The sequence below is a fragment of the Moschus berezovskii genome, chromosome 4 (genome assembly GCF_049115385.1).
Source record: "Moschus berezovskii isolate FMDL1 chromosome 4, NW_MosBer_1.0, whole genome shotgun sequence".
NCBI classification, from domain to species: Eukaryota; Metazoa; Chordata; class Mammalia; order Artiodactyla; family Moschidae; genus Moschus; species Moschus berezovskii.
The window spans coordinates 122,358,229-122,502,407 of NC_142463.1; the positions used below are offsets into that span (position 1 = coordinate 122,358,229).

At 45.8% G+C, this 144,179-nt stretch overlaps 1 protein-coding gene across 1 annotated transcript; it reads right to left on the reverse strand.

The window, feature by feature from the left end:
• Positions 1–5,040: 5,040 nt before the first annotated feature.
• On the reverse strand, positions 5,041–106,923 carry FAM78B (family with sequence similarity 78 member B). Its single transcript, XM_055401910.2, has 2 exons — positions 106,449–106,923; positions 5,041–6,038 (listed from the first exon to the last, which is right to left on the reverse strand). The coding sequence occupies exons 1-2, from the start codon at positions 106,709–106,711 to the stop codon at positions 5,516–5,518; spliced, it is 786 nt and encodes a 261-aa protein (XP_055257885.1). The 5' UTR covers positions 106,712–106,923; the 3' UTR covers positions 5,041–5,515.
• Positions 106,924–144,179: the final 37,256 nt, after the last annotated feature.

Sequence of the window (144,179 nt, forward strand, 5' to 3'; positions counted from 1 at the left end):
CAGACATCACATCACTGTGTCTCCCTGACTACGATGTTGGCTGGGCTGTGTTAGTGGCTCAGTTAGCAAAGGAGGAAACAGGCTGAGATGAATGACATGATTTGTTGAAGGTCTAGCTCATCAGCTGGGTTTAGAAGATTCAGGTCATTCGGAGGTCCTGGGCTCTGACCTCTGACCTCAGAGCACCCAAGTAGGCCTCCTTTCCAATATGGAAGAAGAGAAAACTCACCTGAAAGCACAGAGCCTAAGACCACTGAACCCAGATTCCCCAGGAGAGCTTACTCTCCCTGGTCAAAGTGCACCCAGAGATCAGTTAGGGTGGCTGTGCACAGACTTCCTCTGCTAGGGAGTCAGCCCTGCCTAAGGAACAGCAGTGGAGAAAATGCTCCATGAGAGTGGAGGAAAGGTGAGGAGCCAGAAGACAAATTCAAATCTTAAGAGCACCATTGGTAGTAGTGTGACCTTGGACAGGTCACTTGACCTTCAAGCCTTTCATCTGTAAAATGGGGATATAAATTAGACTTTACAAGATTGTTGAGAATCAAATCAAAAAATATTTGTGTCTGTGCTATGCAAACTGCAACAAACTAATCAAATGGGAATTATTGTTGTTAATAACAATAAGAATATAAGGATTAGACCAATACTAAGAATTTCTATCTTGAATAGAGATGTTTTATACTCTATGTAAAGGGAAGAAAATAGCCTTTGTAAGCTGTAAAGTGCTGTAGACCTCAAAGGAATTGTTAGGAGGACTGAGGATAATTAGTAATGGGATCCGTCGTGGGAGGGAGCATGGCTAACCAAGGTAAGCAGCAGGACTCCATCTCTCCAGAGGCATTCTTATGAGTGTTTAAAAATGGCCAAACAATCTTGGCTGTCCTCTAGTCACTGAGCTGGCAACTCTTCTGAAGGCCTTCCATAGGCAGATGTCCTAAGAAACTGGAACCAGACGTACTCAAGATCTCAAAAGAAATTAATCACAGTAAGACTCTGGGGTAAAAATATCTCTGGGCACTGAGCTAGCTCACTCCACTCCCTTTCTATCTAAGGATCATTTAGGCTTAATTATAGAGTTCAGGCATTCACTGGGGTTTTGATTAATTTTCTTTTCAGCTTGAAAGCATGTGTGAGTTTAGCAGGTCTGTGTGTGTGTGTGTGTGTGTGTGTGTGTGTGTGTGTGTGTGTTTACATCTTTTTTTGCAACTCAGTTGGGAGCTGGCTCTGGCAATGTTTAATTGTGCCCTCAGTTCTAACAAGAATAGTCAATGTGCCAACTGGAGCTTGGAAAGCCATTGTTTCCAATGCCTCTGCCCCATGGGCTGCTCCTGCTGCATTGAGGGGTGGCGGGTGGCAAGGCCTTGCTCAGCTGGGACCTCAGCTGTGGGATGCTTGCTTTCCTCCCCCTTTTGTGCTTGGTGTTTCAGGGATTCTGAGAACAGAAGAGTAGATTTCTTATTCCACTGATTACCAGTACTGTGCTAAAAGCTGGTGAGTGACAGCTAGCTCACCCACACTGCAGCCCCTGGCAGGATTTTTTTTTCTGGGCAAATCTTGTGGATTACACAGTTTTCTGCATAAGAAAACAGTGTTATTAGTTGACGGGTAGGGACTACATGACTGTGTAGGTGAAAGTGACTTGCTTTCTCCATTCCTTCCTTCTCTTTCTTTGCTCTCTAGGTGGGGAACAACTCAGGAGGCACCACAGTATAGTATAATAGCAAGAGATTTGGAGCCAAATGGCTCAGTTTGACTCCTAACTCCTCATATTTTCTATTTGTTTGCCTATCCACTTAACCTCTGTGGATCTCAATTTATTGTTACACTCATAAGACTGTCTGGGGATGAAAAAAATGCATGTGGAAACCTTTTGTAAACTACTCCATAAATCATAGTTCTTTTATTTTATTGCTCAGAATGATTGCTGAGAACATGATTTTGACCTGTGAGATATTCCTAGCTCCAGAAAAGAGGGAATTGCAAAAGGACCCATGGAAAGGAAGAGAGGGAAAGAACTAGCTTTCAACATTCTTGGGTGCTGTGGACCAAAGCAACAAGCTGGGAATGTAAGATGCTGCAAAGACCCGGATTAAGAGTTCAAAACAGTTGGTAAAGATAAAGAGAATCAGGAACATTCATTTCTTGGATATAACTGTTCTTTAAAGGATGGATTTGATTGTCTCTAGTGTTAAGAGTGGAGAAGGCAATGGCAAGCCACTGGAGTATTCTTGCCTAGAAAATCCCATGGATGGAGGTCTGGTAGACTGCAGTCCCTGGGGTCGCTAAGGGTCGGACACGACTGAGCGACTTCACTTTCACTTTTTGCTTTCACACATTGGAGAAGGAAATGGCAACCCACTCCAGTGCTCCTGCCTGGAGAATCCCAGGGACGGGGCAGCCTGGTGGGCTGCTGTCTATGGGGTCACACAGAGTCGGACACGACTGAAGTGACTTAGCAGCAGCAGCAGCAGTGCTAAGAGGGTGAATGGCTCAATGATTGTGACAATGTTTTGCCCAGAGCCAAGAGGAGAACTATGGGTCTCAGGTAAGTGTGACCATGCTGTGATACGAGACATGGGAATCCAGGCCTCTTGGCTCTGCTGCTGATTGTGACCCTGAGAATGATGTGACCCTGAATCAAGGAGACCTCAATTTCCTTGGGATTATGGAATAGAACAATCTCAAAGGAATCTGTGGGGAATCTATGACTTCATAAAAGGCTCTTTTCCACACAGGAATTAAAACCTCTTGTGCCACTAACAGACTGTTGTGGTATGTATGTGTGTTTAGAATCCAAATATAGTACTAAGACTATCCAACTAAAACCTAATCGAGGCACCACACGAACTTCTTTAAACTGATGGCATCTTGTGTCAGACACAGGGACTGTAAGGGAAAGAAAGGCCTGATGGGAGGATGGAGGTGACCCAAACTGTGATTTCAAGGTGAATTCACTCTTGTTGGAGAGCCTTTCATTTGGCAATATCTGACTAAGCTGAAATGGATAACAGAAAAGACACTATTTCCTTGTAAATCAACTCTAACTTTAAAATAATAGGCTGCAGAGCAATAGACCATTCTGCCAGGCTGACTTCAGAATTGGGACACCCAACTAAGAGCTCACAGCACTGTCGTTGAGAATAATCATAATGTATATTTGCACAGTACCTTTAACCTTTATAAGTACCTTCCTATTTCTCTCATTTTTGTTATTACCTAATTTTCCAGACAGCTTGGGTTAATTTCTTTTAAAACTCTAGAAAATGTGAGTTTTCAGTGGGAAAAATATCTAAGTATGTAGCATTTATCAATACAGATATGCCCCTGAAAAAGTTATGCTGTATGTAAACATAATTGTGTAAGTCATATCATATTTTCATGGGCAGAAATCTTGTGTAGCATTTTGTAATGTAAAAAAACCCTTCCCTCTTTAACCTTCTGTTTGTTACAATTTTAGATTTTTAAATATCAGGTTTTCTTAAAATAGGGCCATAAGGATTAGATTTCAGGGTCAGTATCCAGAATTCCATCAGGGTAACATCTAATTCAATCACAGGGAGAGATTCCTATTTCTGATGTCAACGTGGAAAATTAAACAGCTTTGTATTTAAACCATGGAGCTCTCTGAGACTACCTCTCCCATAAAATAAGGATTGATAGGAAAGGACATGGAAATCCAAATGTAACAGTTGAACTGTTTCTAAATGGAATGTCTCCAGGTCTTCTGTGAGTCACTGATGTGTCATTAATGTGGTGTTATAAATAGCTTAGCTTGCAATCAATAACTAATCTATAAGAGAGTAGTTGGTGATTAGGGTGTGAGGTTAAAATTTGGAGTGAATCTGTTAAACCTCTCATGTAAATAAGCACCTACTCCTGTGACCTGAAATAACCTGAAGTAAATGAGACTAAACTTCATTTTTAATAAAAGTAATAAACAAATCTTCCTGCTTTTTCTTCTCCATCTTCAAACTCAGATAAAAGATAGATCAGTGGAGCCAACCATGGGATTATAATAATTGCATGAACATTAACTCTCTCATCTCTGAAATTAGGCTGGCAATATCCACTCATAAAATCCACAGTGGTACTGTGGGAGTTTTAGAATTATTTTGCATGGAAGGTTTTGAACAAGGATCCATCTATGTATCAATCAAAATTAGCACTATCAAGAATGAAAGGAAAAGCTCTTTTGTAACGATTTAAAAGTTCTTTTTGTGGTGATCCTCATGGCAAAGATTGGATACCTTTAAAAACTTGTATTGTCCTGACTAGAGGAAACATGGCCTCTCATCCTTATTGGTTTGTTCTCACCAATACAGACTTGTTTGCTGTGAGTAGTTCAGATTTTCATTAAGAGTCTGAAGTTAAGCATTACGAAGCACTTTCTCAAAAGTGCTCAAGCAGTTAAAGTTGAGCTTCTGTGAAACTGAGCTAAAATAAACATATACAGATACACAGCATATGTACTGTGTATGCATAAAGGCTGTAAGCACACATGCAGATACAGCTAGCAAGTCTGTGAGCAATCACGCTGGCATGTGTGTTTGCATGTGTGAATGTGTAACAGTAAAATACTATTCTTACTTGTTGAAATGTTCTCGAAATTCTACATGGGTTCATGCCTTATAAATAATTATCTTTTTGTAAATTTAGGGCTGGTAATGGGAAGAAAAGAAGCAGCTGTAAACAAAATCACAATTTGGGTTTCAGTAAAAACATGGTGAAGGCCTCAAATATCACGGCTATTGCAGAATTCAGAAACTATCTCTCCAAATACTGTGATTGAGGATACTTTGAATAAACAGTTTTTGGAAAGACGTGAGTAGATGGAAACGCTGAGTCATCATCAACTAGAACCACCGTCAGCACCCTGGACAGTTCCTAGGAGTCTCTCCCTCGGAACGGAATCAACATATCTTGTTTTCTTAGCCTTTCTTTCATTTCAGTGAGTGTGTTGATGATCTGATGATTAACTAATACATGCACAGGTATTACTTTGCAGTAACAAAGTTATCCCCTCTTCTTTCCATTGCCCATTCACTTTCATTCCGCCCCATTCCCCAGCACCCTCCAGTTAGACAATGGGACATATGTCTTACAAACACCTGGTGTGGATGTTTTCACTCTCACTTCTAATTGGTTGGGAAGCAGCATTTCCCACAGGCACTGTTTAATTTTGTTTCCATCCCCTGCCTCTCACAGGAAAGAAATGGTCAATAGTTCAGATAAAAGAATCATCCTCGTCAGCTCCAAAATATGGCTACTTGCATGGTAATCACAGCAAGTCTTTCAGAGCAGTGATTTTCTTTATTCCTAAAAGGAAGGGATTTTTCCTAAGGATTATGGTTTTACCACCCAAGGAGCAGCTCTACTCTTCACAAGTGGCTGCAAAGGCTGGCAAACCACGAGGTCTGCTTTGGCTCAGAAACTCAGTTTGGCTCCTGCCACCCCTGGCAATCTCACTGCGTGTCTCAATGGCATATGCTCCACACACAGTCAGGCCAGTCTGCTTCTACTTAGGAGGGATCACAACTAGAGGTGGCCCCCGCTTGGGCCTCCACATGAGGACCTGGGCATCGTTGGCATTGGGCTTCACTAGTGCGTTGGGGGGTATGGGTTCCATCCGGCTCAGGATCCGGGGCTGCTCCTGCTGAGTCCTGCCCACCAGCCGGGCCCGTTGCCCCAAGAGTTGAAGAGGGTCCACCTCAATGTCCACCCTCATCCTCCACTTGATGGTCTGCAGAACGATCTTCTCTTTTGTGGTAGTGTTCATGGCCACCAGCCAGGTAGTGAAACTTTGGTCCCGCTTGATCCGTGTGAGCAGCGGCACATTGCTGTCACTCACCGGCACTGCCCATGTCACACTGGGGTAGAAATTGTCATTCATGCTGACGGAGAACCTGGAGATCTTGTTGGTGGGGCCAACCAGGGTCACAGTTTCTGTGGTGTTCCCGTACCAAGGGTAGCTCACCCCATCTGAGTCACTGATGGCTTTTACTCTCCCTTCCCTCAAGTCAGGTAGTTCCCAGCTTGACCTGGCAAGGCAGAAGAGATGCACAAGAAAAGAAGAGGCTGAATGAATTTTTTTAAAAGCTGGAGAGGTGCCCACCATTCACTAACAGTCAACTTGGGCAAAATGGGAAGTTTAGAGGGGGAATTCAGGTAAAAAATTTCTTTGCTGTGCTGCTTCAGGATTAAGTGAGAACAAATCAAAACAGAACAAAAATAAAATACAACACCAATACAAATTAAATTAAGCCATAAGTAGTTCAACAGAGAGCAAAAACCTCAAAGAAGCATTTGTGAGATCCAAAAAGGCATCAACTAGCTGCAATAGTATGATTGTAATGAACTATCTAGAGGTATTCAACTGAATAAAAATACTTTCTCAGGATGTTTGAGCTTACGTAAGGTTTGTTTATTAAGAAAAGATGGTGGTTGAAATTTGACATACTTGTAAGGAAGTTTCAGGTGGAAAGGAGGGCAAAGAGAGTTAAGGTTAAAAGTTATACTGATTTCATATGAAACCACAGTAGTAGAATTTCTACTCAACAAAGAAAAATGTTTAAATTCTAGTCACTGGCCAATCCAGTATTTAGAAAACCTGCACACAGAAGAAACCTGTAACAGGCGATAAGGGTCACCTTCGGGAAACCACCTCAGTGTGCAAGGTGTGCCACAGACTGGCACACATAGTCTACTCTGCTGTTCTCCCACCACCTTTAAGTCCAGCCTGTAAGTTTAATTGCTTAGTTTAGCAAACACGCCATCCTGGGCGCTTTGTTACTGCTCCTGGCTGCTTCTAACTTTGAACAGAAGGAAGGAGGAAGATATGTCCATATTCTTAGCCCATGGTTCTTCCCCAAAGCTATGGAATATTCATCATCATCATCATCATCATCATAGCTGACACTTATTGAGTGCTTACTCTATTCCAACCACTATGCTGAGTTTTTTATGTTATCTCAGTTAATGCTCAAAATATCCCACGAGATAAATATATTTTTATTTCCATTTATACTTGAGAGGATGGACACTTAAAAATATTAAGGCATATGTCAAGAGTTCTACAGGTTGTAAGGTGTGGAGCTGGGAGTTGTCTGACTCCGAAGTCTATGCTTTTGACCACTAAGCAACAATGCCTTCTGAAGTGTCCTTACACGATGCTGGAAGAAGCCAGAGTGGAGGGGATTCAGGCAGTCCAATGATCTAGCAGCTCCCAGAGCAGCCATGGGAAGCTGGACTGGACCTTACTAGGGGCAGATATTTAGTCAGCAGAGTCTGGCTTTGCAACCTCCTCCTTTCCTGGGACCAAGAAAAACTCTCAGTAATATTGTGTAAGAATTTAACAATTAAGGAAAGAAAGGAGACTGCGCCACTCATCAGCGAAGAGGTAGTCTTGTTCGATATAAAGTTCTTGCTCTTATGAAGTGACAGAAGACCCTGCAGGACTTTATGCCAATGGCCTGAAAGGGAGCTGTGTTGCCAGGTTAATACTGAACTGTCTCTGAATCCTTCATACAAGGACACTGACTGCTGCCTCCTGCTGCCGCCGCCCCCACCCTGACCCCCGCCCCAGCACTCCCTATGCTAGTCAGACCCAGCCTGAAGGGAAGGGAAGGCTGGGTTGCCTGGAGAGGAGGTGAGCCCACAGCTTCAGGAACTTTTTATCTTGCCTCCATGCCCTTAATAACTGCTGGTGATAACTGCAGTGTATAATGGTTAGCAGAAACTAAGTAAGAGGAATTGGCTTGATGTAGAAAGTTGGAGATTTTGTTACCATTTTGTTACCTGTGCTAGTTGTTGCTGGACCAAGGAGTAGCTGCCAGATAATTCTATAGCTGCTCCTTACTGTACAAAAGGGAATAAGTTTTGTTTGAGTGGAATATAATCATACAAGGGTCAGGTCCAGTGAGAACCAAACTGCTTGCTGGGCTGATGAGACCACCATGCTGGCGGGAGCTTTGTGTCCCAAGTCAAAGGATCGCTACGGTTATTCAGTCACAAGGCACTCATTTCTGTACTGCTCCATCCCGCTCTTCACTTTGGTTACAGTGACCAGGCTCTGCTGGCCTCTGGTTTCCTCTGTGGGACCGGAGGACAAGTATTCTCAATAGTGTAAAACTGTCCTAAACACTGGGCCGGCTGTGGCATGTTGTTTAGGGAATTTGGCTTGTTATAATGCTGCCCTTTTCTGGGCTGAATATCTTGCCATTCAATTATATATATTTTTCTATAGAGTATTTACAGTTCATACTTTGCCTCTATTTTTCTACACAGAATTATGTGAGCAGACACTTGGGTCCAAAGCTTAGTTTGGGCCAGATTTTCTGAAAACAGAGATAATAAAATAAAGTTGCACTCTTGTGCCTGTCTTGAAAGAGAAGGAAGATACTCTTGTCTTGGAAGATTCTCTGGAACAGAGAAATGAAACAGGCTTCTTAATCAGAGTGGACACGAACTTGAGCAAATTCCGGGAGACAGTGAAAGACAAGGAAGTCCGGAGTGCTGCAGTCCATGGGGTCACAAAGAGTCAGACATGACTTAGCAACTGAACAACCATCACATCAAAACAAGGGCATCTGGAAAATGTAGCCAGTGAATGTGGTGACCTTGGGAGGCTACACACTTGTTCGTTCCACCCATTGCTGTGACTTTGCCCACTGCTCTGTTGGAACTCCCTCAGGTCTGAGGCATGGTCTCTTTCACAGCCCCAGGTTCCACAGGACTATGGTTAAGGACAATGGTTCCACAGGACAATGGTTAAGGAACAGTTTGATTTTGGAAGCAGCCAAAACTCATTATGACTTAAGCCTAGTGATTGGGAGTAGGTTTCTTTTTGAAAAGTATCATATCATTTTTATTTCTTTTATGAAAAATAGATATTTATGTGCATTCCGAGGTAGTGGATTTTTACAAAAAGAGTTATGCCTATAAAATGCATAACTGGTTAATGCAGCTTTTGTAATAGTTTTCAAAGAGATCCCTGATAAGTTCCAAGAATAGCACCACTGGAATCATTCTCTATTACAACTACTTTGAATGAGATGCCAGAATCACTTCTAATTCCACATTACCCAAACTAAATCCACCACATCCATCATAAACTTGGGCTTCCCTGATAGCTCAGTTGGTAAAATATCTGCCTGCAATGCAGGAGACCCCTGTTCAATTCTTGGGTTGGGAAGATCTGCTGGAGAAGGGCTAGGCTACCCACTCCAGTATTCCAACCTGGAGAATTCCAAGGACAGTACAGTCGATGGGGGTCACAAAGAGTTGGACATGACTGAGTGACCTTCACCATAAACTTGGTCCTTTCAGCCTGTCTCCACTGCAGGCATTGGTCCACTGCTCATCCCATCTTTCAGGTCACAAGTGCGATCATTGTTGGCTCTTCCTCTGCCCTGTCCTAGACTGCCACATCTACTGTGTTACTGCATATTGTGAATTTTTCCACATAAGTGATGCTTGACTTTATCTCCCTTTCTCCATCAAACTTTCACTGTCCTCGTTTAATCCAAGCCCTCAGCATCTCTTATCTGGTCTACTACCTGGAAGATGAATTTAAGAGGGATCAGACCAGGTCTCTCTGCATTTAACTCTGATCCCTCTTAAATTCATCTTCCAGGCTACACTGATGTTCAAATATGCAGATATGATTATGTCTTTTCTCTGCCTAAAACCCTTCATAGTCTCCTTTACATGGACATCACTGGCATCACCTACAGGAAAAACTCAAGTTCCTTAATAGAACGTTTGTGGCCCTCTGTGGTCTGGCCTTCCTGTCCCCATAAACCATGCCGTTTCTCACCTTTGCCCCTTTGCTCATGCTGTGCCCTCTGCCAGCACTGCTCTTTCCTCTCCTAAAGTCTTACTGTGTGTAACTACCTAATATTTGAGAATCATTGCATGTACCACCTCCTCCAGGAAGCTTTCTTCTGCACTTCCATGGATATCTCCAGGTCTTTATAGGTCCCAGATTTTAATTATCTGGAAGGCTTGCCTCTTTGCCCCCATCATTCCTGGCAATCTTTCCTGATTTCCTGAATCTCAGTGCAATCTTTTCTGATTGCCATATTTGAAATCAAAACTTCCTGCCCCAGCCCTCCCATCCCCCATCTTTGCTTCATTTTTCTCTACAGCACTGTCTAATATAGTATATTAGACATAGGCAGAGTACATATATTTAACTTATACACAGGGTGCATCACACAAAATGCCAGTCTAGATGATCAGAAGCTGGAATTAAATAACCAGGAGAAGTATCAATAACCTCACATATGTAGATGACACTGCCCTAATGGCAGAAAGTGAAGAGGAACTAAAGAGACTCTTGATGAAGGTAAAAGAAGAGAGTGAAAAGGCTGGTTTAAAACTCAACATTAAAAAAAAAAACTAAGATCGTGGTATCCAGTTCCATTGCTTCATGGCAAGTAGATGAGGAAAAGATGGTGACAGACTTTATTTTTTGGGGGCTCAAAAATCACTATGGATGGCGACTACAACCATGAAATCAAAAGATGCTTGCACCTTGGAAGAAAAGTTATGACAAACCTAGACAGTGTATTAGAAAGCAGAGACATCACTTTTGTGACAAAGTTCCATGTAGTCAAAGCTATGTTTTTTCCAGTAGTCATGTATGGATGTGAGAGTTAGAACATAAAGAAGGCTGAGTGCTGAGGAACTGATGCTCTCAAAGGGTAGTGCTGGAGAAGACTCTTAAGAGTCCCTTGGACTGCAAGGATATCAAACCAGTTAGCACTAAAGGAAATCAACCCTGTGTATTCACTGGAAGGATTGATGCTGAAGGTGAAGCTCCAATACTTGGGCTACCTGAAGTGAAGAACTGACTCATTGGAAAAGACCCTGATGCTGGGAAGGATTGAAAGCAGGAGAGGAAGGGGGAAAGAGGATAAGATGGTTGGATGGTGCCATTGAATCAATGGACATGAGTTTGAGCAAGCTCCGGGAGGTAGGGAAGGACAGGGAAGCCTGGCATGGTGCAGTCCATGGGATTTCAAAGAGCCGGACATGACTTAGCGACTGAACAACAACAACGTATTATATAACTTACTTATCCCTGGAGAAGGGCACAGCAACCCACTCCAGTATTCTTTCCTGGAGAATCCCATGGACAGAGGAGCCTGGTGGGCTACAGTCCATGGGATTGCAAAGAGTCAGACATGACTGAAGTGGCTAAGCACAGCACAAGGAAGAGAGATGGGACAGGGTTAGAGAGGAAAGGAAACAAACAACAACAGAACCCTTGCATGTGCAAGCACTTGGCAGTGACTTTAAGAGGCAGGGGCTATTATGCGGTGTTCATACATGAGGAAAGGAGGAGGAAATGGCAACCCACTTCAGTAGTCTTGCCTGGAAAATCCCACGGACAGAGGAGCCCAGTGGGTTACAGTCCACGCAGTCACAAAAGTGCTGGGCATGACTCAGCGACTGAGCATGAATAAGGAAAAGAGAACTATGCAAAGTCATATAGATGGGAAGGGGTGGTGCCAGGATTTAAAGCCAAATCTTCTTGACCTCAAATTCTGCCTTTTCTACTGCATCACACTTGTGGGAACGGCTCCTTTGAGTTTTATATCTCACCTTTCCTTCCTTGAAGTCTTTGGTGTGGTGGATGGAGGAAGCACCGAGACTGCCCTCAGGACTCTTGGATGTCAGTCCCAAGGCGGCAGCTGGCCGACCTTAGCAGGTCAGCCTCAGGCTGCTCATGTGTAAAATGGGAAGAAAAACAAGCCCACCTCCTTAATCTCAGGGCTATTCCAAGGATCAGATGAAGTGACATGATATGTGAACACCTGCTTTTTAAACTGTAACACACTAGGTCAATATTAATTCTTATCATCTCATTCCCCTCCTTCTCCAACAACCCTTCTCTCACTGTGATAAACAGTGTTTTTGCTTTAGATAATCAGCCATTGACCCGAAGCTCACAGCTAATGGACTCGCCAATGGAGCTAATAATGAAAACATCGATTACTGCAACCTTCATGCTTTCTGAATCCTGTTTCTAGAATAAAGAGGCAAATCTCAAACAAGCTGATGGGAAGCATTTCATTCAAATAAGCAGTCCCTGGGTTTAAGTACAGGCCTCCACCCAGACCCAGCCAGTTTTCCCAGTGTCCATGAGGGCCAGAGCAACCTCTCTGAAGGAGCCTCGCTTTGCTCTCATGGAAGCCCTGTGGTCACCAAGTGGATGCGGGCAGGGGCAGCAGCACTCTCGAAGGCACGGAGTGGGCAGGTGTGCATGGCACTGTTGATACTAACAGCCTCTGATGGAGACTGGAATGGTAATCAGAGAACCGCACACGAGAGGATGGATGGTTTCAAGCCTGTATAGCTGCCAGGGAAGGCTCTGAGCGTCTGATGTTTTTACCCACCAAGCCTAGGTAAGAAGAGCCCCTGCCTGACCCTACATTTTAAAGAGACCCACTCTAGTACCTCCTTGCCGTGCCCTTACACGGTGGGCAGGGAGTCTGTGGGGCCAAGAGGGCATGCCCACATATAACCGGGGCCCCTCCTTCAGAACCCCCCTCTGGGTATCTGAGATTCAGCTCAGATGCCCCCAAACTTGCCTTCAGGGTCTATATAGGCTTTTTCCCTGGTCTATTTTCCTAAGGGTAGTCCACTCCACTTGTGTGTGTACCCCTGGATCTAAGGTGTTTGTACTCATGGAGTTTGGACATATATATGTTAAATGTCCATATGCCTCTGTATGATGATCCATATCTTGATGTGATGCAGAGCAAGGGAAAGGAAGAGCCATGGAACTAGGTCCTGAGGGTTGGGTACACCTATGTGGCTATATCTGGTACAGAACTTTGCAAACCTAAGAATTCTAAACCTGAACCTGGCTCTCCAGGTTGCTATAAAGATACATCTTTTAAGGTCAGAGGATAGAACTTAGCATTTTGTTAGTATGACTTTTACATTTAGCATTGTTAGTTTGACTTAAAATTAATATTAAAAAATATGGTATGTGGGTCTTCATGCTTCTCATGGACCATGAAAATATTAAGGGTGGGTAAGAGGTGGGACTCACTGGAAAAGATTGTGATGCTGGGAAAGATTGAAGGTAGGAGGAGAAGGGGTTGACAGAGAACGAGATGGTTGGATGGCATCATCGAATCAATGGACATGAGTTTGAGCAAACTCCAGGAGATGGACTGGTGTGCTGCAGTCCATGGGGTCGCAAAGAGTCGGACAAGACCGAGTGACTGAATAACAATGACGAGAGGTGGGGGAATCTCTAGCCACAACTCTGGAACCATCGGTCAGTCAGTCAGTCAGTTCAGCCGCTCAGTCGTGTTCAACTCTCTGCGACCCCATGAATCACAGCAGGCTAGACCTCCCTGTCCATCACCAACTCCCGGAGTTCACTCAAACTCATGTCCATCGAGTCGGTGATGCCATCCAGCCACATCATTCTCTGTTGTCCCCTTCTCCTCCTGCCCCCAATCCCTCCCAGCATCAGAGTCTTTTCCAGTGAGTCAACTCGTCGCATGAGTATTGGAGTTTCAGCTTTAGCATCAGTCCTTCCAATGAAAACCCAGGCCTGATCTCCTTTAGAATGGACTGGTTGGATCTCCTTGCAGTCCAAAGGACTATCAAGAGTCTTCTCCAGCACTACAGTTCAAAAGCATCAATTCTTCAGTGATCAGCCTTCTTCACAGTCCAACTGTCACATCCATACATGACCACGGGAAAAACCATAGCCTTGACTAGACAGACCTTTGTTGGCAAAGTAATGTCTCTGCTTTTTAATATGCTATCTAGGTTGGTCATAACTTTCCTTCCAAGTTGTAAGCGTCTTTTAATTTCATGGCTGCAATCAGCATCCACAGTGATTTTGGAGCCCCCCAAAATTAAGTCTGACACTGTTCCCACTGTTTCCCCATCTATTTCCCATGAAGTGATGGAACCAGATGCCATGATCTTAGTTTTCTGACTGTTGAGCTTCAAGCCAACCTTTTCACTCTCCTCTTTCATGTTCATCAAGAGGCTTTTGAGTTCCTCTTCACTTTCTGCCATAAGGGTGGTGTCATCTGCATATCTGAGGTTATTGATATTTGTCCCGGGAATCTTGATTCCAGCTTGTGCTTCTTCCAGCCCAGCGTTCCTCATGATGTACTCTGCATATAAGTTAAATAAGCAGGGTGACAATATACAACCTTGACGTACTCCTTTTCCTATTTGAAACCAGTCTGTTGTTCCATGTCCAGTTCTGACTGTTGCTTCCTGACCTGCATACAGGTTTCTCAAGAGGCAGGTCAGGTGATCTGGTATTCCCATCTCTTTCAGAATGTTCCACAGTTTATTGTGATCCACACAGTCAAAGGCTTTGGCATAGTCAATGAAGCAGAAATAGATGTTTTTCTGGAACTCTCTTGCTTTCTCCATAATCCAGTGGATGTTGGCAATTTGATCTCTGGTTCCTCTGGAACCATGGACAGCTCCAATTCTGAATTTTCTCTGGGTATGTGAGTTTTATTCACATCCACTTAGTCTTAACTCTTGGAAATAGCATTGCACCTACCTCTTACATCGATTGCATGAGGTGGACATCATTCCACTTTCCGTTATAATAATAAGAAACCTGCTCAAGGTCATACAGCTAGTGCTGGGCAGAATTGATTTGTGAACACAAGATCTTATTCTAAATTCCATACACTGACTCTCTATTATTAAATGAGTACTACAAAGGCTCTGAAATATAATAACAGTCATGGATGATAATGGCTGGCACACACTGCTATCAGCATACCCCTTGTTAAAATATATTAAACAATTTTGGAACAATTACTAAACTGACACCCTTCTCCCTAAGAGCACCCTCCCAGGCTACCCAGGTTCTTCCTTGCGCTCTGGTTCTGTCCAACAACTAAAGGGTTAACCTAGGCATGGCAGAGGACAAGTTCTGCCACTGAGTCTCAGTCCTGGTCATGTCACAGGCCCTGTTCTGAGAGTCTGTGGTCTAACCACCATGACAAGCCTGCTCTTAAAGAAGTCTGACAGCTGTGTAAACTTTACTGCATTTAGATGGTAGAAAAGAGGCCCCTACCTTGTTTCTTTATGTCATGGTTTGAACCTATGGAGTTACAGTCAGGAATGTGGAAAGTTTAAAGAGCACACCAGGTTTTCTGAAAATGCAGCTTTTCTTCTCCTGATTGTGTTAAAAGCCCTGTGTCCATGCCCCAGGAAACCTCCTGCTTTGCATCACTTCTGGCAGATGCAGCACCCAGCATCTTTCCTCCCCACAACCCCCTGCAGAAGAGGCTCTGGAAGCAGCAGTCCAAGGCAGGTGGGGAGGTTGAGAGGGAGAGGATGGAGATACGGCCCTTTGGAAAGAGTTGGTGGGGACAGTGTTCATGGCTGGGAGAGGGCTAGGGTGGGGGTGGGGTGAAGCCAACACCCTGTGTTACCCAGGGAAGTTATGAAGTTCATGGCCCCTCGGCTCACTCAGGCACCAGTCCCAGCCTGGGTGCTGGCACATGTACTGATTCTCAGATGGTCTGCACCATGATTACAGAGTAAGTTTTAAAATTAGGTTTTTCCTTATTCTGCTCTGTTTATGTCAGACTCTTGAGAAGCCTGTAAATACCACCCTCCCACCTCCCCCTCTGCCCCCTTCCTTCCTGACCACATCCTTTTCTTGCTGGCACACAGAGATGGAATTTTTTCCCCCACAGAAGAAAGGATAATTTCCAGTGTTTTTAGAGTCATCAGTGTTGGGCAAGACTCCATGTTTAAGTGAAAGGCTTCTTTGGTCAGACACCTTAATGTTCTGTTTAGACTGGGTTTCTCTACCACTGGAGACACCTTCTTAGTATGCACTTACCCTTCACCACTTGGAGGTCAGTTACCATCTTGAAGCCCCTGTCTCAGAGGCCTCTGCTGGGCTGTCTTATTTGATAGCCCTGAGGTCTTGGATCAGTGGCCAGTTTTCTGGGTCATGTCTGAGGATGGTTTGTCTCTGACTCCAGTTCTGAGTTTCTTGGAGCAAAGTCCTTCCCCTGCAGAGCGAGAGTGAGCTGCAGGCCGGGGTAGGTTTACCCCATGGAGCATCCCCACGCACGCCTGTGGGGTGGGAATGAGGAACTTGTCCCTTACAGAGCTGACCAGGCCCTGGCACATGAGGGCCTGTATCCACCCTCAAAGAGCTCACAGCCAGCCTGAAGTGACAGACCACACCTCCTGATGAGCTGGAGACCAGAATTCACCTTTTCTCTTTATGTGCGTGGCTCCCATCCTGTGCCTCATCATTTCTCCTCTCACTGGGATGCTGCAATGACTTCCTTGCTGGGCCCCAGATCTAAGCTTGCTTTACCCCCACAAGCCACAAACGTGGTTTTTAAGAAATGTAAGTCCGGTCATGCCTCACTTCTCTGGAAACTCCTACGTTGGGTTCTCTTGCACTTAACATCCACGATGCGTTATTTGCCCCTGTCAGTTCTCCAGCCTCATCTCCACTGCCTCCCCCGGCTCCTTACACTCCACAACACTGGCCTTCTTCACCCTGGAACAAGACACCTTCCCACCTCTGGGCCTTGGGACTTGCTGTTCTCTTTGCCCAGAGGTCTCTTTTCCCAGTTCTTTCAATGCTTGACTCGTTTTCATCCTCAATTTGCAGTTACAATTCACCTCCTGAGAGGGGCTCCCAACAGCGTGTGAACTTCCGTGTGCTGCATCTGACTGTCCCCATGACTGTCTCCCCACCAAACCTGAGCGTCTTAAAGACGGGGATGCTGCATCTCCAGGGATGAGCCCAGAGCAGGAACTTCCTTCACGCTGCTGCAATGAGAGGGCCGAGTGTTTCCTGTAGAGCAGCAAAGCAGGCTAATAAGGTGAGTTCTAGAGGGCAGTAGAGGGGATGAGATGAGGAAGGTTCTTCAAGAGACCAGGGAGACAGGCCTGATACGATAGCCAAAGGAGTGCAAGTGTCCTGGGGCTTCTGGCTTGGTGCTGAGTGCCCTCCTTCTGACAGTGAGCACTGCCCATGGGCCCGGCCCCCCCAGGTGGTGGGAGAGGCCATAGGAGATGGGTGGTGGGGGGTGCACAATCCAGGCATGGCATCCCTTGAAGCAGACAGATAGTGGACAGAAGAAGAGGGAAAGTGGACATGTGGTTTTTTTCTTCTTATTTTGGAATTCTGCTACTACAGGTAGAATCTTAGTTAAAATTTAAAAAATACATTGTTGGGTGGAGACAATCAAAATGTTAAAAGTATGATAAGATTATGGGTATTCCCTTTTATTTTTAATTTCTATGTCTTCTCATATAAAAGGGAGCTTCCCTGGTAGCTCAGTTGGTAAAGAATCTGCCTGCAGTGCAGGAGACCTAGGTTTGATCCCTGGGTCAGCAAGATCCCCTAAAGAAGGAAATGGCAACCACTCTAGTATCCTTACCTGGAAAACCCCATGGACAGAGGAGTCTGGCAGGCTGCAGTCCACGGGTTGCAAAGAGTTGGGCATGACTGAGTGACTAACTCTGGGTCACTGGGCTTATATAAAAAATAATGTATACCTGACTCACTGGGAAAGACTCTGATGCTGGGAAAGGTTGGGGGCGGGAGGAGAAGGGGACGACAGAGAATGAGATGGCTGGATGGCATCACCGACTCTGTGGACATGAGTTTGAGTGAACTCCGGGAGTTGGGGATGGACAGGGAGGCCTGGCGTGCTGTGATTCATGGGGTCGCGGAGAGTTGGACACGACTGAGCGACTGAACTGAACTGAACCGAACTGATTCTGTAATCAAAAGTGATGAGATGCTTCGTAGGATTGCATATCACAAGCATGAAGCATTTGGGGAGAAAAACGAGGAAGAGGCGTGGCAACGTAATGTAAGACGGATTGTGCTCGGCAGGCGGGTGGCGACTGGAGGTGACATGGGGAGGCAGCGGGTGTAGCTGGCATTGACCTATGTGTAGCTCTGGACAGTGCCTCCCAAAGCGCCACACAGCTCTGTGCACACAGCTCGGCTTCTCGGGTTTTCAGTTTCCAACAAGGATGGCAATAATAATATTCCCTATCTTATAGGATGCTTTCAGAAATAAATGAGAAGGCTTTACAAAGCAATCTCTTTAGTGCCTGGCACAGGGTAGGTGCTTCAAGAATGGGAATTGTTACTATAGACACAGCTCATTTCAGGAGAATGTTGACCCAAGCTGGGACCCAAGCATCCTCAAAGGGTAAGAGCTATTTCCTCCTTTTATGCAGGTGATGTGGGTACCTGAGCATATCCCCTCCATCCCAGCTATGGTTTTTCCAGTAGTCATGTATGGATGTGAGAGTTGGACCATAAAGAAAGCTGTGAAAGTCGCTCAGTCGTGTCCAACTCTTTGCAACCCCTCTTGGAATTCTCCAGGCCAGAATACTGGAGTGGGTAGCCTTTCCCTTCTCCAGGGGCTCTTCCCAACCCAGGGATCGAACGCAGGTCTCCTGCACTGCAGGTGGATGCTTTGCCAACTGAGCCACAAGGGAAGCCCAAGAATACTGGAGTGGGTAGCCTATCTCTTCTCCAGTGGATCTTCCCAACACAGGAATCAAACTAGTGTCTCCTGCATTGCAGGTGGATTCTTTCCCAACTGAGCTACCAGGGAAAGCTGAGTGCTGAAGAATTGACGCTTTTGAACTGTGGTGTTTAAAAAGACTTTTGAGAGTCCCTTTGACAGCAAGGAGATCAAACCAGTCATCCCTAAAGGAAATCAACCCTGAATATTCATTGGAAGGACTGATGCTGATGCTGAAGTTCCAATACTTTGGCCACCTGATGAGAAGAACTGACTCAATGGAAAAGACCCTGATTCTGGGAAAGATTGAAGGCAGGAGGAGAAGGGGACAACAGAGCATGAGAAGGGGACAACAGAGGATGAGATGGTTGGATGGCATCAATAACTCAATGCACATGAGTTTGAGAGAGCTCCAGGAGCTGGTGATGGACAGGGAAGCCTGATGTGCTGCAGTCCATGGGGTTGCAAGTGTTGGACATGACTGAGCAACTGAACTGAATTGAACTTTCTTCTCAACATTAAGTCAGACTTTGTGGTTAACACAGAGGACCAAGGACACCAACTTTCTCAAATTTTGACAATTTCATGGGAGAAGAGTTTTCCGTTTTAAAATACCTCTTTTGGAAGCTACTAGCCTGGTGAGATGGGAATACCAGACCACCTGACCTGCCTCTTGAGAAACCTATATGCAGGTCAGGAAGCAACAGTTTGAACTGGACATGGAACAACAGACTGGTTCCTAATAGGAAAAGGTGTACGTCAAGGTTGTATATTGTCACCCTGCTTATTTAACTTATATGCAGAGTACATCATGAGGAACGCTGGGCTGGAAGAAGCACAGACTGGAATCAAGATTGCCGGGAGAAATATCAATAACCTCAGATATGCAGATGACACCACCCTTATGGCAGAAAGTGAAGAGGAACTCAAAAGCCTCTTGATGAAAGTGAAAGAGGAGAGTGAAAAGGTTGGCTTGAAGCTCAACATTCAGAAAACAAAGATCATGGCATCTGGTTCCATCACTTCATGGGAAGTAGATGGGGAAACAGTGGAAACAGTGTCAGACTTTATTTTTTTGGGCTCCAAAATCACTGCAAATGCTGATTGCAGCCATGAAATTAAAAGACGATTGCTCCTTGGAAGGAAAGTTATGACCAACCTTGATAGTATATTAAAAAGCAGAGACATTACTTTGCCAACCAAGGTCCGTCTAGTCAAGGCAATGGTTTTTCCCGTGGTCATGTATGGCTGTGAGAGTTGGACTGTGAAGAAAGCTGATCGCCGAAGAATCGATGCTTTTGAACTGTGGTGTTGGAGAAGACTCTTGAGAGTCCCTTATACTGCAAGGAGATCCAACCAGTCCATTCTAGAGGAGATCAATCCTGGATGTTCATTGGAGGGACTGAAGCTAAAGCTGAAGCTGCAATACTTTGGCCACCTCACGCGACAAGTTGACTCACTGGAAAAGACTCTGATGCTGGGAAAGGTTGGGGGCGGGAGGAGAAGGGGACGACGGAGAATGAGATGGCTGGATGGCATCACCGACTCTGTGGACATGAGTTTGAGTGTACTCCGGGAGTTGGTGATGGACAGGGAGGCCTGGCGTGCTGTGATTCGTGGGGTCGCGGAGAGTTGGACACGACTGAGCGACTGAACTGAACTGAACTGAGGTCCAAGAACACTGGGGACTTATGGTGGCTTCCCTTCATTCACACTCCACCCCAGGGTCTGACGTCATCCTGATTGAGGTTCCTGCACTGCCTGCAGCTGGGGAGCCACTGCAGTTCTTGAGCCCTGATGGGTGTCTCTGACTTGCCGGTTGTCAGGCTTCTAACCTGTGCCTTGGTGGTGGAAGGAGACACCATACCTCCCTTCACATGGCCTGGATCCCAGCCCCAAGCCAGGCCTCCCCTACAGTTCCCAGTGGAGCCTTGAATCTGGGAGCTTTGTGATGATGAAAGGCCTTTGACGGTGTGAATACCCAATCTCTTCCTTTCTTTGAATTTTTCCTCTTGTTTCTTGTTCCTGACTCGAGGAGGTGTGGTTCGCTTCTTTCTTTTTTTGTTATTCAAGTAGGATTCCTAGTATGGAATCTTCTGTTGATCCTGGGGGTGGACATGTTGAGGTCCTCCCATTTACTCCATCTCAGTGAGCTGACACCATCTGGCCCTGCGTGCTCTGCAGTCTCATTGACTTTTTTACCCCAGAATATATGCAGCTTTAACTGTTATTTATACAGATACGGCTAGTTTTCTGGGGGCTGAATCTGATGGTGGCACATATGTATGATGAAGGCAATAAGAGGAAGGTTGGCTGGGAGCCCTGGGCAGCCCGGAGGAGGAGACAGACACTCTGCCACCCCAGTCTGTCATCTGCACCTAACATGGATGGGGGCTGAGGCCAGAACTCAGAAGTCTTCCTATCTGTTGGCCTGGACAGCAGTTACTGTGATTTCTAGATTTCGATCCAATTTGAGGACTAGTCAGTGGCTGCACTTTCTTGGAGCAGCTGTGAAGAGATATCCCACCCCCAAGGTAAGAGAACCCCAAATAAGATGGTAGGCATTGCGAGGGGGCATCAGAGGGCAGACACACTGAAATAATAATCACAGGAAACTAGTCGATCTGATCACATGGACCACAGCCGAATGTGGTCCACGGAGAAGGGAATGGCAAAACACTTCAGTATACTTGCCTTGAGAACCCCATGAACAGTATCAAAGGGCAAACTGATAGGATACTGAATGAGGAATTCCCAAGGTCGGTAGGTGCCCAGTATGCTACTGGAGATCAGTGGAGAAGTAACTCTAGAAGGAATGAAGGGATGGAGCAAAAGCAAAACCAATAGCCAGTTGTGGATGTGACTGGTGATAGAAGCAAGGTCCGGTGCTGTAAAGAGCAATATTGCATAGGAATACAATACCTGGAATGTTAGGTCCATGAATCAAGGCAAATTGGAAGTGGTCAAACAGGAGATGGCAAGAGTGAACATAGACATTCTAGGAATCAGTGAACTAAAATGGGCTGGAATGGGTGAATTTAACTCAGATGACCATTATATCTACTACTGTGGGCAGGAATCCCTTAGAAGAAATGGAGTAGCCATTATGGTCAACAAAAGAGTCCGAAATGCAGTACTTGGATGCAATCTTAAAAATGACAGGATGATTTCTGTTCGTTTCCAAGGCAAACCATTCAATATTACAGTAATCCAGGCCTATCCCCCAACCAGTAATGCTGAAGAAGCCAAAGGTGAACGGTTCTGTGAATACCTACAAGACCTTTAAAACTAACACCCAAAAAAGATGTCCTTTTCATTCTAGGGGACTGTAATGCAAAAGTAGGAAGTCAAGAAACACCTGGAGTAACAGGCAAATTTGACCTTGGAGCACGGAATGAAGCAGGGCAAAGGTTAATAGAGTTTTGTCAGGAGAACGCACTGGTCATAGCAAACACCCTCTTCCAACAACATGAGAGAAGACTCTACACATGGATATCACCAGATGGTCAACACCAAAATCAGATTGATTATATTCTTTGCAGCCAAAGATGGAGAAACTGTATACAGTTAGCAAAAACAAGACCAGGAGCTGACTGTGGCTCAGATCATGAACTCCTTATTGCCAAATTCAGACTGAAATTGAAGAAAGTAGGGAAAACCACTAGACCATTCAGATATGACCTCAATCAAATCCCTGATGATTATACAGTGGAAGTGACAAATAGATTTAAGGGACTAGATCTGATAGATAGAGTGCCTGATGAACTCTGGACGGAGGTTCGTGACATTGTACAGGAGACAGGGACCAAGACCATCCCCATGGAAAAGAAATGCGAAAAAGCGAAATGGCTGTCTGAGGAGGCCATAGAAATAGCTGTGAAAAGAAGAGAAGCGAAAAGCAAAGGAGAAAAGGAAAGATATAAGAATCTGAATGCAGAGTTCCAAAGAATAGCAAGGAGAGATAAGAAAGCCTTCCTCAGTGATCAATGCAAAGAAATAGAGGAAAACAACAGAATAGGAAAAACAAGAGATCTCTTCAAGAAAATTAGAGATTCCAAGGGAACATTTCATGCAAAGATGGGCTCGATAAAGGACAGAAATTGTATGGACCTAACAGAAGCAGAAGATATTAAGAAGAGGTGGCAAGAATACACAGAAGAACTGTACAAAAAAGATCTTCACGACCAAGATAGTCATGATAACGTGATCCCTGACCTAGAGCCAGACATCTTGGAATGTGAAGTCAAGTGGGCCTTAGAAAGCATCACTATGAACAAAGCTAGTGGAGGTGATGGAATTCCAGTTGAGCTATTTCAAATCTTGAAAGATGATGCTGTGAAAGTTCTGCACTCAATATGCCAGCAAATTTGGAAAACTCAGCAATGGCCACAGGACTGGAAAAGGTCAGTCTTCATCCCAATCCCAAAGAAAGGCAATGCCAAAGAATGCTCAAACTACCGCACAATTGCACTCACCTCACACGCTAGTAAAGTCATGCTCAAAATTCTCCAAGCCAGGCTTCAGCAATATGTGAACCGTGAACTCCCAGATGTTCAAGCAGGTTTTAGAAAAGGCAGAGGCACCAGAGATCAAATTGCCAACATCCGCTGGATCATGGAGAAAGCAAGAGAGTTTCAGAAAAACATCTATTTCTGCTTCATTGACTATGCCAAAGCCTTTGACTGTGTGGATCACAATAAACTGTGGAACATTCTGAAAGAGATGGGAATCCCAGACCACCTGACCTGCCTCTTGAGAAACCTGTGTTCAGGTCAGGAAGCAGCAGTCAGAACTGTACATGGAACAACAGACTGGTTCCTAATAGGAAAAGGAGTACGTCAAGGCTGTATATTGTCACCTTGCTTATTTAACTTCTATGCAGAGTACATCATGAGGAACGCTGGGCTGGAAGAAGCACAAGCTGGAATCAAGATTGCTGGGAGAAATATCAATAACCTCAGATATGCAGATGACACTACCCTTATGGCAGAAAGTGAAGAGGAACTCAAAAGCCTCTTGATGAAAGTGGAAGAGGAGAGTGAAAAGGTTGGCTTGAAGCTCAACATTCAGAAAACGAAGATCATGGCCTCTGGTCCCATCACTTCATGGGAAATAGATGGGGAAACAGTGGAAACAGTGTCAGACTTTATTTTTTTGGGCTCCAAAATCACTGCGGATACTGATTGCAGCCATGAAATTAAAAGATGCTTGCTCCTTGGAAGGAAAGTTATGACCAACCTTGATAGTATATTAAAAAGCAGAGCCATTACTTTGCCAACCAAGGTCCGCCTAGTCAAGGCTATGGTTTTTCCCGTGGTCATCATGTATGGATGTGAGAGTTGGACTGTGAAGAAAGCTGATCACCGAAGAATTGATGCACTTGAACTGTGGTGTTGGAGAAGACTGTTGAGAGTCCCTTGGACTGGAAGGAGATCCAACCAGTCCATTTGAAGCAGATCGATCCTGTGTGTTCATTGGAAGGACTGATGCTAAAGCTGAAACTGCAATACTTTGGCCACCTCATGCGACGAGTTGACTCACTGGGAAAGACTCTGATGCTGGGAAAGGTTGGGGGCGGGAGGAGAAGGGGATGACAGAGAATGAGATGGCTGGATGGCATCACCGACTCTGTGGACATGAGTTTGAGTGAAATCCGTGAGTTGGTGATGGACAGGGAGGCCTGGTCTGCTGTGATTCATGGGGTTGCAGAGAGTCGGACACGACTGAGCGACTGAACTGAACTGAACTGAAGGGGAAAAATTCTTCAAGATCAAGGAGACATGGGTAATGACACAATTGCCAAATCTTCCCCGAAATGAACAGAATTCCCTAGATATTTACCATCTGAGTGAATGAATGAACCAGAGCAGGACTCCTGGGCACAAGTCTCTGTGCAGGCTTGCAGGGGTGCCACCCACACTCTGGTGTCAGGGAGCATCCTTACTTTTCTCCTGCTTCTGGTTACAGAGGTCTCAGGGACCAAGTGAGAAGTGACCATGAGCTGGACATGTCTGCTTGTCATCTTGTTTAAGCCCAGCTCCTTGGGGCAGAGCTGCTCAAGGATCATTGATCCCAGCCTGGGGAAGAGGAAATGTTGCCCTCTTCCACTCTTGCCCACCCCATCAGCTTGCCCTGAGGAGTGCCCCACAGAGCTCTGGATGCTTTGGGGGACTGGAGTTAGGGAGGCAGGTGGAGAGGCTAACAGACTCTGGTCTGTGCCGCTGAGCCTAGGCTGGGGCTCAGGAGTGGCCCAAGGATTTGGGTACTCAGGGTGGGGGGGCCAATGCAGGGTTTTGGGGGCTGGGCTCCTTGGCCTCAGTGGTCTAGAGGAGGTTAAAGTTTGGAAGCTGGGAAACAAAGGCAAAGTTAAAAAATACATTAATTGGAGTATGAACAAGACCAGGAGAATCAGATTGAGCAAAACAGCCATGCTGACAAGGTTGAGAAGATCAAGGCAGACAGAGGGGAGACTCTCAGAAGTCAAGTATTATTAATACCGCTACTACTCGTAAGAGCTGGAGGCTTACTGTGTGCCAAGCAGATCTACTAAATGCCTGATACATCAGCTTCAAAGGAGGCACTGTTACTCCCTCCACCATTTTTCTCCCCACTTAAGGGAACTGAGGTTAAATCACTTGGCAAAGTCACAAAGAAAGTAGGTGGCCGAGCTGGTGTGAACCTAACTCTCTGGCATCTGTGCTTTTGCCTGGAACCAAAGGTATTGACCACCATTCCCTAACTTGATTGCTTGAATAGCCCCCAAACACAGGTTCTCTGTATAGGTGACTCTATGGTGACACTGCAGGTCCTCAGGGGAGGCATGATGGCAGAAGGACAAGACTGCTGGCTGCTGCCGCTGGCTGCTGGGACCAGTCCTCTCTCCCCATTACTGGGCCAGGGGCAGCAGCAAGCCACATTGGCAGAATATGGATATTCCTGTTCCCCTTCTCCCAGCTGCCAAATCCTTCCACTGCTTCTTCAGGGAACTCCTGTATTCTGCCAAATAATGGCCAAGGTATTATTAGTAGCTGAGTTGGTAAAGAATCTGCCTGCAATACAGGAGACCTAGGTTCGATCCCTGGTCAGGGAGATCTCCTGGAGAAGGAAATGGCAACCCACTCCAGTACTATTGCCTGGAGAATTCCATGGACAGAGGAGGCTGGCAGGCTGCAATCCATGGGACTGCAAAGAGTTGGACATGACTGTGTGACTTCCTTACACTTTCAGTGGCAAAGGAGGCAGAGGAAAGGGTCAGGTTCGCCAGGCTCAGCCGAGGAGAGAGGCAGACACAGAGATGCAGAATGGACCAGGCTGAGGATGGAGGTGGAGGCGTGTAGCCACACAGGCTTTGAAAATCACAGTTGACTGACTTCATTAGCTTTCCACTGTATGTTCATCCCAGGCCACATTTCACCACAGGCTGAGCAGGGCAGCAGATGTGGGGGGTTACTGGCAGCACCTAAGCTGGGGGCAGACCATGAGCATGCTGGCAGCTCAGTGTGTGTTCTGGTGAAAGAGCCATGAAGAGGATTTATTAGACAGGTGCCTGCTTAGCACACGGAAGGAGCGCCTGTTTGCAGGGAGTTGAGATCTGCACATGTGCAGGCACAGAGGGCTTCGCGTGGGGCATCTCGGTGTTTCCCCAGTGTGGCGTGTCCAGCCGGGATGTCCCTCTGGGCTCCACTGGAGGTGAGTGCTTCACACACTTGTCCTCATTGCATCTGTGTCACTACCAGGTGCTTTCTATTGGGCTGGCCAAGAAGTTCGTTCGGGCTTTTCTGTTAAATGTGACAGAAAAACCCAAACAAACTTTCTGGCCAACCGAATATTATTGCCACCCTATCCTGCAAAGGGGGAACAGATGCAGAAGGATTAAGAGGTGCCCAGGATCACGTGACTGGCAACCACGGGGCCAGGATTCACACCCAACCAGTTCTCTCCATGACTCATGTTCAGGCACTTGGTTCTTCAGACACAAATAGCTTTTCTTGAGCACCTCCTATACTTCAGGCAGCATGCTAGGTCCTTGGTCAACTCATTCAGGCTTCATAAGTGTCCTTGTGAAGGAGGCAAAGTCCTGACTTAGAGATGCAGCAATTTAGATTGACAGAAGTTGGTAACCTATCTATGTTCTTCTGGCTAGTAACTGCAGAGCTGAGATTTAGCCCAAGAGCGATGCCTCGATGCTGTGCTCTTTTCCCTAACGTGGGAAAGAGCATGGAGTGCCTCCTACATGACCATATAGTGTTTCCAATTTTAAGAAGTTACACTACAACAGGCCCTCGGCATCCAAAGGTTCTGCATCCACAGATTCAACCAACAGTGGATTGAAAATATTGGGAAAAGAATTTCAGAAAGTTCTAAGAAGGAAACTTAAATTTGCCATTGTTGTTGTTCAACAGTCATGTCCGACGCTTTGCAACCCCATGGACTACAGCATGCCAGGCTTCCCTGTCCTTATGGAGTTTGTTCAAACTCATACCCATTGAGTCGGTGATGCCATCCAACCATCTCATCCTCAGTCGTCCCCATCTCCTCCTGCCAACTATTTACATAGCACTTGCATTGTATTTACAACTATTTACACATTTATATTGTGTTAGGTATTATACCTAGGTATAAGTAACCTAAAGATGATTTAAAGTATATGGAAGACTTCCCTGGTAGTGCAGTGGTTAAGACTCCATGCTTCCAATGTAGGGGGCACAGGTTCAATCCCTAGTTGGGGAACTAAGATTCCACATGCCATGGAGTGTGGCCAAAAAAAAAAAAAGTATATGGAAGAATGTGTGTAGGGTATATGCAAATACTATGCCATTTCATATAATGGACTTGGGCATTCCCAGATTCTGGTATACTCTGGGGGGTCCTGGAACCAATATCCTGTGAATACTGAGGGACAACCGTATTTATTGACAGTGCTTTGCTTGTTTAATTCCTTTAACATGTAATTTTTGAAGTCCCTCTGTGTCCAAGGCAATATGGGGGAGGGAACCAAAGCTGGCTGTAGTCTGGCTCCCAGTGGGTATGGTGACTGGGATGCAAGGAGGAAAGAGGAAGGTGAAGAGTGCTGCTCAATCAGAGAACATTTTCGGGGTGTCGGGGATGGCAGAGGGCACTTGTCCTTGGCACTTTATTCTTGATGCTACTGTAAATGGGGTTGTTTCCTACTTTCCTGTTCAGATAGTTCATTATTAGTGTATGGAGATGCAGCCGGTTCAGGGAGCATCTGCATCTGCCCCTGTCTCCTTCTGCACCCTGTGGAAGGTGGCTCAGGAGTCAGCCCTCCCCAGTGTGAAGTCCAGGCTTACACACTTTGAGCCAGTCCCCTTCAAGCCATTGATCACCTCCATCAAACACTCAGGGGACTGGCTTTTTCCCTTGGATGGATCATCTCTGCTCTGATGATTCTGGTGTCAGCCTGAGAGCCAGGAGGGGAGCTAGCTTTCAACAGAGGCCTCTGAAACCTCATGTTTTTTAGAGGGTCAGTTGAAAGCAGGAGCTTTATGACTTTTCCTTTATTTGAGAGCCCATCAAAGCCATGTGGGCGCTACCATGGATTCAGAAAGAACACCAGCATCACACCTGCATGGCCTGTAGCCCCACACTTCACTCTCTCTCCAAGGGAATTTTCTTTCTTCTGCAGACCCTGCTGGGTGGGGCAGAAAAATCACTGGGGGGCAGAAAAATCACTGGGAGGCAGAAGCTCCAGGTCCACATTCCCAACTGCCACTCAGTGCTTGACTCTCATGAGCCACATTCTCTTAGGTCTGAGCTGCAGAATGGAGATGATAACGCCCTCTTGTGGATCCACCATGTGAGTTACATGAGAGGTAAGTGAAATGCTAGGTTTTATGTCCATTACAACTTCTAGGCTTCAACGAGTAACTTTCAGCTACAGTCAAGTCATTCCCACCCTCTGAATCTCTGCGAAGGGCTTCTTGATTAGTCTTGCCCATCTGACTTCCAGAGGGCTGTGTGACTTCTTCCCAGATGTATGGGCACAGGAAGCAGATGATGGATTAATCTGGGGTTTGGGTTTTGCTGGGCTGGTGGCCTCCCCAGTTTACGACACTTCAAAGGCTTCCTATCACAGGCAGAATAAAACACAGAGCCCTAACTTGCTCCACATGGCCTTACCTGCTCTGGTCTCTGACTCTCTCCTCTGTGTCATCCCACACTATACTCCCTGTGATCTCAGCTCTCCATCCTCACCAGCTTCCATTATAATTCTGAAACACGCCTTCTCTTTCCTGACTCAGGGCCTTGGCACATGCTATTGAGAAAGCACTTTTCCCACTGTCAATGTGGATAACTGAGTAATCTTAGCTGTCAGTGCAAGTATTACTTCCTCTGGGGCCTTCTCTGGTCTGCGTGTGATCACTGAACTAAACTAGGTCTCTTATGGAGCCCAGATTCATAGAACATATCACTGTTTGCAATTACATATGTGTGAATGCATTTATGGCTTAATCTCTGTCTCTTCATGTTTGACTGGACTCATAGACTCTGATGACTGGTATAGACTCAGCACCTGCCAGAGTCTGGCTCATGGTGCTGCTTCATGAATTTGTGGAGGGGTGAATGTCTGCAGAAGAGGCGAGAGGATGGAGAGTGCTGCAGAATGAGTGATGATGATGACGCTCCTGAGAGGTGAGGAGGCAGGGAGAAAGCAGAGAGCTCTGTGAGATGGAAGATGAGTCCAGTAGAAGACCTGAGAGCATTTGAATTTAAGATTTCATAGGCGCAGTCTTGAAGGATGGTCTGTTTTGAAGCTCCCAGAAGGGGTATGTGTTGCCTCCTGATTGAGTCTTGTGCATTTGGGGCATCCAGAGGCCCCGGGAGCTGGGGAACAGACCAGAAAGTAGGAGAGAGCTCCTGTGTCATCATGACCCTGTGGGATGGGGCAGCCCTGCCTCCAGGTATCTGTGGGAGTTGGGATTTCACGTGTATCCCTTGGACTCAGCAGGTGGGAGCTCTCTCTGGGAGGCAAGGGTTCTGTGAACATAACTGCAGTGGGGGTTAAGTACCAGCTTTCCCTCATGGTCTGCAGCTGTGTGGCCAAAAACGCTGCATGGATTCTGTGTGTCTCAGCTTACACTGCCCCTGAGCCACACTGGGGCTGTTCGTCCTCTTGCTGGCAATGATACAGCTGAACAACAGAGGAGGGAGGGAAGGCAGATAGGAAGCTGGTAATAGCCTCTTGCAGAAGCAGCTCTTCTGTAATACAAAGGTTCATACCAAGGTCAGTTATACAACACTTGCCCTGTCCTGCCCAGGCCAACAATTCTTCTCAGTGTCCACTTTCTGACCCGATGCTCTCATGTGGATTGAAAAATGTCAACATGAAAACTGGGAAACAGGAAGCCCTGTCCCATGTGTATCACTTTTCAAGGCTCTTGAGCATACAGCTGTGGGGTAAATCTTCATTTTCCAAGCCAGGACCATGATAAACATCTGCTTGTTCACAACCCTGTCCCTAGACAGACAGACCACATTCCAGAGCCACTGAAGCTGACCCTCATGCAACAGGAAGACAGGCTGTAAAAGTAAAGGTCATCAGGAGAAGCAGATGTCAGAAGCTGACCACTTTGATGATGACAATGGAGTCAGAGCCATACAAGATCACAGGTTAAGTCCATCCTTCTATGGCTATGACTAGCGCCACTGAAAGGAATGTTGTTCCAGTCAAAATCGATAGTAAAGAAAAACCACCCCGTGGTGACAGATGGTAACTGGACATTGTGGTGGTCATTTTGTAATGTATAGAGGTATTGAATCACTACATTGTACACCTGGAATTAACATAGTGTGGTAAGTCAAATTATACTTCAGTTAAAAAAACAATCATGATCAAATGGATATGGAGGCAGGGAAGTTTGCCAAATTCCTTTTAGCAGCATCCTGCTTGCATACCTAATTAGATAAATCATGGAAAGAAGTTGCTGAAGTCCCACCCAACTATAGAGTCTTCATTCCAGATCTGAAGCTCAGATGCCATTAGACAGGACAGAAGTTATCTGGAGTGTACACTGAAATGTCATGTTATCTCTGAGAGTGGTGCTGAGGGTGATTTTATTTTCTGCCTTATATGCTTATGTATGAATTACTTGTATAATAAAAATGGTATTAAAGAAAAAAGAAAAACCACCACAGGGATATTTGAAATCAGTCCCATGATTTCTTGAACCTGTACCATGTGCCTGGCTCTGTGTGGGTACAGAGAACATCAAGACTCATAAGACAGGGTCCCTGTCCTCAGAGAATGTCAACATTATTTGGGAGGACTTAGAGGCAGACCGGAGAGATAATGGCACCCCACTCCAGTATTCTTGCCTGGAAAATCCCATGGACAGAAAAGCCTGGTGGGTTGCAGTCCATGGGGTCGCTAAGAGTCGGACATGACTGAAGCGACTTAGCAGCAGCAGCAGCCTTGTCCCCATTTTATTTATTTTTTAATACTTACATTTATTTATTTGTTTGCTTGCTCTGTATATTACTTTTCTCATGCAGAATCTGTAGTTATAGCATGTGGGATCTAGTTCCTGACCAGGAATCAAACCTGGGACCCCTGCATTGGTAGTGTGAAGTCTTAGCCACTGGACCATCAGGGAAGTTCCAGTCTTGTCTCCATTTTAAATGGGAAAAACTGAGGTTTGGGGAGGTAAAGAGACTAGTCTTAGGGTAATGCAGGCTTTGAATGCAGGCCAGCTGCCTCCTGAGCAGAATCAGGAGAAAGAATGGGTGACAGAAGAGGAAGCAGTGTGAGCAAGGGCCTTGATGCGTGGGGTGGGCAGAAAAGGCAGAAGAAGTAATTTCTGTATCACCTGAAGAGACGTTGGGCTAAAAACAAGGGAGGATGAGGCTGGAGGGGTGGTGGTGGCCTTGACAACTGCCCCAGGTCTGTCTGCTCAGGTTGGTACAGGGGGATGGGGTCTCAAGAACGATTCCGTTTGGTCCTGTCACTTTCTGCTGCCATGGAAATGCTCCACAAGGTTTGGTGACTCAACAGGAAAACAACCACAGCCAAATATTGGCTTGAGCTGTACTAAGTCGCTTCATTTGTGTCTGACTCTGTGTGACCTCATGGACAGTAGCCTGCCAGGCTCCTCTGTCCATCGGATTCTCCATGCAGGAATATTGGAATGGGTTGCTATGCCCTCCTACAGATGATCTTCCACACCCAGGGATTAAAACCCACAGCTCTAATGTCCCCTGCATTGGCAGGTGGGTTCTTTACTGCTAGTGCCTCCTGGGAAGCCCAACAAATATTGGTTCAGCATTCTACTTTCACAACATGCTCACCTTTTTCTTGGCCATGTCACGTAGTTTGTGGGATCTCAGTTCCGTGACCCCAGTTCGGTTCCCGGGTAGGGGAGATACATTGGAGAAGGCATAGGCTACCCACTCCAGTATTCTTGGGCTTCCCTAGTGGCTCAGATGGTAATGAATCCACCTGCAATGCAGGAGACCTGGGTTTGATCCCTGGGTTGGGAAGATCCCTTGGAGGAGGGCATGGCTACCCACTCCAGTATTCTTGCCTGGTGGGCTACAGTCCATGGTGTTTCAAAGAGTTGGACACGACTGAGTGACAAAGCATAGCACAGTTCCCTGACAGGGGATTGAACCTGCATTCCTGACATTGGAAGTACAGAGTCTTAACCAGTGGATCACCCAAAACATACTCCCCTTATAAAGGATCTTGTTTAATCCTCATGATAATCTTTCCAAATAGACAGTATGTCCTCCATTCCATAGACAGGGAAACTGAAGTTCAGAAAGGCTAACTAGATTTTCTCAAGGTTCAACAGTTAGTTAGCGATGGAGACAGGTCTTGGGCCCACATAGACATTCTGTATGTTTCCCGCCACACTCCCCACGGTAGTCGCTGAGACAAGATGGAGGAGAACGTAGAAACTCTGTTGTTGACACAGTTGAGCTATCATTTTTCTGAAAGACAGAGGGATGGGAGCCTTATGTATCAAGTGTCTATTTTTTCTGAAGAATTTTCCAGTACTTGACTCTTGGAAGACGTGTCCAAATTGTCCGTAATGCACTTGGTAAACATGAACCAGAAATAATTAGCTAATGAACTACCATCAGTGCTAATTAACTGTGCCAAAAGAGAAAGGCGCTGAGGAAGGAAGTACAAAGTCACAGGAAACCGTCTCTTAGATGGTGGGGCCATGGCCCTGCTCCGCAGCTGGGGGCCCTGGTCTGGCCTGTCCCCCACACCTGCCTAATGGTCCTGACCCTGCTCTCTCTGGGGGCTTTGTTTAAAGGGACCCCTCCAGGCGGGCAGTGGTCCCAATCCCAGCTCCTGCCTCCAGTTAGTCCTGCTCGTCTTCTTCTCTTCTGCAGACCCTTCACCTTGGATTCCATTCTGGTTCTCCACCTATTCTCTGCCTTCACACTTCAGGCTTCCTGTGCCTGTTCTTGTCAATCAGGATGCAGATCTGGCTTCTCCTTTACTCCATGACCCTTAGTTACAAGCCAGCCTTGCCCACCCAGAACTCCAGTCCTGACGCTTGGGAGCCATGGGCATGGGCTCCCCAAAGTGAATTTTGTGTGCACAGCAGAGTTTTTATCTTAGGTCCAACCATTCCAAACACAGTCTCTTAAATTTCCTCACATTTGCCAGATTCTTTTTGTGTGAAACAGTAAAGGAGTCTCTCAGACATGCCATTCAAAACCACATTTTTGATGAGTGAAGTGATAAGGAAATTGTTTAATCCTCTCAACAATGTCCACTCTACAGATGAGCACATACTAGTGGAGGTGATGGAATTCCAGTTGAGCTATTTCAAATCCTGAAAGATGATGCTGTGAAAGTGCTGCACTCAATATGCCAGCAGATTTGGAAAACTCAGCAGTGGCCACAGGACTGGAAGAGGTCAGTCTTCATTCCAATCCCAAAGAAAGGCAATGCCAAAGAATGCTCAAACTACTGCACAATTGCACTCATCTCACACGCTAGTAAATTCATGCTCAAAATTCTCCAAGCCAGGCTTCAGCAGTATGTAAACCGTGAACTCCCAGATATTCAAGCAGGTTTTAGAAAAGGCAGAGGCACCAGAGATCAAATTGCCAACATCCTCTGGATCATGGAGAAAGCAAGAGAGTTCCAGAAAAACATCTATTTCTGCTTCATTGACTATGCCAAAGCCTTTGACTGTGTGGATCACAATAAACTGTGGAACATTCTGAAAGAGATGGGAATACCAGACCACCTGATCTTCCTCTTGAGAAACCGGTGTGCAGGTCAGGAAGCAACAGTTAGAACTGTACATGGAACAACAGACTGGTTCCAAATAGGAAAAGGAGTACGTCAAGGCTGTATATTGTCACCTTGCTTATTTAACTTCTATGCAGAGTACATCATGAGGAACGCTGGGCTGGAAGAAGCACAAGCTGGAATCAAGATTGCTGGGAGAAATATCAATAACCTCAGATATGCAGATGACACTACCCTTATGGCAGAAAGTGAAGAGGAACTCAAAAGCCTCTTGATGAAAGTGAAAGAGGAGAGTGAAAGGTTGGCTTGAAGCTCAACATTCAGAAAACAAATATCATGGCATCTGGTCCCATCACTTCATGGGAAATAGATGGAAAAACAGTGGAAACAGTGTCAGACTTTATATTTTTGGGCTCCAAAATCACTGCAGATGCTGATTGCAGCCATGAAATTAAAAGACGCTTGCTCCTTGGAAGGAAAGTTATGACCAACCTTGATAGTATATTAAAAAGCAGAGACATTACTAGCAGGTGCGTCTAGTCAAGGCAATGGTTTTTCCCGTGGTCATGTATGGATGTGAGAGTTGGACTGTGAAGAAAGCCGATCGCCGAAGAATCGATGCTTTTGAACTGTGGTGTTGGAGAAGACTTTTGAGAGTCCCTTATACTGCAAGGAGATCCAACCAGTCCATTCTAAAGGAGATCAATCCTGGGTGTTCATTGGAGGGACTGATGCTAAAGCTGAAACTGCAATACTTTGGCCACCTCATGCGACGAGTTGACTCACTGGAAAAGACTCTGATGCTGGGAAAGGTTGGGGGCAGGAGGAGAAGGGGACGACAGAGAATGAGATGGCTGGATGGCATCACCGACTCTGTGGACATGAGTTTGAGTGAACTCCGGGAGTTGGTGATGGACAGGGAGGCCTGGCGTGCTGTGATTCATGGGGTCGTGGAGAGTCGGACACGACTGAGCAACTGAACTTAACTGAACTGAACTTGCCACTAAGTGGCCAGGCTAGAATTAAACCTCTGCCAGTCTGAGCCCCAAGCCTATGTTCTTAGATCTACCTGGAACTTCAGCAGGAGTTAAGGACATGTAAAAAGACAAATAAACTGGGCAGCTGCTCCTTAAACGAGCCTCTCAGGGAAGCACTGCGGGACAGAGAAACCTTTGTGGAATATAAATAAGCACCCGGTAGTTCTCTGGTTTTATAAGTTTCTCTAAATCTATATGTCCAGTTCCTTAAAGTGGGCATGCCAGTTTGTGAGAAATGACCCAGAAAAAGTATTGGGCAGAAAGGGGTGGTGGGAAGACATGGCCAAGTCATGTCTCCAGTCTAGTCATGAATGGTGGTTGTGAACAGCAGGGAGAATACACAGCTGACCATGAATTCCAATTTTCAAGCAGCTGTTCTAAGTCCCTGCCCTTCCTACTACTCTTACTAAGAAATACAGGGATTCTACAGAGACTTGTGGTTGTCAAGGGGGAGAGAGTTGGGGAAGATATGGATTGGAAGTTTGGGCTTAGCAGATGAAAACTGGTATTTATAGAATGGATAAACAAGGTCCTATTGTATAGCACAGGGAACTATATTCAATATCCTATAATATAACTGTAATGAAAAATAATATGAAAAAGAATTTATGTGTGTTATTCACTAAATCATATCCGACTCTTTGCGACCCCACAGATTGTAGCCCACCAGGCTCCTCTGTTCATGGAATTCTCCAGGCAAGGATATTGGAGTGGGTTGCCATTCCCTTCCCCAGGGGATCTTCCTGACTCAGGGATTGAACCAGGTCTCCCGTACTGCAGGCAGATTCTTTACCATCTGAGCCACCAGGGAAGCAATGTATGTATATGTATGACCGGATCACTTTGCTATACAGTAGAAATTAACACAACATTGTAAAACAACTATGGGCTTCTCTGGTGGCTCAACTGGTAAAGAACCCACCTGCAATGAGGGAGACCAGGGTTCTATCCCTGCGGTGGGAAGATCCACTATACTTTAATACAATGATTTTTTTTAAGAAAAAGAATTCTCCATGCGGGTGTGTGGTGGTGGGAGGGGCATCTGTTGCTTTGTATTTCCTTTTCCCCTGGGCCAAAAGCAGAAGCAAAGAGGTTGATATGTCACTCCCTGCCAGGTCCTAAGGGACCGAGAGCTCAGAGAACGCTTTTAAAAGCAGGGGGCTTGCCCTCTTTGTTATCAAATATCTTCCTGGCCCTTCCCACATGAACAGCCTCTAAAAACCTGTGCCATATGAACAGAGGACAAACTCATGAGAGAGAAGTGTGTCAGAGCAATTCTTTGCAGAATAAAAGATTCCTGATCAGCAGAAGCTTTTCAGGGTCCTGGCAAATGGCAGGCAAGTGGGTCATGTGAAAAGAGCGCTTTATTATTTATTTATTTTTTTAAAGCAAGGGAGAGGATGAGCAGATGTAGATTAAGCACCGGAAGTAAGGTAGGCATTGGTTTTTAGGAACGCTTTGATGCCCTCTGATTGGCTCCACTGATAAAAGAATAGGGCTGCGAGGAAGAGACTGCGTGTCTCGGGGTCAGTGTCTGCACAGGGGAGAGGCAGGTGAGGAGTGTGAGTCTGTGTGTGTGTTCTGGACTCCACGCTCTACAGAGCCAGAGGGCCGGCAGAGGGAGGGGACTCAGGGCTGATCTCAAACAGCAAACGCTGAATGCAGCCCCACAGCAGAAGCCATGTGAGGGGGACTGTGCCTAGGGAAGTGCCCACACCCAAGAGAAACATGGTGGCCAATGAACAGCAATCAGGGGTGGTGGGAATGAAAGTCGAGGTGGTCCTGATGGAGTGTGAGGCTGCAGCCAAGAGGAGGGGATGGAAGTGGAAGGCCACCACCCCACTATCGAGGCAGAAAATGTCCTGTGCTCCCTGTGGGATCAGCCTGCCAGCCTTTCTCCTGGAGGTGCGCACCATGCTGACATTTGTTCTCCATGAGAAGGCTGTGGCAGGCATTTTCCAGTCAAGGTGGACCCAGCGTTCGTTGCCCTTGGCCAGGCTGCACTGGGGCTGCAATGAGTCTGCGGATTCCTGCTGTTGTGTTCTGTCACAGAAGACTTCCCTCTGCTTCAAATGCTCTGTACTTTAGCTAGAAGGCTGATGGGGCAGGAGTGTCCTGTAGATACGGGGATAGAACATGCCTTAACTCTTCTGCAGTGAACATTCTGGCCCCGTATGGATGCTGCTATGAATTGAAATGGTCACATATTCTGGGAGGAGCCCTGGGAGGAGAGGAGGATGGCTGGGGCCACCTGAAGCTGAGGAGTGCAGGGGAGGGACAAGGCAAGGCTTCTGTCGCAGGGACAGCAATGCGGGTGGTGCTCATTACTGTGGTTTATGCACCTGTGACATGCCAGAGGGTGAAGAGCATTTTATAGACGCTTCTTCCCTTAGTACTGAGAGCCATGCTTCTGCACAGTGGGCATTGTTAGAGCCATTCAATATATAAGAACATATCTAAGAATATATAAGCTCAAGAAGCTGGTGAGTCAGAGGGGGCCGAGCTGGTAGGTAAGATGCTTGCCCTCCTCATTAGGCAGGGGACCTCTGTCCATCTGAACCTGCCCTTGGGACCCTGCAGGAGCAAGGCTACCACACACCTGGGGGCTCTGGTGGCCAGGCCTCAAGTGGCTGTGTTTTCCCATTCTCCAAGGGCTTGCCAGGCCCTGTGGTGGCAGTTTCCTTTCCTTTGAGCATGGCAAGCTCAGTGCACAGGCTTCTCCCTCTGTCTCAGCCCCTCTGTGGTGGCAGGCCAGGCCTGGAGGGACTTGGGTGGAGGAGTGCAGAGGTGAGACCAGGTTAATGGGGAGGCATCTGGACAGTTTAAATAAAAGCCAGAGTGGCAGGTAGAAGCGGCAGTCCAAGTGGGCAGTGGGCCGGAAGCCAGGCCAGGCAGGCAGGAGAGCTCGTGGAGAAGAGTCAGAACACACACAGAGGCTGGCCCCATTCTGGCCTGAGGTTCAGGCACATCGGGGGCATGGGCACACTTTACAGCTTCCTGATGGGGCAGCAGGGGCTGTCAGGAGCTCTCAGGAGATGGGAGGAAGGGACTTCATGGGAAGGAAGGCCACCATGAGCATATTCAGTAGGAGAGGTACAGCTGGAGCCTCCCGCACAGACTGCTGGGTAAGGCCCTGGCAGAGAATCCTCACTCCCTGCCTCTGCCCCACAACTGTTGAGCCCCCGGGGACCCTGGAACCCCCCACCCCTGCAGTCATCCCTCTCGTCACCCCAGCCAAGACAGAGGCGGGGGAAACAGGCAGCACATTGCCCAAGTGATAGATACAGTTAGTGAGGCACAGACCCTCCCAGAGAAGGCCTCTGGGGCTGGAGCAGGGGAGGGAATCGGGAACCCTTGTGGGTGGAGACACTCCACTGGCAGAGAGGGGCAAGGTGCTGACTCCCGAGGACTGGTGATGGTTAGAAGCACAGAGATGATCAGATCCTAATGCACAAGCTGCAGACAGGTAATTCCCCAGCTGGCAATGACAACACCTAAAAATACTGAGCTGTGGTTCTCACAGGAACGCTTAACGGCCCACATTCAATCTAGAGCGGCTTCTGGATTACGGGTTAGAGTAAATAAAGAAGATCCGCTATGCAACTATAACCATAGGCTTTTAGCTTAAAATGACGTCTGGTACCAACAGAGTGTCTGTCTCTAAGAAACTCAAATTGCCAGTCATCCCAGGAGACTCTGCTGCTCTCAGCAAGTTTTCATCCTGACTTGTTCTGACTGGTGGGGAAAACACAAATTTGGACCTCCAGCTTTCCTTTGGGTCCCTGTTGCTTGTTCCCCAGGAGAGACTGCTGGGGATGGCTGGCCACTGGCCAGCAGGTGGACTGGCAGGCGTGGCAGGGGCAGTGAGGGGGGCCTACTCCCACCTGTGGGCCAGAAGCTCACCCCACTGGCCAGCCCTAAGAGCCGCCCGTGCACCTCACTGTATACCTGTCTCTTCTCCAAGAGAAGCAACTTTAAGCACTCAGCTTCCTAATGGCTGCTCAGTGGCAGCATTTTCTTTGGAAACAAGGAAAAGTCACTCCATGACAGATCTAATTCCTGGTTCTACAGTGTCCTTCCCATATGACCTAGGGCAGGTTACTTAGCTGCTTCGCTGGTTCAGTTTCATCATCCAAGATGAGGACTAAGGAGAAGAATATCTCTGGCTGCCCTGAAGTCAGACTGACTGCTTCCGTGTTCTCATCCTCCTTTCACCCAGCTGGCCTTCCTGTCCTGAACACCCATCACGGCAGGTCTTTCTGCATCTTACTGCACCCTGACCTCTGCCTCTGGAAGCCAGTCTAGTCACCAGGGAAACCAGGCTGGAGTCCTAGGATCAAGAGACAATGAAGAGCTGTCTTCAAAAGGAAAAGAGCAGGATTTATCTCTGGCCCTGACCCTGGGTATCATGAAATCCTGACTTCATATCCTTCCTCTGCACAGCTGGGCATTTTTGAAGTCAGGCAGTAAGAGACTGTAACTGCTGTCTTACTTCTGCTGTTTTGGATGTTATTCATTATCTTTTCTTCCTGTGGCTGAGGCCAAGGTAAGCAGTGGGCAATGGCTGGCTTTTCCTCCCATGAGCGGCTACCCAAATCCCAGTGAACAGTGACCTTCCCTGCTCCTTTCTTGCCTGCTGCTCACTGATGCTCTGAGCCCCCCCACCCCCCTACCCTGCACACTCTGGCTGCTGGCTAGGTGGGCGTTAGGCACTTCAGATTCCACAAAGTTGGGGACTTCTCTGCTTTGGGAAAGTAGAGTCTGTGGCCCTTAACTATGAAAGATTCAGCTTCTGCTATCTTGTTGGGCAGAACTCCAGGAAACCGAGCATACCTGGACTTGTAAGGAGCAAGGCAGAAGGTATGGGATGGCATGGCCCGGGGCAGGTACCAGCTCTGAACCTCCAGCTTCTTTTACAATACTGAGAATTAAAAAGTTACAGTTGTGAGCTTGGGCTGGCACTATACCATCAAGCTTTGAGAGGTTCTGTGCCCTACAAGTGTCAACAGGAATGACCAGGAAACCTGAAAGGTCCCTGCTAAGCAAGTATGAAGAAGGACACCACAGCTGTGCAAAACCCAGTGACCAGGATGAGCTGTCTTTGATGACCACAGCTGGAGAGCGGAAAGAATTAAGCCTCTTTGTGAAGACAACTGATGGGACCACTGTAGATAAGGGTCTCCTGACCACCTTGAAAACGCTGGCCCGGACCTGACCCTTCTCTTTCACATTTCCCCTGGATCAAGCAACCATGGGGTTTAAGCGGCTGAGATCAGTCCAAAGAATGCTCCTTTCAGTGCATCTGCTCCTTCTGTATTAGGAGACCCTGAAAGTATGGTTTGTTAAAAGTAGGTACTCTCTCCAGCACTTATGGGCAGAAATAGGAAGGATAAGATTATACTGGGTGTTATGTTTGTACTCTGCACCCCAGTAAGTGGGCCTCTGCATTCAGAGCTTGATTGTCAAGTCAATATGCCTGATATGATGATCTCATCAATGCAGACAGAAAACTCGAAGTCTCAGACAAGTCCAGGACAACTAGTAACAGAGGCCAGAATAGCTGTCATCCAACAAGGACACACTGACTGTGGTTTATGCACAGGCTCTGATGAACCTACAGTTTGTTCTGGAAATGTAATCAGTCTCTTCCTTTAGTTACAAATAACTGGGAATTGCCATTTCTTTTTGGCCACCCAAAGTGGGAGAAAAGTCAAACCACAAGGTCCCAAAATATGTCTTTATAGCAGAAAATTGTCAAGTGCTTACTAAACCAGGATGCCTCCTGCACAGGGCTTTTAGAGGGGATCCAGTGAATGCAGGTTATTTGAAGTACAGTTCTTAATATATCATAAGTACTTGGGAAATGTTCAATTATCTAATTTCCTATAATATTTAAAATACAACCAGCCAGAAAGTAGGGCTCCTGGTTTCCCAGAGGCTAATTCATTACCTATGGCTTTTTAATGCTCTCTGGCTAAATTTCTATCCAGGTCATAGCGATTTTGCCGAAGAGAACATTAACTGAATTCAGTAAGTTGCATGATCCAGGTTCTCAGAGACTTGATTAACATCAGGAATCACTACTCAGCACCATGAACTTCCCTGGTTATATTCTGTAATCTTGTTTCCAAAAGCAGCCAGGTCTCTCTGGCGTTGCTGCTTCTGTCTAAATTCTTGGAGTGTGTCTCCCCACTGGCTCTGTCTACAATCCTCTTTCAGCTTAGTCATTCCTTCTCCAGAATGCTATGGTTTTTCCCGTGGTCATGTATGGATGTGAGAGTTGGACGGTGAAGAAAGCTGATCGCTGAAGAATTGATGCTTTTGAACTGTGGTGCTGGAGAAGACTCTTGAGAGTCCCTTGGACTGCAAGGAGATCCAACCAGTCCATTCTAAAGGAGATCAATCCTGGGTGTTCCTTGGAAGGACTGATGCTACAGCTGAAACTCCAATACTTTGGCCACCTCATGCGACGAGTTGACTCACTGGAAAAGACTGATGCTGGGAGGGATTGGGGGCAGGAGGAGACGGGGACGACAGAGAATGAGATGGCTGGATGGCATCACCGACTCGATGGAGGTGAGTTTGAGTGAACTCTGGGAGTTGGTGATGGACAGGGAGGCCTGGCGTGCTGTGATTCATGGGGTCGCAAAGAGTCGGACACGCCTGAGTGACTGAACTCAACTGAACTGACTGGACTTTCTTATTTATCACATTTCTATTATAATCATACTCACAACCCCAGTCCCTGAACAGACACAAAACAGAGAGAAAGGTCCAGGGAAAATACAGGCGCAAGCCCAAAGCAGGGCTCTGTGGAGTCCAGCCTACTTCTCTTTTGTTCTTCACTTCATTGGTGTGTGCTCAGTCGCTATGTCCGACTCTTCGTGGCTATGGCCTGGGACCCTCCAGGCTCCTCTGTCCATGGGACTCTCCTGTCAAGAACACTAGAGTGGGCTGTCGTTTCCTCCTCCAGGGGATCTTCTTGACCTAGGGATCGAACCTGTGTCTCCTGCATCAGCAGGTGGATTCTTTTACCACTGAGCCACCTCACCACTGAAGCCCAATCTTCACCTCACTTCACCCAGTTTATTTTTTTCTTTTCCATTATGGTTTATTACAAGATACTGAATATAGTTCTCTATGCTGTACAGTAGGACCTTGTTGTTTATCCATACAATAGTTTGCATCTGCTAATCCAAGCTCCCAATCCATTTCCTCTCCCGCATCCCTCCAACTTGGCAACCACAAATCTGTTCTCTATGTCTGTTAAGCACTAACCAGAGTTCTTGCTTAGGTCAACAATCTGAATTACCTTGGACAGAAACCTCTGGAACCCAAAAGGTACTTTTCCTCATAATCCTCCTTTAAATGTTGTCAGACCAAGCTCCCGGCCCTCAGACCTCATGTCTCCACCTCAATAACGTACTTGAAGAAAGGTCCTGAGGGAGATGTTAATTCGTGGATTTCCCTGAAGAGCAGAGCACGCACTAACATCCCACTCCTCTGCAGACGGCTCACCATTCAAGGAGCAGCTAAAATACAGTAGCTGTTCCGTCACTCCAAGAGGCAGGTATTGTTTGAGAGCCTGTCCTCAAATCAAGAAGGATGGGGATTTGACAGCAAGGCCCTGGACCATCTACAATTCTGGGAGTACTTCCTATATGCCAGACCCCATGCTAAGAATTCTGTACAGTCACCTCATTTCATCTTTGCAACAATACTAAAAAGCACAGACTAGGTTACCCCTATTTTATTGATGTGTAAACTGAGGCCCAGAGAAGTTATGTAATTTAACCAAAGTCACTAATATGCACCAGAGCTGAGACATGAAACCACTAGACTGTATTTTTGAGAAGTCCACTCAAAGTACATCGTTAAATGTACATGGCTAATTTAGAGAGATTAAAAACAAATATGCTTCCTGATTAAAAAATAAAACTACAGAAACTTAATCAGGCTTGGCTGTGCCCTGCCTGATGGCTATTGAACCTGAAGATAGTCACTGGCGCGCAGACCCTTCATGCCCTGTTCTGATCCAGGTGCGGGGGTGGGTGTACGAGCAAGCAGACTCTCATGCTGGACCACCTTGCTGTCCTCAGACAGGATTCCCCTTCTGTGGGCTCTGAACTCACAGCCCTTCCCCATCATGGTCCTGCCCCCCAACAGGTTTCCTTGGAGACAAGAGACAAGTGGGGGTTGGGGAGGGGGAAGCTGGATTTGAAATTCCATCTCTTTTATTTGTACCTATATGTTCAGACGACTTTACCGCTCCAGTTTTGGTTTCCTCAGCTGTGAAGCAGAGCTAATCAGTCCATCACAGTTGTGAAGATTACATTAAATGTGTGGTGAGACAACACAAGGAGAGCTTTGTAAATGTTAGCAGTTAAATATATAACAAGATTCATTTTCATCAGGGTGTGAATGACCATTAGAAGTTTTGCATTTTAAAGCGTACTTGCATTTTAAAAAAGGAATCTGACAAAAGAAATGAGGTTGTTGATGTGATACCAGGAATCCAAGAATCCCATTTATTTCCTCCAGCAGGCAGGCCTGCTGTCCTTGCTTCAGAAAGGCTCTGGCCCTGCTGTGTTGTTCTAGCTGGCCTCTGTGCATTCATACTCAAGTGTGTTTCCGTGAACAGCCTGGTGCACCCACACTCAAGTGTGTTTCTGTGAACAGCCCAGCACAGAAATGAGCTGGTGTTTCCTGGTACAGAGGGGCTGCTGGGGGTGGGCAGTAGGGAGCGGGGCCTGCATGCGGATGAGAGCAGCTGTGAAACCTCAACTCTGCCATGTGAGATGGGGAAGCTGGGGGAAGATGCCACCTCTGGCAGGAGCAGTGTCAGGATCCAAATATATAATCCAAAGAAGGTCAAACACAGGCCAAAAGGAGGCAGCCCATCGTAACCTGTAACACCCCCTACTCTCCTGAGATTCACCACCCTGAGGATGCTTGTTGGCATGCAGATTCTTTATGTAACAAGATGCAGGGCAGTAAGTAAATCAAAGTAACATCATTTATGCTCTTAATATTCAGGCAAAGGCCCATTCTGTTCTCACTCTATGTTGGGTACCATTGGGGAATATGATATATGATATAAAAAGGCATTTCTAATGCACATTAGAATTTTTGAGGTGCTCACACATTTGTTATCTAACTGAGTCCTTGAAACAAACTGCAGAACATAGTCTAATGTCCATTTAGAGGTTGGGACACTGAGGTTCAGAGAGGGTACCCTGAATCAAAGTAAATAACAGAGCTCAGGCTAAAGGCCATTTGTTCATTAATTTATTCATCAGTCACAAAGTGGCTGGGAGTTTTCTTAATTGATTTTGGTGTAGATCTGTCATCTTTTAGAAAGGACTGACTGTTGAGGCCAGAGAATCCAGTGGCCTATGAAAGACAGAGATGTCTGTTTGGTTGATGTGGTCTTGCTAGGGCAGTGGCTGCTCTCTTGAACACAAAGGGAGGAGTAACAGGCAGAAAACTGAACTTTTACCCACTTCACACTGTGCCTCTCTTTTGCTCAGCTCCTATGGGTCCAGAGACAATGACAGAGGAAGCCTAGCATCACAAGTCACACTGGCTGGCGGTCAGCTGCCATGTTACACACTCTTCATCTCCACGACATCTGTGGGAGGAGGTGCGAAAACCCCACTTTACAAAAGGGAAAAGCAGGACAGGGACAGGAGGCAGAGAGCTGCTGCATCCTCCCACTGCTCTGCAGCTTGCCAGGAGCACTGACCACTACATTGCTGCCTACCATCTTGCAAGTCCCCTCCTTCCTTCCATCCTGCTGTCATGACTCTAGTTCACCCAGACCCTGATTTTGTCTCTCCTGTACTATGGCAATCATTCCATCTGACATTTGTTAAAAAAAATATATGTACAGTTAGTGAGTACCAGCAGTGGCCCAGGCTCTGTGCTGGACACTGGGATAGAACAAGACACATAAGTTAGTGCCTGCTGTCCTAGTGAGGGACACGGCAGGAGAACAGGCAACCCTGCGTGAGGATGAGCGCTGTCACAGGGAGAAGTCCAAGTGCAGCATGAGCGCCTGGTAGATGCACCTGGTCCAGCTGGTGGAGGCAGGGGGAGGTGGTGCTCATGGTCAAGCGAGGCTGGGGACCTCCAAGATGAGTCCAAGTCAGCCATCTTCCTTTGAGAGTCCTTTTGAAAATGAAAAATTAAGCAAACCACTCCTCTTTTCAAAACACTTCAGTGGCTCCCTGGCAGCTACAGAATGAACAGGCTCCTTAATGAGGCTCCTGAAGTTCATGTCCTAACCTCATCTCCCACTGTGTCCCAATGCACCTGCTCGTCTGTCTCCTTCAGAGTGGAAACATCCTGGAAGCAGGATATATGTCTACTTATTCTTTGCACCCACAACAGGGCTGCCGTTTATTTAGGTGAGTGATGGACTTATTCAAATAATGAAGATATTCCTGAGGTCTGAGTTATTGTCCACAGTAAGAATCTTTACCATCTGAGCCACCAGGGAAGCCCATTGTTCCCAAAGAAAAGGCCAATTCTGCTTTCCCCTGGGTCTCCAGATAGGAATGGCCCGAGACCCCTGCAATCTTGGTCCCTGAGGGAAGAAAAGAAGTTTAAAAAGGAATGGGGCATGTGGCTCCTCTGGGATGTAGATCCGCATCCAATTTCCTGACCTCAGCCTTTCAGAGAGTTCTGCCTAGTCTTGACACAGAGGAATCCTGGGTCAGTTTACATGTCCCTGAGTCAGACCAGAGTCCATGGAAATGCCTTTGAGTGACCTGTCCCTTCCCCACATCCTTGGCATCCCATCCCTGGGAGCCCCAGGCCCCTGCACAGTGCTCTGCACACACCAAGTGTTTAGGAAGTTCTGTGTGAATACTGAACACTCTTGTCACCAGGACGAGGTTTATAATGGAGACAAATTCTCCTGTGCTAATATTCAAGGAGAAAAGAAATGCACTTCAAGCAAGAAAATTGGACATCTGGGAAGGTTTCCAGGCAGGAGATTTCCAGCAGGACTTGAAAACAATGTAGTCCATCCCTCATTATAATGGAGTCGGGGTGGGGCGGTGGCCTTTACCGCACACCCCCCAACCCGGACCTCTCCCCAGCCCTGTGCTAGTCACCTCAGAGGACACAGAAGAGAAAGAAAGCTCAGGAGAGTATAACAATGTGGATTCCTTATTTTAAAAGAGGCAACAATGCAGCTTAGGTTCTTTGTGGGTTTTTTCCCCCCAAAACTCAGAAACTGTAACTATGGCGGCCAGTGTCTTAGCAATGTCAACTTCAGGGCTCCTGACTCCCAGGGAGACAGTCTAAGTGAAAGTTGCTCAGTCGTGTCCGACTCTTTATGACCTCATAGCCTATACAATCCGTGGAATTCTCCAGGCCAGAATACTGGAGTGGGTAGCCATTCCTTTCTCCATGGTATCTTCCCAACCTAGGGGTCAAACCCAGGTCTTCCACATTTCAGGTGGATTCTTTACCAGTTGAAACATCAGGGAAGTCCAGGAATACTGGAGTGGGTAGCCTATCCCTTCTCCAGTGGATCTTCCTGACCCAGGAATCTCCTGCATTGCAGGCAGATTCTTTACCAGGGAAGCCCTAGGAAGACAGTCTGGTTTTGTACGAGAGGTTACCCTCAGCATTCTCTAACTGCTAGCATGGAGATGGAGATTCTCCAATTAGGGGGTGGTGGGTGGAAGGGTGGAGGATGCAAGTTAGGGATGAGGAGGGGCATGTGGTACCACTATGCTTTCCAGATGTAACAAGAAAGCAAATTTTGGTGCCTTAACATGGAATAGCACAGCTTGTTCATTCATTTGAAAGGTGTCTGCTGTTCTAAGTTCTGGGGTCACAGTAGCAAACAAAACAAAGCTCCTGCCCTCAGGGAGCTTATGTGGTAGGAGAAATAGATAATAAATAAACAAACAGGATAAAGGTAATGAGGAGTGGGGCTGCTTTTTAAGACAGAAATGCAAGGAAGGCCTCTTTGGGAATGTTGTCCCATTGTCATTTTAAGCAAACAACAGAATGAAGTGAGGAAGACAGCTGCTTGTACACGCGAAGGCAAAGCGGGGGTTCCAAGGCAAAGGCCCCGCAGCGGAAGCACCTCATATATTTGAGGTCATCTGGGGAAGGTGGGTAGAGGTGAGGTCATGGGGACTGTGGATCCAAGGGTGAGGCAGGTGTTATGGGCCCTGGAAGCCATTTTGAATGGACTCCAATGCACCTGAGTGTATCTGACTCTGGGTCTGCTGAGCATCTTCTCTGGGGCAGGCATGTCCTGGGACCTGGGGATACTCCGGAGAACAGTCGTGGCCCCCACTTTCATGCAGCTTATGGTCTAGGGGAGGGTGACAAAGAGAGGGAGTCGTCCAGGACCCCGCTGTCAGTGCTAAGGGGGCACTTGGAGAGGCCAAGGGCTCAGCAAAGACCTTCCAGAGATTTTGGCAGGAATCCAGCGTTCTGTGTTCTAGATCCAGTTTTGCTCATTTGCTATTTCAGTCCAATTCCTCTCTGAGCCTCTACTTTCTTGTGCATAGAATGGAAATAATAATACCTGTTCTTTAACGAAAAAAAATGGCAGAGAATGAGATGGTTGGAGAGCATCACCGACTCAGTGGACACGAATTTGAGCAGACTTCAGGAGTTAGAGAAGGACAGGGAAGCCTGGGGTGCTGCAGTCCATGGGGTCACACACGACTGAGCGACTGAACTGAACTGAAGTGACTGAACAACAAAAACAAAAAAACAGGGTCATATCTATTTCAAAATGCTTTGAAAACTGTAAAGCCCCAAACAGATGTAAAACACAGCTATTCTCTCGTTGCATGGTTTTCTTTTTCTAGTTTCAGGACTCTGTGTGTGAGTGCACAGGCTCCTGGCCTCTCTCCCTCCTCTGAAGCAAACCAGAGCTGTTGGTTCAGTCTGTGAAGATCTAAGCCAAGCTTCTCAACCAGAGGCCTGGTTGCATCCTGTAGACTCCTCACATACTGTGGACACTGTGGGGCTGGAAATGGCAACCCACTCCAGTATGCTTGTCTGGGAAATCCCATGAACAGAGGAGCCTGGTGGGCTACAGTCCATGTGATCGCAAAGAGTTGGACATAACTGAGTGACTAACACACACCAGACTTGGCTCTGTCCAGAGAGGCAGTTCTCTGCAGTAAGAGGCACTCAGCCAGGGAAAGAGCAGAGCCTGCTCTTTTTATAAAGGAGGTCCATCTTGGGAGTAAATTTTCATCAGCAGACTGGCAAGGTCATAGTTTAACACCAAACAATCCCCAATGAACTTAGAATGAAGTGCTTTCCACAAATCTTATCCCATGATTAAAAAGCTCTTTTTCCTAGGTCCCTTTAGGAAGAAGAGAATTTCCTTTCAATTATCGTGGGCTTTATGCACCTCATGTTCCAGGGTATTTTCTCCAATAGGAGTTGTCCTATGGAAACCTCGCCCTCCTCAACTGAGACACCCATTCTTGATTCACAGGGGAATACTGGCTGGGTTTAAGTACTGGTTCTATGACTCTGGGCACCTGGGCTTCAGTGACTGTCTGTGAAATGAGGGGATGAGACCAGATGACTCCAAGGCCTCAGGACTCCTTGTTTTCTGTGACACCACCCTGCCATCTTGTCCTGTCTGAGAAGTCACCCTGTCCCTTGATTTTACCTTGACTTTTCCCTTTCCATGGTATCTTTCTGTGTCTCCCCCAGTTTAGGGAAAGACACAAGTCCCTGGAGAGGATTCCTGCCTAATACGATATTGTGTGGAGCATGGAGTTAACTGTTAGTGCTCAGTAAACACAAGAGCAAAATAACAGACCCCCAAATAGCAAGCTTTTCTTTGTTCATTTAGACGTGCAGCCATTGCCACCTTGGCACTCCCGGCGCTGTGTTTCCTCATCAGCACAAGCTTCTATTTCTCTGATAGGCTAATAACATAAGTATCCATTTACTCCCATCCGAGAGTCGAAATTCCTAGGGCTGCTACTTCATTCCCAGTTTTAATGGCACTTATTTTTCAATGGATATATGCTTTCATTAGCATAGATTTCTGTTGAAAAGGCAGTTATTTTTTTTTTTTTTCAAAGCAGGAATGGCTGGACTGTGGGTTTATAGGTGGGCTAAAGACACTAGGGAGTCTGCTTGGTCTGAAAAGGAGTGGACTTTAAGTATCTAAAGAGTTATTATGTATTCTAAATGTTCCTGAATAACTGGGGCCCAGGGGCTATCCAGGCAGAGCTTCTGGATATCTGGGAAGGGCATAGGGACTGAACCAAGTGCAGTCTGAGAAGTAGAGTTGGGAGTGCAGCTGGGATGGAAAGTTAACATGCAGTCCTCCTGGAGCAAGAGTGCTTCCCCCAAAAGTCTGGACCTGGGTGAGCCAGCCTGACATGTGGCAGCTGGGAAGGTGTGAGGTGCCAGGGACAGTGGGCCAGCTTTCTACTGGAAGGAAGGAGGCAGCATTGAAATGGTCCTATGAGGCAAACCTCTTGGACTCGAAAGAGGAAGTGCACCTCATCTGTGGGGGGCTGAGGGCAGAAAGAGAAGGTAGAAGCAAGAAGCATGCACAAGTGGGACCAATGGGGTAAGTCACAGGGAAGAGAAGCTGCCTTCCCTGAGAACTCACTGACAGCGGGAAGGGCCTGGGTGGGCTGGGCTGTCTCCTGAGATGAGGAGCTCAGTGCAAAGCACTGGTAAGCACGAATCAGTAACTCATAAGGGGCTTTCAGGATGAAGCAGGTGGTGGTCCCTAAGACCCTTCAAGTTATGAGTCCACCATTCTATGAGATTTTTAAAAGTGCATACCAAGATAGTCATCTAATGTGTAACTCAGCTAACCACATAGCAAATAAAATCACGAACAATTTCACATTCTAATGGGTTTGTGCTTTCACAAGATAAAACCTGTAACTTTATTATTAGGAAGAACCTTACTGGTAATGTTTATTACCTTGATTGAGGTGATGGCTTCATGGGTGGATGCATATGTCCAAATTCATCAAATTAAATATTAAATATGTGCAGCTTTTTGTATATCAGTTATACTTCAATAAAGCTGTCAATTAAAAACTTGTAAATTAAAAAAAACAGGACCTTGTTGGTCATCTAATCCATGGTTGGCCAACTCTGGCCTGCTGGCTGTTTTCACAAATAAAGTTTTATTAGAACAGTCATGCTCATTCACTTACAAATTTTCTTTGACTGTTTTCATGTTATAATGGCAAAGTTGAGTAGTTGCAACAGTGGCCAAATGGACTGTGAAGCCTAAAATGCTTATTTTCTGGCCCTTTAGAGAAAAGGTTTGCCACCCTTCAATCTAATCCGGGACTTCCCTGATGGCCCAAACAGTAAAGAATCTGCCTACAGTGCAGGGGACTAGGGTTCTATCCTCTGGAGAAGGGAATGGCTACCCACCCCAGTATTCTTGCCTAGAGAGTTTCATGGACAGAGGAGCCTGGTGGGCTACAGTCCTCAGTCTAATCTAATCCCCCACTTTATAGGTTAGAGAATGGATGGAGGCTGGGCCTCCCTAGCGGGCCAGTGGTTAAGTATCTGCCTTGCAGTGCAGGGGACACCAGTTTGATTCCTGGTGCGGGAAGATCCCACATGCCATAGGGCAATTAAGCCCATGCATCCCAAGTACTGAAGCCCACAGTGCCCGAGAGCCTGTGCTCTGCAACAAGAGAAGCCACTGCAATGAGAAGAACGCACATCAGAACCAGAGAGCAGCCCCGCTCGCCGTAGCTAGAGAAGGCCTGTGCACAGCAACCAAGATCCAGCGCAGCCAAAAATAAAAAACAGAAAACAGAGCCTGACATAGCTCAGTGACTTTGTTTAGGCTAAGTTAGTTGGTGACTGAGTTGGGATAAGAATCACAGCACCTGACACTCAAACTTGTGTCTCTCTGCCTCAGTCCATATTTCCCAACCCTGGCACCTCTTCACGTCCAGCCACGTTCATATTTCACAGACGCAGGGCCCCAGGGCAGAGGTGGACTGACTGGCCCGTGGTCACTCCACCCACCTGATGACCACGTGATGGGCCTCATGCTTGCAAGTTCTGACCTGACAGAGCTGGCTCCAAACTGCTCCTCCAGGAAGGCTGAGGCCTTGGGAGGCAGTGTGAGCTTCTGAGACCTTCTGAGACAAGCACTCATCTGGCTCCCCGAGCCCCTCTCAGCATTAACATTCACCTTCTGTTATTCAACAAAGGACACATTGACAACTGTCTTGAGTTCAGCCTGAAAACCCTTTTCACAGGTTTCCAGGGAAATTACTTCAAGCAGCCCTGATGGGTTGAAACGATTTTAACACACTCAGTTGCCTTCAATTTCTTTGGTAGCATCTGCTACAAACAGCAAAACATATGATACCTGATATTTACTTTCTTTTGAAATAAGAGACTCCAAAGGAGACAATGCAAAAGGAGGGGGAAAATACCCCAAGCCCTATGTATGCGTAATCATATTTAAAGGAACAAACAGGCAATCTGAGGCCCAAGTCAGGCCTCCACTTTCTATGTGGGAGATTTCCCAGAGCGACGAAGACCAATCAGACCAATAGAACAATCTACATTTGTCCAGGAGAGTATAAGCTGAAAGCCAACCCCCACTTTGCCTCCCTAAGAGGGCTATTTTCCTCCTCCTTGCCATTTACAAACCTTAACATTTTCTGCATTTCCACTTCTATTACACATCTCTCTTAAGAAAGAATATTCATGCAGGAGATTAAAGTGCATCAGCAGCATTGACATAAGTGGTCAAGAGAATAAACAATGAGGTTTGTAAGTGGCCGCAGGAGACCCCGCAAGCCTTGCCAAGGCGATACCTTTGACGTGTGTGTGGTTCCCTGGGCCCACAGTAATCCTGTCCAATTCCAACTCAAGCTTGAATTTCAAGAGTGACATTTTCTAGCCAAAGGAGGAAAGCTAATGATTGAGAGAGGAGATGGATCAACAGAGGCAGCTGTGCTTGGGGTTCAGGCAGTGGATCTGCTGTTACTTGTACCTTTAAACTCAGTTCGCTTCTCTCAGCAGAGTCAGCTCCTAACAGCTTGAAGAAGAAAACCCACATGTATTATGTCAGCCATTGGATGGGGTGCTGGGAATAAAAAATAAATAAGGTCACTGTCTCCACATTTATTGAGAATTGATTTGTGCCAGGTCCTATGCTAGGGGTTTTACATGTGCCATTCTTTAAATCCTTGCACAGCCCTAAGCTCAGCATTATTATCCTCATTTTATACATGCAGCACTCACAACTCAGAGAAGTTAAGTAACTGGCCCAAAGATGCACAGGTATTAAGTGCTGGAGCTGGGCTCTGAACTCATGGCTGTGTGTGGGTGCTGCCAATCACTCTGTGCCACCTCTAGCATCTGGGGACTTTCTTTCACCGCAGGTGCTGGCTGACTGTGCCTCACATACTTAGTGGGGTGCTGAGCAGCGGCAAGAACCTGGATTGAGGAACCAAGTTGCTTTATGTCATGTTGAAACCATAGCTTCTGGAACTTCTGAAGGTCACTTGGAGAGGAAAGGCAGAGAGTGAGACAGGGAAAAACAAACCCAATCTATGTGGAAGTGCAATTGTTTATGTTGGTGTGAATCACGTGAATTATCTTGGCTGGTGAAAGCGCCAGATGTACAGACAATCATGCTAAGTCAGACCCTAGGGCTCCTGAAGAGGGGTCCCTGAAGGCCTCTGCCAGGGATGCTGAAGAGAGCAGAAACACAAGATTCCACCTGGATCTGGAGTGAGGTGGGTGGAGAGAACAGGAGGAGCCGAAAGCTGCTTCCAAGAGAAGGGAGAGTGGGATCCCCACCGAGAGCTCCCAGTTAACCAGTGCAAACAGATAGATGTTTGAGGTGGGAAGGCTCAGCCTGACTCGAGGAACCCTGCCATACCTGCACACACTGTTTGTTTCCTAAGTTTCCAACACCTCTGCCTTCTCTCTACTTGGCCAGTTAGCAGAGGGAAAAAGTGAGAAAGCAAATCAGTACATCCTGCTGTCACTTCCAGGTGCTGGGCCCAGAGCATCAGCTTGGCAAGTACTCTCCATTTCCCCCTTCCCCACCAATATCAGCAGCACATTCCCTCAACTCCCCTAAAATTTTCAGGGTTTGGGACAAGATTGTTTTTTTAAAAGAAAAGCTCACATGGAGTATGAATAAGTATTTTAAAGTTATAGGTCAATCTTACAAATTGCTAAACAAAATATGTGCTCTTCTCTCACCCTGACAAATCTAAAGCTTCATATCTGGAAGACTGGATACAAATTTAGAACTATCAGACTCCACCGAGTTCTGCAGGACCATGGTGGTGGGACACAGCAGTCACATGGATGTGGACACTGCAGTCCATGAGGAGCACACCCACATCCCCAAGAGACACACAGGTGCAGACCCTGCAGTCCACAGAGAGCTGATCACACCCAGGTGGGGACATGGAAGTCCACAGGTCCAGGTTCCATCCACACCATCATCTTCAGTTACTTGGGGCCTCTAGGGTTTCCCAAGGCAGTGGAGTCCACCCCCAAGAGGCAGATGTGGGGAAAAAAGTCTACAGCAGTTCTAGAAGCAGATATGAGGCTGTTTCAATGGAGATTCTGAAGTCGTGGTACCTGAAGCTTATGGTCTTGAAAGAGGAGTCTGAACGTGTCTTCTTGGACCTTTAGAACGCAATACACTGTGGGGTGCATGGCTTTCTAAGGCATGGGGTCTAAGGACGAGGGTTTAAGAGTGGTAATGATCTCTGATACCAGCTAAGCATCACGTAATAATAGTTGTCCTAAGCAGTCTATGGGGCTTAACTCAGGTAATTCTCACAACTCCATGAGCTAGGCACCATTATTGCCATTTCTCAGACAAGGAACCTGAGACACAGAACTGAAAAGCTACTTGCCCAGGGTGATATTTGATGGAGTGGGCTGTCTGGCTATAGGTCTTCACTCTTATCCATCACTCTATGTCCCTCCTCACATGGCAGAGCCCACCTTCAGGGCACATAAGGCTCTTAACACTCTTAGACCCCATGCCTTAGAGAGTCCTGCACCCCACAATGTATGGAGTTCTGAAGGGCCAAGAAGACATGTCCAGGCTCCTCCCTCCCAGAGGGAGGCATGGCCCTCAAGATAACTTACAATCAGGCACTATGGAGCACCTACTGTATACTTGTTGCCCATATGCCTGAATGTTTGGAACAACTTTTTGTCACATCCCTGCATCTCTGATGACTTTGATGTATCACAGATTAATTCCCAGGTCTGTGTGGGAGACTTGCTGAAGGATCATTTTGAAGAGTTGGAAGTAACTTAGAAGATGGATTTTTTTCTTGACTCAGCTGAGATAGGGAATTGAATCTTCCCTAAGGAAGGGGTAAGCATGGTTTGAGGGCACGTGTGGTTTGATGCCGTAGCAGATAACCAGAAAACAGTTGCTCTGCCAAGGACACAGATCTGCCTAAAATGTGAGAGGTGGAAAACACCCCAGATGAGCAAGGTTTCTAGAAGCCAGTGATGGTACCTGCTTTGAAATTGGGGGAAAGTACAAAGCAACAAAAAGAAAACTTCTGTACCTCAACTCGGTTCTTGTAAAAGTGCAACCCATCTCTACCTAAATCAGATAATTAAAGTGAAGAAAAACACCATCAGTTTGATATTATGTTTGTAAAGTTTATTATCCAACGCTATGTCAACCAACTCACATCTTAGATAATCATGGTTGCTGGACTTAGATAACAGCAACCCATTCTAAAACGTTTAAAAAAAAAAAAAAACTGTCTAAAGGTGAGAATGACCAAGGATCTGGGCTCAAAACTTCATTTTTTTCCTTTAGCAGCTGCATGATGCTGTTTACGTTATTTGATTTTCCTGAACCTTGGCTTTCTCACCTATAAAATGGAGTAGAAAGTATCTACCAGGGTATTGTGAGAATTAAATCAAATGATATTTGTAAAGTCTCTCGTATATATAATGAACTTTTTTCTTAAATATTTTATTTTAAAATTTTAAAAACTTGAATGAAAGGTTCTTCAAATTCTATAGTGCTTTACGATTTTGTAAGATTTCACATCCATGATTTTATATCATTTCACAATAACCATTTTTTCTTTTTTCCCTACTCTATACCTTCTCTCTACTGGAAACTGCCAGTTTGTTCCCTATATCTGTGGGCCTTCTACTTTCTTATTATAGTCACTAGTTACTTGTACTTTTTTGGTTCCACATATAAGTGACATCATAATACAGTATTAGTCTTTCTCTGTCCAACTTCTTTCACATGACCTAACGTCCTCCAAGTCTACTCATGTTGCTGCAAGTGAAAAAACTTCAATCTTATTGACTAAACAGTATTCCATTTGTAAATATATATATATAGCCCACATTTTCTGTGTTCACATGTCTGTTGATGGACACTTAAGCTCCTCCCATAGATGGTACTTTTAAAACGGTCTCTCCCCCACTCGTAAGCCATCTCCCCTTCCACTCCTCCGCTGGCAAGCCCCTCTCATGCCACCCTTAGGCTCCCGTGGGGCGGGCTCTCAACAGCTCCAGGAGGCCTCTTCCGTGTTGGGGAAACATGGTCGGGCTGGGAGCTCCAGGAGGAAGGCACAAAGGCAGCAGAGAGCAGGGCCTACTTTTGATGAGGAATCACTCTAAGAAAGATGGGAAAACGGACAAACACATTTAACAGAAACCCCTCGGCAGTGACAGATAACAGAGCACTGGGGTGGGCGGGGGGTGAGGGGCAGACCTGCCATGGCTGGTGACAGTGTGTAGAGCAGAGAGGGTTTGCGCAAGGGGGGAACAGAATTTCTCCCTGTCTCTGCCACCGCCTGGCCTTGACCTTCCGAGCCAGGCCACCTGCAGCTGCTCGAGAGGCCTCAGGCCCTGGGCCTTACGGGCGGGGACGGGCCTGACGGCCGGTCAGCTCCTGGTCCCTCCTGCTGCCGCCTCCGGCACCTGCCTCCGTTTCTAGGGTCAGCCTGTCATCCGCATTCCTACTTCAATTCTCTCAGGTCAGGCCCTCGCCGCTTCTCTCCTAGCTGAGGATGACAGCCCGTAACTGGTGTCCCCATCTGCAACCGTCCTCTCTAATTCATCCTCCAGAGTGCTGTCAGCGCGATGTCTCTGAGAGGCCCAACCGACCTCAATTTAACGCCTTTCAATAGCTCCTCACTCTCAGCAGATGAAATCCCAGCTCTTTGGCGTGGTCTATTAGTCAGGCCTTTTTCATTTGCAAATGTCAGAAACACCCTAGAAGAAGCTGAGATTCTAAAAACAGGTTTGCAGGCAGGACAATGGGAAAGTTCACAGCACAGAAGGAAGGCCTGCAGGCACCTGGGCAGTTCCAGGACCTGAGAGGCCAGGCCTGGGGACGTGTCACAGCGGGAAAGAGGCCTTTAGTTCCCCAGAACCACACTCCTCCAGCAATATGCCACGAGGGGCCGCGGGCTGGTCCTCCCAGGCCCCAGTGGAAATTCCCGGGGACCATCATGATTGGCCAGCTTGGGGCACATGCCGATCTCTTCAAAATTCTTGTGGCCAGTAGTACAAGGACAGTGACTGCTACCCGGACCTGGAGGAACTGAGAAGAGTGGGATCTGGGCTAACAGAGTTCAGAAGAAGGTGCTGAGCTAATAAAACCCCCATGATCTGACCCTGCTTCAGCCTCATCCCTTACATCCTGCCTCGAACCTCAACACAGAAGCAACACCGGCCTCCGTGAAGTTCCTAACACACTCGGGTACGTCACACTCGTGGTTTATCAACACCCCTTCCCTGCACCACCTTCCACCTGCTCAACTGGGGTAATGCCTACTTGTTCCAGATTCAGGTCATTGCTACCTCTTTCAGGAGTCTTTCCCAGATTAAAGTCTCTTTTTGGACTCCTAGAACCCCCGTGAATCTTTATGGCACTTATTACAGAATAACACTAAACAATAATAATGACAAGAAAAACAAACATTTACTATATGCCAGGCACTGTTTGAGGCACTTGGACATTCATTTATAGCTTACAATAACCTGATGATACAGGCACTATTATTAGTCCTCATTCCCCAAGGTCACAGAGCTAATAAGTAGTAGTGCGTGCTAAGTAGCTTCAGTTGTGTCTGACTCTGTGCGACCCTATGGACTGCAGCCCACCAGGATCCTCTGTCTATGGGAGCCAGGTTCAAACCCAGGGTGGTTCTGGGTCTGTATTCCTAACTACTGTCTAATGGCTTGAATAGCCTCAGTTGGCAGTGTTGGGCTGGAAACCCTGCAAGGCAGGGACAGTGACAGCCATCCTCACATGCTTAGTGATGGCTGAGTGGGCCTTCACAAAACACTGCCAGACAGAACTCAACAGAACCTTCTCTGTTGGGAGACAAAAGGAGGAAGAAGGAAGAAAAAAAGGCTACCTGGGACCCTGGGAGCTGGGTTTGCAGGGCTGAGGGACAGACGGGGTCAGAGGAGTCCAGTCTCACATTGCCTGTGCCCTGGCGGTCATGGGACTGGGTGGGGGGCGGGGCACGGGCACAGACGCCACACAGGCTGGCTGGTCCCTGCTGCCCACCAGGCCATTTCTGTGGGATGTCTCTGGTTGTCTGGGCCACACTTTCTCTTTCTCCAATTTGTCTCCGTATTCTTTAAGCAAATTTGGCTTCTCCTACGGTTTTCTGAGACTTGCCTAGTGGCACAAAAAAGGAAGCTTCTGCACTGAACTCTGATGACTGCAGTTCTTTTCCATCCATAACTTGGTAAGGCCAGCACTGGGGTGCACCGTGCTGAGGGGATTCTCTGCCAGGGCTGAGGCACTCCTCAGTGTAGCTGCACCTTCCTACCGTTGCTGGATGGCCACACAGGCAGGTATCTGACCCACCATCTTTCCTTAAACAACCTACCAAATGCTCCCTGACTGGGCTTCTCCAGTTGCATACTGAAACTGACTGATAACCTGCCCCAGTGGGTCACAGAGCTTCACAAAATGCTCTATCTGTGTCCACTAGGAAGGTGGGTAGCAACAGGGAACTCGCCTACAATGGATGGGCCTGAGTTTCCCTCCAGTGGGACCTCAACCCAACAAATTAATCAACGTGAAGGTCAGCTACAACAGAAGCCTTTTACTGAGTCTTTGCTATGGGTCAGGCTTTGAGCTAAGTGATTAAGAAACACTCTCTAGTTTAATCCTCACAAATCTGTGTAAATCCTTTCGATGCTATGACTTGAGCATCTGTATATGCCAGGCTCTGTATTGGGCACCTGGGACGCAGTAGCGAACAAAGCATAGAACTTTAACTTGCATATAGACAGCAAGTAATAAAGATAATAAACAAGTAGTAAACTACAAGGTCAATATGTAGTTGGTTAGGGAAAAATACTATGGATAAAACAGAAGCACAGATAAGAGGGACCGGGAGTGCTGGGGGACAGTCCTCATTGAAAAGATGATATCTAAGCAAAAATTTGCTGAAAGTGAAGGAATAGGCTGTGTGGATAGAGGAAGATCATTCTAGACAGAGAGAATGGCCAATGTGAAGGCGTGAAGGTGGGAGCGTGACGGGGGTGTTCAGAGAGTGGTGAGGAGAGTGAGGCCGGGAAGAAGTGAGGTGGGGAAGGTGAGGATGAGGGGCTGCGAGGGACCATGTGGGGTGGGCTTTGTAGGCCACAAGATGAATACCACATTCATCTCCACTTTACAGATGAGCAAACCAAGGCAGAGAAAGTTTATGCCCAACGTGCCACGATTTGTATTAGAGCTGGGAATTAACCAGATTCAACCACAATCACAACCCTCGTGCATACCCTAATACCACATACACCCCTTTCCACACACGGCAAACCAGGAAGTTTCTTGATATCCTCCCATGTCAACCAAGTTAGGCTGAGTGGGACCCAAGATTCAGAAGTTTCTGAACTTGCAAAGAATGCTAGAAATCTTCTTGTCCAATTCTGGTATCGTGGAAGGAACAACAGACTTTGTGGTTGAAGCCTGGGTGTCCCCTCTTGCTGGATGACAGGTCATATGACATTTGACAGGTATCCTTACCTGTAAAATGGAAACAATCACTCCTGCCTCATATAGTTGTGCAGATTAAAAGAAATGATGTATGTACCAGGGCTCTGAAAAACGCTTACAGTTCATCTTTTTTTCTATCTCCTCCCCCAGCTTCTTGGAACTGCAGTCAGTGACAATCCAATCTCAAAGTTCAACCCTGTCTCAAACAGAGACAGAATATATATTTTAGATTTTTTTATTGAAGTATATTTGATTTATAATATTGTGTTAGTTTCAGATATACAGCAAAGTGATTCAACTATACATATGTATGTATCCATTCTTTTTCAGATTCTTTTCCCACATAGGTTATTACAGAATATTGGGTAGGGCTCCCTGTCATATATAATAGGTCCTTATTATTGACAGAGGAACGGATAAAGAAGATGTGGTTTACATACACACAATGGATTATTACTCAGCCATAAAAAAAATGAAATAATGACATTTGCAACAACGTGGAGAGAAAGGATATGTATTGATAGCCTCCCTGCAACCACTGCCAATATCGTGGGGAGCGTGGAGTTTCCCTGGGGCTGTGGGGCATTGCCCCCTTATCTGTCCCTGGGCATGGAGAGTCCACTGTCCTCCACCCTCATCTGGTGCTCCAGAGGTCCCCAACTGTGAGTCTCCGCAGTTCCTTTCCTACCAGCTGGGGCCCTACTGTATGCACTTGCAGCTCTGCTTAAAGTGTTACACATGCAGTAGATATTTAATAAATGGTTGTTGCTGTTACTAGTCAGAGAAGGCAATGGCACCCCACTCCAGTACTCTTGCCTAGAAAATCCCATGGATGGAGGAGTAGGCTGGTAGGCTGCAGTCCGTGGGGTCAGTAAGGGTCGGACACGACTGAGCGACTTCACTTTCACTTTTCACTTTCACACATTGGAGAAGGAAATGGAAACCCACTCCAGTGTTCTTGCCTGGAGAATCCCAGGGACGGGGGAGCCTGGTGAGCTTCCGTCTATGGGGTCACACAGAGTCGGACACGACTGAAGTGACTTAACAGCAGCAGCAGCTGTTACTAGTAGAAACAGACCTCACTGCCACCAAAACTGTCTTGCCAATTTGAACAGACTGGAAAAGGAAAACTTAATGATAGAAAGAGATAAATTTAGTTCACAAATCTGTCTGAACAGCCATTACATATGTGGGCAAGTCAGTGAAACAGCTGTATCAAGATGCGAGAGCACACGGACTGCCAGCTAGGGTTAACCCTCGGGCCGGTACCAAGATCACACCTCACCTGCGGCAGTCCTGGTCGGTCAGGTGGCAAATGCATGATCTGCACAGAACTACTGAGTATGCACCTGTGATTATCTTCAAAGTACAATATAAAATGTAGAGCCATCATATCGGACAAGGCATTTTTCTATGAGATAAAAACCACGTGTGAAGCTGGCCTCACTAGTACAAACTTTATTGTAAGAACCTCAGAAAACATATATAAAACAAAAGCCCAGGACACAGGCACTAAAGGAAATGGGTAAACAGAGAAATAGGAGAGCCAACAAATACCATTTTGACCATAATTAGATCTACTCCCAGGAGCTAAACTTTGCTTCTTTGTACATCATATCCTTTCATTTCTTTATCTATTCCTCTAGTTAATTCATTCCTCATTCACTTATTTACTCATTATTTATTCATCTCCAAGTCACTTATTTTATGCGTTTATTATTTTCCTCCCTTATTTGTTCCTCACTCCATAGCAGCCCTAGTCAGCAATGAAAAGGACCAGGGGAAGCCTGCAGCAGGAGAAAGGAAAGCAAAGGTGATGGACTTGACAGAAGTCACCAGGGGGCAGGAGCCTGGACAGAGGACTGGGCTTCCGGTCCTTGATCTGGCACAAAGGAGTGGTGTGGCCCTGGGTGAGCCATGGACTTCTCTGCAAGTCAGTCCCCTACAAAGCAGGGGCAACTTAATACCTGTGCTAGTTTCCATCATGCCAGCTGGCTGGGCTAATGTAGATGAAAATGCTTGATCAATTGTGAAAAGTTATCCACAGGTAAGGCGTGGTTTTTTGATCATTGCTGGAGAATAGAGGGAAGAAGGTTCACAGCTGGCTCCCACTGCCAACTTCTATAAACCAGAGCCAGAGGACTTGGTCCTTGGACCTCTGCTCCCACTCTCCCCCTGAGAGTGAACCCAGCGTGGGGCTGTCAATGAGAGTGGCTGAGGCAGGATGGCCATCTTTCCTGACAGCCCCACATATACATGAAGCATCTCTTTAGCTGATTAGCAGATAAATATTCATGACTAAACATGTATGTAGGGTAGAAGACAGATGGGTGTCCTGGGAGCCATCCCTTTGATTGCCCCTTCTTAGATGCATTTAGGAATTTCAACATCATAATTGCAGAATGCGCTGGAATAAAATAATACAAAGGGTAAGGGTGGGGTGGGGGTGAGGGTAAAGAAAAAATAAACCAGAACCATTATCACCTGCTGATGGGACAAGATGGGAATGTGACAGAGGAGCCCCTGGGTAGGGTGACGCCTTTTGTGGCAACGTAAGCGTGGGGATACCTGCTCCGACACTCAAGGGTCCAGTAAAACCCAGGCTGTTTTTCTGACTGAGTGTGTGAGCAGTGGAGGGAAGCCCACCCAGCTGGGCCAGTTCAGGCTCAGAGCCCCTGTTATGGGCACACACTTGTGTATATGGATTTAGAGCATCCCGGTGTACTGTTAGAATATTAGGAAAAAACAGCATATGGTGTATACTCTGCATGCAATTCTGCTCCTACTGTTAACTTAGTTAATTCCAAACTCTGATTCTTTTTGCTTATAAAAGGTGCTTTGCACAGGGACTCAGACCCTTGGCTGAGATTTTTTTCCCCTTTTTCAATGAATGTTAGGGACATAAGTAGTCCCTCAAAAATGATAAATGGATTTGAGAAGCCCACCTCCACTGAAAAAACAAAGCATTGACCAAACGACGGTGTGCCTTTTTCCACAGGAAGTGTGCTAGACTGCGTCATGCACAGATGTGGAAGGACTTGGGAGACACACGCGTTTAATGCTCCTCCCTGGCTCCTCTCCAGTGCCCAAAGTTCCTGGTTCCTGGTTCTTCCTCCATCTCCTCCTGTTCTATTCACGGAAACCTCTTTCTCGGGGATCAATGTCCTCTCTGCCTCCCTCCCTTCCTCCTTCACCTGCTACAAGTTCTGTTGTTTCTCCACCTGTACCTTCTTCTCCACTTCCTCATCCCCTACTCCAATCACTAGCACTCTAGTCTGGTCCCCCGGGCATCTTGTACCTGGCCCTTCCTCACTCAAATTCATCCCAGACCCTACTGCCAAACCCCTTCAATACAGCTCTGACCCTGCCATCCCACTGCTCAGAAATTTCCCATGGTTCCCCCATCAAGCTAAAGACAATGTGCAAACATGGCATTTGGAGCCTTCACGAACAGGCCACAGGGTCTTATCTCCTGCCGCCCTGTCGTCTAATCCTATGTGCCTCTCTGTGCTTAATCACACTGCTCCCTACTGAAACCCCATTCAGCCCTCAGGGTCTGTCCCAAAAAGCGCCTCTCACATGAGTATTTTCTCTCTGCTACCTGAGTGCCTCTTTCTGGTCTTAGGTATATACCCTGCATTCCAGCCATTTCTGTGTTTAAATATTCCTCCCACTGGAATTTATCATCCATGAAAATAGGCATGGCTACTCATCTTTCTGGCTCTTCACCTAACACACAGTTGATACTAAATATGTGGAAAACAGGATTTCCCTGGTGGCTCAGACGGTAAAGTGTCTGCCTACAATGCGGGATACCTGGATTCAATCCTTGGGTCAGGAAGATCTCTTGGAGAAGGAAATGGCAACCCACTCCAGTATTCTTGCCTGGGAAATCCCTTGGACAGAGGAGCCTGGTAGGCTACAGTCCATGGGGTCGCAGAGAATGGGACAGACTGAGCGAATTCACTTTCACTCATCTTTCTGGCTCTTCACCTAACACTGCTGCTGCTGCTGCTAAGTCACTTCAGTCATGTCCGACTCTGTGTGACCCCATAGACGGCAGCCCACCAGGCTCCCCCGTCCCTGGGATTCTCCAGGCAAGAACACTGGAGTGGGTTGCCATTTCCTTCTCCAATGTGTGAAAGTGAAAAGTGAAAGTGAAGTCGCTCAGTCGTGTCCGTCCCTTAGCGACCCCACGGACTGCAGCCTACCAGGCTCCTCCATCCATGGGATTTTCTAGGCAAGAGTACTGGAGTGGCTTGCCATTGCCTTCTCTGTCACCTAACACAGTTGATACTAAATATGCTAAAAAAAGGAAACACCTGAAGTGCATGAAGTAAAGAATGGACGTATCAAGTTACTTGTGGGACCATGTAGGGATATGGTATAGAATATGTGGTTTCTAATTTCTGCTTCTGGATTCCCTGCTGACTTAGTGGTAAAGAATATGCCTGCCAGTGCAGGAAACATGGGTTCGATTCTTGGGTCAGGAAGATTCTAGAGAAGAAAATAGCGACCCACTCCAGTATTCCTGACTAGGAAATTCCATGGACAGAGGAGCCTGGCGGGTTATAGTTCATGGGGTAGCAAAAGAGTTGGGCATGACTTAGTGATTAAACGATAACTTTCTGCTTCTACAGTTCAGTTCAGTCGCTCAGTCGTGTCCGACTCTTTGCGATCCCGTGAACCGCAGCACGCCAGGCCCCCCTGTCCATCACCAACTCCCAGAGTCCAACCAAACCCACGTCCATTGAGTCGGTGATCCAGCCATCTCATCCTCTGTCGTTCCCTTCTCCTCCTGCCCTCAATCTTTCGCAGCATCAGGGTCTTTTCAATGAGTCAGCTCTTCGCATCAGGTGGCCAAAGTATTGGAGTTTCAACTTCAACATCAGTCCTTCCAATGAACACCCAGGACTGATCTCCTTTAGAATGGACTGGTTGGATTTCCTTGCAATCCAAGGGACTCTCAAGAGTCCTCTCCAACACCACAGTTCAAAAGCATCAATTCTTCGGCACTCAACTTTCTTTATAGTCCAACTTTCACATCCATACACGACCACTGGAAAAACCATAACCTTGACTAGGTGGATCTTTGTGGACAAAGTAATGTCTCTGCTTTTTAATATGCTGTCTAGGTTGGTCATAACTTTCGTTCCAAGGAGTAAGCATCTTTTAATTTCATGGCTGCAATCAGCATCTGCAGTGATTTTGGAGGCCCTAAAAATAAAGTCAGCCACTGTTTCCCCATCTATTTGCCACAAAGTGATGGGACCAGATGCCATGATCTTTGTTTTCTGAATGTTGAGCTTCAAGCCAATCTTTTCACTCTCCTCTTTCACTTTCATCAAGAGGCTTTTTAGTTCTTCTTCACTTTCTGCTATAAGGGTGGTGTCATCTGCGTATCTGAGGTTATTGATATTTGTCCTGGCAATCTTGATTCCAGCTTGTGCTTCATCCAGCCCAACATTTCTCATGATGTACTCTGCATATGAGTTAAATATGCAGGGTGACCATATACAGCCTTGACGTACTCCTTTTCCTATTTGGAACCAGTCTGTTGTTCCATGTCCAGTTCTAACTGTTGCTTCCTGACCTGCATACAGGTTTCTCAAGAGGCAGGTCAGGAGGTCTGGTATTCCCATCTCTTTCAGAATTTTCCAGTTTATTGTGATCTACACAATCAAAGGCTTTGGCATAGTCAATGAAGCAGAAATAGATGTTTTTCTGAAACTCTCTTGCTTTTTCAATGATCCAGAGAATGTTGGCAATTTGATCTCTGGTTCCTCTGCCTTTTCTAAAACCAGCTTGAACATCTGGAAGTTCATTGTTCACGTATTGCTGAAGCATGGCTTGGAGAATTTTGAGCATGACTTTACTAGTGTGGGAGATGAGTGCAATTGTGTGGTGGTTTGAGCATTCTTTGGCATTGCCTTTCTTTGGGATTGGAATGAAAACTGACCTTTTCTAGTCCTATGACTACTGCTGAGTTTTCCAAATTTGCTGACATATTGAGTGCAGCACTTTCACAGCTCCATGTTTTAGGATTTGTAATAGCTCAACTGGAATTCCATCACCTCCACTAGCTTTGTTCATAGTGATGCCTCCTAAGACCCACTTGACTTCACATTCCAGGATGTCTGGCTCTAGGTGAGTGAGTGATAACACCATCGTGATTATCTTGGTCGTGAAGATCTTTTTTGTACAGTTCTTCTGTGTATTCTTGCCACCTCTTCTTAATATCTTCTGCTTCTGTTAGGCCTATACCATTTCTGTCCTTAATCTTTACATGAACTGTTCCCTTGGTATCCCTAATTTTCTTGAAGAGATCTTTAGTCTTTCCCATTCTATTGTTTTCCTCTATTTTTTTGCATTGATTGCTGAAAACTTTCTTATCTCTCCTTGCTATTCTTTGGAACTCTGCATTCAAATGGGTATATCTTTCCTTTTCTCCTTTGCTTTTCACTTCTCTTCTTTTCACAGCTATTTGTGAGGTATCCTCAGAAAGTCATTTTGCTTTTTTGCATTTCTTTTTCTTGGGGATGTTCTTGATCCCTGTCTCCTGTACATTGTCATGTACCTCCGTCCACAGTTCACTCTGGATGGCACTCTGTCTTGCCGGGAGCCAGCGAGGGAAATCCTACCCGTGGCAAAGGTCAATTGGGGAAGAGGCCTGACGGGCAAAGGTTAATCAGGACTCGAGGAACCCCCTGGACTTACCTGAGCATCTACCCCAAAGAAAACCGGAGTCTGACTGCCTTACTATCTTACGCTTCTTATCAAGTCCTCTAATACTTACGGGGGCTTCCCCCCAACCACCTTTCTCTGAAAACATTAATTCAGAGCTGTAGTTAAAAAGTTCTCCTTGGCTTAATAGGAGTGTTCCAATCCAAGCCCCTCTGATAGCTTTCTAACTTGCATGACAAGTTTGTCCGGGCTCTTACAACTATGAGTGTGACTGTTTACAGCCTCCCAGCCATGCAAGGACAGAAAGCCTAATATTCTAAAATACAGGAATTTGTTGAAGAAGTTAAAATCATTAGAATAGTACTAAAAAAGATTTCATTGTTGAATCAATGCTTGCTGCAAAGTTTCCTCTATCTATTGTATCCTTGGAAATATATTAATCACATATAGAGAATATAAGTAGTAGTAGCCTTTGATTTAACCACATCAGATCTTAAGTTAATAAATTCCTTTCTTGTAGCTCACTACACCTGTGCCTTATAGGAATGTGACTTTGTCATGTGTCTAGCACCTGACTTTAGGAAAATCATCTTAAAAGAATATAAGACTTTTTCTAGCTAACTAACCTTTGTTAGGAGAGAGGGCCATAAACTGTTAGCAGGCCACCTGGCCAGAAGATGATGTAAACCACCTAAAACTTTTGTATATCACGAGACATACAAAAATGAGCCCTGATCCTGATAAGGGTCAAGACTGCTGACCCCGTGTGATTTTGGCGTGACTCTATATCTCTCTTTCTCTATTTTTTATGTGCACAACTTAGGGTATAAAAGCAGCACTGGAAAATAAAGTTTTGGGCCTTGCTCACTGAAGCTTGGTCTCCCCATGTCGTTCTTTCTCTTTTTCCATCCTTTTCTCTATTCTCCTTTTTCTGGTTGAGATCCTAGGAGCGCTGGGCCCTCTGAGTTTACTTATCTGCCTGGGCTTCTAAGACCCATTCGAGGGGGTGCCCTGGTGGGGTACCTCCAGTGATTCGAGAGGGTGCCTGCAGCCTACGTAAACAGAGCAAACCCCGTGCTGGGGTTTTATTGGTTTCCAGCGTAAACCAAGGAATCATCAGCCCCTGTCTCTCTCTCTTTCTCTTTCTCTGATGCCGACGCCGTTCATCCCGAGGATACCCTGGGCCATATCCAGGCTGGTCCCCGATACTGTCTATCAGATCTAGTCCCTTAAATCTATTTGTCACTTCCACTTTGTAGTCATAAGGGATTTGATTTAGGTCATACCTGAATGGTCTAGCGGTTTTCCCCACTTTCTTCAATTTAAGTCTGAATTTGGCAATAAGGAGTTCATGATCTGAGCCACAGTCAGCTCCCAGTCTTGTTTTTGCTGACTGTATAGAGCTTCTGCACCTTTGGCTGCAAAGAATATAATCAATCTGATTTTGGTGTTGACCATCTGGTGATGTCCATGTGTAGAGTCTTCTCTTGTGTTGTTGGAAGAGGGTGTTTCTGCTTCTACAGAATTAAAGTCAAATCAGAGAACACCAAAATGTCAAAAGAATGATGATGTCAACTATGATGTCCTGTATTTGCACACATTGTTACTTCATGGATTCAGATAATCTTATGAGTTATTGCCGTTCTTCTCAACAGGGAGCAGTTTTGCCCACCTGGGGACACTTGGCAATGTCTAGAGATACTCCAGGTTGCCACAAGATGGAAATGCTACTGGTGTCCGGGGAGCAGAGGCCTGGCATGCTGTGATTCCCAGGACGGTCCCCCACCCTGACTCCCACCAAAGAATTATTTGGGCCAAAATATCAATAGTACTACTGTTGACAAACCCTGGATTAATGTAAAACAGGCATATTAACCCCATCATTCAGATGAAGAACTGACAAGACAGATGACTTCCCCAAGATAATACAACAGTTTAAATGACAGTAATTTTCTTCTGTCTAAACTCCAGGTTCCCTGTTTTCCAGCCCTACATTTTTTCTCTTACATTATGCATCCATCTGCAGAGCAGACACCATGGCAGGAACTCAGAGGCACCAGAGCTGACCAAGATGGTATTATTAAGCTTGGTTGATGCCAAAACAACCACATGGGTAGGCCCAGGTTGGATAACTTGGTCTACCACCCACTCCTGCTCCAGGATGCTCTTCTATAGATCCTCCAAATTGAACAAGATAGTACAAGGCAATGCCAGAGGGCAGGGTACCCCTATCCCAGAAGGTAGGGCCAGACTGCTCTGGGGTTGAAGCAACTCCACTGCCCCATGTTTGGAAGGGTGTCAGAGAGAGGAAAATACCACCCCTTCCCATCAATAGATAAGTGAACCCTACAGCAGACAGTGGCTTTGTGGAGACCAAATAGTATCAAGGTCAGTTTTCCTTGCTCCAAGTGTTGTATGAAGTCTGGGAAGAGGCCCAAGGAGAGTCAATATCCAGTGATGAAAATTCCATGCTGGGAAACCTACACCAAGGCTTGCTTACTGAATTCCTTGATTCAAGAAAGGCAGCATGCTGGCATGGAGGGCTTGACAGACACAGAAACCACTTTTTCTTAGCATCTGGGCACATGTCCTGAAAGCTACCATCAATAGGAGAGCAGTAGGATGGAAAGGGGCTGAGGAAGACTGATGGGGAGAGCAGAGACTCAGTGGGTATGACCACCTCCTCAACAGCCATGTGGATCTCTGAGAAGGTATTATCTTGGGGGCTCTTGTGGGTAGAACTGGGATTCATGGGCAGGATAAAATTTGACAGATTTGGGCCCAAGATGAGAGAGAATAGAGACAATGTATACGACTGCATGAGGTTCCATATCACTGGGATTCTGAGTAAGCGAGACAATCTTTAAGAGATGTTGAAGAAGTTCCCAATTAGACATCGCCAAAATCCTGTGTGCTTTATGAAAGAAAAAGCAAGGTTATGTGACAACGTGCCAATTGCAGGGTCTAAGCTTATGATCTGTCTGGGATGGAGATGTGACTTGAAAAAGCCCTGCCCCCACATAGCAGGAGACGTTCAGCTGAACTCAGAAGACCTGGGTCTTAAATTTTGCAGTGACAGGGACGAATATGCATTGCTTTCACTCTGATCAAAGCTGTTATTTCAGTTGAGAAAGACTTCTGCTTCAATTTGAGACTGAAAGTCAGGAAGGCCATAAAAACTCACCTAAGTACAGTTTTCTCCAGTTTTTAAAATTTGTTAGCAGACGTCTCTATGGTAAATGCAACAGGCTATGAAGATTCAGCGTGTATTAGTTACCATTATGAAAACTTGCAATAAAGTGGATATGTTCAGTGATATCTTATTACTCTTGTGTAACATGGGGACTAAGTGGCTCAGTAAACAAATGGAAAGTGGTTTTCCTGTTCTCACTTTGTCACTGAGAGGGGTGGTTCCCATCTCTTGTCCCCCAACACTCATAGTATGAAGAGACTGACATACTGATGTTGACTGCCACTGCTTGAATTCAAAATCTGACACTGCAGTTTAACAGCGTGACCTTAGGCAAGTCATGTCATTCTCACGTTGTGCTTCCCTCATCCGTAAAATTGGGATACTACTACTACTTACCTTTATAGGGTGACTGCTGAGGATTAAACGAGATGTTCATACAGGGCACAGAAGTGTGGTCACAGTAAGCGGCTGCTGAATGTCAGCCCTCATCACAAAGGGCACTCCCAAGTCATCTCCCTCTCCTTGTGCCACTGTAAGTCGCAGCAGAGGAAGAACCTCCTCTGCCTCCCTCCACTGCACAATTCTCCACCTAACAGTTGGTCTTCTCACTAAATTATTCTGCCCAACTAGACAAAGATTCTCATGTTAAGATGAAGGCACCAAGTTAAAAAGCCACTCACTTGCAGTTGCTTGCTGTGAAGGAACAACTATAGTATAATTCATCAACTATGTGAACCAGGAAGGTCAGTTTTGTTGCTACTGGCTCTCAAGTATTATTAGATAAACAGTGACCTGAGTTATAATACTGGTTTATCAGTGTGATGAAATAATATTTCATAATATCTACTGGCTTCTTAAGATGAAGCATGATGAAAGTAGGAAGAGTAGTTTGTAAGGATGTCCACTGTCATATGTGTCTCTTCAGGGATATGGGGACAATCTCTGGGGCCAGTCCAAGGTAATCAGCAGCACTGGGTATTTGCTGGGCAACTGTGCTTTCAATAATGTGGGAAGGTATGGGTTGTTTATTAAATTGGCAGGATCTTGGCAGGAAAGGGGCATTGCTGACTCTAAGAAGGACAAAGTGGCTTCCTTCTCATCTTTGAGAACAGTATTTCTGCTAGAGTCTGGACTCCAGTGTTCTTCTCTTGGCATTTTTTACGGTGAACAAAGGCTGAGCTTTGCAGAGCTGAATGTCCTGATCCAGGAGCTGAATGCACTGCCTGAAACTCCTAAAAAGGCCCTCTTCATTTCTTTTTGAAGAGCAGGTTACATCTCAGGAAAAGATGATTGTTGTTCTTGTATAACTTCAGGTTTATCTTTCCTAAAGATGTACCCCAAAGGTACAATTTCTTGAAAGAACCTGCAATTTACATACTCTGCCAGTATATGACAATGATGTGAACCAAACAAGACATCTGCTTCTGTGGAGATCTCTCCCCAAACTCCACAAGTGTATAACTGTTATGTCCACTGATTTATTAAAACGTGTACAACTTTTGAACAATATTATATGCAAAGCTGAGCAATCTTAAAGAAAAGAAAACATGGATATAATGTGGAACACTGAATCTGACTTTTACTGGTTAGGAATGTTTTCCGCTGCTAATTTCATGCCTAATTAGTTGCAGAAGACTTTGCACATCTGTGGACTGCAGGCTGCAACTTTTCCCAGGCTGCTTCCTTCAGCTGCACCAGCTTCTCCTTCCCTGAAGGCTACTAACGAGGAGCTTGCCATTATAACTGTTCTGTTTTGGAACACCTCCCTCCTTTCTCTAAACATTATGATTTATTGAGCACTGACTCTATACCAGAAACTGGATAGAACACTTTATGCCACTAATCTCATTTCAGCCTCATCACAATGCCACAAGTTCCATTATTATTTCCATTTTACCATCGAAAGACTGGAATCTGCTGGTGACTGGGCCACATCTGAATTCAGACTTTGCCTCACTCTTCCACACACTGTGAGTTCCCCCTTCTCTCTGTCACACATCATCTACCAAATTCAAAGAAAAGGAAGTTAGGAGCTTCCTGGTGCTGACACCGGCTTCCTTGCACCGCCCTTGCAATGTCCATTTCCTATCAGAAGGGGGAAATCCTTTACTTTATCCCTATTGTAAAATAAGACAAAACAGCCCTTCCACCCCGCTATTCTTTTACTCTACGAATTACATGAATGAATGTGCATAACATACTTATTTTTAGATTCAGAGAATTTCACCAGCAATGGGACCTCAGAGGGCATTTGGTTGAACTCCTTTTCTTTGAGAAGAAAACCAGGCAGGAGAAATGCAGTGGCACTCCAGGGTCAAGCACCTAGTTAGTGGCAGAGGCAGGGTTGGAGCTCAACGGTCCTGTCTTATGGTCGGACTGTAGTACCCTGGAAGCTTTTTTTCTTTATTCCTACTTGGAATTTTTATGTTTTCTCCACTAATCCCCTGTAGGTTTTTCAGACCATTTCAGAGAATTCTGAAAAAGTGGCTGGTTGAAACGATCAGAGAACATCATAATCATCAACAGCAGAAAGAAAGAAAAGAATGAAAAAGAAAAAACAAGAGGGTCGATTGGTTAAAATGGCTTAAAAAGCATGGAATAGGAGAATTTAAAACACCTCAGTGAGTCAGACCAACATTCACTCCACCTTATCCAGAGCCGCTGATGTGGTGTCATCAAGGGTCATGGGAAAATATGGGAGACTCATCTCTAATGTTAACTTAAGCATTTGGAAAATGTGCCCTAACTTATCGGGTTCCTTAACCCAATTCATATTTGTCATCTATGACTCTAAAAGTTCATTCCTGGAATCTATTTATAATTTCAGCCCATACTGTTTCTAGGAGTAATGATTTTCACACATTTACTACCTACAGTGTAAAGTACTACTTCCTTTTATTGGCCTAAAACTATCAAGCTCTCTAGCTGTGCTCAGCAGGTCAGGATGAGAAGCCATTAACATCTTTCACCTGAAGAATTATTTTTAAAGCAGCTAATTAAGTCTACAATGAAAACAGGTATATTTACTATGCAAAAAAGTTAATTAGGCCAATTTTGAGGTTCCTACAAGAGTTCAGTCCACCTACAGGGCTTTATCTTCTCCAGATGTCTTCCGGGTAGAATCTACTTCAGTAGGAATTTTCTTTACATGCCTGTGTGGACATGGTTTGTGCCTTCCCCAGAAGAAAAGTGAAAATAGGGAGTCTGAGGGGCAGGGATATATAATCCATAACTAGAGTCTTATAGCAATGACATCGTGAAAATGCATTCGTTTTCAAAGTCCAAAACTGAAAATAACTCCTTTCTGAACAAAGGTATGTTGGGAATGGTTAACTGACTCCCATAGCTAAAGCTGGGAGATGGGATAGCAGGAAACACCATTTTGATGAAGATTCAGCTTTCATCATCTGAATCCTTCCAGATCATAATTTAATGAAAATATGCGTTCCCCCGCCTCTGTTTCACTGACAGTAAGGAATAAGCTTCTGTTGTTTTCTATTCAGCCTGTAGCATGAGCTGTGTTGGGGGATGACATTTTCCTTAAAGACTCAAAGACAGAGCAGCTAGACGGCACCCTCCGAGTCTCCTTTTGTTGTCAGGGCAGGAAAGGGATGGAGAGACAATTGGGCCAGAGAGAATTCCAGACGGAGCAGTTTCCACTAAGGGGCAGGGTTCTGGGTTAGCAGCCCCAGTGGACACAGGCACAGAGCACTTCTAACTCAGCACCAGGGAGTCTGTCCAGAGGAGAGTGGAGGTTGGTGCCCAAATGTGCTTCTCTCTCCTCTAGATAGATTTACAGTCTGTATGCATTCCACAGAGATAGTGCAAAGGTTAATAATCTGAGGCATTTTAGAATCAGTACAGACTTTCCAAAAGCTGGTTTTCAATGTATTAAGAAGAGATCTAGTCTCCCAAGACCTAGGAAATCCCCAGGGGATGCTGCATTTGTAAGATGGAGCAGAAGGAATGTATAAACATAGCAAGCCTCAACACTAAATCTTTTCAAATAGCCCCTTTGAGGGGGACTTGTCAATCACCAGTATTTCAAGATGGGCTAAGTACAGTGCCTTAACCAAACCCTCCCAGTAATTTGCTTGTCTATGAGACCAGCTGGGAACTAGCAATGGACATGGGAGATGTAACAGAACAAGGCTCTAAGAATTCTAATGCATGGAAGGTGTCAGAGATTTAATGAGTTCAATCTATACCAATGTCTGAATTCACAGCATGGCTTATTCCAAGAAGTGCCAAGTGCTTTAAAGATGACATGTTAATCTTCCCAGAGCCTGGGTAATGGAAAGCCTGAGCCTTCAGGGACAGGGTGTAAGGTTGGGGAAGCAGGCTTGTAGCTGGGTGCTGGCTCCCAGAGCGGATCAGTGACGTGGGTACCAGGACAGCCATATCCAGACGCCTCATCCTTCTGCCCTGATTGCTGCTACCGGGGCTGCCAGCTCGCACTGCCAGTTTTACTCCAAACTGTGACTCCTTACTTCTCACTTTCTCTGCGGCAGCAGAACTTTATTAAGTAATAACCAAAAATAAGAAAGCCAAAGAGCAGATAAGTGAGTAAAGGGGGTAACAGATGTGCCAAAAGAAAAAAGTGATGAGCACATGGAAAGTACGGGGTGGACAATCTACCTCCTGCCGGAGGCCCCGGGCCACCCTGCCCATCCTGGGAACGTGTCTGCTCCAGACAGCCTAGCTCTCTGCCCTGGGCAGGAAGAAGATCTAGATGCCTGCTGGGATGCTCAAGGTCCTGGCCTGGCCTAGCACAAATAATGCTCTACCCCACATGTCAGTTCAGTGCCTGGCATACAGCAGGTGCTCACTGAGTGTCTGTTAAGTGTCTGTACATGCACTGCACTCTATAGTCTAGTAAAGTGCTTGCTCACCTCATCCCCTCACTTCTCATAACTACCATGGTGCTCTTGACCCTCAGATTAAACTCAAGAACACTACGTCTCTAAAGGAGAGAGAAAGCGCCTGAACACAGATCGTCTCATTCCATTACTTCTTCTAAATATCTGTAGAAAAGGAATGTCCCAGGCTGACTTAGTAGAAACAGCATGAGTTGGAAGGGAGGAGGCCAGGTTTCTATGCCCCAGAATGTTAGGCTAGAAAAGAACCTGGCGAATTAGCTGGGGGATGACAAGCAGTTTGCTTCTGTGTGCCAACTCTGATTCTCAGTGGTGGCTGCCGACCACCTGGGAGCATGGCACTGAGAACTCTGGGGTTGCTGAGGGGAGAAGTGTGTTGTGATCGATTAGCCATGTCTGCCACAGGTATGGAAAGGGCGAACAGAACCAAAGATGTTATCTATTTTCATATTTTCTTTTTCTAGTCTACCTATTTGTATTATAGAGAATAAAGTCTATTAGAAAATTAATATATTCAAAGCCACACAGATGGACAGAAGGGAGGTGAAATCTGAAGCCAGGACTCTTGACTACTAGTCCAGTACATTTTCACTATTTCATAATAATATCCTGGCCCCAATACTTAGTTCTAGCTCTACAAATACAGATAAATGAGTCCGCTGTGACTCTTGTTTCCTCACTTGCAGATTAGAGGAGATAAAACTCTGTTTTATCAGTCTCAGAATTACTCAAAACCAAATGAAATGCCAGAATCCCAGAACTTGAAGTTTCCAGGCCCACATTCTTGCTCCTGCACCACGATGCTATCAATAGGCATGAAAACACTGAAAGGCAAAAGCAGCCCTAAAAATGCAAAGCAGTATTATTGGAAGTGAAGAGTCTGGAGCCCTAGATTCTCTTCAGCGGCATCTGCTCCACACCTGCAGGCTTTCTCTCTATAGCCCCACGTGCTCCTGCAGGCTTTCTCTCTGTAGCCAAACGGGCCCAGCTCAGGAACAGTCAGGACGGGAGAGAAGCCAGGCTCACAGGGAAGCAGTCCTCAGTCCCCTGGGAGGCAGTCGGGCTTGTGTATGTTGCAGAGGAGAGCACGGGACCGGAGGGAGAAGCTTTGTCCTCTTATATCCCACTCATCCTTCTAGCCTACTTTCCAGAGTACATGTCCCAGACCTAGTCAGTGGACATGAGTTGTGTGACTGGAATTCCGGACTGCAGGCAGCCGCCCCGCTGGTCAGTATTAGGGCTTACAGCGGAGTGAGCTGCGATTTCTGGTTTTGCATTGAGGGGTTTTCTGTCTCTTACTTCGGCTCCCACCTCACTCTGCTCATCAAAGGCTCCATCTCTCCGGCTTGCTAATTCCTCCTCCTTCTGACTCACTCTTCAACCGACCTGCATACCCTCTGAAGTCCTCCTTCTTCAGCCTCAGTATCATAGTGGTATCAAGGAAAAGCACCCACCCCTTGCCATGCATGTTTGTGAAGTATTGAGTTTGCATGCCTTTCATAAAAACAGCCATGGCATCTACCTTATCTCCTAGAATGAAAGTCACCAGAGTAGAGGCCATGATTAAGCCTAGAGGTGTTAGAATACAGAGAGATCACTCATCTTAACTAGCCTTAGATTCATAACATTGCAGAGCTAAAAGGCATTCAGAAGCTCTAGTCTAACCAGCCACTGGAAACCAATAATAAATATGAAAATCAGTGTATTTGAAGTCACACAGCTGGACTGTAGCAGAAGTGAAATCTGAAGCCAGGACTCTTGACAACTAGTCCAGTACGTTTTCATCATGTCATATATTCTGGTCCCAACACCTAGTTCCCCCGTGCTGCAGTCCATGGGGTCACAAAGAGTTGGACATGACTGAGTGACTGAACTAACACTCAGTTCCAGCTCTATAAATACGGATATATGAGTCCTTTGTGACTAATTTATAAAAGTATCCCTGAGCACAGCAAACACTAGCTCCCAGGCAGCCCATTTTGGGAGTCCAAGAAACTCCACCCGATACAATGATTTTATTTTTGGACTGTCACTGCTCGCTAGACAGTAAACTCCAAGAAGGTAAGGATTTCTGTCTCTTTTATTCATTACTGCATCCCCATTGCCTAGAATAGGGCTTCCTTGGTGGCTCAGCAGTAAAGAATCCACCTGCAATGGGGGAGATGCATGTTCAATCCCTGTGTCAGGAAGATCACCTGGGGAAGGAAATGGCAACCCACTCCAGTATGCCTGCCTGGCGAACCCCACAGACAGAGGAGCTTGGTGGGCTACAGTCCATGGGGTCTCAAAAGAGTAGGACATGACTTAGCGACTAAATAACAACATTGCTTAGAACAGTGCCTGCATTTGGAAGATGCTTAATAATTATTTGCTGAACAACAACTGGTCTTCTTTCTAGCCCTTAGGGCCTTTTGAAAGAGTCTGATCCTTTTTATCTTATATATTATAGCACCTCATATAATTCAAAACAACTGGTATATTCCTGAGTCTTCCTCCTCCATCCCTAAATACTGACAATCGCTTAAACATTATCTGAAGTATACCCAGACCTTTTACCATCTTGGGGTGTTCTCTGAACGTGCTCCAGAATCACAAGACAGCAAGGGGGTAACTGATGTTTTCTGAGCTAATCCATGTTCTCACTTTAGACACAAATTTGGAGACCCATAAAGGCACAGCGACTGTGCCAGGAGAAGAGGCCTGGGCTCAAATCTTTATTAAGTAGCAGGTAGGCCAACATAAGGGCTTCCCAGGTGGCACTAGTGGTAAAGAACCCACCTGCCAATGCAGGAGATGCAGGAGACCCAGGTTCAATCCCTGGGTCAGGAAGATCCCCTGGAGGAGGGCATGGCAACCACTCCAGTATTCTTGCCTGGAGAATCCCATAGACAGAGGAGCTTGGCAGGCTACAGTCCACAGGCACACAAAGAATCGGACATGACTGAAGTGATTTAGCATGCATGCACCCAGGCCAACATCAGAAACAACTGATAAGCTCTATGATGCAGAAGCTTTGTAGGTAAAACAAATCCAAATGTATTTCCCAACTTTTAGATGCTATCCATGAGTAGCATAAACAGGTGTCTCTAAAAGGAAACTAACGACTATGGCTCCCTATTTAGTCGGATTTTTAATTTCTTCAACGAGCATAGTTGATAAGTCAGTGTGTGCTATGAACTATGCTGGGCTTTGAGGCTACGAAATTGAGGAAAAAACATTTGACACACTTCTATACACTTGACACTTACACTTCTCTACACTTGATACTTACAGTCTAGTGGAGAAACCCAAGCAAACAAAATGGCCACAGTGATACAGGGGCAGAGTTAATAGGGAGCAGAGAGAGAGGAGCCGCTAAGTCAGTGTCAAGCAGGTGGGGTAGGCTTCTTGGAGGAGGAAGGAGCATCTGAGCACCGATAAGCACCACCAAGACATGCCTGGTCTGGGTTTGCCACTAGTTTCAGGTTGAACCCTGATACATACAAGATGTGTAGCTGGCAGAGGGGGTGCAGGGCTGGTCCTAACCACACTAGCAAATCCGATGGGCTACTCTTCCTGGGGACACCATCAGCCAGGCTTGTGTTGCCCCTGAAATATGTTCTTTTGGCCACAGAGCTGAACAGCCTGTTGCTGTTGCTTTCTCATGCAAGTCCAAGTTGGGCTGTCCTACTTTGGGGATGAAGGTTAGAGGCTGAACTCTACTATGATGAGGAGCCAGGGTGGCAGCCTCCCTACCACCATCGCCAGGGGCCCCTCAAAGGCAGGGTGTAATGAAGGTCATACAGGATGTGGGGCAGGGTGGAGGGAGATGTCAAAACCTTTGGAGGACTGCTTTAAATGACCAGGAAAGACAGATGCAGAGCACATGTGTTTCCGACACCATCCAGCAGGGCTGGACTCTTCTTAGCTAGAAGATAGCCTTTCTATTCGGAGAAGGCAATGGCAAGCCACTCCAGTACTCTTGCCTAGAAAATCCCATGGACAGAGGAGCCTGGTGGGCTACAGTCCATGGGGTCACTACTAGTCGGACAAGACTGAGCGACTTCACTTTTACTTTTCACTTTCACATATTGGAGAAGGAAATGGCAACCCACTCCAGTGTTCTTGCCTGGAGAATCCCAGGGACGGTGGAGCCTGGTGGGCTTCCGTCTATGGGGTCACACAGAGTCGGACACGACTGAAGTGACTCAGCAGCAGCAGCAGCAGCAGCCTTTCTAATCCAGGGGCAGAGCTGCTATCTACCCATCGCATCCCCCTCCCCACGAAGCCTTCAAATGTGCAGATTCCTTATTCATTCCTTTGTCCACCTCACAATCCACCGCCAACATACGACTCCTAAGAGCTGCCCCCATCCTGGAGAGAGGAGGCAAGAGCAGAAACCACAATCAGGTGACAGAACCAGCCCCAGCCAGACTGGCCTGGGGGATCTGGATTTGACAATGAAAGTGAATATGTAAATTAGACTCCAGACATTGTTAGGGGCTAGAGACTGATTATAAATCTGGAAAGTTAGACAGCAGCATTACAGAGCACTGGGCCTTCAGAAAATGATCGTTAGGGCAACTAATGAATCTGAGCCAGAGGGGAGAAAGAGGCACCCTCATCTCTGTTCTAGGGTGGGATGAGGAAACTGACCTGCAGAAGGCCTCCGTCCTTTCCTAGATTGCCAATGCTAAGTCATATGATGTGCCTCAGTTTCCCACATTGCAAACAGTGGGCGAAGTTGCTGAATATAAGGAAACAGTAGACATTTCTAAGAAAATGCTTGATAAGAAAACTACAAAGAAGACTTAAATTTTTTTTTTTTTTGTCATGGTTTGCATCAGTCTTGACCACTGGTTTACAGCAAGAGAGGAGGGGCAGTGCTCTGAAATTTACAAAATCTTCCTATTCCCATCATCCTGTTCACTCTCAGAACATCCCCATGAGGCTAGGATCTTACTATTAATGTCTGTTTTCTAGATGAAGAGACAATGATGGCTTAGAAAAATCAGGCAACTTGCTCAGATTTTATGACCAACCAATAGCAGAGCTGTGACTACAATCTGACCTTCGGACACTAAAGCCCAGGCTGCCTCTGTAAGTGAAAGTAGCTGAATTAGAGGGGAGGAGGAAATGGCACCCCAGTCCAGTACTCTTGCCTGGAAAATCCCATGGATGGAGGAACCCGGTAGGCTACAGTCCATGGGGTCACAAAGAGTTGGACACGACTGAGTGACTTCACTTCACTAAGTGTCCAAAAAGTGGACCCCTTTCTGTTTTTGCAATGCTCCCTTAATATTGAACGCTGGGTCAGTGAGCAGGCAAAATGCTCATAAATGGCTCACCCGCCATGGGCCAACAAATCTGTATGAAGTGCCCACTGGGGCAACGACATGTAAGGTGCACAGAGATAGTCTCTGCCCTCACGGTCTCTAGTGCAACGAGAGATAAGTCAACACACAGTTACATTATAGTCAGACAGATGACTGAAGGGGCAAGTGCCCCACCACAAGCAGAGGTTGGGAGACATGGAAATCTCTGTAGGTTTGACTCTAGTTACCGAGTAAGACACCCTATTTCCCTGCATATTTTCAGAGCTTCAAACAATTGAAGGAAAAGAGTTGGAATATTGCTTCCTGTGTGTTTTTCCATGTTGTTTTGAAACCACTTTGTCTAAGACAGAATTTCTTAAAGCTATTACATTTGAGTGTTTACTATGTACTGGAAGCTGTGTCCCTAACAGGTACTTAAATATCTGTTAAATAGCTGTAGAATCTTCACAAATACTCTGCAAAGTAGGTATGTTTATTCCCATTTTACAGAAGAGAAAAGTGTGTTCCTACTAGAAGGTGACAGGACTTGGATACCCATGAGGGACTTGGTAAAGAGTGACCTATAGAAGAGTGGGCAGTCCTCTGGCTGTCCAAGGTGCTTCTAGAGGTAGTCCCTGGCAGCATGCATTGTCTTTTAATCCACAATGAAGGATGCAAAACTGTACAAGCCAGGGATAGACTGCAAGTGCCCCTGACTCTGTTAGAGGGAAACGGTTCTGGGCTGGATGAGGTAGAGAAGCGGAGGAGGCAGGCTGATAGGTAGTGAGCTGCTCTCGCAAAAATGTGGTGTTTTTTGCAATCCTGGCAAGATGTGCCAACTGTGAGAGGTCCTGGGTTTCCTTGCTCTGAGCATAGTTTCCCTGTGGTCAGACTGGCTACAGGGGTGACTGACAGTGGCGGGCAGCCCTGCTCTGCCCTGGGTGGATGGAGGCGGCTGCCCTGTAGTCTATTGTGCAACAGGAAACAACTGGTAACGAGCAGAGGGGTCAGCCTGTGCTTACTGAGGCTCGAGCATCCTGAATAACTTGGGTCTATTGCTTCTTGGGACTCTTGTGCCCAGAAACCCACTTCCAACCTGGAATCTCTCAGATGACCTTTATTACTCAGGCCTGGGAAGATTGCATAGCTGAAGCCAGGACACAGTGCAGCTGCAGAAGCCTTAGGTTTGCAGAGACGCATTTGCTGAGCATTGGGCACGGAGCTGCAGTTCACTGGCTCTCTTTTCAAGGGACTTGGGATCTAGTGGGGGCAAATGGGAGACTATTTTTACACAAGGACTGATTATAAAACAAAGAAACTGATTTTGTTTGTGATTTGAGGAATCAATATCATTACTTTAGGCTTGAGTATAATGTTCTCTATCTCAACCAAATTATAAGTCTCCCAAGGGTGCAGCTGCATCTTCTGTATCTCTGACTCCAAAGTTTTAGCACATGAAGGCATTCTAGACCTTTTTTTATGGAATGATGCACGGGCAACTAGTGGCAAACTGGGTTAATCTTAAATCTACTGAGTCCCACAGACTTAGAATGATGGTTTGGTGGAAAGGTTACCTGAAAAGGAACTGTGCTTATACCCTGAGTGAGACAGTGGGACTGGCTCCAGGATCAAACATGCATAGCACAGGGCCTCTCAGGTCAAGGTGCTCGGACCAGAGAGGACTGTGGCTTGCCCAACAGCACTAGAGGCAAACCACAGAGCCCAGTGGTTACAAGTGTAGAGTCTTGAGCCAAGTTCGTTTGGGTTCAAATCCCAGTTCCAAAGAGCTGTGAGATCTTTAAGAAATCAGTTAATTTCTCTGTGTCTCAATTTCCTCACCTGTGAGTGGCCACAGTAACAGTGCCTAGTTCACAGGGTTTCTGTGAGGATTAAATGTTTTGTTGTTGTTGTTCAGTTGCTAAATCATGTCTGACTCCTTGTGACCCCATGAAATGCAGTATTCCAGGCTTCCCTGTCCTTCACCATCTCCTGTCGTTTGCTCAAATTCATCTCCATTGAGTCAGTGATGCTATCCAACCATCTCATTCTCTGTCATCCCCTTCTCCTCCTGCCCTCAATCTTTCCCAGCATCAGTGTCTTTCCCAGTGAGTCAGCTTTTCGCATCAGGTGGTCAAAATATTGGAGCTTTGGTTTGAGCATCAGTCCTTCCAATGAATATTCAGGGTTGATTTCCTTTAGGAATGACTGGTTTGATCTCCTTACAGTCCAAATGACTCTCAAGAGTATTCTCCAGCACCAACATTTGAAAGCATCAATTCTTTGGTGCTCAGCCTTCTTTATGGTCCAACTTTCACATCTGCACATGACTACTGGAAAAACCATAACTTTGAGTAGATTGACCTTTGTCAGCAAAGTAATATCTCTCCGCTTTTCAATATGCTGTCTATGTTTGTCATAGCTTTTCTTCCAAGAAGCAAGTGTCTTTTAATTTCAGGACTGCAGTCACCATCTGCAGTGATTTGGGAGTCCAAGAAAATAAAAGCTTTCACTGTTTCCACTTTTTACCCATTTATTTTCCATAAAGTGATGGGACTGGAGCCATGATCTTAATATTTTGAATGTTTTCTTTTTTTTCTTTTATTTTTGAATGTTGAGGCCAGCTTTTTAACTCTTTTTCCACTCTCATCAAGAGGCTCTTTAGTTCCTCTTTGCTTTCTGCCATTAGTGTGGTATCATCTGCATATCCGAGGCTGTTGATATTTCTCCCGGCAATCCTGATTCCAGTTTAAATGTGTTAAGATATATGAAGTATCTGGAAACACGTAAGTGCTAGTTATTAACACATAGAAGAGGCTGGGCCGGTGGGAGGGACACTGAATCCAGGCTGGGGGAAGGTGCCAGGGGGACTCTCTGGGGAGATGACACATCCTGGCTGGGAACTGCATGTAATGTGGTATGTGGTATGGCTCTGGCTAAGGGGGCTTCCCTGGTGGTACCAGTGGTAAAGAATTCACTTGCCAATGTAGGAGACACAAGAGATGCTGGTTTGATCCCTGGGTCAGGAAGATCCCCTGAAGCAGAAAATGGCAAACCACTCCAGTATCCTTGCCTGAAAAATTCCATGGACAGAGGCGCTTGGCAGCCTATAGCCCATGGGGCTGCAGAGAGTTGGACATGACTGACTGTGTCCATGGGACCTGGTGGAGGGACCACAGATGACGGTTAAGAGATGCCTTGGATTTTTTAAGTGGGGAAGGTCTGGCATTAGTTGCTAAGGAGTTTGAATTTTATCCTGAAGGGCATGCAGAACCTTAGGAGGGGGTGACCTGATTAGATTTATACCGTGAGATGCTCACTCTGACCGTGGTGCAGAGGATGGGTGGTAGAAGGGAAGAGTGTGGGCATGGGAGGCAGGGAGGCCAGTCAGAGGCCATGGTGGTAGGGCAATGAGAAGCCGAGGCTGGCACTAAAGAAGTGGGGATGGAGAGAAAAGGACAGACAGATCCCAGAAAGATTAGTTAAATAAGTTGTGTTAAACAGCAAGACGGGCAGATACTAAACCACCACCAATAATAATAAATATGGAGCCCTCAACAACCTGTCAGGCCCTGGGCTTAATAGCGGCATGGATCATTTCATTTAGTCCTTACTCATACCCTGCAAACTTCATAGGGGTGCAGTGGAGGGATGAGGGAAGGACAGATGCACTCAGGGGCTGGAGGACAGATAAGACACTACCTACTAACTTACCTTTGATAGAGGTAAAAAAGGAAATTTTATCAAGGAGTAAGTAATCATGAGGCAGCCAAAACAGCTGAAAAAAGATACCAAAGAAATCCTGAACACAAATTAGTGGGTACAGTAACCAGGGTTCCCAAGGTATAAAGGAATTGGTGGGACTCTACTGCTAGTTATTCAGGAAATAAATATCAATATGTAAAATTGCCTGATAGTCTGCAGTCTGTCAAATGCATGTGTGTGTGTGTGTGTGTGTGTGTGTGTGTGTGTGAGACAGAGAGACTATGTTTTCACAAATTCATGCATGCTCCAGCATTTGGATGGGAAGAAAGAGCTGTGAGTAAGGGAGGGGTCTAGGAGTGAGTCTGATTCTCCTTATGAATGATCGTGATGTGGGTGTCACTGGAATGAAATCAACAGATGGCAATAAATTTGTAGAAAATGAAAGAGACAGATTTAAATCCAGGATCACAGGAACCCTTAAACTGCTTCTATGCAAGGGAAGCATATGAACATTAAATATTTCCTGAAGGATAAGCTCAGTTCTGGAAGGTGGGAGGCAAAGACCGGGAAGAGGCGGCTGGCTGTCCCCATGATGGAGCAGGAAGAATTAGAGAGTAATGGGGCGGGCAGAGACGGGAGCAGAGTGAGGTCTCCCATTCATCTTCAGCTGTACTGGCTCTTGACAGACAGGGAGTGGGTGTCTGTTTATCTCTCAAACCTCAGCTATTTTCTTCAGTAACAAGGTGTAAACTAACTTTGCTTAGGGCAAGATCTTCTGCTGCAGAGGGAAAAAGCACATCAAAGGTATAGAGCCTATGGGTGAAGGACAGACCTTCCAGGGAACCCCCTCTCTGTTCTCTAAGGAGGTACCTCACCTGGAGGCTTCCTTAGGAATTCATCCATCTTTCCATAAGAAAAGCAACTCTCTCTTCCAACCTCCTGCCTGGGAAAGGGAGAACTTTGGGGTTTCTTTGAAAAAGCCAAAGATGGGGTGGGTATGGGGACTCAATACCTGCCAGACATGACTATCATTTGAAAGGCACACATCTGCTCCCAGTTTCCTCGGTCTCAAACTTTGTCAAAGAAGACAGGAGGCAGGATGCCCTCAGGTTGGGTTGAGTCCATTATAGTTAAAGTGAAGAATGTGTCTGGGGACAAAAAGTGCTGAACCCTTGTCTGACATCCTCAGGACCCCAAGGGCTGCAGGCACAGCCATCCTTGCCTCAGACTCTCATCTGTTCCATCAAGGTTGTCTCTGCCACGTTTGTCTCTCCAAGTTAGAGGTGCCTCCTAGACAAGGAACGGAGGAAAGATTTTACATTTTGGATGATTTCCCACCTGCCTCACTCCTCTGCCCAACCTGTTTGGCAAAAAATATCATCCTGGACCACATCTGGTGTCCTGTCTCCAGGGCATCCTGCTGTTGGCACCAGGTGCCATCATAACATCGTTTGCCTGTGTTTTAAAAGGAAACGAGGGCTTCCTAATGGGCAGAGGGAATGCGTGGAAAGGCCTGCATGGTACAGGACATCCACCTGTTCTGGGTGGTGTGGAGGAGGGGGAGATGTCTTCCCCAATTCCCTTCCAGTTGCTTCACAAGTTTGAGAGACGGCACAAAGCATTATCTTAGAAAAAGTCAGCAGAGTGTCCGGTCTTGGGTCTGTATATGATCAAAAACAATCTCTAGTCTGACACATTTGTGGCACTCAAGGGGGCCCATCTAGGCAAGTTTTCCAAATGAAAGGGGACTGACTCTTTTTCATGGTTGGTGGCACATTACACTGTTTCTCAAATTCAGGACCTGAAAGGCTAGTAGGATGGTAAAGATACTGTAGTCCATCTGCACCTTCTGGCCTTGTACAAGTCACATAACTTCTGAGTGTTTCTTCATTTGCAAGAGAAATGATATTTTCTCTACTTTTACTTTCAGAGCTACTGTGAAAAGCAAAAGAAATGTTATAAGCAAAAGCACTTTGTAAGCTTTTATTACCAGGATGAAGGATGGTTAGTAGTAACATGGCTTGCAAGGGCCAGAACCTTCCCTGAGGACAATTCAGAGGTGTGCTTTAGGCCTAGTCCAACAGACTAATATCTCAGAGTTATTGCCACCACCATTTTGTTGAAAAGGCTTTTGACCTCAAAGGCCAATTTCTAACATCTCCATTCAGGGTTTTATGTCATCTGGGACCACAAAACATTGGGTTTATTGAGGGTCCTGTCTGAGTCACCTTTTCTATCTCTGAATTAACCTTTTTGATTATTGGGCCGGGGTGGCACATTATAAAGCCAACAGGAGGTCAAAATGGACTGAGAGCAGGGAACACGTCTTGGGGGCCATTTCTTCCAACTTCTCAGCAGAGGCAAAGAGCTTCCTGAGCACTGGTATTCATTTCATTTGCGCTTGTAGGACCTGGAGTTTTCCGGGGCTTCCTTCTATGGGAGCATTAGTTCCTTAGCCTTCCCAGTAGACAGTGCTTAAGCTCAGTTTCAGACTTAGTGATAATGACTCACAGTCCCTCTTTGCTGGTTTTACCCCCTGCCATCAGGGTTCCTAGAAATTCTGAGTTCATAACCTAATTCCAGGGCTTTGAGCTCTGGGTCTGGATCTCACCTGCCTGGGGTTTAAGTGAGACCATATCTAGGAGGAGATGAGCACAGAGATGTCAGGAAAGAACAAAGTGCAACTTCACAAGCCAGCAACTGACACAAGGAAAGGAAATTTGCTCAAACCCAGGACAGGAAAGACTGGCTGTGTGTGAAGTGAGGACAGTCAGAGAAGTCCTAGGGGCTGCTGAAGGCAACAGCTGGTATTTCTTACTGAAATGCTATGGTTCCAGAGATAGGAAGCAGGTACAATGCTGGGAAAAATACCCTCCAGATGGAAATCAGTAAACAGGAGGCCTGGGGAAGTCTCATGGCTGATGCCTGCTCAGGCTAGATCTTCTCTGAGAACAGAGTCCAGGGATGAGCAAGTTAGACCCCATAAGGATGCTCTAGGAAACTGGATGCCTAGAAATTCTGCCTAGAAAAGTTGGATGAAAAGGTGAACTAATGGTGGATGTCAACTGGTCTTTACACATCTACAGGGTTCTCCCTCCTCTGGGTGGGCTTCCTGGACCCAGCACAGTGCCAAGTACCAAGGCGCTGCACAGTACCAGCAGGCTGATCCAGCAGGGTAAAGGGTTCTTACACAACCATGGCAAGCTTTTCTTCACAGTACGAAATATTTCCCAGCACAGTTCCTGCCACATACCAGGTATTCAATAAATATTTGTCCATTTAATTATTTGCTTACCCATTTAAAAAAATGTAACAGAAACATATCATGCCTGTTACTCATCAGGCACTGTTCATTCAGTTCAGTTCAGTTTCAGTTCAGTCACTCAGTTGTGTCCAACTCTTTGTGACCCCAGGGCCTGAAGAACATCAAGCTTCCCTGACCATCATCAGCTCCCCGAGCTTGCTCAAACTCATGTCCATTGAGTCAGTGATACCATCCAACGATCTCATTCTCAGTCATCCCCTTCTCCTCGGGCCTTCAATCTTTCCAAGCATTAGGGTCTTTTCCAATGAGTCAGTTCTTTGCATCACCTGGCCAAAGTATTGGAGCTTCAGCTTCAGCATCAGTTCTTCCAATGAATATTCAGGACCGATTTCCTTTAGGATTGACTGGTTTGATCTCCTTGCTCACCAAGGGACTCTTAAGAGTCTTCTCCAGCACCACAGTTCAAAAGCATCAATTCTTCAGTGGTCAGACTTCTTTATGGTCCGACTCTCACATCCATGCATGACTACTGGAAAAACCATAGCTTTGACTAGATGGTCCTTTGTTGGCAAAGTAATGTCTCTGCTTTTTAATATGCTGCCTAGGTTTGTCATAACTTTTCTTCCAAGGAACAAGCATCTTTTAATTTCATAACTGCAGTCACCATTTGCAGTGACTTTGGAGCCCAAGAAAATAAAGTCTGTCACAGTTTCCACTGTTTCCCCATCTATTTGCCATGAAGTGATGGGACTGGATGCCATGATCTTAGGTTTTTGAATGTTGAGTTTTAAGTCAGGTTTTTCACTCTCCTTTCAACTTCCTCAGGAGGCTCTTTATCTCTTCTTCACTTTTTGCCATAAGGGTGGTGTCATCTGCATATCTGAGGTTATTGATATTTCTCCCGGCAATCTTGATTCCAGCTTGTGCTTCACCCAGTCCAGCATTTTACATGATAAACTCTGCATATAGGTTAAAAAAGCAGGGTGACAATGTACAGCCTTGATGTACTCCTTTCCTGATTTGGAACCAGTCTGTTATTCCACATATGGTCCTAACTGTTGCCTTTTGACCTGCATACAGATTTCTCAGGAGGCAGGTAAGGTGGTCTGGTAGTCCCATCTCTTGAAGAATTTTCCACAGTTTGTTGTGATCCACACAGTCAAAGGCTTTGGCAGAAACAGATGTTTTTCTGAAATTCTCTTGCTTTTTTCTATGATCCAGTGGATATTGGCAATTTGATCTCTGGTTCCTCTGCCTTTTCTAAAACCAGCTTGAACATCTGGAATTCTTGGTTCATTTACTGTTGAAGCCTGGCTTGGCGAATTTTGAACATGACTTTACTAGCATGTGAGATGAGTGCAATTGTGCAGTAGTTTGAGCATTCTTTGGCATTGCCTTTCTTTGGGATTGGAATGAAAACTGACCTTTTCCTGTGGCCTGTGGCCACTGAAGAGTTTTAAAGATTTGCTGGCATATTGAGTGTGGCACTTTCACAGCATCATCTTTGAGGATACAAAGATGGAATTCCATCACCTCCACTAGCTTTGTTCGTAATGATGCTTCCTAAGATCCACTTGATTGTTGCACACTCCAGGATGTATGACTCTAGGTGAGTGATCTTAGATTTTCTATTATTTTTCTGTGTATTCTTGCCATCTCTTCTTAATATCTACTGCCTCTGTTAGGTCCACACAGTTTCTGTACTTTATTGTGCCCATTTCTGCATGAAATGTTCCCTTGGTATCTCTGATTTTCTTGAAGAGATCTCTAGTCTTTGCTATTCCACTGTTTTCCTCTATTTCTTTGCACTGATCACTGAGGAAGGCTTTCTTATCTCTCCTTGCTATTCTTTGGAACTCTGCATTCAAATGGATATATCTTTCCTTTTCTCCTTTGCCTTTTGCTTCTCTTGTTTTCTCAGCTATTACTTCCATCACCAGTCACATCCACAACTGGTTTCACTTTGGCTCAGCCTCTTCATTCTTTCTGGAGCTATTTCTCCACTCTTCTCCAGTAGCATATTGGGCACCTACTCACCTGGGGAGTTCATCTTTCAGTGCCATATATTTTTGCCTTTTCATACTGCTCATGGGGTTCTCAAGGCAAGAATAATCAAGTGGTTTGTCATGCCCTTCTCTAGTGGATCACGTTTTGTCAGACCTCTTCAACAAGACCTGTCTGTCTTTGGTGGCCCTACATGACATGGCTCATAGTTTCATTGAGTTAGACAAAGCAGTGGTCCATGTGATCAGTTTGGTTAGTATTCTGTAATTGTAGTTTCCATTCTGTTTTTAAAAATGCAACAAAAACATATAATGCCTGTGACTCATCAGGCACCATACTAAGCACTTTATAAATGTGAATTCATTACATCTTCCTAATAATTTTATAATGTAGGAAATATTATTACCTCTCATTATGGTTGGGGAAGCAGAGGTGTAGAGAGGTTAGTTATGCTGCCTGAAGTTACACAGACAGTAAGTGGTGGAGGCAGGGAGGCGCTTCCCAAGTAGCTCAGTTCAGTTCAGTTCAGTCGCTCAGTCATGTCCGACCCCATGAATCACAGCACGCCAGGCCTCCCTGTCCATCACCAACTCCTGGAGTTCACTCAAAGTCACCTCCATCGAGTCGGTGATGCCATCCAGTCACCTCATTCTCTGTTGTCCCCTTCTCCTCCTGCCCCTAATCCCTCCCAGCATCAGTAGCTCAGATGGTAAAGAATCTGCTGGCAATGCGGGAGACCCAGGTTTGATCCTGGGTCGGGAAGATCACCTGGAGAAGGGAATGGCAACCCACTCCAATATTCTTGTCTGAAGAATTCCATGGTCAGAGAAGATGTCCATGGGGTCGCAAAGAGTCAGACATGACTGAGCAACTAACACACGCATACAAGTGGTGGAGGCAGGATTTGAACCTGTGTACAGAGGCTGCAAGGTCAATGCTTTTTAATACTACAATGCTTCCAGTTAGAGAGGAGTAAAGGACAATGCATTTTCAGTGACCAGTGGCTATGAACCCCATGCTCTTCTCCCCAGTGGCACACTCTTCCTGTTCACCTATGGCTTTATCTTTAACAATAATAACTACAACAATGAGTCTCCAATGCTGTGGTCCACCCACACAGAAACCCCAGATGAATGCAAGGTAAGATGTAAGGGGTCTAGAGAGCTGGTAACACAAAAAGAACTGAGATCTTCTGTTAAGGGTGATTTTTTGGCTTACAGATAAATCTTGAAATACCTTTCATATGCATGCCGTTTGGTAAGAGTATTTGCAATAGTTATCAGATGTTCAAATTATTTTCTGTTCCCAGCATTCTCAACCACTGCCTGGAGTTTGAATTTTTCTTTCAGGTGAAGCAATAATATACTAATATTGGTGGTCAGAGCATATGTTTGGAGTCCTTTGAACCTGTTGTTAAATTCTGGTTTTAGCACTGTGAATTTGGGCAAGTTACATGATCTTTCAAAAACCTCAGTTTCTTTATGTGTGAAACAGAGATAAGATGAATATAAATGAACTTTATTATTTTTTTAAATTAAAAAATTTTTTATTGAAGTATAATTGTTTTACTATAAATGAACTTTAAATGAGATATAACTTGTGTACCTGCCTCCTGAGAAACCTATATAGGTTTCACAGATCAAGAAGCAACAGTTAGAACTGAACATGGAACACTGGACTGGTTCAAAATTGGGAAAGGAGTATGTCAAGGCTGTATATTGTCACCCTGCTTATTTAACCTATATGCAGAGTACATCATGAGAAACATTGAGCTGGATGAAGCACAAGCTGGAATCAAGATTGCTGGGAGAAATATCAATAACCTCAGATATGCAGATGACACCACCCTTATGGCAGAAAGTGAAGAGGAACTAAAGAGCCTCTTGATAAAGATGAAAGAGGAGAAGATCATGGTATCCAGTCCCATCACTTCATGGCAAATAGATGGGGAAGCAATGGAAACAGTGACAGACTCTATCTTCTTGAGTTCCTAAATCACCTCAGATGGTGACTGCAGCCATGAAACTAAAAGACACTTGCTCCTTGGAAGAAAAGCTATGACAAACTTCAGTTCAGTTCAGTTCAGTCGCTCAGTTGTGTCCGACTCTTGGCAACCCCATGAATCACAGCACTCCAGGCCTCCCTGTCCATCACCAACTCCCGGAATTCACTCAAACTCATGTCCATCGAGTCGGTGATGCCATCCAGCCATCTCATTCTCTGCCGTCCCCATCTCCTCCTGCCCCTAACTCCTCCCAGCATCAGAGTCTTTTCCAGTGAGTCAACTCTTCGCATGAGGTGGCCAAAGTATTGGAGTTTCAGCTTTAGCATTAGTCCTTCCAATGAACACCCAGGACTGATCTCCTTTAGAATGGACTGGTTGGATCTCCTTGCAGTCCAAGGGACTCTCAAGAGTTAGGCAGCATATTAAAAAGCAGACCCTGCTGGCAAAGGTTCACATAGTCAAAACTATGGTTTTTCCAGTAATCATGTACAGATGTGATTTGGACCATAAAAAGACTGAGCACTGAAGAACTGATGCTTTTGAACTGTGGTGTTGGAGAAAACTCTTGAAAGCCCCTTGGACTGCAAGGAGATCAAACCAGATCCTAAAGAAAGTCAAATTGCGAATATTCATTGGAAGGACTGATGCTGAAGCTGAAGCTCCAATACTTTGGCCAAGTGATGCAAAGAAATGACTAATTGGAAAAGACGCTGATGCTGGGAAAGGCTGAAGCAAGGAGGAGAAGGGGACAACAGAGGATGAGATGCTTGGATGGCATCACCAACTCAACGGACAGGAATTTGAGCAAGCTTCACAAGATGGTGAAGGAAGTGGGCAGCCTGGCGTGCTGCAGTCCTTGGGGTCGCAAAGAGTCAGACATGACTGAGCTACTGAACAACAACAATTTGTGTAAAACACCTAACATCTCCTGTTCGTCTTGTGCTTATTAGGTGATGAATCAATAATAGATATCTGGGTTAGGAAAGGAACTACAATGACAGCCAAGTGGGTTACACAGCTCAGATTTCTGATGGGTACTAAATGGACGTGAGGGAGGAGATAATTAATTCAACCAGTTGGGAGTCAGGAGGCCCAGTTGACAACTGTGGTTCAGGACCCTTCTTACCAATACAGTTGTCTATTAGGCTAGGCCATTCCTGTAGACTATCATTACATTGTGGAGTGTATTTCCCAAAGAAATGGTAAGCTTTCATAAAAAATGAAATTCACTGAATTGAAATGCTATCAGAAACACAAAGTTTTAAAATAAATGCAATCCTTTGAGGATTGCTAAGTGGTCTTCCACTTTACTTTTTGTATGACCTTGGACAATTCCTTTTACCTCTTTTTTTGTTTTTTTTTTTTCTCTTCTTTTAAACTGCAAAAAATTTAAAGGAGGCAGAGCAGGGAATTTCAACATCTTTTCAGCTTCCAAAGTTCCATCACTGTTTTTTCTTCCAATATCAGCTACCTAAAGGGAACAATCAATTTGGAATCAGATAGCAAGTGTGACCACTTCCTCACTTAACCTGTCAGATCACTTACAACTTGCATAGCCTTGGTTTTCCCCTTGTTATGTGGACAATAATATCATCTCTAAGAGTGAGCATTAAGTTCAACAGAGGTAACATACTTGAAAGCATTTTTGTAAATGCCGATGTGCTAGCTTTGTCTTTTGTTATCAAAGTCGAGCTTTATGTGGCCCCAACCACCTTGAGATCTCCACAGCCCGAAATAGCTCGATACAGGGAATCTCCACCCCCAGCCCCTACCTCTGGAGAGAGTCAGCCTGCTGAGTGCCAGGGCCATGCCAGGCACGTCCCTGGGTATGCCTTCCAGATAGCAGACAGCTTTGCCCCCTCGCTGCCCTCCCACCCTCCTTCCTCCTGTTGGTCCTTCTCAGAGCCATCTGGAACAGAAGGAGGTAAAACAAGCTCACCACTTGCTAGAAGCCAAATGCCAGTGCAAAGTGAGCCTCCGGGGGAAGGCCCAGGGAAGGAGGGTGGGAAATCTTGGAGCCAACTCATGTCTCTGCCACTACAGAGAGTCACTGAGGATGCCTATGCTTGAGTGGGAACTTGAGGTTTCTTAGGAAAGCAGCTTCTTCTCCAGCAGAACATTCTGTCCTGCCAAGGCCATCTCGGGGCCCTGAATGGTGTACAAATGGTTGGCAAATGCAGTCATCATTCAGCAGTCGCTGACACACTTCAGAGGCACTGGGTCCACTGAGGCAGTGGTTTGCACCTGTCATTCAGGCCCAGTACAGAGCAGGGGTCTTGTTGGACACTCTTGTCCTTAGCTGGGGACCCAAGATCCTCATAGTGCCTTGGCTCCCCTTGTCACCCTCAACGTCAGTGCTAAGAAACTTCAGCTCTTTTTATCAATGCACCTTAGCACCTTGCCTAGACAGGCAGCTTGCTTTGAAAGGCATCCCTTCAAACTGGAAAGAGTAGCCACTGAAAGCTCTGTCTATAGTTGAGGAACAGAAGAATCTAGTAGGCAAATCATAATTGTGGTAGACTAAATATCTTGAAAAACCCTCCGTTACAAATTTCTTACTGAATCCAGAGTTGAGGTTGCAAAACAAATCCCTAGGAGTCAGAAATGAAGAGGAAACTGAAAATCAAACAGGTAAACAAGCTCAGGCTCAAAATATATAAAATGACAGTGGACAGTCCTGCAGGAAGAGTCATGAATACACAAGCAAGAGAGAAATTTCAACAGACTTTCTCAATCATTGATAGACTGAGCAGATAAAACTTGGCAAGAATATAGAACACTTGCATAACACAACTAACAAGCTTGAGCTTATGGACACAAGAAACAGTAAAAATACATTCATTTAAAGCATACATAGAAGCCCGTCGGGAATGTTCAGAAGTTAAATGGAGTGGCCTGGTACTGGGATTCTGAGCTCCTATGAAAAGTGATTTCTGCCAGGGAGACCCACCTCAGTTCTATCCTGGGTCATGTAAATATCTCACTGTTGACAAACAGGGATGCATCTGAAGAAAATGAACACTTGAGACTGGAAACAACTGCATGTAGACTTCTAACAGTTCAAGAGTTCATTGCTATCTTGTAAACTGGTCTGTGCTCTTGAACTGTAGATATATACTTAGCCCTTGACCTATCCCAATGAAGGCTGACCATCCCACCCACTTCTTTCTCTCTGGCTACTCTGCTTGCATTTAACCAGAGATATTTCCAGAATACTTTTTCAATGTTTGTTCTTTCAAGATGGCATGACGACACTCCAAGATGCTTTTCCTTTTTGTGGATGCAGACACTGGCATGTCATTCTAGATAGCAATTCTGACAACCAGACATTCCAGGAAACACCAGATGCTGAGGGCAAATCCTGAAAAAAACCTCTTAGCATCCAAGTAGGGGATTTCTTTCTCAGAATAACCACACAAACATGCCTGTGTTCTGATCTAGAAGCATCCCCACTCTTCATGCCTCAACAGAGGTAGCTTGTCCGATTGTAGGGGTACCTGGCCTGTGACTCCTCAATCCCAAGTCTGAAGGCATTGATACAAACTGCAGAAACTGTGGCCTCTGTGAGTGGAGAGGAAACCATCTTCAATTCCAAGTGAACACAAACAATCCTCCATGAGGGCTGTATCCATGTCTCAGCTTTAGTGTGGGATCCATGCCACTATTCAACCATTCGGTGAGAGACCATTGGCCACTTGGTGGAAAGGTAACCATGCACAGATCCTCAGGTTGACAGAGTTTCCATGAAAACTTTCTCATGTCGACAAATGTTACTTTCTCATGTGGACAAATTTTCTCCTTCCATTCAGCGGTGAGGCCTGGGGGTTTCTGCAGGGGACAGGGGCCCTTGGCACTACATCTGCACCAAGACCCCTCTCTGTCAGCCTTGCTCTGGGTCTAACTCTCCGTCTAAGTATGCATCAGGTCCATTTCTGAAAGTCTTTTCAACAGTGATTTAGCAACCCCACTAGTAGCCAGCTGGTCTAGGTTCCCAGTGGGATTTAGGTCCTGAAAAGATGAACTCTTTCAGAGACTTCTGAGAGGAGCTGGCACTGGCCAGAGCAGGAGGATGTTTGCCTTGGCTGCAGAGGGACCACTTTGGAGTTCCCGGCTCCTGTCCTCCCTTCCATCTCAGAAGCCTCTCAGCTGGGGCCACTCAGCTTGACTCCCCGTGTGAGAAAGTTACCTGCGGGGGCTTTTCTGCAGGGAAGACTCTGGGTGGTTATTCTCTGGCATCGGTCGTGAGGTGGGGTGGTGGTCTAAACAAGGATGGGCCACTGCCCCTCCACGTTCACACCTGGGGTAGCTTGTCTTGATGCGTCGGGCAGGAATGAGGTGACTACGGTTTCCCTGGGCTCCGTCTATCCCTGCCAGCTGTCCTTTCTGTCTGAGGGTCTGCTCTGGACACCCAGGCCTTTCTGATGGCTGCTGGGAAGCCAAGGGCTGCAAAGCAGGTTCTGGGCCTCCTTTCATGCCCCCTCTCTCTGCTCCAGACTGTGTGCTGACTAGGCCTGAATGCTTGTCAGACTGATCCCCTTATCCCTGCCCCTACCTGCTCTGAGGCTGTCTCTGGGGCTTTGGTTCGAGCTGTTCCGGCTGCCTCATCAGACCTCCAGAACACTAGTTTAGTTGCCCATTTAAGGCAGAAGCAATTTTTTTTTACAGAGATCATGCTCACTCATGAGATGAAGGTGGAAGTCCAGGACAGGCTTGGAGAGTCCAAGGAGGACAGAGGCATGTGTGAGCTTCTCTGGCAGCAGCCCCCTCTGCACTTGTGTTCCCCCCTCAGAGGGAGAGAGTAAGCTGACAGGGAGGGCCAGGAGACACGGGGCCTGGGAGCAGGCATCTGGCTAAAGCCCGAAAGCTTGAAAGAGTGCCTGACCAGAGACAGGGTCAGAGGGCAAGCAGGGAGACACTGAGATGGACACGGAGACAGCACAAGTGTTGGACAGGGATGAAGGCAGGCAAAGCCTTCCCAAATATACGCTGATCAGACAGGAGACCTAAAGGTGCCTCCTCCTCCAGGGAGGCCTCTAGAGAATGCCAGAGGTAGGTCACTAGTACAGATTTTGAAAGGGAGAGCTAAGGCTGGAATGGGACCACACTAGTACAAGTTTTGAAAGGGAAGGCCAAGGCTAGAATGGGACCATGTGTGGAAAAAACAGACTCCCTGACATCATGCTGAATTTCTAGAATCTTCCTCAGGAGAGGCAACCTGGAGTGGTGCAAAGACCTTGGATCAGCCAGATAGGTAGAGGTGACAGGCTGCATGGAGGCACAAACTCAGCTCCCTCGTCCTCTAATCCCTCCCTCAGATCCTAACAAGGGCAAAGTAAACTGTGCTGTAGCCCAGCCTGCTCGCTCCTGCCCCTCCCCACCCTCACCTCCTTTAGAGTAAGCAGACACAGCACAACTGGATCAGAACCTGATGCTAAACTGTATCGAATTCACACATAATAAAAGGAAAAAAATGGAGAAAACCCAACTAAAAGCCACAACAGAAACAGTCTCCAGGCTTCCAGGATCTCCCTTTCAGACTTCCCATCTGCTCTACTCCACAGGGGCCACCCAGCTGAGCCCTGCTGTCAGGGGAGGGCCCTGGCCTCCTCACAATCTGTCATCTCTGACATCACTTGGATCACATTTCTTCTGGAGCTGCCAGGGGCCCTGGAGCTACCCTCCTGCCTGTGGGCAGGGGACTAGGGGCCCGGGGATGGCCTCAGCACCTGGGCTGGGTCTGGGGAGCATTGAGGGGTGGAGGAAATGGATTCTGGGTTGTTGGGCATCCAGGCCGAATCTCAATTTTCCATGCGTGCCTCTTCCCCTGGCTGCCAAGCCCTCCCGTTTCCTGCTGTCTGTGATGGGCGTCCCCGGGGAGCCGCTCTCCTTTCTGGCTGGCTAATCACTGCCTGTGGACACTGGAAAGCGGCTGGTCTCTGGGCTCCTGGCACCTGGGCAGCCGTTCCCTGGGGCCCATCTGAGCTCCTCTCTGTGTGGAAGGGCTGTGCTCTGTCCTCCCTTGGGCGGCCCACAGACTCGGACCCCCAGCAAACAGGGGATAGGAAAATAGGTGGCACTGCCCCCCGACGACTGCATTACAGACCAGGGGTGCCCCAGCCTTGACTCAAGGAGTGAGCTACCTGCTCCCCGTCAGGCCCAGTGTAGGCTGGTGGTAAAGAACGTTGGCTGTGGAGTCAGAGAGACCTGGGTCTCTTCCCGGCCCCAGCTGTGACTCGCTGTGTCAGTGCCCGTCTCTGGGGCTCACTGTCCACGTCGGTAACGTGAGCAGCTGGGCTACATGATTTCTCACATGGCTCTAACACCCCCAGGTCAAGGGTGACTCTGTTGACCCGCCACTTGCATTTTCATTTTCACTCTGCCCTGTAACCTAGAGTCTGCTATGACTGGTACCTGGAAGCAGTCTTGTGTGAGGCAGCTGGAAGGGCAGAGAGTGCTGACCTGGGTGCTGGGAGGGTCCCCTGGGTCTGACCCCAAGGCCCTGACCTCATTAACATGCCTGGACCAGCTGAGCAAACCAGCTGGGAGGCGACGAGACTGGCTGCTTCCGAAGTGATTTAAACCCTTTGTTCCCTAAGTCTCCACAGCAAGGACAAAAGCAAGCTCTCAAGGCATTATCTTGAACACTCTCTGCTCATCCACGTGTCCATTCGTTCACTCTACCATTTGGCCTTAATGGGGCGGTGAAATGTCATAAGGAGTCACTGGAATTCTGGGTTCTGATCCTTGCTTTGTCACTTGCAAGTTCGGTAATGCTGGGAAAGTTACCCACTCTCTCTGGGCTTTGGTTTTGTCATCTCTAATATGGGGATAGTATGGTATCTGTCTCTCAGTGAATACGAAGCATCTAGCACTGGCTAAGTCTTCTGGTGGCTGTGATCATCATTAAGTTGAATACATTGTTTACAGCCTCATGGGGAGATAGACAGTAGCCTAATGCCTGCCCATTTCTTAAAGTGTACATGTGTCCCAGGAAGACAAGCTCCCTGGCTCCAAGGGCCAGGAAGACAACTTCAACAGGAATTTGGGTTTAGTTCTTTAGCACAAATCTCTTATCCTTCCTCAAAAAAACACTGAAGTGTATTTATGGAAATCTGAAAGAGTCTCAGATATTTGAGTCAGTTAAAACCTGGTCTTGAAGCGTGTTGCCCAGGCTTTGGTGTGAAGGCTGTCATTTGCCATTTCGGAATGGAGGCTTAGCTGGTGGCTCTTGGGAGGAGGAGGAGGAGGAAGAAAGCCACTTCTCGTTCTCCTTCACCCTTCCCTCCTGACACAAGCCAGATCCTGACTCACTCCCCTTACCCATGCCCAGGGCAAAGGAACATTTCCTTTGCCTGTTTCTGGCAGTTTCCAGCCTTGCCAAAGGCTGTCCCTGTCACCACTCATGCCCAGAAACCATGACCTCCCTGGCCTGCCTGTCCCTTCAGGATGCTGCTGAGCTTGCTGACTGAGGATGCCGATTTACTGCTTCCCATTAGCCAGACTTCTGACAGCCTCTAAGCACCCTGGCCTGACACAGCCCACACGCCAGCTTGGAAAGGTCAGGTCTCAAGAGAGTCAGTCAGCCAGAGGCTTTTTGAGACAGGCCTGTCACAGTAACCCCACCGAGGTGCCGTCAGGTGGCATACGGCCTTATTTATTTTGCTTAATTGGACAGCCTGAAAATTTCTGTTTGCTTTTTTGGAACACATTTAGATGTTCCTATCTGCCCACTCTTGTCTTCAGAGACCATAAATTATGCCCTCCAAAATGCCTGTGGGCCAATTGACCCTCATGCTCCATGTACACAACCCTGGGGATGACCTCTCTCATCCCCACCTCCTGTACAGGGTTGGCACAGACCATGCACTTGGCACAGGAGGGCATGAGGCAGCTCTGATTCTACCAGTGCCTGCCACAGTGACCTTGAGCACATTCCTTATTTAATCAGCTTGCTTATCTAAAATAGGCAAAATGGCTGTCCTACATAGTCTCATGATTTCAGGATTATGTGAGGTTCCCTTATAAAGAGACAAATTCATGAAAGTATATGTTAAAGATCTACTAAAGATGTATCAGGAAGAATGTATTAGAAATAGTTTTGGACACAAATTATTTCAGGTGTGGGTCTCATTGTCCACCCAGGCTGGAAACTCCAGACCTTCCTGAAAAGGGACCGCGCAGTATCACTCCAGCCCCAGGTCCTTGACTTCTCATCCGGGGCCTAACTGACACTGCCATCAGGAGGTCTGGGGGCAGGGCAGGCAGTCCCCATGAGGACCTGGCTGAGACGCAGGCACAGCGCCAGGGACTGGGAGCGCCAGGGTCCTGGCTGCTGCCCAGAGTCCACAGCCCAGATCTGGGAGGCCAACCTCTGGGTGGGACAAAAGGTAGTAGCTACCCTCTTCCTCTGAGTATGAATGAAAAACAGCCCTGGCTCTGAAGTATACAGCGAGCCTTTCTCCTCCCCTCTGAGTGGGATCTGGGGGAGCGTGGCTGGTGCACGAGGGACCCTTCCCCAGAGTGAGAATGCGTCTCTCTGCCTGGGAAGCCACAACCTCCCTATTCCTTGAGGCTGATCCAGAGTCACCCTCTAGTAACAGCAGCGATGTTGCTGTTTAGTCGCTCTGTCATGTCTGACCCTTTGCAAACCCATGGACTGTAGCCCACCAGGCTCCTCCATCCATGGAGTTCTCCAGGCAAGAATACTGGAGTGGGTTGCCATTTCCTTCTCCAGAGGATCTACCCAACCCAGGGATTGACCCCACACCTCCTGCATTGGCAGGTGGATTCTTTACTGCTGAGCCACCTGGGAAGCCCAGTAACAGTCATGCTCTATAAAAAACAAAACAAAAAAACACATGCGTACAATCCGCTAGTTTGGAGAGCACTTTCACAGTTTTCATCTCACTTGATTCCTGACCCCCAGCCAAGCAGACAGGACAGGACTTTTTGCTGTCTATTTACATGAATGCAAACTAGAGACTAGATTCTTAAGGAAATCTGCCAAAGGTCATATGGCTCGGAATCGAATCCAAGGTCTTCTGACTCAAATCCCTGTGCTGGAAAGATAGCTGGTATACCCTCAACCGGCGCAGTGGACAGTTCCAACTGGCTTGTGTCAGAGCTGCTGAGGGAGTGGGGTCCACACAGCTAACACAGAGGCCTGAGTGAACCTTGCAATCATAGCATAAGAATTGCTAGGAGCCAGCGGAATGTCCGATGAGCTGAGCGTAGAGCCAGGGGTCCTTCCCACTTACCAGAAGGGGGTCCTCTTTTTCCTCCTAGTCATCTGTCCAAACAGCAATTGTCTGGAGAGTTTGAGGGATGAATGGGCTTACAAGTACAATAACTGAGGGGTCTGCGTGACTGCTGCAGTCCAGGGCTGCCCATCTGGGCTGACATGTGAGCCCCAGGGAATATCCTGGAGGAGACAGCACAGGACTAAAACCTGCAGTCCCGGCCAGCTTGGGTCCCTGAGGTGAGGAGATGTCCCCCTGCTCCCAGGGAATGAGTTCAGCAATGGATGGACCTGGTACTCCACCCTCCTGGCCCCACCCTCTCACAAAGATTCAGCTCAGCCACCAACTAGATGTATGATCTCAGGCAAGTCCTCTGACCCCCTGAGCCTTAGTTTTCTCAACAGATACAATCAGAGCATCTAGCTCCCAGGGTCATAATAGGGAGGGTGAGACAAGATCAGAGCACTCCACAAATCAGAGGGAAGGGGATGTTTGGGATCTTGCGTCTTACGCTAGATTCTGCATTTCCTGACTCAACTGGCAGCCTTCTTTAACCTGGAACATGAAGCATCTGCAGACCTAATCCCGCAAACAGCTTCTGCCGCTGCTGTCATGTGGAAGGTCGCTGACACCCTGCAGTCCCACACCTCCTGGCTCACCTGTCCTGCTCTCTCCACCCAGCGCAGCTGTATTTCAGCATCCCACGCTACGTGAGCCACATTCTGTGTGTAACTCCCACGTACTGCTCCCCTCCTTTTTCTGAATGTTTCCTTGCCTGTTCCTCCAACCCCCTCCAACTCCAGAGTTGTGCTTTATCTCCAGTGAGATTAATGCTTCCTGATAAGACCAGCTAATCTGCTGCTGCTCCTCTTTTGCCGAGATGGAGAAGATTAGAGGCAAAGGGTTAGGCCACCTCCCCTTCAAGGGCACTCAGGACTTTAATAAGGGAATTGGATCCTGCTTTCCCATCTGATGCTCTGGGACAGGGGTCTCCATCATTTCTGGTGAGGACCAGCCTTTGTTACTTCCAGTTGATGAGGCCCCTGACTGGGGGTGTCATGGGAATGGGGGAAGGGTGTTGGTCTGGTCTCCACAGGGAGACTGGGGACATGGCAGCCAGCTGCTGAGGAGCACTGAGCCTGGTGGGACACTCTGCACCTGCACACTCATCTGGCTCCTGGGAAGCATGAGGCGAGCTGGTCCGCAAGAGCAAAATGCCTGAAGGAGGCATCTCAATGACCAGTGAGGGCCACACTCAAAGCTATGCTGCGCGTGCTGCCCTGAACAAGGGCAGTGTTTGCTTTGGGGCGATCACCCTATTAGGCCAGGGGTTTAAGTGCTGGCTAGGACCACCACCTCCAGAAGTCCTGGAGTTCAGGCCATGAGTTAATGACGCAGGTGGAACTGTGCTGCGACACGGTTTCCACGTCCCAGCTCCTTGGGCAGACGCGGAGCGCCGCTCTGCAGCAGGTGGTGAGACAGTCAGGCCTCAGTGTTTCCTGAGCCCCACTCCTGGTGTGCGGAACACTGCGGGGACACAGAGGAAGGGACAGACTCGCACCCTGGGCTGAGGGGCAGGGAACCTCATGGGACAATGCAGCTCAAAATGACACAAAAGCACAGTGGAACTCAACTGCTCGTGTGTTAAGCGACTGCTGGAGTGTCGGGAGTTGGAGAGATTTGTGGGATTAGCACTGGGTTTTACATGAAAGGCTAATTTTCCAGAGAGACATGATTTGTTGAAAGGGATAGAGACTATTTGAGGTTAGAAAAAGGGCTCCTTTATTTTGATCAAATGTTTAACACCTGTTATGGGCCAAGCACTATTCACAGAGAAATAAAATGTATATAATACCTGCGTTAGCGGGGCTTACAGTCTTATAGATAAATCAGAAGTTAAATAAACACATAAATGCTTGCGTACTAACGGTAACAACTAAAAGAGTAATGTGTTACTCAAGAGAACAGGAGAACCCTAATAGAAGCTATGAACTCAGGGTTGCCTCTCTGAGGTAACGGCTGAGACCTGAATGAGGAGTAGGAATTTGCTAGAAAAGGGTAGGTGTGTAGAACATTTCAGACAGAGAGCAGCACATGGAAAAGTTCTGAGTCAGGATGAAGCTTGTTCCTGTGAAGAAATGAAAAAAAGTTGAAGGGGCTTAAGAACAGAAATTCAGAGTGGGAAGAGATTTTCAAATTTCATCCCGGGATCGTCATGGGAAGCCATTAAAGGGTTTAAGCAAGAAAGCAACAGCATTTACATTTCTAAAATGTCACCTGACTATCATATGGGGGATAGGCTGGATGGAGGGCAAGAACAGAGGTGCAAGTTTGGTCAGAAATCCTCTGTCGGAGCAAGTCCTACACTGGGAGAGATGGGCATAGAAAGTGGAGGCTGGATTAGAGTCATCTGCGGGATGAGATCAGCAGGACTTGATAATGGAATGAATGTCAGGGGAAATATCTACAGTGACAAACAGATTTCCAGCTGAAGCAACCCAGGGACTGCAGGTGTTACTAAGATGGGACAGAATGGCAGAGGTGCAGCTTTTAGGTGGGAGCTAGAGCGGAGATCAAGAGTGCAGGTTTGATACACCGAGCTTGAGATTTCTTTCAGCCAGCCAAGTGGAAGCTGTGTGTAGACACAGACGCCTATACTGCAGGTGACTCTGTATCCCAGAGACCATCTGGTGCCATTGGGACGGATGAAATAACCATCCGTCCAGTACAGAATGAGAAATGTCCCAGTGAACTGTATTTTGAGGTCAGACAGAAGAACAGCCAGAAAAACAGCATGAGAGCTAAATGATGGAAGCGATTCAAGACACAGGAAGCTGTCAACCATGTGGAATATTGATGAAAAGGTAAGTGTCCGCTGGATCTGGAAATATGGAAAGCCCAGACGAACTGAGCAAGCACAAATCTGGAACTGAGAGAAACCAGCTCGGAATAAACTGAAAAGGTAACAGAGGTGGGTAGGTTAGTCAACCCTCAAGAATGTTGGCTCCACGGGAGGAGTAGAGACAGGCAGGAGCTGTCTCTTGAAGCTGAGGAGTGAGATGTCATCTCCTCAAGCTTCACCCAGGCCAAGGTTCTCCAAACCCTACACTGTCAGCCCTAAGCTGACCCTTACAGCTCTAGAAGACACCACACCGAGGCTCAGAGGGAGCGGGAAGGGCCTTCAGCCATTGCTGGCTCTCCCCTGACCTCAGATTTGCCTGCATCTTTGGCAAATGAACCCCACTCCTTATTCTTGGGTATTGAACTCTAGCATTCGAAACTTCCATCATGGGGTGGGGGAAGGGATGGATCGGGAGTCTGTGATTAGCAGATGCAAACTGTCACACATGCAACAGAGAAACGACAAGGTCCTACTGAGTGGCACAGGAACTGCGCTGTATCCTGCGATAAACCGTAACAGAGAAGAATGTGTGTGTGTGTGTGTGTGTAGACACATATATGTGTTTGTGCTTAGTCACCCAAGTTGCGTCTGACTCTTTGTGACCCACCAGTATCCTCTGTCCATGGGATTCTCTAGACAAGAATATGGGGGTGGGTGGCCATGGACAGCTCCAGGGGATCTTCCCAACCCAGGGATGGAACCCAGTGTCCCGCATTGCTGGTGGATTCTTTATGGGCTGAGCCACCCCATATATATATGTATACATATATGTAGGCTGAATCACTCCACTGTACAGCAGAAATTGGCACAACACTGTAAGTCAACTATATCAATAAATTAGAAAAAAAAAAAAAACCTGTTCCATCATAAAGGTGTTACATCTCCACTGAAAAGCTCCTGTATGCCCAAGAGACACTGAAAAGGTATGAAGCGCTTCCTCATACTCTTTTGGTTAAGAAGATCTGATCTCAATCTTCCCTTTTCCAGATCTACTCTTCTAGGCCTTCCCAACAGACCCTTTCTGACTTTCCCCCCAACTGTTCTTCACCTTGAAAGTTCCTCTACTGCCTATGTGTGCCCCCTTACATTTTCCTACCTCCACGTATCTGCTATTTTTGCCCTTTAGAACTGGTCCCTCCTCCTTGCCTTGCTGAGTCTCACCCATCGCTTGCACCCAGCTTGTCTTTACACATCTAGAACACCTGGCCTGGTCCCTTTCGCTGGCATTTCTCCTATACTGCTTGGGAGCACTGGCCTTTTCTGCCTGTGGCCCTACTTACCTCCTGCCCTTAGGGACACTGAAGCTGCCTGCTTATTCCTTGGTTTTCTTTGCTGGCAGTGGTACATCAGAGGCAGTTGATAAAATAAACATTTGTTTATTGATGGGTTGATTGAGAAAATCCAGTGGTTCTTCCTCCCTGAAGGATGAAGCCTTGAAGCAGTCTTGGCAGGGCCACAGGAGCACGTTCATCAGGGCCAAATGAGAAAGAAATGGGGGCCATAAGCATTAATAGCCTGCTTCCTACAGAGTAACTAGAGGGAGTTTCAAGTCACTTGAGTTCAAGTTCAAATTAAGCTCTGGCCATTCTGACCATCAGCTATTTCAAATGCTCCTGAGAAGCCTTCTCTTCCTTGGAAATGTGGAGAAATTTAAACCATGAAAGCTCATGTTTTCTTTAAACCTGTAGATAAAGTTTTCTTGGCATTTTAAGTTGCAGGTTTCCTCTGGCATAGTCCCTTTTAAATGTTGAGAAAAGCAGTTTTTATAACCTATAGTCTCTCATCATACCATGCTTCATGTAACAAAAGCATTACACAGGGGTGAAAATTCAGCCCGCAGTGTTTTCTCCATTCAAGGGACTGGCTAAAATGGACATAATAACTAATAGGCTGCAGCGACTTTCATGCAATATGGGTTTCTCTCAGAAAGTTTACATTGGCCAAGTTTTCAGGGCCGAAACATTTCGTGGAAATTGGTTCAATTAAATCTGGGCTCCAAAGTGGCCTTAAACACACATAGCCATTATTGCAGCCACAAAGACAGGAGGCCCCTGGACACAAATCTAAAATAATACACTTTATGATTTCTTGGGGACTATTTTTGTCCCCTGCCAACAACAACATGAAAACCAAGAATCTTAAAATACTGAAAATGGTAGTTTAAAGGCAGAACTTTTTCCCCTCCTCCAAATCCCAAAGGCAAGAACTCAGCAAGGAAGGGTCAGAGAGAATGTATCCCTCTGAGCAGACACCAACTCACACCCTAAAGCGGGTTCCCACGTGGACACATCTTCTCACAGAGTCAAGGAAGTTCAACTACCATGTCTGTTTATACCTCACCTTGGCTTCTCCTGAGGTAGAATATATTCTCTTTTATGAAAGAATGATTTATTTACTTTCAGATTACTAATTTACAGGAGATGTGAGGCAGCAGAGACTCTTGGCTGTGCAGTCTTGGGAAAAGTAAGACTTTCGGCTCAGACCCTCCTAGTGTCTCCCAGAGTGGCTCCAGGGTGCAATTACTGCCCCCAACCAAGGCTGTACACTGCCATTAGGGCCAGACCAAGAGAACAAACTTGAAGGTGCCCTTGCCCTGTCTGGAGCTTTCTCTGATTTAGCTGGAAATAATGAGTTTCTTAAAAAACAAACAAACAAAATCTTTGAGAGACACACATGTTCAGATATAATAATTCTTTTGAGGGTGTGTATGATTTTAAATGGCATGTGTATTAGTTGCTCAGTCGTGTCCGACTCTTTGAGACTGTAGCCCACCAGGCTCCTCTGTCCATGTGATTCTTCAGGCAAGAATACTGGAGTGGGTAGCCATTTCCTTCTCCAGGGGATCTTCCCAACCCAGGGACTGAACTAGGATCTCTTGAACTACAGGCAGATTCTTACCGTCTGAGCCACCAGAATTCACCCCAAATAAGATTTCCCCTATTTCTCACATCCAGGTGTCTTCCAGAAAGACACGAACACTCTGGGTGCAGAGACGGAGCAAACTGGGCTGTCACACATCTTCTCTAGGAAGGAGCTTTCTCCAGAATTGAGTTTATATGATTAGAGAGGAAAGTTCAGACTCTCTGGGGTGGGGAAAAGGGTGGGAGTGGGCACCGGGAGAGACAAAGAAACCTGTCAGAATTCCTTTTAGCACCTATGACTAGTCTTAACTTACATGCTCCCAAAGTGTAATAAAAAGCCTGCAAACTGCTATTAAAAAGATAGTTTGACCTTTTAAAATGGAAACTCTCCCACCTTATATCCATATTCAAAAGATGAACCTTGGGAACTCTGGAGTTTTAAATTACTAATGAAATGAGGCTGACTTTTCAGAAGAGGGTTTCCCTATGGGCTGCAAGCTAATTAGGGTGTTCCAGACCTACATTATAACAGCAGGCCAAATGCAGGCCCCAAACCTTTTAGCCATTGTAGTTGCCAACTGCGCAGAGTGTACTTCTGAAAGGAGGCTGGCAGGGAGTTATGAAAATTTAGTTAATAAAAAAAGTCCTGGACGCGACTGTCAGCAGCCTGTGGTTCCGGGGCAGGCTGTCGGCCCCTGGCGGCAGAGGAGTCGCCGAGATCCCGGGTGCGGAGCCCGGCGCGCACCGAGCGGCGCTGCTGAAAGAAGTTGGAGAGCTCCCAGCTCTCCGACAGAATTCGGCGGGGGGCGCTGGGGAATCCCTCCCAGCGCGGGAGAACAAAGTTTTGGAGTAACCTAAGACCCTAGACCGACATGAGACCCATCCCATACTTTCACTGAGCAAAGACACGTATCTCGCCACGCCAATCAGAGGCTGCTCGCACAAGGCCATCAGCCTTGCTCCGCTGGGACGCGCCCGGAGCCTTCCCACTCCCACCACCTCCAGTACTCTTGCGGAGGGCGCTGAGCCAGAAAGGTGGCTTTCGGGTGTGTGGTTCCGGATGGAAACGCCTCTAGGCTTTCCGGTTCGGGGGACAAGGGCTCGAAGTCAACAGTCGAAGGAACAAGGGCATACCAAGTCCAGGCTGAACGCCTGGGACCTTCCTCTCCAAACCGGCTCGGGTTTCTCCAAAGCACGCGCGGTACAGCCAACGCGCCCCCGGCACTCCACTACTCTCTACAGGTCCCCCCAAACTCTTCCCCAGAAGCCCTGCAAAGCCCAGACGGCGCCCCGAAACTCCCAGGGCATTAGCCAGCCACCCCCACCTCCGTCTCTTGAACCCTCCTCAGAGCGTTCTTCCCGCCCCGCACCGTGCTCCTAGCATTCACAGGGAATCAGAAGCAAACCACGAGAAAATGCCTTCGCGAGGAGCCTCCCTACACACATCAGCCCTGTCACTGAAACAAAAGCGTAGGGAGGAGGGAGATGGAAAAGGAGGCGGGAGGAAGGTTTATAAAAAGGATGGGGAGAGCAGTAAGAAGGAGCTGGGGAGGAAGGTCGGGGTGAGAAGAGACCGGGGCCACGGACCCCGCTCCTACTGCGCGCGGCCGGTCGCTTACATGCCCAGGTCGCTGTAGGTGTTGAAGAACTCCATCTGGTTGCACGCCTGGATCCAGCCCACCACCCAAGTCTCGTGGCGGGGGATGGGGGGCATGACCACGCGGGCCGAAGCTTTGAAGTAGGGGGTCTTGTAGCGCAGGACGATGGGCGAGCTCTCCTCGATGCGCGTGGGGCACTGGTCGATGGTGGCGCACACATCGTACACGACGATGTTCTCGCGCCGGATCCGCGCCTTGCAGGTAATGCTTTGGATACAGCCCATCCTGCCGCCCGGCGCCGGCGCGGCGCGGCGTGGGGCAGCGCCGGGGACCGCGCGGGCAGCCGGGGGCGCCCGTCACACCGGCATGGCGACGCGCCGCCCGCTCTGGGTCCGGCTCAGCTCGCGCCTAAGAGCGGGGCGCCGCCGCCGGGCAGCCTCCGAGGCAGCCCCCTCCTCTCGCCGCCTTGCGGGGTCCCGGCTGCCCCGACGCCCGCCCGCCCCCGCCCCCGCCCGCCCCCTCTCTCCCGCAGGGCGCGCGGAGAGCGTGCGCTCCTAGGAGGCAGCGGGCGCCCCCGCCAGCGCCAGGGCCCGAGCGGAGGGCAGGGAGGGGAGCGGCGCTGCGAGGAGTGGTGCCCACCCCGGGCCGGAGCCCCCCGCCCCTCGCCGGAGAGGAGGCGGCGGCGGCGGCGGCGGCATGGAGCCGGGGGAGGGCGGCGGCGGCGGCAGCGCCCGGTCTGTCTGCTTCCGCGGCGGCAGCAGCAGCAGCCGCCGCCGCCGCCGCCGCGGCTGTCGCTGCATGAACCTCTGCACCGCGGCGGCCCCCCGCGTGCAGCGCACCCAGCGGCGGGCGAGCGGGCGGCCCGAGCCGCCGGCAGAGGCAGGCGGAGGCAGCCGTGGCAGCGGCGGAGACCTGCGCTCCCGCCGGCCCCGCCCCGCAGCTGGGCCGCGGCGACACGCCTCTGCCGGGCCGCCGCGGGCTCGGGGCCGCCAGGGGCTGTGACCCAGGGTGGAAGGCCCCACGGGCCGGGCAGTCCGGGACGAGATCCGCGAGAAAGCTGGCTGAAGGCCATGAGTTTTGTCCCTCTCCGGCTGCCGTTCGGGCCAGGGTGGGGGGGTACTGTGTAAGGGTGGGGGTGTTTAAAGGGCCGCCAGCGCCGGGGTGGGGCCCGACGCGTGGGGCCCGGGCGGGGCGGGGCTGCAGTGGGTGGTTCTCCAGGGGTGGGCTTGGAGGTTGTGGGGACCCCTCCTGGGTTGGGTGGGTGGGACCGAGAAGGGCGGGGCGCTGTCCAGAGTCTGGGTGGGAACCCGGCAGTGAACCTTTGGGGGCAGCCTAAGGGTTCGGAGAAGGCAATGGCAAGCCACTCCAGTACTCTTGCCTAGAAAATCCCATGGATGGAGGAGCCTGGTAGGCTGCAGTCCGTGGGGTCGCTAAGGGTCGGATACGACTGAGCGACTTCACTTTCACTCTTCACTTTCCTGCATTGGAGAAGGAAATGGCAGCCCACTCCAGTGTTCTTGCCTGGAGAATCCCAGGGACGGGGGAGCTTGCTGGGCTTCCGTCTATGGGGTCACACAGAGTCGGACACGACTGAAGTGACTTAGCAGCAGCAGCAAGGGTTCGGGGAGCAGCTATATCTGAGATTGGCCCGTCATTTATAATGTAGTTTGTTAAAAATTCGGCTTGAGCTCCCCTAGTATTTTACCTTGAAGAAGGCCGAAGTCTGGGCTCCAGTATGGTGCTGGTGCTAAATACAGTGGATTTACGTATTTCCCTGACTGGGTTTGCCCTGAAAGCTTTTTTTTCCACTACTCTACATGGTGAGGGTATCCAGAGGATTCTTCGTGCCCTAACGCGCCAAGAGTTTTGGTTGAAGCTCGAACTCAGCTTCACTCATCATCTTCATCCAAATCTTTTCCTTCTTAGAAAACTGTCTTTCAGCAAACCCCTACCCATTGGGAGATTAGAGCAGTAGTGAACTTACCCTAAACGCTGCATTTTGAATGTAGCTGTGTCCCGAAACAGGTTATGCCTTGCGCTACAGACTGGCTGCATGAGAATGCTTAGCCGCCTTCTTGAGGTTACCCAAGGTAACCTGTGACCTGTTAAGTACAAGGAGAACTTGAGAACATTTTTGGAACCGGGCTGGATTTAAATAGTAAGTGCTTAATGATACAAGTCCAGGGCCATTTGTCGTAATCCATCTGTCCTGTAGAAATCCTGGATCTCAGGAACCTGTTCTTTCCTTTGCTTGTGCCATGGTGACTGGCCCGCAGTGGCTGCACTGCAGTTTCTGTGAGCGAATGAATGAGTGAACAAAACACAGCATCACAGGAACTGTTCTGTGGCGACTGCCACCGCAGGTGTTGGACACTGTGTACAGTGCGATGCCCTGTGTCTGATGCTGTGCTCTGAAATGCCAAACAGCGGAAGAAATAGCCAATGGTTTTACTGGGCATTGTTTCCTATTTGTATTTTTAAAGCCAATACCTTCTTTTTAAGTATGTCTTCCATGGTCATTGAGCATTTGTTGGATCCAGTGTCCAGGTGTGAAATATTCTGACTTAGGCTGCACAGGACGCCGGTTAGAGTTACTCTTTAGCTAAGGACAGATGTGATGAGTAATTTAAAAGTCAGTTGAGATCTAAAAGTACCCTATCCTTATTTTAACTTTCCTGGCACCTTGATTCAGTTTAGAGTTAACAAAAAATGTAGTTTTTGCCCTTTGATAACAAGCTTCTCTCGTTTTACCATGTAGTCACCAATCTCAAGCGCCGGTCCTTTCATTCAGCAAACACTGACTGCGTGGCAGGAGCCAAGCATTGTGCTAAATATTAGGATTCAAAGACAAGTGCTTGTGGATCATGGGAGACGATAACTTTGTTACCACGTTCTTGGTGCTTTAATTGCATGTTTTTAGGGCCACACGAGCCCAGATAGAGGAGCCACTGAGAGATTTACACATGGCTCTCCTGAAGCAGTGTCATTTGAATTGAATCTAGGAGGTCTGGTAGAAATTCACTAAGAGTACAGGAGTGAAAAGGCTGTGCAGCACAAGAATTGGATAAATACAAAAAATGCATAGAGGTATGAAAGAACACAGCATAATTAGGAAAATAAGCAGCTCACAGTCAACGCAGTTCTGAAAGTGTTATGTGTAGACTCATGGGCATCAGAAACATCAATAACCTCAGATATGCAGATGACACCACCCTTATGGCAGAAAGTGAATAAGAACTAAAGAGCCTCTTGATGAAAATGAAAGAGGGGAGTGAAAAAGTTGGCTTAAAGCTCAACATTCAGAAAACTAAGATCATGGCATCTGGTCCCATCACTTCATGGCAGATAGATGGGGAAACAGTGGAAACAGTGACTGACTTTTTTTTTTTTTTTTTTGAGGGGGGACTCCAAAATCACTGAAGATGGTGATTGCAGCCATGAAATTAAAAGACACTTACTCCTTGGAAGGAAAGTTATGACCAACCTAGACAGCATATTAAAAGGCAGAGACATTACTTTGCCAACAAAGGTCCATCTAGGCAACGCTATGGTTTTTCCAGTGGTCATGTATGGATGTGAGAGTTGGACTGTGAAGAAAGCTGATCGCCGAAGAATTGATGCTTTTGAACTGTGGTGTTGGAGAAGACTGTTGAGAGTCCCTTGGACTGCAAGTAGATCCTACCAGTCCTTCTAAAGGAGGTCAGTCCTGGGTGTTCATTGGAAGGACTGATGTTGAAGCTGAGGCTCCAATACTTTGGCTACCTGATGCAAAGAGTTGACTCATTGGAAAAGACCTTGATGCTGGGAAAGATTGAGGGCAGGAGGAGAAGGAGAGGATGAGATGGTTGGATGGCATCATCGACTCCATGTACATGGGTTTGGATGGACTCCGGGAGTTGCTGATGGACAGGGAGGCCTGGTGTGCAGCGGTTCATAGGGTTGCAAAGAGTTGGACATGACTGAGTGACTGAACTGAACTGATGGGCATCAGACTCACTGGCCAGGAACCAGTTATTGATGGAACCATAGTTTTATCTTCAGTGGAAACTAATGAATGCAAGATTTGCCTTTTGAGAAAAATTACTTTCTATCAACTTGTGGGATAGAGGAAGGACAGGTTAGAGGGACTGTGTCAGAACGTTGTGATGCCAGATGATCTGGGTCTGAGCTAGGGTAGTGCCATTGGATTGGAGAGGCATGACTGCTTTTGAGAGTCATTTAAGAGGTAAAATCTTGGTAACTGATTAGATGTTGAGAGAAGAGTCTGGCCAGTTCTAAGTTTTCCAGCTTTAGCAATTAAATACATGTGATCCTAATAGCCAAATCAAGGTGACAAGTGGAAGCAGATTGAGGTTGTGTGTTAAGTTTGAGGTATTTTGGGGAGGGGGCCAGATTGAAGTTTCAGTGGTTATTAAGTTACAGGAGATAGACTAAGGGAAAAACATTCAGTTGGGGGAATTTAGTTATCTATGTTGATTTGTCAGGCTGCAATTTTGTGGATAAATATTATTCTTTGTCTTCTGGAAATGCATCCTGAGCCTTCATAAACAGGGAAGGACAATAGTAGTCTTCTCCAAATTATAAGAAAATCGTATAAAAGAGAATATATTTTATTTTTCAACTTAAAATGAGAACATGTTATATCCAGTAGAGTGCCAATAAAACATTATTCATTATTCACAGACGTGGACCCCTGACATTCTCAAAGGGTTCATCCATGACCTTCATGAGTCTCCAGAATCATGAATATCATCATGACATATAATTTCCACTATAAAAAGCAGTAAAATATAACTGAAAAATGTAAGGGATCTTTTCTAGACTCTTAATGGTTCTATAATTATGGGGCCAAGGTAATTTCTAAAGCTTCTTAAATAAATTTTGCCATTAAACTCTTTACTTCATTGCATCTGTACCTTATTAACTCCATATTTCTCTGACTCTGCAAAGGAAAAAATGTTAATCACAGTGTGACAATTACTACATAGATGCCAAGGAGAAGAGAAGAGGTAAGCTGTGCTGGGGCACAAACGCCAGGTGTGGGGTGTGATCCATTCACTGGTAAATGGCTGGCAAGTACACTCTGGCCTCCTAGCAGACCATTCAAATTTGTGTCTCAGCAAAGTATCTAACTACAGGATGTTTCAGATCACTCAATAGAGACTATTTTCATTCATGAACATTCAGTCTGCAAAGAACAGTGGGCTGCTGCATGTAGCGCAAGCTGGAGTCCTCAGAAGTGCAACCATGCCTCTGTGCTGCTCTTATAAGTTTCTCTTTCTCTCTTGGCAAAGTCGCCCCTGCCTCTGGGAGCATCATGTACCTGCCCCTGTTAGCATCTTTCCTGCTGTTTCATGGTTGTTTGCTCACTCTTGTCTCCCGCAGCAGGCTGTACATTTCTCAAGGGGATGTGTCATCTGCCCTGTTGCCCAGTCTAGTGCCTGGCACCTAGGAGCTGCTCAATAAATGTTTGAATGACTAAATTTATTTTTTTAATCTGATAAAATACTATTTCCCATAACTTAACTATGAGCACTATCTCTTTACTTACATTGAGCATATATATATATGTATATATACATATTTTTAAAATTTATTTATTTATTTTTGGCTATGCTGGATCTTCGTTGCTGCATGAGGGATTTTCACTAGTTGTGGTCTGTGGGCGTCTCATTGTGGTGGCTTCTTCTGTGGAGCACGGTTCCAGGGCGTGCAGGCTCAGTAGTTTTGGTGCATGAGCTTTGTTGCTCCGTGGCATGTAGTATCTTCCCGGACCAGGGATTGAACCTGTACCTTCTGCATTGGCAGGCGGATTCTTTACCACTGAGCCACTAGGGAAGTCCAATGAGCATATATCTTTTAATCTACTTCTTTCTGCCTGGTACCTCTTTGTCCCCTACCCGCTTTGTCTTTCTCTCTAGCATCCCTGCTGCTGCTGCTAAGTCGCTCCAGTCGTGTCCGACTCTGCGCGACCCCATAGACAGCAGCCCACCAGGCTCCGCTGTCCCTGAGATTCTCCAGGCAAGAACACTGGAGTGGGTTGCCATTTCCTTCTCCAATGCAGGAAACTGAAAAGTGAAAGTGAAGTCGCTCAGTCGTGTCCCCATGGACTGCAGCCCACCAGGCTCCTTCACCCATGGGATTTTCCAGGCAAGAGCACTGGAGTGGGGTGCCATTGCCTTCTCCGCTAGCATCCCTACTTGATGTCAAATTGACGTCCTTTGTCTTGAGTACTGTTATCTACTCTCAAAGGTTATCAGTCCTAAACTCCGAGAAATGGAAAAGCTTTAATGAGAGGCCCTCAGAGACAGTCATTCCTGGTGAATAACTTCATTCGAGTTTATTCTTGGGGCACACACAGTTCCTCCTTTGTTCTTCATGCTTCTGATGTTCTTGTGCATGACAGAGCCTCTCAGTCCCCGAGTCAGAGCCCTAGCGCGCACTCTCCAGGATGCCGGCCTCTGTGTCGCCTTGACAACCCCCTCCCTCAGCCTCCAGTGACCCCACACTCCATGTTTCCAGAAGCTGGTCAACCTCTGACTTTATTTTTCCTATGAGTTGACTCATTACTCAATTTGTCAAGTGAGCTTTTTGGAAACTCTGGGTCACAAAGGCTTATTTTCTAGTTGATCTTGTTAAGAGTTTTCAGAGACTGTAACAGACCACCAAAAATTGATGAGGAATTACCCCTGGAACTTCTTAAAAGGGAGATAATTTCTATCTGACTTTGATGGTCCGAAGGCAAGCAAGGGGTTAACTGAATCCTTAAGGTCTTAGAGAATATGATTTAAGAAACAACTCATTTGGCAGGTAAAGCCCTCCTACCACCACTTCAAGTCAGAGTAGCCAGTCTCCTTTCCAGGCTCGGCTAAGAAGCCTTACAGGAAGTGGACCCTGGCAGTGGACGCAGGCTGCTTTGCTGAGTGCGTTTGGCCCAAGGTGTAGCGGCTTCTTCAAGTGGCCAACATTCATCAAGTTTTTCTAGCAGCCTTTCATTGCAGTAGGTTGCAGAGACTACCAAGGATGCCCTAGTTGGTGAGCTGTCTTGCTGAATGTCACTTTTGCCTGTCTTTGCCACGAAATCCTTTTCTCAGTCCTTGTATGCAGGGCTTGATGCTCTTCTTCTTTTTAAAATACATACAGCATGTGCTTTTTTAAAAATATATATATTTATTTATTTGGCTGCACCAGGTCTTAGATGCAGCATGTGGAATCTAGTTTCCTGACAAGGGATTGAACCTGGGCCCCCTGCATTGGGAATACAGAGTCTTAGCCACTGGACAACTACAGATATCCCTTGAAGCCTTTCTTTTAATTCCAGGATTCTGCAAATCCCAGTTCTCTTGGCTTCTCTGACTCCTTTTTCTTCCTGCCTTCCCCCAGGGTATATTTCCTAAGGAGCCCTCCTCCCCAGCCTGAACTCCCTCAAGGCATTTACCCATGTTTCTGGTTTTAACTATTATTTTCAAAATTATTTATTTTTCAGTGATGTCTTCCAAGTTCCTTCCTTCAGCCCAAACATTTCCTGAACTCAACACCAGCTTGTCCATCTGCCTCTAGATATTTCTGTGTGGATATACTGCCAACTTCTTCATCTCAGTTATTTGACACCTCTCTTCCTACAAGCCAGGGTCTCCTCTTGATGACCTTGTTTCTAGGTGAAGCTTCCTCCCTCTCCATTGTTGCCATTCTCCTCCCACACATCAAGGCAGAGCAAATTTTGATCCTAATCCCGCCTATTCTAGAAAATTCCGGTATATTTTGTTATTATTTGAATTCACTGCAGATCTTTTGAGTTGGTATTCAAGTGCTCCATTGATGGAACCCCAAGCAGTGCTTCTAGCCTTTTTCCCTCTACTTCTACTACACCCTGGATTTCAGGCCAAGTAGATGGCTCACCCATCCCTCACGAGGTCTCCATCCTTTCCTCTTCTCTCTTTGTAAGTTACGTTGTGGACTAGATGTTCATACCCCACCCTGCTCCACACAATCATAATAATAGCAGTGTCTCATTGATCCCTCCTCTAGGTCTGTGAGGTAGTATCGTTATCTTCTTTTACAGACAGTTGTGCAAAGAGAGTAGGCACCTGCCCCAGGATCAAAACTAGCATGTGGTTGAGCCAAGATTCAGATCTCTGTCTGACCACACACTCTGACCCCCTGACTCATGAGAACTTCTGTAAGCACTTCAGCTAGATATGATCTTTTCAACCCCTGAACTCCTGCTCAGAGCATACAATGGACACTGAATAACTCATACATGAATGAATAGAATAATAGCAGTTTTAATAGCTTTACAAGATTAAAGGAGAAGAAAGCATTAAGGATAAATCCAGATTTCTAGGCTAATTTGAGAGAAGGAGAGTTTGGTGGGTTGGGGGTTGCAGTGATCTTGATATCGGGATATATCCGCACACCCAAATGGAGCTACCCTATGGGGAAGTCATTGATGAGTATGTCTTGTCTGAGTTGTCATTTTAGAAATTGCAGTTTATTTTATTTATGTATTTTAGACCACACAGCTCAGCTTGTGGGATCTTAGTTCCCTGACCAGGGATCGAACCTGTGCCCCCTGCAGTGGAAGCACAGAGTCCTAACCACTGGACAGCCAGAGAATTCCCTGGAAATTACAGTTTAGTGCAATTCCTTCTATCATTTTTCCTTCCTTCCTTTTATGTCTTTTACTTTCCATCCTTTATTTTCTTTCAGAAATATCATTGAGCCTTTTCTTAGTAAATTATATTATGATGGCACTTAGAGTTGTACATGTAAGATACTACATCCCGTTCTTACCTTGTTCATAGCACTCACCCTTTTAAAAATGCTATTTATTAGATACCTTTCTCATGAATACATTATCATCATCTTAAATTTGTGCCTCATATTTAACTTGATTTTGTGTCTTTAGTTCTAAACACAGTGCCTGGCACATAGTAAATGCTCTAATAATATTGAGTAAAGAGCCGTATGCTGCGGAACAAAGGAAAGGATATTTCGGGTTGAGATCAGTGCTCCTTAAATCATAATGCATGAATAAATCCCCTGGGGATCTTGTTAAAATATTCTGATTCAGTAGGTCTGGGGCGGGGTCGGAGGGGCCCAGAAATGAGATTCTGCCTTTGTAGTCAGTTTCTAAGTCCTTGTTATTCAAAATGTGGTTTGTGGATTCAAACTGTTGGCATATAAGTTGAGAAGTATGATGGAGAGGATGGTGTGTAAGGGAGAAGCAGAAAATTTTGTGTGGCAGAGAATAGCCCCTGAGAGAGCTGGCATGGGGATTGATGAGCCCAGAAAGGTGGTTAGGACCAGAGCCCATGGCTCCCAGGTATAGTGGAAAGCCAATGCAGTTGGAGTCAGGCATGCTGTACTGTGCTGTACTTAGTTGCTCAGTCATGTCTGACTCTTTGCAACCCCATGGACTGGAGCCCACCAGGCTCCTTTGTCCATGGGGATTCTCCAGGCAAGAAGACTGGAGTGGTTACCATGCCCTCCCCCAGGGAATCTTCCCAACCCAGGGATTGAACCCAGGTCTCTGGCATTGCAGGCAGATTCTTTACCAGCTGAACTACCCAGGAAGCCCAGAGTCAGACATACTTGGGTTCTAATCTCAGTTTGGACAAGTACTGGTGGTACAGTGTCATTGCTCCTAATTCTCACTTTCCTTGTATACACGTGAGAACAGGGAAAGCAAAATGTTTCCTTCACAAGGCTGCTGTGAGCACTAACTCAATGTAAATATTCTAGGTCAATGCCTGGCACATGCTGAGTATTCAATAAATGGTAGTGATCATCATTATCAGGGTAGGTGACGGATAGTGTGAGTCTGGGCAGATAGAAAAAAGTATCATTTCTGCCTATAGGGATTTCTAGAGTGGATGAATCATCAATGTGGTAGGCCTTCTGGCTATTGCCTCTCCCTTCTCTGTTTTGGTCATACTTCCCTGGTGGCTTAGATGGTAAACGTGTCTGCCTACAATGAGGGAGACCGGGGTTTGATCCCTGGGTCAGGAAGATCCCCTGGAGAAGGAAATGGCAACCCACTCCAGTACTCTTGCTGGAAAATCCCATGGATGGAGGAGCTTGGTAGGCTACAGTCCATGCGGTTGCAAAGAGTCAGACACAACTGAGAGACTTCACTTCTTTAGAGGCTTCTCTATTTTGGCTTCATGACTCAAGGGGATAAACTGTAAACCGATTTCATGGCTTGAGACCCCAGTTGAGATTTCCACTCTCAGTAGATCAGGTCAGTAAACACTCTCAGCAGAAGGCAGGCACCTGGATTTGTTTTGTTGTCAACCACATTTCTTTCAGACAACTTCCCTTTTCTCTTCTTACCTCACTCTCAGGTTATCCTGCCAAACACCAGCTAATCTTGGAAGAGACATGTCTGACCAAATTCTTTCATGTGGGTCAGATAGTGGAATTTGTTGGAGCAACAATTCAGTGCCATTGTCTATCCACACATGATCTTTCTCATTAGTTGCTGTCCAGCTCTTGTGCTGTGTGGGAAGCAGATCCCTACTTGTCCTCAAGCACACCCTTCTCCAACTCCTTTGTGTCTATTTGTGTTCAATCCTCATCATCCAGAGCACTAGTCTCCAGGACAATCTCCACTGGAGGAGAGGAAGAAACTAATAAAATTCCTATTTTATTCCTGGGTGTTCATTGGAAGGACTGATGCTAAAGCTGAAACTGCAATACTTTGGCCACCTCATGTGATGAGTTGACTCAGTGGAAAAGAGTCTGATGCTGGGAGGGATTGGGGGTGGGAGGAGATGGGGATGACAAGAGAATGAGATGGCTGGATGGCATCACCGACTCGATGGACATGAGTTTGAGTGAACTCCGGGAGTTGGTGATGGACAGGGAGGCCTGGCGTGCTGTGATTCATCGGGTCTCAAAGAGTTGACTCGACTGAGCGACTGAACTGAATTGAACTGATACAGTATCTGAGTTGTGGTACTGATGGATACAATTTATAAATAAACAGTTCAGTTCAGTTCAGTTCAGTCGCTCAGTCGTGTCCGACTCTCCGCGACCCCATGAATCACAGCACGCCAGGCCTCCCTGTCCATCACCAACTCCCGGAGTACACTCAAACTCATGTCCACAGAGTTGGTGATGCCATCCAGCCATCTCATTCTCCGTCGTCCCCTTCTCCTCCCGCCCCCAACCTTTCCCAGCATCAGAGTCTTTTCCAGTGAGTCAACTCGTCGCATGAGGTGGCCAAATATTGCAGCTTCAGCTTTAGCATCAGTCCCTTCAATGAACATCCAGGATTGATCTCCTCTAGAATGGACTGGTTGGAACTCCTTGCAGTATAAGGGACTCTCAAGAGTCTTCTCCAGCACCACAGTTCAAAAGCATCGATTCTTTAGCTATCAGCTTTCTTCGCAGTCCAACTCTCACATGCATACGTGACCACGGGAAAAACCATAGCCTTGACTAGACGGACCTTGGTTGGCAAAGTAATGTCTCTGCTTTTTAATATACTATCAAGGTTGGTCATAACTTTCCTTCCAAGGAGCAAGCGTCTTTTAATTTCATGGCTGCAATCAGCATCTGCAGTGATTTTGGAGCCCAAAAAAATAAAGTCTGACACTGTTTCCACTGTTTTTCCATCTATTTCCCATGAAGTGATGGGACCAGATGCCATGATCTTTGTTTTCTGAATGTTGAGCTTCAAGCCAACCTTTTCACTCTCCTCTTTCACTTTCATCAAGAGGCTTTTGAGTTCCTCTTCACTTTCTGCCATAAGGGTAGTGTCATCTGCATATCTGAGGTTATTGGTATTTCTCCCAGCAATCTTGATTCCAGCTTGTGCTTCTTCCAGCCCAGCGTTCCTCATGATGTATTCTGCATAGAAGTTAAATAAGCAAGGTGACAATATACAACCTTGACGTACACCTTTTCCTATTTGGAACCAGTCTGTTGTTCCATGTACAGTTCTGACTGTTGCTTCCTGACCTGCATACAGGTTTCTCAAGAGGCAGGTCAGGTGGTCTGGGATTCCCATCTCTTTCAGAATATTCCACAGTTTATTGTGATCCACACAGTCAAAGGCTTTGGCATAGTCAATGAAGCAGAAATAGATGTTTTTCTGGAACTCTCTTGCTTTCTCCATGATCCAGAGGATGTTGGCAATTTGATCTCTGGTTCCTCTGCCTTTTCTAAAACCTGCTTGAATATCTGGGAGTTCACGGTTTACATACTGCTGAAGCCTGGCTTGGAGAATTTTGAGCATGACTATACTAGCGTGTGAGATGAGTGCAATTGTGCGGTAGTTTGAGCATTCTTTGGCATTGCCTTTCTTTGGGATTGGAATGAAGACTGACCTCTTCCAGTCCTGTGGCCACTGCTGAGTTTTCCAAATCTGCTGGCATATTGAGTGCAGCACTTTCACAGCATCATCTTTCAAGACTTGAAAGAGCTCAACTGGAATTCCATCACCTCCACTAGCTTTGTTGGTAGTGATGCTTTCTAAGGCCCACTTGACTTCACATTCCAAGATGTCTGGCTCTAGGTCAGTGATCACGTTTTCGTGACTATCTTGGTCATGAAGATCTTTTTTGTACAGTTCTTCTGTGTATTCCTGCCACCTCTTCTTAATATCTTCTGCTTCTGTTAGGTCCATACCATTTCTGTCCTTTATCGAGCCCATCTTTGCATGAAATGTTCCCTTGGAATCTCTAATTTTCTTGAAGAGATCTCTTGTTTTTCCTATTCTGTTGTTTTCCTCTATTTCTTTGCATTGATCACTGAGGAAGTCTTTCTTATCTCTCCTTGCTCTTCTTTGGAACTCTGCATTCAGATGCTTATATCTTTCCTTTTCTCCTTTGCTTTTCGCCTCTCTTCTTTTCACAGCTATTTGTAAGGCCTCCTCAGACAGCCATTTCGCTCTTTTGCATTTCTTTTCCATGGGGATGGTCTTGGTCCCTGTCTCCTGTACAATGTCACGAACCTCCGTCCAGAGTTCATCAGGCACTCTATCAATCAGATCTAGTCCCTGAAATCTATTTCTCACGTCCACTGTATAATCGTAAGGGATTTGATTGAGGTCATATCTGAATGGTCTAGTGGTTTTCCCTACTTTCTTCAATTTAAGTCTGAATTTGGCAATAAGGAGTTCATGATCTGAGCCATAGTCAGCTCCTGGTCTTGTTTTCGCTAACTGTATACAGCTTCTCCATCTTTGGTTGCAAAGAATATAATCAATCTGATTTCAGTGTTGACCATCTGGTGATGTCCATGTGTAGAGTCTTCTCTTGTGTTGTTGGAAGAGGCTGTTTGCTATGACCAGTGCGTTCTCTTGACAAAACTCTATTAGCCTTTGCCCTGCTTCATTCCGTGCTCCAAGGACAACTTTGCCTGTTACTCCAGGTGTTTCTTGACTTCCTACTTTTGCATTCCAGTCCCCTAGAATGAAAAGGACATCTTTTTTGGGTGTTAGTTCTAAAAGGTCTTGTAGGTCTTCATAGAACAGTTCAACTTCGGCTTCTTCAGCATTACTGGTTGGGGCATAGGCCTGGATTACTGTAATATTGAATGGTTTGCCTTGGAAACGAACAGAAATCATCCTGTCATTTTTAAGATTGCATCCAAGTACTGCATTTCGGACTCTTTTGTTGACCATGATGGCTACTCCATTTCTTCTAAGGGATTCCTGCCCACAGTAGTAGATATAATGGTCATCCGAGTTAAATTCACCCATTCCAGTCCATTTTAATTCGCTGATTCCTAGAATGTCGACGTTCACTCTTGCCATCTCCTGTTTGACCACTTCCAATTTGCCTTGATTCATGGACCTAACATTCCAGGTTCCTATGCAATATTGCTCTTTACAGCACCGGACCTTGCTTCTATCACTTGTCACATCCACAGCTGGGTATTGGTTTTGCTTTTGCTCCATCCCTTTATTCCTTCTATAGTTATTTCTCCACTGATCTCTAGTAGCATACTGGGCACTTACCGACCTGGGGAATTCCTCATTCAGTATCCTATCATTTTGCCCTTTGTTACTGTTCATGGGGTTCTCAAGGCAAGTATACTGAAGTTGTTTGCCATTCCCTTCTCCAGTGGACCACATTCGGCTGTGGTCCATGTGATCAGATCGGCTAGTTTCCTGTGATTATTATTTCAGTGTGTCTGCCCTCTGATGCCCCCTCACAATACCTACCGTCTTATTTGGGTTTCTCTTACCTTGGTCGTGGAAAATCTCTTCACAGCCGCTCCAGCAGGCAAACCCAAATGGCAACTACTGATCTTTTATCTTTGTAATTGTCTAGTTGAAATTCCTTCTAACCGGTTTTGGCTCAATCCCATCTTGTATATTACATTGAGGATTATCTTTTTTTTTTTTTTAATCTCTTTTTAAAAATTGAAATTAGTTAGTTTACAATGTGTGTTATTTTCAGGTGTACAGCAACGTGATCTGAAAAAGAATATATATGTTCTTTTCAATTTTTTCCATTATAGGCTATTACAGAACATTGCATATAGTTCCCTGTGCTGTATAGTAAGTCCTTGTTTTTTTCTATCTGTGTGTATATGTTTATCTATATTGGGTGTACTATGGTAGTGTATATACGTTAACCCTAAGCTCCTGATTTATCTGCCTTGTACCAAAGATTCTCTTCCTAAAATGTACTTCTCATTGTTCACTGACCTGTCTAAAGTCATTCATTCATTCATGCGCTGAGCAGCTGCCACCGATCAGGCACTGTATTACATTCTAGACTCACAAAGATGAGTGAGATAATGCCCTTGCCTTTACAGAATTCAGAGAAGTAGGCTCCTTGTGATCTCCTGATCCACCACGTGATGAAAGATTTTGTAATCTGCAACCTAATTTCCAAACTCTCCTGTTTGTATTTAGTCACAGCGAGGTGATTGGCATTGCCTAGTTTTCACCCGCGTGCTCTTCACTTTCACATTCTGCAAAAATGCAAGCTCCATAAGGGCAGGGATCTTTGTATTCCAAATGCCACTGTATAGTGGCTGCTTATTAAATACTTAGTGACTGCAGGACTACTCAGTGTCTGTTGATTTCCTTCCTCATTGAGATCTTTTCTCTCTGTCACATATCTTTCACATAGCCAACTCATCCTTCAGATCTCAGCCTACATGCCACTCCTTCAGCAATGCTTTTGACTTCCCAGACTCAGTGAGGGCTCACTATTGTGCATCCTTAAATCCCTCTGTACCTTTTCCTCACAGCATGTATCATATTAGTAATAATCATTTCTGGGATTATTTAATTATGATCTGCATCGCTAGATTATAAACTCTGTAAGGGTAGGGACTATGTTTAATTTTGTCATTGCTGTTTTCTCCAGCCTTCAAAACAATGCCCAATACATACTTGTTGTTCACAAAATGTCAAATGAGGGTGATGCCTTCGTCTTAGCAACCTGCCCAATTTCCCAGTGCTTCCGACAGGAGGGAAGTTGACAGGGAACAACCTTTAAAAGAATGACCTTGGCCAGGGATGTGACTCAAACTGATTAGAACCAAACTGGTACAAGAGGGCTGATGAGTTGACTTCCACTGGACCTTGAGCCTCAGCCTGCAATCATTTTAACGCAGCAGCAAGCTATTTTTTGGGGTTCCAAAATCACTGTGGATGCTGATTGCAGCCATGAAATGAAAAGACACTTACTCCTTGGAAGGAAAGTTATGACCAACCTAGATAGCATATTAAAAAGCAGAGACATTACTTTGCCAACAAAAGCCTGTCTAGTCAAGACTATGGTTTTTCTAGTGGTCATGTATGGATGTGAGAGTTGGACTGTGAAGAAAGCTGAGCACTGAAGAATTGATGCTTTTGAACTGTGCTGCTGGAGAAGACTCTTGAGAGTCCCTTGGACTGCAAGGAGATCCAACCAGTCCATCCTAAAGGAGATCAGTCCTGGGTGTTCATTGGAAGGACTGATGCTAAAGCTGAAGCTCCAATACTTTGGCCACCTCATGCGATGTGTTGACTCACTGGAAAAGACCCTGATGCTTGGAGGGATTGGGGGCGGGTGGAGAAGGGGACGACAGAGAATGAGATGGCTGGATGGCATCACCGACTCGATGGACATGAGTTTGAGTGAACTCCAGGAGTTGGTGATGGACAGGGAGGCCTGGTGTGCTGTGATTCATGGGGTCGCAAAGAGTCGGACATGACTGAGCGACTGAAATGAACTGAACTGAACTGAAGCTAAATGACACACCCACCAATGACATGACAGTTCAAAGTTTGACCATAGAGCTTGAAATGTGGGCAGTTGCCCAATTAGAAATCCCCATCCAGTCCCTCAAATAGCTGGAATACTTCAGCCACTCATTAACCTAGAAGTTTCACGCCTATAAAAGCATCTACTTTTGATTCATTGATTATGATAAAGAATTTGACTGTATGGATCACAACAAACTGTGGAAAATTCTTAAAGAAAAGGGGATACCAGACCACCTTACCTATCTCCTTAGAAACCTGTATGTGGGTCAAGAAGCAACTGTTGGAAACGTACTTGGAACAATTGACTGGTTCAAAATTGGGAAAGAAGTATGATAAAGCTGTACATTGTCTACTTATTTAACTTATATGCAGAGTACATCATGCGAAATCCTGGGTTGAATGACGCACAAGCTGGAATCAAGATTGCCGGAAGAAATATCAACAACCTTAGATAGACAGATGACACCACCCTTATGGCAGAAAGTGAAGAGAAACTAAAGAACCTCTTGATGAAAGTGAAAGAGAAGAGTGAAAAAGCTGGCTTAAAATTCAGCATTCAAAAAAACTAAGATCATGGCATCTGGTTCCATCACTTAATGGCAAATAGGAAGGGGAAAAAGTAGAAGCAGTGATGGATTTTATTTTCTTGGGCTCCAAAATCACTGCTAATGGTGACTGCAGCCATGAGATTAAAAGACACTTGCTCCTTGAAAGAAAAGCTATGACAAAACTAGACAGCATACTAAAAAGCAGAGATATAACTTTGCCAACAAAGGTCTGTCTAGTCAAAGCTATGGTTTTTCCAGTAGTCATGTATGGGTGTGAGAACTGGACCATAAAGAAGGCTGAGTGCTAAAGAATGCTTTCAAATTTTGGTGCTGGAGAAGACTCTTGAGAGTCCCTTGGATTGCAAGGAGATCAAATCAGTCAATTTTAGAGGAAATCAACCATGAATATCCCTTGGAAGTTCTCATGCTAAAGGTGAAGCTTCAATAATTTGGCTACTTGATGTGAAGAACTGGCTCACTGGAAAATACTCTGATGCTGGGAAAGATTGAAGGCAAAAGGAGAATAAGGCGGCAGAGGATGAGATGGTTAGATAGCGTCACTGACTCCATGGACATGAATTTGAGCAAACTCTGGGATATAGTAAAGGACAGGGAAGCCTTGTGTGCTGCAGTCCATGGGGTCACAAGGAGTTGGACGTGACTTAGGAACTGAACAACAATAAAAACTGACAACTCCCTACCCTGGTGCCTCTCTCGCCCTCTGAGATAATTCACACTCTATCCGTGAAGTGTATTTTTTTTTTTTTTAATAAATCCACTTACCTGTCAAATTTTCTCTCTGAATTCTTTTTGCGATGAGATGTCAAGAGCCTAAGCTTCATTAAGTCTTGGGACCAGATGTGATCTCAGTTAAAAGACCATGAGTTCAAGTCCTAATCTAAGTTGCATGGTTTCAGGACTAGACGTATTTCTCTCAGTGCCAGCTTTGGGATCTCCTCCTTAGTTTCAAGTCCTACCCCTGTGGGACTTCCTCATCCAAATTGTGTTGGGGACATGTATCTGGAGATAGCACAAGAGGTTGTGATGAGATGGTGTATGGATCCCCAGGTACTGATTGTGTGGAGTGCTTTAGTGTGTGTTATATTTACTCAGGAAATTCAACCTGGGGCTCAGTCCAGGCTAAAGAAATACAATACAGGGGTAGAACTTTTAGTGAGTGTTTACTATTTGAAAAAAAGTATTTATTTTTTTTATTACTGTTGGAAAATATTGATTGATGGAAAACAAGACTAAATCACATTATAATAAAAGGAATGAGTAGTATATGGACACAATACAAAAGGGAAGGAGAAAAACAAAGATCTTTAAATTGGGTTTTTACTGAAACAAATTTTATTTGTATTGCTCAATAAGTGTCACACACAGTGGAAGCAACATAACATTAGTGTTTACACTTCCTGAGGCAACACCCCCAATCCTGTACCAACATGAGACAAGTATCAAGTAGGTCACATATCACAGTTTTATTTTGTAAACACCTCATGAATCTGGGTGGAGAACGCCATGTTCTCTCCCCAAAATGTTTGAAGCACAATTGATTGCATCTTAAAATAGGCTCAAAGCCCGGCACTGGGAGCTTTATTGGAAAGTTATATCTCTGAGGCCTTTTGTCTTTCCATTGACAGAGGATTGAAAGTGATATCAACTCTTTAGTCCCAGGAAGTCACAGAAAGCTTTTGAGCCTTTAGTTTGTATTTGAAATTAAAACAGATGATCTTCATGGTTATCTCCAGATTTCCTCTTGTCTTTGTTTTTGGAAAAACTTTGCTTGGGGCAAAAGATGAGGATTTGACAACAGGAACTTGAGACCTGGTGAAAACATGGTAGTTGATTCTCTCATAGAACTTGGGGGATGGGAAGAGAATGTAGCCCAGGGAAGAGACAGGGAAGAGGTGAGAGCAGATGGCCTGCTCTCTGGGTAGGAAGATTAGAACAGGGAGATCTAATGTCCAGTAGAGAAGTTCTGTATTATTTTTTTGTGTAAAAAACCCACTCCTCTCCGTTCCCAAACCCTTAACACAACCTTCCTTATTTACAAAGGCATTGGGGGTGTGTGTGTTTGTAAATTAAAGAATAGGGCTGAGTTCCACCCATGTCTGGGTCAGTTAAAGGGCAAACAACTGTATGAGTTAGAATAAGAACAAGAGTTGAGACATGACATGAAGTCAGAGTCAAAAGAGGAAATGAAGACATAAGCTTCCTGGAGTTGACAGAAGCCTTGGAAAAAGTGAATAAATTTTCTGAGGGTATAGGTAAGAATTTGAGCCAAGACAGTCCTTCTTTCTGAAGGAGAAGGCAGGCCCAAATACACCAGGTCATATGCAAAATGGCAAAAACAAAAAAGCAGAAACCTTTGTAAGCACATAGCACTGGAATAAGTAATTCTTTTTATCATTGCTGGAAACTGCCCTGCCCTGCTTACCTTATATGGTTGTTAAAGGTTGAGGGGTCCATCAGGTGGAAGGTGTATGTATGTGAAAGTTTATGACTTTGTCAGATATTGTTATTACTGTTACTATTTTATGCAGCTTAAAGACCTCTCTGCTTGTGTCCTCAGGTTTGGTGACTCAATTTTCATACTGGAAAGCATTACACAAAGGTTATTGTTTGTTCTTCTTGGTTGTTGGAGACCAAAGGCCATTCCCTAGAGATAGCATCTTTCTAAGCATGCTATCTATGATAATAACTAAAATAAATGCAAAACTGAGAAATGTTGCAAAGGTATAAAGAAACTGAGCAATTTTCTCCTCAAAGAGGAAAAAATTAAAATATGACATTAAACAAATGAAAAAATGATCAATGGAAGGGAATTCAGCTGTTTATCCAGATGACAAAGAGTGATGGGATATGAAAAGAGGCAATCTAAAGGAAAATTTTAAGGTAAGGAGTAGAGGCAAAAGCAAAAGCGATTTTACCTATTTTATCCAAGTTTCAGGGAGATGTGGAGACAATTGAGCAGAATATGTAAAGACTAGAGATCTCTTCAAGAAAATTAGAGATACCAAGGGAATAATTCATGCAACGATGGGCTCAATAAAGGACAGAAATGGTATGGACCTAACAGAAGCAGAAGATATTAAGAAGAGGTGGCAGGAATACACAGAAGAACTGTACAAAAAAAGATCTTAATGACCCAGATAATCACGATGGTGTGATCACTCACCTAGAGTCAGACATCATGGAATATGAAGTCAAGTGGGCCTTAGAAAGCATCACTATGAACAAAACTAGTGGAGGTGACAGAATTCCAGTTGAGCTATTTCAAATCGTGAAAGATGATGCTGTGAAAGTGCTGCACTCAATATGCCAGAAAATTTGGAAACCTCAGCAGTGGCCACAGGACTGGAAAAGGTCAGTTTTTATTCCAATCCCAAAGGAAGACAATGCCAAAGAATGCTCAGACTACCTCACAATTGGACTCATCTCATACACTAGTAAAGTCATGCTCAAAATTCTCCAAGCCAGGCTTCAGCAGTAGGTGAACCGTGAACTTCCATATGTTCAAGCTGGCTTTAGACAAGGCAGAGGAACCAAAGATCAAATTTCCAACATCTGCTGGATCATGGAAAAAGCAAGAGATTTCCAGAAAAACATTTATTTCTGCTTTATTGACTATGCCAAAGCCTTTGACTGTGTGGATCACAACAAACTGTGGAACATTCTGAAAGAGATGGGAATACCAGACCACCTGATCTGCCTCTTGAGAAACCTGTATGCAGGTCAGGAAGAAACAGTTAGAACTGTACATGGAACAACAGACTGGTTCCAAATAGGAAAAGGAGTACATCGAGGCTGAATATTGTCACCTTGCTTATTTAAATTCTATGCAGACTACATCATGAGGAACGCTGGGCTGGAAGAAGCACAGGCTGGAATCAAGATTGCCAGGAGAAATATCAATAACCTCATGTATGCAGATGACAGCACGCTTTTGGCAGAAAGTGAAGAGAAACTAAAGAGCCTCTTGATGAAAGTGAAACAGGAGAGTGAAAAGGTTGGCTTGAAGCTCAACATTCAGAAAACAAAGATCATGGCATCTGGTCCCATCACTTCATGGGAAATAGATGGGGGAACAGTGTCAGACTTATTTTTTGGGCTCCAAAATCACTGCAGATGCTGACTGCAGCCATAAAATTAAAAGACGCTTATTCCTTGGAAGGAAAGTTATGACCAACCTAGATAGCAGATTAAAAAGCAGAGACATTATTTTGCCAACAAAGGTCCATCTAGTCAAGGCTATGGTTTTTCCAGTGGTCATGTATGGATGTGAGAGTTGGACTGTGAAGAAAGCTGATCACTGAAGAATTGATGCTTTTGAACTGTGGTGTTGGAGAAGACTCTTGAGCATCCCTTGGACTGCAAAGAGATCCAACCAGTCCATTCTAAAAGAGATCAGTCCTGGGTGTTCATTGGAAGGACTGATGCTTAAGCTGAAACTGCAATACTATGGCCACCTCATGCGATGAATTGACTCACTGGAAAAGACTCTGATGCTGGGAGGGATTGGGGGCAGGAGGAGATGGGGATGACAGAGAATGAGATGGCTGTATGGCATCACCGACTCGATGGACATGAGTTTGAATGAACTCCGAGAGTTGGTGATGGACAGGGAGACCTGGCGTGCTGTGATTCATGGGGTTGCAGAGAGTCGGACACGACTGTGTGACTGAAGTGAACTGAACTGAACTGAAGATGTGAAATTGGAAAGACTCAGTGGGCTGTTAGCCTACTATATTGGTTAATGTATTAAACTTCAATTCAGAGATTCTTTTTTCTGTTGTTATGAGAATTTTGAGGAGAGAAGTAAGGGGAGCTGAGCACTTTGTTGGAGTAAAAGCAATGCCTCGAAAATCTGAGGTAAGAGGAGCATGGTACAGGGCCGGGAAGACTTCCAACACCTTGACCTGTGGTGGAAGTCATCCAAAGGATGGGCAATTCAGAAATCAGATGGGATACATAGAGGCCAGCACAAAGGCTCTATCAATTTTTACTTCCTTGAGGCAGGGGTTGACAACTGTGGCATACGCTCAAAAGAAGTCAGAGTAGGGAACTGTCAGCCAGGTTGGAAGTAGAGCTTGTGCTCATCTACTAGCTCATACTACAATCTTGGGTGAATAATTTATCCTTTCTGAGCTTCAGTTTCTTCACCACAAAAGTAGAATTAGTCATACCTTCCTCATTGCCTCCAAACAGAATATTATATGTATAAATGCTTGGACACAGTGGGACTATGAACACAGGTGAGTCAGATGATGAGATATATATATTTTTGAGGAACTACATCTTAATTTTATTTCATTTTACTTTATGTAATGCAATTTAAAAATCATTCCATGTAGCTGATGGCTCGAGTACCGAGCTACAAAGCTCTAGGCATCAATTGTCTGGGTGTCCCTAAGGAGCAGGACAGTGGCGCTGCACGGCAGCAGCACCATTACCTTCAGCTGGCCCACAACCATGCTGATGATGCAGCTGTCTGGTGTGGGCTGATGGTCCTGCGCCGTGATGCTGTGCTGGATTTTCTGGAATGGAAGGCTAGACAATTTCTCCACAATGACAGCTTTCCCCTGGAATTGCTTTCCTTCCCACGTAAGACATGATGCATCAATATAAATTGCGCCTAGTTGAGTTCTGTCATTATAAAATAACCGGTAGTAATGTTGAATGAAGCTGAATCCAATCTGCTCCCAAATTGGCTTGTCTCGCATTCTGGAGCGTCACCCAGCCACGTTGAGACCCGAGGAGCTGGCACGATGGCGGCAGCGGCGGCGGCAACCCAGCGCGGTCTCAGATGATGATATTTTGAATGTAAAAGACTATGCGTTTGTTTTTGGAACTCTTCCAAGCCCCTCTGAAGATCTTTTCTTCCTTTTGGATTAATTGCCTCTTTCTGTAAAGTATTAGACTGTATCTCAAGTGACTGTCAACTATTCTCTGCTAAGGTGCTTATTGACCAATAATTTATGAAAAATCTTGCACATGCCAGGCAATATGCTAGCCATTGAAGATTCAAAGGTAAATCCTATTCTTGCCCTGGTAGAACTCACAGTCTAGGAAGAAAGAAATTAATATACAAGATGGTGAAGTCCTATAATAGAAGTTTTAATAGCATGTTGTGGGAGAGATAGGGAAGAGAAGCTCGAGGCAGAAGGGGAAGTTTTCTCAGAACAGAAGATATATGCTCTAGGATCTGAAGGATGAAAAAGTGTTCCCCATTGAGAGGCCCAGTGTGGGTGGTGTTTGCAGGGGAATGGTATGGGCAAAGGTATGAGCTTATGGAAGTACTTTAAGTATTTAGGAAATGGAGAGAAGACTGATGCAGATAAATTCTAATTTAGGGTTGGAATGGGGAAAGATGGACGACAATACAGGATGGGTTGCTGGAGGCTAGGTCTTTTCAATGAATTTGGAGCAGGTTGGAAAAACAATGGAGTATTACCGTAATAGTTTTCCTTGGTTAAACTCCATTTGGTCCTGATGAATCATGTTCTTTATATATTGATAGACTGGGTTTGCTAAAATGTGGTAATGACATTCAGTGTTTATATTCTGTGGTTTCTTTATTGTAATATCATTGTCTGGTTTTGCTATCAAGGTAGTGCAGGCATTATAGAATAAGCTGTAAGTGGTCCCTCTTTATCATATCAGTTTTTTATTGCTGCTCAACAGATTAACACAGATTTTGTGGCTTAAAACAACAGAAATCTATTATCATACAGTTCTGGAGATCAGAAGTCCAAGATGAATTTTACTGTGCTAAAATCAAGGTATTGACAGTGCTGACTTCCTTCTGGAGGCCCTAGGGCAGAATCAGTTCCTCTGGCTTCTGGAGGCTGCCTGCATTCCTTGGCTCATATCATCTTCCTTTATCTTCAAAGTCAGAAGTGTAGTATCTTCTTTGATCTCTCATTTCAAGTCTCCTGACTCTCTCTTAAGTGAAAAAACTCTTGTGATTACATTGGGTCCACCAGGATAATGCAGATTAATCTCTCCATCCTAAGATCCTTAAGTTTAATTACTTCTACAAAGTCCCCTTTGCCATGTAAGGTAACACATTCTCTTCTTCCTTCCTACTTTTATTCAATTTTTTAAAGGAAAAATTTGTGTAGAACTAGTATTATTTCTTCCTTAAATGTTTGGTAGAACTTGCTGGTGAAGTCACTGGGCCTGGAGATTTCTTCATGGAAAGATTTTTAGCTACAAATGAAATTTCTTTAATAGGCTTAACACTATTCAGATTATATACTTCTTTTTAAGAGAGCTTCAGTAGATTATGCCTTTAAAAAGAATTTCTATCATTTCATCTAAGTTGCTGAATTTATTAGCATAAAGTTGGTTATAATATTATTTTCTTATTTTTTTTAATCCCATAGGATACATTGTGATATCCACTTTCTTATTCTAATATTGGTTATTTCTGTCTTCTCTCTTTTCTTGGTCATGAACAATCTGTGTAGAAGTTTATGAGTTTTATTGATATTCTCAAAGAACAAGCTCTTGTTCCACATATTTTATCTATTGTTATTCCCTTTTTTATTTTATTGGTTGAGACTGTTATTATTTGCTTTCTTCTTACACTAGATTTATTTCAGTTCAAAATACTTTATATGGACCCTTGTGATTTCTTCTTTGGCCCATGGCTTAGTTATATATGTGTTGCTTAATGTTTAAATATTTACGGAATTCTAGGTTGATGGTTTTCTTCTTTAAGCATTTTAAAGATGTTGCTCCACTTTCTTCTGCCTTATGTTGTACTCAAAGAGAAATTTCCTGTGACTCTTATCCTGTTCCTCTATATGTGATATGTTTTTCTGTTTTTTAATCTCCACTTTTAAAATATTTTTGCTTTATCATGGGTTTTGAGCAATCTGATTTTTATATGCCTTGGTATACTTTTTATAGTTTCTTTTTTTGAACTTCTTGGGTCTGTGTCTATCAGTTCAGTTCAGTTCAGTTCAGTCGCTCAGTCGTGTCTGACTCTTTGCGAGCACATGAATCACAGCATGCCAGGCCTCCCTGTCCATCACCAACTCCCGGAGTTCACTCAAACTCATGTCCATAGAGTCGGTGATGCCATCCAGCCATCTCATTCTCTGTCGTCCCCTTCTCCACCCGCCCCCAATCCCTCCCAGCATCGGGATCTTTTCCAGTGAGTCAACTCTTTGCATGAGGTGGTCAAAGTATTGGAGTTTCAGCTTCACCATCAGTCCTTCCAATGAACACCCAGGATTGATCTCTTCTAGAATGGACTGGTTGGATCTCCTTGCAGTCCAATGGACTCTCAAGAGTTTTCTCCAGCAGCACAGTTCAAAAGCATCAATTCTTCGGCAATCAGCTTTCTTCACAGTCCAACTCTCACATCCATACATGACCACTGGAAAAACCATAGCCTTGACTAAATGGACCTTGGTTGGCAAAGTAATGTCTCTGCTTTTTAATATGCTATCTAGGTTGGTCATTACTTTCCTTCCAAGGAGTAAGCGTCTTTTAATTTCATGGCTGCAATCAGCATCTGCAGTGATTTTGGAGCCCCAAAAAATAAAGTCTGTGTCTATAGTTTTCACCAAACTTTGAAAAAAAAATTTCTTTTCTTCAAAATTCTTTCTACATCTTCTTCCTCTTTCCTTGTCCTTTCATTTATGGCCATCAATTACACATATATTAGACTACTTAAAGTTCTTCCACAGCTCATTTGTACTTTGGTGATTTTTTTCAATAATTTTTCTCTCTGTAGTTTATTTAGAATACTTCTATTATTATTCTTATTACTATTTACTGAACTTTTCTTCTACAGTGCTCTTAATATTTTTTATTATATTTTTTCATCTTAGGAGTATTTTTTATCTATAAAAGTTCAATTTGGATCTTTAAAAAATATCTTTTATATCTCTTCTTAACATGTCCATGATTTCCACTATCTTCTGGAGTATATGGAATGTACTTGTATATGTAATAGTTGTTTTAATGTCTTTGTTTAATAGTTCTTTCATCTGATCCTTTTGAGGTTTGTTTTTAAACTTTGGTAAGTGAGACAGGCAATCTTTTCAGTTCAGTTCAGTTCATTTTAGTCGCTCAGTCGGGTCCAACTCTTTGCGACCCCATGGACTGCAGCATGCCAGGCTTCCCTGTCCATCACCAACTCCCAGAGTTTGCTCAAACTCATGTCCATTGAGTCAGTGATGCCATCCAACCATCTCATCCTCTGTGGTCCCTTTCTCCTCCTGCCTTCAATCTTTTCTATCATCAGGGTCTTTTCCAATGAGTCAGTTCTTCGCATCAGGTGGCAAAAGTATTGGCATTTCAGCTTCAACATTAGTCCTTCCAATGAACACTCAGTTAACACTTCAATGAACACTTCCAATGATCTCCTTTAGGATGGACTGATTGGATTTCCTTGCAGTCCAAGGAACTCTCAAGAGTCTTCTCCAACACCACAGTTCAAAAACATCAATTCTTTGGCACTTAATTTTCTTTATACTCCAACTCTCATATCCATACATGACTACTGGAAAAACCATAGCTTTGACTAGACAGACCTTTGTTGGCAAAGTAATGTCTCTGCTTTTTAATATACTGTCTAGGTTGGTCATAGTACTGGAGTGGCTTGTCATAGTACTATTGCCTAGAAAAATCCCATGGATGGAGGAGCCTGGTAGGCTGCAGTCCGTGGGGTCGCTAAGGGTCGGACACGACTGAGCGACTTCACTTTCACTTTTCACTTTCACACATTGGAGAAAGAAATGGCAACCCACTCCAGTGTTCTTGCCTGGAGAATCCCAGGGATGGGGAAACATGGTGGGCTTCCGTCTATGGGGTCACACAGAGTCGGACATGACTGAAGTGATTTAGCAGCAGCAGCAGCAGGTTGGTCATAACTTTCCTTCCAAGAAGTAAGTGTCTTAATTTCATGGCTGCAGTCACCATCTGCAGTGATTTTGGAGCTCCCCAAAATAAAGCCTGCCACTGTTTCCACTGTTTCTCCATCTATTATTTCCCATGAAGTGATGGGACCGGATGTCATGATCTTAGTTTTCTGAATGTTGAGCTTTAAGTCAACTTTATCACGCTCCTCTTTCACTTTCATCAAGAGGCCCTTTAGTTCTTCTTCACTTTCTGCCATAAGGATGGTGTCATCTGCATATCTGAGGTTATTGATATTTCTCCCAGCAGTCTTGATTCCAGCTTGTGCTTCCTTCAGCCCAGCATTTCTCATGATGTACTCTGCATATAAGTTAAATAAGCAGGGTGACAATATACAGCCTTGACTTACTCCTTTTCCTATTTGGAACCAGTCTATTGTTCTATGTCCAGTTCTAACTGTTGCTTCCTGACCTGCATACAGATTTCTCAGTATCAGGTCAGGCAATCTTTTACATGGGGCTAATTTGGCAATACTCTTTGGAATCCTCTTCCTGAAAACCCAACCTATTCCACTCTAATTTGGGGGAACATAAACTATTCCCAGCCCTGTATGAGCTTTGAGAGTTGTTTTTTCTGCTCTTTTCCAGTGGTTCTTTCTCCTACCTAAGCTACTTTCCTCATGTGTTTGTCATCACTCAGTTGTGTCCAACTCTCTGTGACCCCATATACTGTAACCTGCCGGGTTCCTCTGTCCAAGGAATTCTCTAGGCAGGAATACTGGAATGGATTGCTGTTCCCTTCTCCAGGGGATCTTCCCAATGCAGGGATAGAACCCAGGTCTCCTGCACTGGAGGGCCACTGGGGAAGCCCAGTTTCCTCATACATAAGCACTAATCACTATTCAGCCAAAGTATCAAGTGGAACCCTCTGCAGAGCTCTGGAGCCCTTTCTGTATGCAAGTCTATTTCTCTGATATGTCACTCTGTGAACTCTAGCTGCCTTGGACTCCTCTCTCTGCTCCTTGCCCAGGAAACGCTTCCTAGGCATCAGTCTGGGACAACCACAGGGCTTCCTTCATTTGTTTCTTCTTTTCTCAGGGGACTCTGTCTTTTACTGCTTATTCCCAAAGTCTAAAGTCATAAACTTTGTATTTTAGTTGTCTAAGGAGAGAGGGTAACTTTCAGATCAGTTTAATTCAGTCATTCAGTCATGTCTGATTCTTTGCGACACCATGAATCACAGCACGCCAGGCCTCCCTGTCCATCACCAACTCCCGGAGTTCACTCAAACTCACGTTCATCAAGTTGGTGATGCCATCCAGCCATCTCATTCTCTGTCATCCCCTTCTCCTCCTGCCCTCAATCCCTCCCAGCATCAGGGTCTTTTCCAATGAGTCAACTCTTCACATGAGGTGGCCAAAGTATTGGAGTTTCAACATCAGTCCTTCCAATGAACACCCAGGACTGATCTTCTTTAGAATGGACTGGTTGGCTCTCCTTGCAGTCCAAGGGACTCTCAAGAGTCTTCTCCAGCACCACAGTTCAAAAGCATCAATTCTTCGGCAATCAGCTTTCTTCACAGTCCAACTCTCACATCCATGCATGACCACTGGAAAAACCATAGACTTGACTAGATAGACCTTTGTTGGCAAAGTAATGTCTCTGCTTTGCAATATGCTATCTAGTTTGGTCATAACTTTCCTTCCAAGGAGTAAGCGTCTTTTAATTTCATGGCTGCAATCACCATCTGCAGTGATTTTGGAGCCCCCCAAAATAAAGTCTGACACTGTTTCCACTGTTTCCCCAACTGTTTCCCATGAAGTGATGGGACCCGATGCCATAGGCATTTTCAATTCATCTTTGTTGAAAGTAGACATAAATATAAAAATAGCTTAAGATGAGACTGCTGAAAGATTTCACTTCAAGATGGCTTAGATCCAAAAAAATAATGCCATGGTCACAAAAACCTAGAACATGGAAATCTATGGCATAGTAGGGAGCAAGTGACTAATATCAATATGCCTAAAGTCGATATAATCAGTTCCACCCTGCTTCAGATGAAAAGCACACACTAGACCCTGCTGAAAAGTGCTAGAGCAGGGCATCAAAGCCCTCATCATCATGGGTGAGTAGCATTACCGTACTCTTGGTTCTAGGAAACCCAGCTGCCCCAATCTGCAGGAAGTTGATGAAGTCATCAGGCAGGGTTGGGCCTGGGCCCCTGGTCACAGTAGATTTTCTGGGCTTCCTTGAAGATTATTTCTGCCTGTGTTTCTAGGGAAACAAGCTTGAGCCCATGGGACCTCCTAACACCTCTGCACTGAAACTTCCAAGAAGTGAAGCCATCCTCCAGTGCCTCAGTTCTGCCCACTGGGATCATGATTAACTTTGTGGCATAGAGTTTTGATAAACGACCTTCTTTCCTTAACAGTAATTCAGATTTCCTGGGTGGAACAGCTCTGCTGGGTTAAGGAATAGGTGCTGGGCAGCTCCCTATGCTGCAGGGGAACTGGAGGCCTGGATGGTTGAGCATCCCTGATGACTACGTTCTGGGGATAGGAAGATGGGGAAGGAGTTATCTATAGGCTAAGCCTCTTTCCCAGGCCTAGAATCCTTATTTTGAAGAATCTGGCTAGGACTTCTCTGGTGGTCCAGTGGTTAAGAACCATTTACCTGCCAATGCAGGGGACATGGGTTCAATCCCTCATTTGGGAAGATCCCGCATGCCCAGAGGTATATAAACCCACAAGCCACAACTACTGAGCCAGTGCGCTGCAACTACTGAAGTCCGCATACCTAGAGCCTATGCTCCACAACAAGAGAAGCCATGGCAATGAGAAGCCTGTGCAACTGCAGCTAGAGCGTAGCCCCCGCTCATCACAGCTAGAGAAAGCCCTGCAGCAGTGAATACCCAGTGCAGCCAACAGTAAATATAGAAATATTTTTAAGAAAGAAAAAAACAGTCTGGCTAAATAGCCTAGAAGATCCTTACCTTATATCTTCTTGAAACAGTATCATTTCCCATTTAGTTTCTTTTTATTGAGGAAGAGTCCATAGAAGCCAATGCCAAGGAAGTGCAGCCAGTGGAGGGAAGTGCAAGCAAAGCCATCACCTCCTTGAATCACTAGGAAGGGCTCTTCCTAAGGGCCAGTTGTGATGACTCATATAATGATGATAGATTATCACAGTGATAACAAATGCCAGGCATTGTCTCTGCGCACTTTGCTTAGAAGGCCTTGTTGAGTGTAAGCATAAGCATATGTGTGTCCAAAATGTCTGCTGAGTCACTGAAATGCCTGAGGTCGGTCAGGACACACAGTAGGCACACAGGAAATGCTCACTGAATGGATAAGCAGAGAGTTCTATAGTTGCCATGGGCTTGGAGATGGATGCGTTTATTGAGCTCTTCCTGAGTGTGTGGCAGCAACACTGCGGCACACGAAACTAAAAATGACACCTCGCCTGCCATAGCGAGTTTTCCAGTCTGGGGCAAAGAACTGTAGTACAAAGTAAAAAAGTTGTAATGTCTACAAAAGCAGTGATTCCAAAACCCAGGTGAAAGAGAACCCTTAATTCAAGCTTCTTCTTAAAACAGTAGCCCTCTGAAGCTAATGCGTGTCTGTTTTCTAATCACTTGTTGTAAAACCCTTCCTATATTTGGGATATTTTCTGCATTACAAGTCTCCCCCACCCTCAGGGGAAAAGTAGACACTCACTTTTCCAGTTGTCCTTGCAACTGGGTTATGTATATTCACAGATCCGACTTCTGCCAATCAGATATGCTGATGGGAAACTCTGATTAGGAAAGGAGTAGAGTAAAGAAGCAGGGGCTGTAGCCCAGTTTATGACGAGGAAGACTGTGGGGGCACTTGGCTGTTGGGAGCAGCAGAGGCAGGGTCTTAGGCTTCCAGGTCCCAGTGTCAGCAGTGTGAAATCTGTGCTGTGTCAAGTCCTTCAGTGGGATCTCTGAGGAAGACATCAGTATGGTCCAAATGTTGTTCCTTATTATGTCACCTCCAAGGCTGGCTTTCTGACGCTTCTAGAGATTTTCTGAGCTACCCCCCCAATTTTAATTTATTTTTTAAATTTATTTATTTATTTGGCTGGGTCAGATCTTAGTTTTGGCTGTCAGGCTTAACTTGCTCTGAGGCATGTGGGATCTTAATTTCCTGACCAGGGGTCGAACCTGAGTCCCATGTATTATACGGTGGATTCTTAATCACTGGACCACCAAGGAAATTCCACAAAATCTTTAATTATTTTTCTGCTTAAGGTAGCTAGAGGAAGTTCTGTTATGTGTAACTGAGAACCTGACTGAAAAAACTCTCCGTTGTTAACTGGTAAGACTTGCTTTTTAGGCAAACATGAAGAGATTTCATTTGTTTACTTTTTTGATTAAAGGTACAGCTTTTTAAGAGCTGCTGGGTCAGAATGAGTGAGTAGGTCCCAAACTGTTCTTGAAGAAGTGAGCATACTTCTGACTTCTGAAAGTTTCCTTACAGTTTCTGCACTCTAAATATACTGGGCATGAGTGTTCTTCTGCATGTATCCTCCATTTTCATTAGTATTCTTAGATGCCCAGCCTGAGGTGTGCAGTCGTCCCAGACGGTTCCTCTCCCTCACTTACCAGGGACAAACTTTCAGAATCTGACCTTGATATTATTGCTTAAACTATTGCTCTTTTTCCCATCTCCACTGGTGCTCCCTTAGCTTAGTCCTCCATCTGGCATATTTGTCCCCTAGTTCAGCCCCTGTCTCCAGCCTCTTCACATTTCAGGCCCTCTTCCCTGCCACTGAGTTTAATCAAGCCACCCTTCCTTCCAAGACAAAACCCTCCAATGGTTCCCTATTTCTAGTAGAATAATGTCCAAGCTCTTTTGTAATCTTGCTCCAAAAAATCATTTTAGATACACTTCCTGCTGTGCTCTCATCACCTCCTTTGTCTAGCCACCCACCTGTCTCCAAGTACCTGGCTCTCAGAGCTGCATCTCATTGTGCACTACTCCCTTTTCTTGAAATGTCCTTTGTCATATTATGAATTTGGCATACTCCTACTCAACCTTCAAGATTTAGTGATAATGCCACCCAACTCTGAGAAATGGTTTCTGCCATTTCCATCAAAGTGTAGCAATTCTTTTTCTGTGCTCCCAGCCTTTTCCCATCCTTCTAATACAGCACTTACCACATTATTGTGTTTATTGACTCCTATGTATTCATCTTCTCACTAGACGGTGAGGTTGTAAAGAGTAGGGGCAAAGTTCTGTTCACCTCTGCATCTTCAGGTTCAAGGACAGTGCCTGGCACTTAGTAGAAACTCAGATGACGCTTGTGAAATTAGCAAATTAATTAATAATAAAAACACTTGCAGAAAATAATCTTGAAACTAGTTGAAAACACTGGCAACTCGGTAACTTGAATTCCCGAATAAAGGCTGTTATTAAAATAGTAAGGTTCTAGTCACTCTAGTCACAGCTGTCCCCTCTCCAGTGAACCATGTGCATCCCCTAAGGGGAATCTTTTTGCACAGACAGCCTAAAAGCAGACCCAGAAAAGGAAATGAAACACCTGCTAATTTATAAACACCTAGGTATTTCGAATAATAATTATCACAGAGCTTACTAATCGTTCAGTTCAGTTCAGTTCAGTCGCTCAGTCATGTCCGACTCACCGCAACCCCATGAATCACAGGACACCAGGCCTCTCTGTCCATCACCAACTCCCGGAGTTCACTCAAACTCATGTCCACAGAGTCGGTGATGCCATCCAGCCATCTCATTCTCTGTCGTCCCCTTCTCTTCCCGCCCCCAACCTTTCCCAGCATTAGAGTCTTTTCCAGTGAGTCAACTCGTCGCATGAGATGGCCAAAGTATTGCAGTTTCAGCTTTAGCATCAGTCCTTCCAGTGAACACCCAGGATTGATCTCCCTTAGAATGGACCAGTTGGATCTCCTTGCAGTCCAAGGGACTCTCAAGAGTCTTCTCCAACACCACAGTTCAAAAACATCAATTCTTCGGCGATCAGCTTTCTTCACAGTCCAACTCTCACATCCATACATGACCATAGGAAAAACCATATAGTTAGGGAGTAATTAATAGGTAAATGCTGGCATTTAACAAAATGTTTTCCCCTTTTTCTACCCAAGCAATGATTTTAAGTTGAGGATGCTCAAAATGGCATGAAAGGGGAGGAAATCATTCCAGACATCACGTGTATTTAAAAGACAATGCTGCTGGTGGGCATCCTTCATTACCATCTTTAACCACAATGGGAACAGCCGTGTTCACTGAGCCCCTGCCAGTCGAGGCAGAGGTGCAGAATTGAAGGAAGGCCTGCTTTCAAAAAAAAAAATCTCATATGAAAACAAATTACACTCGTGAAGCAAATGAATTTAGAGAGAGGCGGGTGATAACTCACAATTCAAAGAGACCCTGTTCTAAACAAAAGGATCTCCCATGGGGCTCCTTTAAATAGGAAACTGCTAGGGAGCAGTTAAAACATCATTGAGTTTATAAGGAATCGATTAAGAACCAATTCTTTCAGAAACCAATCTATCGCACAACAGGGATGTAACTATCTTTAGAATTGCTGCTGCAGCCTTTGCCTTGCCACCAGCCTTTGCCAGCAACCATTACACAGCAAAGTGTATAAAGGGAAATGTATAGAGAGGGTCAGGAGAGCCAGATTTGAGTCTGGCTTTTGGCCATGCTGGTTCAGCCTGCAACAGAGGCCAACAGTCTTGGGGACAAAGGATTAAAAAAGAAAATGAGCTTGAAATAGCTCATGACATGGGTGGTTGTTCACTCGTGTATTAGTTTGCTATAACAAAGTACCACAAACTAAGCTGCTTAAAGAGCAGAAATTTGTCTCATAGTTCTGAAGCCCAGAAGTCCAAGGTGTGGTGAGGTCAGTTCCTTCTGAAGTCTGTTCCCATGCCTCTCTCTGAGGTTCTGCTGCTTTGCTGCCAATCTTTGGAGTTTCCTGTCTTCTGCTACCTCACACCAATCTGCTTTTATCATCATACAGCATGTTCTCTGTGTGAATGTCCACTATGATCCCATCCTAACTAATTACATCTGCAATATTCTTATTTCCAAATAAGGTGACATTCTGAGATACTGGGGGTTAAAACTTTAACATATGAATTTTGAGAGAACACAATTTAATTTGTAGCAACTCATTATTGCTCTGGCCTTAAGTCACTGGAATGACAGACATGCTGTGTTTTTTCATGGTAGATATTTTGCTTTTCTTGGTTAAGATGTTGCCAAGTAAAAGGTATTTTTATAGAAATAACAGCAAGCCACAAAGAGAAGATCTTGAACATAGAAATCAAGACAAAAGGGAAACTTCTAGGAGAGAGTAGACTAGGCAGTAGTTTCAATAGCAGTTTTCTTCTCCATGACAGCCTTTTACGTCTTCCCTCTTAGGAAAAGGGCTGTATTCACCAGGGATTTGGTCACATTCTCCTTTCCACATGAGGAGTATGAAGGAGATCTGGCACTCTATTCTTATCATGACTCATTTTTTTTTTTTTTTTTGCAGGAAGAAGATTCCTCTCACCCAGCAGAACCATCCTTCTGTCAGATGGAGAAGGCTCTTTGCCTCCAGGGTTCTGCCAAACCGTCCACAAGAGCAGTGAATCGGTCGTTTCCTCCCAAGCACGGCTTTCAAAAAACTGAAACACACACACACACAAACACAAAAAACAACCAACTGATGCTGTTGTCTCATAGATTGCATCAGTATTACCATGAAATTGCTGCACATATGGAAGTCAGAAACTGGAAGAAATTATTTGAGGAACTTTAATATCTAGGACACACTTGTTCTGTGCTCTGGTCTCCACCCAGTGACCCTTGGATATTGGGGTAGATTGACTGTAGTAATGACTGAATTTGTTCCCACCACCTGTATCCAGGCATTTGATAATGCACCCCTGCGCTGACTTTTCACATAGTCACGTGTCTTGATTGGCCAAGGGAGCAGCCTGAAAAGCGCCTGAATCCTGGGGCTGGTCCTCTTGCTGGTCTTGCAACCACTGCTGCTGCCACCAAATGATCAAGCACAAGCTTGCTTCCTGGAGGAGATACCACATGATCAGAGACAAGCCATCCCAGTTGGGCCATCATAGACTAGCCAGTTGCCAGTAAACTCTACAGCTGATCACAGATGTATGAGTGCCCAGCTGATATTAGCAGAGTCTGGTCCCAAGCTGCAAGAACCACTCAGGCACAAGAGGCCTACACTGCAGCTTATCAAAATTGTGAGCCAAAGTAATGTCTTTTTCCCCCTTTTTTCTTTTTGTTGTTGTTGTTGTAGGCCACCTGATTTTGAAGTGTTTTGTTATGTAGCAAAAGTTAACTGACACAGATATTTCCCTAAGAGTTCTCCCAGAGCCCAGTGCCACTGGTGGGATCATATGGCTTGGATTTTAGGGACATTTTCTACTGTGCCAAGTGTAATGTGGGTGAACTGGGCTAGCAGGTGGGCTCTGTTACCAGTCATACTCTGTGCTGTTTGGGAGCACAGGCTTTGGAGTCAAACTGGCCTTGATTTGAATCATGGCATTATGTCAATGTGGAAGTAACAGCTATAAAATCTCAGTGGTATAAAAACATCAAAATCTCAGTGGCTTCACACCATAAAGGTGTATTTCTCTCCTATATCTCTGTTCATCTATATATTTATGTATTTGGTGATCTACACATATGCAATGGGATTTCCCTGGTGGCTCAGATAGTAAAGAATCTGCCTGCAATGCAGGAGATCAGGTTTGATCCCTGGTTCAGGAAGATCCCCTGGAGAAGGAAGTGGCAACCCACTCCAGTATTCATGCCTAGAGAATTCCATGGACAGAGGAGCCTGGTGGGCTACAATCCATGAGATTGCAAAGAGTTGAGCAACAAACACACTTCACTCACATCTGTGATGATCTGCAGAGCTGGTTGGCTGGCAGATCTAAGAAGGCTCAGTTGGGATAGTATCTTGTCCTCCAGCTGGCTAACTTGTGCATGATCACACTCATGTATATTCATATAGAGATTCAGGGGCCAAGGCTCCTTCCACTTAGTGCATTCTCTGAGTCCTCCACTGGATCTTCTGCAACCAGCCAGGAGACAAGAAAAGAGAAAGAACATGGAGAATCTGGTGGGTTCAACGGCCAGGGCTGTAAATGCCAGAAGTTAATTCCGGCCTCATTCCATTGCTAGAACTAGTCAAATGGCCCCACCTAGATGTCAAGGGACTGGGAACATGATCCAGTAGAGTGCCAAGGAAAGAGAGAAGATACATATTGGTGAGACACAGAAATCCGTCTCATTTAGCAATTCATTAACGAGGTAATTAGGCAAGTTACTTGATTTCTTTGATAGTTAAATAGTCCTGTGTGGATTGTGCAATCATGCAGAAGTGACCGCATGCTAATCTGTCTTTTCATTCTTGTCTGTATCCATTCATACTAGGAATTGAGGCTGTTGAATGCCACATTGCTTAGCTATTTTTGAGAATCAGGCCCTATCTGGCATACCAAGGAAGAAGGATACGAATGGTTTTCTCTGGGTGCAGGAAATGAGTGGGTGCATTTTTTGCAAGGAAAATTTTTAAAATTATAAACCATCTGTGAGTTGGTCTTTTTTTATTATTGTCATATGCCAGTAAATAATAATAAAATACTCCTTCCTAAAAGAAAAACTGTTATCTAACTGTGGAAAATTCTGAAAGAGATGGGAATACCAGACCACCTGACCTGCCTCTTGACAAATCTGTATGCAGGTCAGGAAGCAACAGTTAGAACTGGACATGGAACAACAGACTGGTTCCAAATAGGAAAAGGAGTACGTCAAGGTTGTATATTGTCACCCTGCTTATTTAACTTCTATGCAGAGTACATCATGAGGAACGCTAGGCTGGAAGAAGCACAAACTGGAATCAAGATTGCCGGGAGAATGCAGATACCACCCTTATGGCAGAAAGTGAAGAGAAACTAAAGAGCCTCTTGATGAAAGTGAAAGAGGAGAGTGAAAAAGTTGGCTTAAAGCTCAATATTCAGAAAACTAAGATCATGGCATCTGGTCCCATCACTTCATGGCAAATAGATGGGGAAACAGTGGAAACAGTAGCTGACTTTATTTTTGGGACTCCAAAATCACTGCAGATGGTGATTACAACCATGAAATTAGAAGATGCTTACTCCTTGAGAGGAAAGTTATGGCCAACCTAGATAGCATATTAAAAAGCAGAGACATTATTTTGCCAACAAAGGTCTGTCTAGTCAAGGCTATGGTTTTTCCAGTGGTCATGTATGGATGTGAGAGTTGGACTGTGAAGAAAGCTGATCGCTGAAGAATTGATGTTTTTGAACTGTGGTATTGGAAAAGACTCTTGAGAGTCCCTTGGACTGCAAGGAGATCCAACCAGTCCATTCTAAAGGAGATCAGTCCTGGGTGTTCATTGGAAGGACTGATGTTGAAGCTGAAACTCCAATACTTTGACCACCTGATGCGAAGAACTGACTCATTTGAAAAGAGCTTGATGCTGGGAAAGATTGGAGGCAGGAGGAGAGGGGGACAACAGAGGATGAGATGGTTGGATGGCATCACCGAATCAATGGAGATGAGTTTGAGTAAACTCTGGGAGCTGGTGATGGACTGCCTGGCATGCTGCAGGCCTTGGGGTCGCATAGAGTCGGACACAACTGAGCGACTGAACTGAACTGAACTGAAGACCTAAACAGTTATTACAATACTATTGAGATTTAATGATATTATGTAGCTAGAATGGGCCTTTAACATACAAGGGCCCAACCCCACACTTGGAAAGTACATTGGAGAGGTATTTGGATTTCAGATTCATTTGAGCATGTTTTCAAATAATCACCCTGGTCACTCTGTTTCACTGTTTTATTTATTTAAATTAAGTGCTTCCCTGGTGGCTCAGAGGTTAAAGCGTCTGCCTCCAATGCGGGAGACCCGGGTTCGATTCCTGGGTCGGGAAGATCCCCTGGAGAAGGAAATGGTAACCCACTCCAGTACTCTTGCCTGGAGAATCCCATGGACGGAGAAGCCTGGTAGGCTACAGTCCACGGGGTCGCAAAGAGTTGGACACG

Coding starts and splice junctions, on each gene's coding strand:
- FAM78B (XM_055401910.2), bottom strand. CDS start 106,711: ATGGGCTGTATCCAAAGCATTACCTGCAAGGCGCGGATCCGGCGCGAG. Junction 6,039..106,448: donor ACCTACAGCGACCTGGGCAT/GTAAGCGACCGG, acceptor CTGCCTTGCCAG/GTCAAGCTGGGAACTACCTG.